The sequence below is a fragment of the Schistocerca americana genome, chromosome 2 (assembly GCF_021461395.2).
Source record: "Schistocerca americana isolate TAMUIC-IGC-003095 chromosome 2, iqSchAmer2.1, whole genome shotgun sequence".
NCBI lineage: Eukaryota > Metazoa > Arthropoda > Insecta > Orthoptera > Acrididae > Schistocerca > Schistocerca americana.
In genome coordinates, this window is record NC_060120.1 from 612646716 (window position 1) to 612790894 (window position 144179).

At 44.1% G+C, this 144179-nt stretch overlaps 1 protein-coding gene across 1 annotated transcript; it reads left to right on the top strand.

Annotated features, from left to right (window-relative positions):
- Window positions 1-31072: 31072 nt before the first annotated feature.
- On the top strand, window positions 31073-96894 carry LOC124596471 (brachyurin-like). Its single transcript, XM_047135612.1, has 7 exons — window positions 31073-31117; window positions 37925-38000; window positions 45912-46053; window positions 51027-51205; window positions 66872-66970; window positions 74817-74959; window positions 96597-96894. The coding sequence occupies exons 1-7, from the start codon at window positions 31073-31075 to the stop codon at window positions 96768-96770; spliced, it is 858 nt and encodes a 285-aa protein (XP_046991568.1). The 3' UTR covers window positions 96771-96894.
- The last annotated feature ends 47285 nt before the right edge of the window (window positions 96895-144179 follow it).

Below are 144179 nucleotides of genomic sequence, written 5' to 3' on the forward strand. Positions count from 1 at the left end.
CACATGCTACTACTTTTCAAAATAGTTACTGTGTATATAGGGTGAAGAAAAAATGCTGCACTTGTAGGTCGGCACGCAATTCTTCATCCAGGTTCAAGATTAAAGTTTATCTAGGAAAATGAAATTGCGTAGCTGTTGAAAACACATGTATGAAAACAAGGATCTGGCAGCAGTCACATCGTGCAGCCTGTCAGAATGTGCAAATGAAAGTGTATCATCCCACACTACCCTACCAGCCGTCGTAGCTCACTGAACCCCCTCCACGTGACAAGCTAGTAGTTTGTCCTAGTTCCACCTTCTCCCTTTTTCCCGTTCAGTGTCGCGTGAGTTATTGTGCGCGTCGCATTGCTGTTGTCTTATAGTGTCTGGTGTTTGTGCAGCGCTTCCTGACGCTATTGATGTCCAAAATGCTCCACGTACAGGTACTGTCAGCTTCAGCTTTGACGAATCCAAACGGCGTGTGCAGAACACATCTTCAGAGATATGCGACTGTTTGGTGGACGAGATTAGGGTCACTATACATCAAGTGCATTCTGCATACTTTGACTCAGAATGATACGTGCTTCTCGTTAAATTTCTCGACCCGCTTCAGGTTGACATAATATTGTTACAACATTGCTATCATGTCCCCTTTAATCATGATTATGGTTCGTCTAGGATGGTTCTTCTTGAGAGTGTAGAAGTTGCCTATACAAATGTTCGGGTTTGTGATCTTCTGCTCAAGGTAGGTGACAGTTTTCTGAGATACATCCTTCTCTCTTAAGGGAATACACGACATATTCGGAAGGAATGCTGGCCCCCTCCACACCGCTTACAGGTCGGTAGGGAAATTCGGTCAGGAGAAATGGTGATTAAAAACGTATTCCCTCTCGCTTACAGGTATGTGTTTCTTGATTTCATATTACTTATACCGGCCAGGAGAGAACCTGCTTTACTTGTAATCAGAGCACCACCTCTGTACCAAATGTCCATATAATATAGTGGTATTAAGATCCGCTTACGAACAGCGTTAAGAATTGACCAGCTGAACTTCTCCCACGGGTTTCTTCATCTGAGCCAACCCCAATTATTGAGGGTCAAAGCGGACATTTGAGGGATAATGCTCGTGATTTTGTCCAGCAGTTGACAAGCCTTTTTCCTTGGCTCACCCTTCGAATAGCTCTCGATTGAAGCGCGCTATTCTCTGCCCTGGGTTGTGGGTGAAGACGCCATGGAAGCTTCTGCACCGGACCACAGTGTTACTGATAAATCACCTGATGATTCTTCTGTTATCGAAGCCAACCCGTCGGTGCCGCCTGTTAAGGGACATGTTTCAGAGCCCCACTTGTCCCCTCCGGCTCTGTAGGATACCTCTCCTGTTGTCTCAACTTCCCAAACTATTTCTGCCCATTCTGTCGCAGCCTCTAGGTCACAACCTCATAATGAACATAACTTGATTGATTCCCTCTCAATCTGAAACGGACTTTCTGTGTCACCCACACACACGACCGCATGAGGTAGGGGCAATTACAAGGAGCCGTAGTAAACAACGTATCCAGCCTGAGAGAATCGCATCACGGAAGAAGGAAAAACAGTTTGAAGTTGGGTAAGATGTTCACACTTCTCCCTCCATTTCGTCCACTGATTTTGCCATGGATACAGGTCCACAGCTCCGTCATATTATGGTTCTGTAATTTTGTAGTTTTTCTTCCGGTTCAATTGTCTATGCAAGCATATACTTTTCTCACTTTAAATGTTAAAAGAAATGATTCTGAAATTCGGCTCGTCGCTTTGCAGTAGTTTATATATGACTCTTGTGCAGATGTTACTTTTTTGTAGGAAGTATTGTTTGACCAGTTTTCAAGTCCTGGTTTCTCAACCTCTTTTAATGACGTTTCTGATCTTGCTACTGGCATTGCCTTCTTTTACAGGGAAAGAATTGCATTACTAGATATCCAAGTCTTCGAAAATGGTAAGGGTATAGGATATACCTTTTGTGCTCTCACTTTACCTCTTCTTTACGTCCCTTCTGGCTCTGGTCCCTTCTATGGAAAGCTCGCGTTTCTATAAAGGGAAAGTAATTTATCTGTCTCTAAATCCCCTACACCGAGCGAGGTGGCGCAGTGGTAGCACACTGGACTCGCATTCTGGAGGTCGACGGTTCAATCCCGCGTCCGGCCATCCTAATTTAGGTTTTCCGTGATTTCCCTCAATTGCTCCAGGCAAATGCCGGGATGTTTCCTCTGAAAGGGCATGGCCGACTTCCTTCCCCGTCCTTCCCTAATCCAATGAGACCGATGACATCGCTGTTTGGTCTCATCCCCCAAAACAACCCAACCCAAATCCCCTACAAAATTTTTGTTGGGTGGTGATTTTAACGGTGTTTCCCAGCCGGTGGATCAGACTTTTAGTAAAGAGCTTCCTCACATGGTGTACTCTTTGCACCTACATGAAGCAGTATTCTACACTTGTCCGATACACTTATTTTACTGCCACACCTACTAGTCTACTTGACCACACTTATCTTTCAGAATCTTTATGCGGGGTCAGCTTTTGGTCACTGACGTGACACCCACCATTTTTACTGATCATTGTACCGTAGCCATCACCTTTAAGTAAGTGCAGTAGCCGGTAAGTTGTTCCGTCTTGCCTGGATTATCAATACAGTCTATCTACGAGGCCGTTCTCTTGGTGTTTTTAATTCATGAAGTATGGTTCCCGTTCCCCTGTGCTATACAAAGGCACTCGTCTATTGTGGAATGGTTTACACTGCATTCCAAACCAAAAATTCGAAAAGCTCTCATGCGTTTGTGTGTCCTGAAGGTGGGAGACGTCCGGCAGACACAAGAATTCTATTGTTCTGTATTACGTAAACTTTACGATACCGGTAGCCAAGCTCCTCTATGAATTACGGATGTACTGCGAATTAAAGGCAAATTGCACTTTCAGATGGAGTGACTCCGGACGAGGTGTCAAACGCGTTCCTTTTTATAAGAATTGACTTCGCCATCTTATCCGCATGCGGACGCATAGGCAACGCTTTTGCGCTGCATCCTTCGCTAACGCCGATGGTCGAGTGTCAACATCCCACCGTGACATTTTCAATTTTCTATTTGGCTACTTTACCGTACTGTAAGATGTCTTCATTCCGACAGGAAACTTTCCTGATGAGTTATACCCTTTGCTGAATTGCGTCGTCACCCTGAGTTAATGAAATTTTTGAGTGATTTCCGCAAGGACAATATATATTATGTTACCGGATCTCAATCATGCAAGTCACCTGGATTGGATGGTGTTCCTAAAGGATGTTATTTTCATTTTTGGCCTCTCATGGGTGGAACAATAATGTCGGTGGCAGAGAAGTGATGTTGGGTGTCTCGCTTCCTGCTAAATTCAGGGAAGGTAAAATGGTACTCATCTCGAGAACCACGGGTCGACCTGATCTTGACTCACTTCGTGTGATCACTCTCTTAAACTTCGACTACGAAATTGTTGCTCAAGCTGTAAACACCCTTCTCTGTAAGTCTCTCGACAAAATCATTGCCGTTCACCAAAGTCGTGTGCCTGGACGCACGATATCGACTTCTGTTATCGAACGTCGAGATGTCATTTCGGTGGCTGTGGCCACTAATGTCTCAGGGGACCTGCTTTTCTCGGCTTCCACATCGCATTTGGCCATGTCAGCAACAGTTTTTTTTAATCGTTGTCACTGCTTTGTTCTCGAAACCCGTGCTTCACCATATTGCCATGCAACTACGCAGCTGGATTTTACTGGGGGAACAATTTCGGGGCCGAGTATACGCCGATGATGTTATGGTTTTATTACGAAATGCTGACGACATTTCTCGGCTCATGGATACCTTGGATTCCTTTTGTCGCCTTGCTGCTGGCCACATGGAGGCACTAAACTAGCGAGACATTAAGGATCGTGTGTAAAGAGTGATTTATGAACAAGAACGCTGTTCCCTTAGCCTCCTTCACAAAGTGTGGGTCTTAGACTCCTATATTTTCAGTAAAGTGTATTACATAGCACAGACTTTTCCGCTTCCCGTGATGATGGCCACAGACGCTAACTATCCGATCACTTCTTGTGGCAACGACACATCTTCGGAGTTCACTATGAAGTGGTGGCCAGGCCCTGAAAGGTCGGAGGATTAGGTCTTCCTGATATGGAAGTGAAGGCATCCATCTTGTCTGTACGATGCATTGTCTTAACATGTATACGGGAGCCGTATCCATTACATTTCGTTTACTTTCTTGTCTCTGGCTGGTCAGTCTGTCTCCTCCCCTAGATGTTGAACGGATTAACAGTAAACTGCGACGTATCTGCGAATATTTTATACTTGTCAGTTTCTTAGCTGCTGATACCCTTTCAAAGACGCACCTCACTACTGGACTCTTATTATCCCATTGGAGTAAACCGTCTTGCTTCTCCCCCGTTGAAACAGCTCCACTCTCAACATCCTGGGAAACTATTTGGTCTCATTTTAGTCTCCCTATATTACCGATGGAGATCGCTTCGCCAATGTATAGGAGTGAGACCCTGCCCACTCGTCCAATACAGGGTGCCTAGGAAGTTGTTTCCTCGGATACTTACTAACGGAGTTTATTACAATAAGTTAAATTGACAATACTTCAGTTTGGGTCGCAAGCAAATGACGACATGTAAATAATCAATGTCCATCGATATATACAATGTCCATGCAAGCATGCTACAGAGTTTATACCTCAGCTCATTTTCTGGCTCTTCTAGTGCCCGTTTTCTAGTGCGTCTTCTAGTGCGGCAGAGGCTATCTAGAGCGGCGATTATATTCTATTCGTCTCCTGTCATGGTGCGATTCTACCGTACCATTGGCTGACTTCGTCCCACAGCCTTCTCAGCTGTTACGTTTCAGGCCGACCTGTCGGAGCTTGATGTTATGCCGGAACATTCCTCTCCCCCAAAGCCATGGACCGTCGTCGCGTAGGGAGCGCGACAACGGCGGGGGAGGTTGAAGGTGGACGCTGCGCTGGACCGGAAGCTGTGGCTGCAGGGGACGTCAAGCTTCCGGCCCTACCCCGCCATCCGGCCTTCGCTCTAGCGGAAACGTCCCATGGAAAATGACCAGAAGGGTACGCCTCCACCTTCGGAGGCCAAAACCAGGTGGGGTAAGTGTCGGTTGTTACGGTATGGGCGGGTCCAGCTCCATCCGTAGGACGAGAGGAGGCGGAGGTGGCGAAGGCTCCGTCTCCATGGGGTCGTCCCGCTGTGTCGTGATGACACCCACTGCTGCTGTGGCCGCGCTGTCCTTTGGATCCATTAATCTGGGGGATTAGACGCAGAAATATCATCGGTCACGTGACAGCGTTGAAGGTGACTGTGATGTCGACGCTGCAAGCCATCAGGACCTGAAATAAGATACATGCGAGCACCAACTGACGGACGATCTCGTCTGCTGCCACTAAAAGCCCTGTAAAGGACAATACTATGGGGCGCAAAGTGATACTTGCTGCCTTCCTTCGGCACCTTATGCTGAGGAGGGTGGAGCAGGTGGAGCAGTGTCCGATGGCGGCGGCCGTAAGCAATTCCGCCGGCGAAGGTCCCTCTCGTGGGTGAGAACGATAGGAGGCAAGAAACAGTTGCAATGCTTGATCTCTGGTGTGTGCAGAGCGAAGTTTGGCCATCTTCTGCTTGAAGGTTCTGACAAAACGTTCCGCTTCGCTCTTTGACAGTGGATGGAACGGTGCACTAGTTAGATGTTGTGTGCCATTACGTTCACAGAATGTTTTGAGATTCATTTGACGTGAACTGAAGGCCGTTGTCTGACACTATGACTTCAAACGTTAGAGGCAAAATATAGAGGGCAACACCTGAATGGTTCTACGTGACGTTGTCGGGTTCCTTAGCACAGCGAAAGTAAACTTGCTGCACGAGTCAACCACAACCAACCAACGAGTGTTCCAAAAAGGTTCTGCAACGTCTATGTGCACTCTTTACCATAATGATTGCAAGTTAGGCGAAGCAGAGAATTTTTGTGGCGGAGCGGATTGATTTTCCGCACATGCGTGACACTGTGACGTCATCTGTTCTATTTGGTTGCCCATATCCTGCCAAGTACAGTGTCGACGTGCTAACTGTTTCGTACGAACAATTCCCCAGTATCCTTGGTGAAGAAGCTGCAACACTTCTTTTTGCAAAGCTTTCGGGATCAACACACGTGACTGTCTACTGTCCTTTTGAACAAGAATCACACCTTTCTGTGCAGCGACGCTACGCCGACGGGCAAAATATCGGTGCACCACAAAGTTCTTTATGCTACGCAAGGAACGAGGCCAAGGTGTGCGAATGTATGTTAGCAAAATTTTCAAATCTGAATTAGCTCCCGTGGCCTGAGCACTGTCCCTATAGTTTAACAGAAAAGACTGAAGCGGTTCAGTAGCCTGAGCATCGATGTGACAACAAGATGCAGCCGAAGGGTCAAAATTGGTATCAGGGCCAATCGGAAGACGTGAAACTACGTTCGCATTACCGTGTTGAGCTGTCGGGCGATACACAATTTCGTACTGGTATTAAGACAACAACAAAGTCCATCTTTGATATTTTTGGGCAGTTCGTACAGGAACCGGTTTCGTCGAATGAAACAAGGATTGCAAAGGCTTGCGATTCGTTACTAACGTAAATAGAATTTTCTGCCATACAAATAATGGTGGAATTTGGTGACACCATACACAATAGACAAAGCCTCTTTCTCAATTTATGAATAGTTGCACTGAGCTTCGGACAACACTTTTGATGCGAAAGCAATAGGCCTGTCTTTATCACCTATTCTTTGCGAAAGCACCGCACCGATTCCGTGAGAGGAAGCGTCAACTTGCAATACAACTGGTTTGTCAGGATCAAAGTGTACTAAACATCGATCAATAAGCAATGCATCTTTAAGTTTCTGAAAAGCTACTTGGCACTCATCTGTCCAAACAAAGGGGACATTCTTGTGACACAAGCGATGCAATGGAGCTGCGATTTGTGTAGCACTGGCAAATCTTGTTTGGCTAACAAATGCGACTCAAGATAATGTACATCTTGACTGTTTATGACATGATCAAGATACTGCAGCTCAGGTTTTAAAAAAATCACCCTTGTCCAGTCTACTCTTTAGTCTTGCATTAGGTAACACATGAAATAAAGAAAGCAGATTTGCAATATGTTCTTTAGACAATATCGTCCAAATGGTTTGAACAGTTTGATACTTGCGTAGTCAGTTGTTCCAAATACCATTGGAAAATAGTGGGTGCGGAAGCACTACCAAAAGGAAAACGCAAGTATTTAAACAAGCCCAAATGAATACTTTCTACACACACTTTTTAAGATTCTTCATCGAGCTGCTTTTGAAGATCCACTTTTCGCAAATCAGTTTTTGAAAAGTAGCGATCAGCGCCTGATCTGTCTATGAGATCCTCTGGTCGTAGCAATCGATGGGTATTAATCACAGTTTGTCGGTTGACTGTAAAGTCATCACAGAGGCGAATGAGACCTGAAGCATTGTGGAACAAAGCCCATTGACTAGCTTGTGTGGGAGAAATAGCTCCGCTGTCTTGTAATTCTGTCAACAGCGACTTTGTCCCGTAATGCAGTGGGTTTTGGCTCGGCAAAATTTTGGCTGAGCATTGTCTGTTATTAGAGTAGTAAGGGCAACAAAATTGTTAGCTTTGCCTAAACATTAAGAAAAAAGTTCTGGGAATTCTTTTAGCAACTACACTATATTTTGCATGGAATGCAGACAGTGACAACACATTATCCTGAATGTTAAAGCCAAACAGATCAAGCGAATCAAGACCAAATATGGTCTCACAATCGGTGACTGGTGCACCGTAAAAGTCACTGCTCGCATATGTCAGCTATACATGGCAGGCAAACAACATTTTCCGAGAACGGCAATGTATTGCCCATTATAAGCCGTCAGTTGCATGCTAATGTGAGACAGTCGTGGGGAGCCTAACAGTTCATATGTGTGACGATTTAGCAATGTGACAGGGGCACCCGTCTCCAACTGAAATTTCGCACGTTTCCCACAAAGGAGCAAATGAATAAAAAGTTTGTTGGACTGGCGTATCACTGAAGAAACTGTACGCTTCCTAGTTTTGAGCCGGCCGCGGTAGCCGTGCGGTTCTAGGCGCTCCAGTCCGGAACCGCGTGACTGGTACGGTACGGTCGCAGGTTCGAATCCTGCCTCGGGCATGAGTGTGTGTGATGCCCTTAGGTTAGTTAGGTTTAAGTAGTTCTAAGTTCTAGGGGACTGATGACCTCAGATGTTAAGTCCCATAGTGCTCGGAGCCATTTTGAACCTAGTTTTGATAATGCCTTTCGCAGACTTTGAATATACTGCATTAATGACATGGGCCTTGTGACTACATTTTTATGAGTGGTCCGAATTATTATGTTTATTCCGTTACAAACATATGAATTCTACATGTCCTTTCTTGCCACAAGCGTAACACTTAGTTTCTCAGGAGGAGCAGTCTTGACGCTTGTGACATGAATAACACCGAGGGCAAGACTTAATTCTGTTCATCTGTGTGGATTACGTGGTGTGGAGAGGTGCTTATGCTGTGTGGCGAGTGCAAGCTGTCACTGAATGGGCCAGTCGCAAACAAGGGATTCAACCTGACAAATTGATGGCTGCTCCAATTTATCAGCCGACAGGGCATCTGAATCGTACTGATCTAGTATTTGTATTACTTGCTGAAATGATGGATCGGACTGTTTCAAAACCTGTTCTCTGATTTTGACATCAGGTACCTTGTACATCATCACATCACGCAACATAACATCTGAATATAAAGCACCACAAGCCCAGTTGAATTTTCATTTCCTCGTCATACCCTGCAAATCTGTTGCCCACTCGTGATAAGTTTGTTCTGACCGTTTTTTACAATTAAAGAATTGATACCACATTCACCTGTTGATCATAATCTACAACCTGATCGTACGAAAGTTCACATGGAGTGGAGCTGTTTATGTGTTAGGAGGAACACTGTACTTCCTACTGTTGAGAGGAAATAATGGCTTTCCACAGTACCTGGTACATTGTGAGCGATGAAGTAGACTACAAACTGTTGCAGCCACTCGAACCATTACTCTCCTTGTTCACGAAACTGGCGAAAAGGCGGTATAGCTGTAGGTGTTGCTGTAGGTGGTGCTTGTTCCATCGGACGTGCAGCGTTGGCCAGTAGCCGTTGCACCGTGTTGAGTAGTGCAGATATCTGCTGAGTCTGGAACTGAAACATCTGCACTAGCTGTGTGGCATCTAACACTTGCTGTTGTGGCGCCGGAGCAGGGATAGGATAGGTGGGGTGGGCATGTTGGGAGAGACAAATGCCAGAAGCAGACAAGGCAAGCAAGATAAACAAGTGCAAAAGCAAAGAAAATTTCTGCAATGCCCACCTGAAGACACTGATTAACAAAAGAGACTGCTAAGGCAAGTAAACGCCCAGAAAAGTAAAAAGAAGACATAACTAAGGCACCAACAAAACACAAAAGAAAATTCCGTGGCTGCCAGGCACTGGGTTCTTCTTACAACTTGTCTCCAATGTGGGATCCTGCCCAGCCGTCTAATATAGGGTGCCTAGGAACCTGTTTTCTTGGATAGCTAGACAACATTCAATTGACAGTACTTTGGGTGGCAAGCAAATGGCGAAATGCAAATAATCAGTGTCCTTCGATATATACAATTTTCATGCAAGCAGATCACCCAAGTTCATAAGTCACTGCTATTGAGTTTATATCTCAGCTAGTGTTCTGGTGTGGCTCTACTAGTGCCGCTCTTCTAGTGCGTCTTCTTGTGCGGCCGAGGCTATCTGGGGTGGCGCTTACTGACGTCGTCTCGCAGCCTTCTCGGCTTTCAGGCCGACCTGCCGCTGCTTGATTTTACACCGCAACAATAGGGTCAATCATCGTCTGATGCCGTCTGGGGACCATCTTTTGGGCGTAGACTTTCGCCCAACCGATCACGGTGGCGAATGTCATCATCGTGGTTCCTTACTTCACAGGCTGGTCTTTTGTGAACGGGATCGTTGGCTGGGGATTAGCCGACAGATGACTTTTCTTTCCCAAGGGCCTGAACCCGCTTTTCTGCATTAATTAATTATTCGTCCGGCAGACAAAAAATAATACGATCGTCTGGGTCCTGAGTCACCATGTTCATTTTGTTGTTGAAGGAGGGAACGACTCTGATCCCCATGTCTTTTTTTCGCTCTCTGGAGACCTCGAATTAGATTATTTTGACTATGGTCGTCTGATTGATCATGAAAGTACCAAATCACTATAATTATAATAATAATAATAAAACTGAGTAGACTCATGGGACATCAAGCTAAAACCCACCAAGGAGCTACGGTTCGAGTCTTCGGAATGTTTCTTTTTTACTTTTTAGACGTCCATTCCTCAGGTTCTCGCCGTTTATAAGCAGGACATCAATGACATGACAAAAGCCTACCACATGACAGTGAGACCCATTAAACTGCATGCTTGTGTCTGTTAACGACGCAGTGCATAATCAGAACTGACAGTGTCAAGTTCATGTAGGACGGCTTCCCGATGGAATACACACATACAAATAGTGAATACTTCGATATGCTTTTGGTGCTGGATGCGTCCGATAACGAAACTGCTATTAGTGCTCTTGCCTATGCTGCACGGTACCCTTAAAGGCACCATCTCGGTAAGAATGTTTTTCGTCGTCTGGAGCTACCCCTTCGGAATATGGTAATCTTTGTTCACGAGTAACGGACAGAAGTCGTCCAGGGACTAGACGTACTGCAGAAATAGAGGTAATTCTTAAAACCATTCACCACTCACCTCATCGAAGCATCCAGTTTCAGATAGCTCAAAGACGTTGTTGACGTGTTGCACGATGCAGAACTGCATCCATATCATTCATATCAATTCAACACCAGCTTCCAGAAGACCACATTCGATGAGTATAGTTTTGTGAATGGTTTTTGCAATAAGTGTAAAAATGAGGAACATTTTATAGGTAACGTGTTGTTGACTGACAAATCATTTTCACTTATGCAGGTATTTTCAATCTCCATAGTAGCCAGTATTGGGAGAAACACAGCTGACATGCCACTTGTCATCGTGGCTTTCAGGCATGCTTTGGTATCAACTTGTGGGCTGGAGTGTTTTTGGACCAGTGTTTTTGGACCCTTACCTATTGCCGCACAAGTTTAATGCGTCCCTGTATGGCACGTTCTTTTGCAATACTTCGCCTGACGCATGAGAAAAGTTCCACTTACTCAGCTGTGTTTGCAACATGATTGTGCACCACCACACACTGGAATGAATGTGGATAACTATTTAAACGAAGTGTTTCCAGGGAAACGTATTGTTCATTTATGTCCAATGTTGTAGCCTCCACGTTCCCTGGACCTTAATCTACTACATTTTTACTTGTGGGAACACTCTGAGGAACAAGTTTTTAATGCTCCACCCATGGATGTACACGACCTAATAGCTCGGGTGCATGCCGCTGTGGCAACGTTGGATGCAGGTGAATTGGATAGGGTCCAACCAAGTATGATCCAGCGAGTGGTCACTTTGAACATTTACAAAGCGACCGATGCTTATGTACATACAGTCTCTGTGAAGATAAGCCTGGACATCAAACACAGAGAATGGGATTACTGTGTGTAGCGTATGTGCAATCTAGTGCAGCCTACCTATCGTGTTTTTTGTACCCGTTTCATAGAAACGAGGTTACTGTATCCACTACTGCTTTCTGTTGGCTTTATTTGTGTCATGGACGATACAAAGTGGACGTTTACGTCTGTAAGAAGTTCATCTTTAAATAAACATAACAGTAACAGAAAAAAATACACAAGATACTCCACTGTGAAGTTGTAAATTGGATACAATTTTATGCTGTAACTGAAAAAAAAAACGTTTGGTGCGAACGCGACGCGGATATCGACGAGTTTGCATATTTGTTCCTCACGGCATTGTCTCGTCTCACAGAGATAATGGAACAGCTGCGGCACAGTGCAGACTTCGTGGGACCTGATCTTTGCCAAGCCGCATGCAATTGCAGCGTTGCCAAAGCCTCGTTTCTTAAAATCGTGGCGAAATTAGGTTTTGCTACATACACTTTTGTCTCGAATTCAGGTGAGGAATCGCATGCTGGCCACCAAGTCCGACATTTTTCTGCACCCTGTGTACACACATTTACACCATCGTTGAACCAAATGGTTCAAATGGCTCTGAGCACTATGGGACTGAGGTCATCAGTCCCCTAGAACTCAGAACTACTTAAACGTAACTAACCTAAGGACATCACACACATCCATCGTTGAACCGGTGCATCAAAACCAGTTTGCACGAGTTGGGGGTTTTTGATGTTGAATAATTTTTCTCGAAATAATTTTAAAGCTGTTTATTGTGAATTCCATCCCGTTAGTATGCTCAGTTTAATTCGTTAGCTGTTCCTCGACTGACATCTGTGACAGACGTTGTCGAGCGGCCGCTGCAATGTCCGTTTCTCAGTTACCAAACGTCTTCACACAATGCCGCACCTTGCTGATATCCATTACAGATTCGCCATACTTCCCCCCGCTCTTTTATCATGGATGAGGTTAAAACCGCTGTCAGATCACCGGTCGACGAGCAAAATACTGATCTGTTTTGAACTGGTTTTGACGCATGGGTAAAACGATAGCGGAAATGTTTACAAATACACGTTGACTGTCTTTGATGGCAGCATTGTGTAGAGGAGAGTTCAGGCTTTGATCTGAACTAATTCTGCTGTTGTACGTGCATTGCTATTATCAGGAAGCGTACTTTTTGATCTGCCCTCTTACGCACTGATGTACTTCGTCACAGACAATACGCTGCACCAAGTAGCACCCAACTTCATGCTGAGACACAACACCCTCCACCCCCCCTACCCCTCTTTCCTTTAGATCTTAAGTACTTTCACCGCTACTACTGGGACTATAATTTTTCCTTTTAATACGGCTTGTGAAAGTGAAATACATCAGATGTTAATCAAGACGAAAAGACTATTAACATTATCAACACAATGATTTATTTGTACCCTCTCTTCGAAGAAATCAAGTGGACAGAGAGATTGATAACCACATTGTTAGCTCCCTTTAAAATATAATCGCCTTAATCAACAAAGACAACAACGAGAAAGCTTAACACAAATCAAACTGAAGCATACATAAAACGTTCGGTAAGTTATCATGCAAGTGTTAGCTGATGCTGGCAGTGCCATAGTACTGCGGACCTGATCCCTACTGGTACTTTAGGCAATCACAGTCCAAAACGGTCCCCATCTAAAAGTGCTGCCTTAAAATGTCAGAACAACAGTTCGATGCTGTCGTCAGTATTAAAATTATTCGGACGTTTTCTGTTGTGGTCTTGAGTCCAAAGGCTGGTCTGATACAGCTCTCCGTACTATTCTGTGCAAGCCTCTTCGTCTTCGAATAACCACTGCATTCTACATCCTTCTGAATCCTTCTGAATATCTTACAGGGGTACCCTCCATACTGTAAATCACGGATTTTAATGCGCTTCAAATTTGTTGCAGAGGCACTTACCCTGAGTATCTGGCTGTCCGGTTTTTTAGTGACGGGCCTTGGTTTTTGAGAAAATCGATTTTGAAGTTATTTGCCCACTGTGTATAACCGTAATATTACACATATTCCTAGCAAGTCAGCGTAGCGCAGCGGTAAAGTTTCACTGCTACCACGGTGGTGGTGCCGTGTCGGAATCCTGCTCCCATATGTGTTTTTATGTATACGAGAACCGTCTGGAAAATTTGGTCCTGACGTTCAAAAACGAGTAGACGAATTAACTAGGAAATACAGAAATTTAGTCGTGTCCTGCACGAAATCCGAGAAGTTCACGAAACTGGTGTACGAAGAACTTTTGCGTTCTATAATTCTTCCGTACGTGGGACAGAAATTTTTTTTGTGCATTATCGATTCGTGGAGAGGGCAAACCGATTCAACTGTACACGATCATCTATTCACTGATGAAAGGAATGTGAGTACTTGCACCCTGAAAGTGGTCCCACCAAAGTGTACTCCTTATTGCCAGAAAGACAATAGAGAGATCGCTTCTAGAGAAGATTCGATAAGATTACTTTCGCTAATCTTGCATCAATTCAGGGGACCTAATTTTGAAAGCATGATTACATTACACATATTCCTAGCAAGTCAGCGTAGCGCATCGAAATTAGCGGATGAAAGAGAAATCCCTTTGAATGCAAAAGAATTGTGTTTCCCGGTATCGCTCATAAAGAAATCGCGCGCCTGCAAGACGGTTCCTTTCATAAAATGCGCGTGGTGCTGCGAAAATTTGTGCTGTTGTTGTCTCTATGGTAAGTATCACCCACAATACTGTTCTGGCACATCAAGCAATGTGGACGATGAAAATAAGATTTCCTAGTGTTGTATGACAGAAAAAATTAATAACTGAACATATCTTTATAATTTCACACACCTTACACTGTTTGTTGATATTCTTTGAAATAAAATTGAAAAATTCGGTCGATTTTGAAAAAGAAGTACACGTGCATGATTCGAACACGGTGCCTCCAGATTGGTAGCCGTGAGCCTTAACCGCTGCGCGACGTTTACTTTCTCGGGATATGTGTATTGTTACGGATATACAAAGTACGCAATGAACTTCAAAATCAAAATTCTCAAAAACTAAGGCCCGTCGCTAAAAAAACCGTATAGCCAGGGTAAGCGCTTCTGAAACATATTTGAAGCGCATCAAAATCCATGATTTACAGTATGGAGGGTCCCCTTGTTAGAGTTAGTCTCCCTCCACGGCTTTTACGCCTCACTCTTTCCTACTATATAAAATTGGTGATACGGTTATGTCCCAGAATGTATTCTATCAATAGATCCCTTTTTCTAGTCAAGTAGTGCCACAAATTTCTTGTCTTCCCAGTTTTATTCAGTACCTCTTCACTAGCTGCTCGAGCTATCCATCTAATCTTTAGCATTCTGCTGTAGTATCACATTTCAAAAGCTTCTGTTTTCTTTTTGTCCAGACTGTTTATCGCCCCGTCTCACTCGCAGACACGGTTACACTGCACACAAATACTTTCAGAAAAAAATTATTTCTATATTCGATGTTAACAAGTATTTCTTCTTCAGAAACGTTTTTCTTGTTTTCTTGTCATTGCCAGTCTTCCTTTGATATCATTTCTAGATTGCCCATCATCAGTTATTTTGCTGCTCAAGTAGCAAAAACCTGTCTACTATAATCCCTCTCTGGCCTTTCGTTGCCATTGATACGGCATTATTGAAAAACGCGAACATTGACAAAGTGCTGGCCACTAGTTCCCATTGTTGGTCAGCACCTGAAAGAAGGGCGGGGAGATCCGATAGGAGAGGAACGGTTACGCCGTGGAGGAGTTCACTTGGTAAACAAACCCCGACGTGTGACGGGCAGGTCCCGCGCCACGTGGCAGCGCCGAGAGGACAGTGGCACGGGCGCGGACTATTTATCAGCGCGCGGACAGGTGTCTCCGCCGTGATAGATAACGCACCCGCCGCACAAAGCGCGCGCACCTGTCGCATAGAGCGCGCCGCGCACCGACGCACACCACGAGCGCGAGATTTATTCGCAGCAGGCGCCGGGATTCCTGCGGCCGACAGAGCGCGCTCCAATTGCGGCACGCAGGAGGATCGCTGTCGAAGGAGAGCCGTCTCAAAGAACAGCCGCCACGGGAGCTCTTACCGCGAACAAAGCGCGACTGGGGGCGCGGGCGGGGCACTGCTCCCGGACACTGGGACGTGAGGCATCGTCCCGGTAGGCGCTGAATGCGCGACAGCCCGCATTACTCACCGAGCTCTCACAGAAATCCCGACGTAATCATCAATTCCAATGCAGATCTCCGCTCTCATTCTTCCCTCTCGCTGATAACTTCATAATGCGATCAGATCGCTGCGTCTGTTCCGTACGTACACATTTACGCCCTGCACACGTTGGTTTGTCTGCCTTTGAAAGTACATACAGTATATTGTATGTCCCGCTACGTAGCTTTTTAGGTCTCCATAGTCACTGCCTGGACTTGTTACTGTGCTGCTACACTCAAGGGCGGATGTAACCTCACCACGTAAGTGAAATTAAAATGAAATTGTAATTTTTTTTAATCTGCGCCATAGTTAAGCGTACACATGTAGACCCCAGGTTAGTAGATTTACTTTCATTATATCCATTGTGGGTGACGAACTGTGACTGTGATATAAATTGGCGATTTACCTGGTTATGAATATCCAATCAGTCGCTTTTTAACGATTTATTCAACCAAGAACATGTTTTCGAGCCACTGCAGGCTCATCAACAGATGGAGGTGTCCACGGCTCGTGGTCTTGCGGTAGCGTTCTCGCTTCCCGCGCACGGGGTCCCGGGTTCGATTCCCGGCGGGGTCAGGGATTTTCTCTGCCTCGAGATGACTGCGTGTTGTGTGTCTTTCATCATCATTTCAGCCTCAGTCACTCGCAAGTCGCCGTAGTGACGTTAAAGAACTTGTGGAGCGGCGGCCGAACCGCCCAGCGAGGGGTCTCCCGGCCACAAATGCCATACGCTCATTATTATTAACACATGGAGGTGTTACAAGAACATTACGTTGTGGACCAAGTGTAGCTAGATGCAGTGATGGTGCACAACATGTTCTTGTAACATCTCCATATGATGATGAGGTTCGCCGTTGAATAAATCGTAAAAAAGACTGGATGCATATTTGTTACCAGATAAATCGACAAGTAAATTTATTTACATATTCCCCAACCCATCTTACTTTGGGTGCCTGGGAGAGTGTACTTCTCACCGTACCAGTGTCTCGTGCTCCGCCCCTCCCCTACCCCCCCACCCCCACCCGACCCCCCTTCCATCATTTCGGATTACGAGCTCCAGATATTTAGGGTGCGGAGAAACTATTTGACCAAAATTGTAGGGAAGAAAGACAGGAATAAACGAAGGAATTTGAGTATAGAGACTAGTGGTCGCAGTTGAATATTAACGACACTATGTCAGTGTAAAACGGTGGTCAGTTTGAACACTTGCTACGACATACTTACGTTAATTAAGCGGTGGCAAGTACGAGGGTCACTCCAAAAGAGATGCACACTATTTTTGTAAAAATACAGTTTTCATTCTGCATGTGTGAAAGTTTTACAGTGTGTAGTACATCCTTCCCGCTTGTTTTCAAACTTAGTTGAACCAGTTCCTGTGAGTGGCACCGTCACAGCATGTCTTCAAATTCGCAGCTACACTTGACGTTCGTCAGAAGCAACGTGCTGCCATAGAATTCCTGTGCTGTGAAAACGAGACAGTGGGAAACATCCACAAGAGGTTGAAAAAGGTGTATGGAGATGCTGCTGTCGATCGCAGTACAGTTAGTCGGTGAGCAAGTAGGTTTCGTGATGAAAGCGGGCACGGCAATATTGAGGATTTTCCTCGCAGCGGCAGGCCTCGTACTGCACACACTCCAGACAATGTACAGAGAGTTAACGAATTGGTGACTGCTGACAGACGCATCACAGTGAACGAATTGTCACGCTACGATGGGATAGGGGAACGAAGTGTTTGCAGAATACTGTAAGTGTTGGCGTTAAAAATGGTTTGTACCAGGTGGGTTCCCAGGATGTTAACAGTGGCTCACAAAGAAGCAAGAAAAACGGTATGCAGCGAACTTTTGGAACAGTACGAGAATGGTGGAGATGAATTTCTTGGGAGAATTGTGAAAGGTGATGAAACATGGCTCCATTATTTTTCACCTGAGACGAAGAGGCAATCAATGGAGTAGCATCATGCAAATTCACCCAAGAAAAAGAAAATTCAAAACCACACCTTCTACTGGAAAAGTTATGGCTACGGTGTTTTTCGATTCCGAAGGACTCTTGCTTGTGGACAACATGCCAAGTGGAACCACCATAAATTCTGATGCATATGTGTTGACACTGAAGAAACTTCAAGCTCGACTGAGTCGTGTTCGACCACATCGGCAAAAGCAGGATGTTTTGCTGTTGCACGACAATGCACGGCCACATGTCAGTCAAAAAACCATGGAAGCGATCACAAAACTCTGATGGACAACACATAAACACCCGCCTTACAGTCCTGACCTGGCTCCATGTGACTATCATCTCTTTGGGAAACTGAAAGACTCTCTTCGTGGAACAAAGTTTGAAGATGATGACTCCCTCGTGCACGCTGCCAAACAGTGGCTCCAACAGGTTGGTCCAGAATTTTACCGTGCGGGTACACAGGCGCTGGTTCCAAGATGGCGTAAGGTAGTTGAGAGGGATGGAAATTATGTGGAGGAATGAAAATGTTGTTCCTAAAGGATCTATCTACACACTGTAAAACTTTCAAACATGTAGAATAAAAGATGGATTTTAAAAAAATAGTGTGCATTTCTTTTGGAGTGACCCTCGTATGTGTACAAGAGCACATACTTTTTGCATTTCCTATAACCGTTTTAGGACACAGTGACACGTGAAACGTAGACGTGTGATTGTTTTCATTTCTAAAGAAGCGATTTATGCTATCTAAGTACCGCACACGTTTATGTGATGCTTTTTTAAGTTTTTCTTGTTCTCTTTCGGACGATTGATTAGTCCAAACATTTTGTTTACATTTTCTGTGAATTGCATTTCATTTTGAGTAAAGACATCCGTAAAGACATCCACAGATTAGATTTCAATTACGTTCCTGTAGCGGCGAAAATATGCAACCGCAACCCCTAGTCCCTATATTCAAATTCTTTTGTTTGATTCTGTCTTCCTGCCCCACATTTTTGGCCAAATTGCTCTTACCACACTCTGTATAAGGGCGATCAAAAAGTTCTCGTTAGTGACAGTGCAGACCGGAATCGGTGTACTAATGAGGCAAACTCGCAGTAAGCAGTGAGGCAAGCATCCCATCGGTACACCAGGTTGAAGACACTCTCATGATAGATCAGTGTCCTGCCACGCATATTCTTCCGAATAGAATCGTCGAGTCTCCAACGCTTTTTTTTTTACGGGTCCGAAGGCCTGATAATCGTATGGACAGAGACGAGGACTGTAGGACGGGAACGCGGGTTTCACCCACTTCATTTGGATGTCCTTCCAGATCGATCGGCGTATTGTGTCGAATCGTGGCCAGCACCGATCTTGGCGCACCATTCCATAACGGTGCTTTTCAACAGAGATGCTGCCCTATCAACAACACAGTTTGTGGTGCCGGTGTTTACTTGTTTTATGATTGTTGTGTTGTTTGTGACTAAGACTGAGGTAATAAGGTAATGTCGCTTGGGAGAAGAAGGCTCGAAGAAGTTTTATTCTGAGGCTCCTCCTCCCCAATGACATCCCGCATAGTGTTCAAAATATACTGCACACAAGCAGTAATGTATTGCTCGTCTTTTTGTGTGCAGACAGCAGTATATTCTCTTCTATATTCAAAGCTACAATCAATGAACTTTATTTATCAGAAATGTATTATGTTATTTAAGGAATAATGCATTCAAGTAGCAATGAACTACAGTCTATTCTATTTCCACTAACAAGTTACAAACATAAGTGTATTTCTCATGTAAAGCTAAAATTCATGTATTCCATGTATGAAGTGCTCAATCAGAATTTTATCTGTATAATCTGTGTAAACATACATCAGCACAAACCATTTCAGATGAGAGTACCTCGAGGTTGTACCGAGACCTTCTCATCTGAAATAGGTAGAAATGCGCCGTTGTTAACCAACGTGCTATTTAGACTGTATTACACATCGAAATACAGCATATCACTTCGCTCTACATACTACAAATTATTTTCACCACGCTCATTGTGTTACATATTCTTTTTTTATTTTTCTTTGACATTTGCATTATATAAATTATATTCTCATTAACTAGGTAGTAACAAATTATATGAAACGATTTTAACAATTTTTAAGCATTCAATTCACTGTAACCTCTGAATAATCTTTATATATAATGTTTTTATTATATAAAAAGCATTAACAACTGTATACCAATGAGAATGTAACAACGAGAAGGCTTTGCTACTAGATTCAGAAGCATCCGACCCATATTACATTTCAAGGCGGTGGCTTACTCTGTACTGTTAATGAAATAAATAAATAATAAATTCTTCATTTTCCGATGGATGTCTACTAGTGTTTGTCCTACGGCAGCCTACGCTGGTAGGGTTATCAAATTTCCCGGTTTATCTGGTTTTTAATGCTCTATTTCAGCTCGTGGTTGCAAATTTATAAAACAATAAAAAGCCCTAAATCTTGGACTTTCATGTCAAGTTGTTGTTCAATGATGTCAAATGGCTTCTGGTGGACTGAAATCGAAACTGGCCACATATTGGCAGATATAAAAGCAGGTTGGCAACACTTCAGGCGATCGTCGAATGTCGTGGTATGGCGATTTGATGGTGTGATTTCGTGAACAGTCGTTCTGGAGATGAGTGTTCTCAAGTTGTGAAAATTGTGTAATAAGTTTTTTTAATCCCTGCTCACAATGCAGCTGTGGAAAGGATATTTTCTTATTAAGTATGCATTGAACTGATGAAAGAAATAGGCTTTCTGTACAGTGTGTAAATAATTTGTTAAAGATCTCGCTTGTTCTCGATACTATGATAACATCAGATCCAACAAAGAGGTACTTAAGAATGCCGAAGAAGAGTGACATATCTTTTCGCAAAAAAGTAGTTGTTTTTCACATAAAGGTTGTTTGTAATACCCTCCGCTTTTTTCATTTGGGAATGTGGTAAACCTACATGCTGATGTGTTTTGGACACGAATGCGCCACTAAACCCCTGCCTACATCTCATTTCTTATACACCCATATCGAAGCCGCATCACATTTCAGCAACGCCTACAATCGGAAACTTTGTGATCGTCTCTTATATTAGGACGGTTTCTCGATTTGCCACAGCAGAGAGCGTTTCGCGTCGCCCGTACAGCGGGCACTACCCGCTTTGCCCAATTGTTGCCATTCTGTTATTGTGACACTCTCGCCCAAAATTCATAGCCTATCGAGTTTTCCAGTTTCGTGGGTGATGAAACGATTTTGAAAAATAATACCTTTCTTCTCTGAAAACCAGAGGACAAGACGTAAGGGGATCCTCGTATATTATATGGACCAGATTTATTTTATTTATTTTATTTTTCTGCCTGTTTTACTTCATTTCGGAACTAAGATTAATGAAGTAGCATAATAGCATTATCTGAGAGTGAGATTAAATTATTTGAGCTTATTCACCAGTTCTCGTCCATATTCGACTCTTTTTGACACTGCAGCTGTAATGTTAAATTAGAAAATAGGGAGTGTATCTGCGTCAGTCGCTTTACTTGATAGGCACAAAGTAATTTGAAGGTCATCCATCATCTTCAGGTGGTAAATGGAAGGCACTGATTAATCTAACTAAATTAGTTTTATCTTTTTAGGCAAAGAGAAATGACAATTTATGGGCTGCCGTACTTGTTGATGTAATGAGAACTCTTGAGCAAGTGATAGCTTATCTGTCCTCGATTTTTTACGAATATCTGTATGCACTTGCATCGTTTGGTTAACCTTTCTGTGTCATTTTGTTTATATAGCCGCTATAACAATTTTCTTTCATATCTATGTGTAAATTTTCTGGCACACCTGTGACTGGGTACACGTATTTGCATGTGGCATTTAGGCATGTTATGCCGATGTCACTCTACAATAGAGCGAGTCTCCTTTTACTGGTAACTTCAGATTCTTTAAAGAATCGTAGTCCCAAGTAGAAAACATATAAAACAAGACTTTATAGTTGAGTCAGTTTGTTAAATATTTTACTTAAGCATGTAAGCCAGAAAAGGTTTGAAATTATGCTTCAGGTTTGAAGCTTTCTGGCAAATTAAAACTCTGTGCCAGACCGAGACTCCAAATCGGGACCTTTGCCTTTCGCGGGCAAGTGCTCTACCATCTGAGCTACCCAAGCACGACTCACGACGAAATCTCATTCTGGAAACATCCCCCAGGCTGTGGCTAAGCCATGTCTCCGCAATATCAGCGGATACTCCGCTTCTAAGTGAAAATCTAATTCTGGATGTTTCAGATTTGTTGGAAGTCGCAAAGTGCTCTCATTATGCAACACTGGATGGACATAGTATGGTAATTAGTGGCTCATTTTAAGAATAAACTCGTTTTGCACACATCTAAATGTCTACGACGCCATTTCTTCTGAACAATATGTCGTACTGTGATATAATTTTTTGGAGGTACATGCGGATACTGTCTGTAAACTGTGTTGCGAATAGAGTCGGCAGTAGCGAAATAATAAATGAAAACGTCATATCTGTTGCATGAATAGTGAAAACGTAGTAAGCGATAAACTCCTTTCCTTAAAGTAAAGACTTGAAATTATGCGCAAAGTTTGTTGAAAGTCGCTAAGTCCTTTCAATCTCAAATACAGGATGAATAAAGTCCGGGTATCTGCACACCGTCAGCTACGCCGCCACAAGAGAAACACACATTTCTTAACTGTAATACTTGTCTAATTGCACTAAACTTTTAACACAAGATTATACCACTTACTGAAAAAATTAAATTTTTAAATTCGGTCAGTATTTACGCCGAATGTTGGAAACCAAATTTTGTTGCCCTTGGAAGCCGTTAGACAGGCAACCTGCTACTGGAATTGGGGCCCGGAGTAGTCGCTTTCTAATATTTATCACTTTCATTAAATCTGTTGTTGTTTCATTGCATATACATATTACCAGTTTTACCGCTGGTCTTGAGTAAACAGATTACCCCTATTTTAATTAGAATTCAAAATTTTAAATGAAATTACCTCCTGGTATGTTTTTTATTCTAAAAAAGAAACCTTAAGTAGTCAGATATTTTCTTTAGAGAAAGCGTAATGTTCTCAAAAATTGCAACGAATCGAGCGTATTTTGTTTAACTTCATACACAGGAAAACATTAATTGTGAGTCTTAGTTATTGGTAATGAACTCTGGGGCATTCACGTAGGCCCGTAGCCGTCTGACACGGCAAGCAGCTTGGGCGCGCTAACTGCGATGTCCGGCAAAATGACCTCCCTTGTTTGCACAGGCCACTGTGTGACTTATGACGGAGATACTGATTTGAAGGGGGTACCGATCGAAAGCGGTGTAGGTGCCATTTCCAGTAGGCGCAATGGTTTGGCTAGGTGAACATCGTGCAATTGATGTGGAGTAGGAAAATCGTAATGATGGTTCTGTGAAAACTACCCAGCGAGCATTTCACATTCGGTTCGAACTTGGCTGACATTGTTCTGTTCCTGATGGAAAAACTATTATAGGCTGGGTATGAAACTTAACAGCTTCTAGGTCTGCACTGCAAAGAAAATCGGACTTTACCAACGCCGGAAAATGTGGTGCATGTGAGAGTGTCCGTCCAGCAGTCTCCAAACCGTTCAGCACTTAAACTGAAGCTGCCCTGGGATTGCTTGATAGTAGTGCAAAAAGAGTACTGTGCAGAGATCTTCGCATGCATCCATCAATTATGTGAGAGAGATTTTGAAACTCGCAGAGTTGTGTGGAGGAAATTCTTCAGAACATTCCCCTTGGTGCTCTTTTGATTTCTTCTGATGAGGCTCTCTGCTACTGTAAATAAATAAAACTCCGCTACGTGGAACAGAAAGCCCTCAGGAGCTCAGTTTGGTGTGGTGTTGCTGAAAACGGTTTGTGGCGTTTTTTTTTTTTTTTTGCAGAAGGTGGCGTAACGATAAAGGTTACTTCAAATCACTACTCTCACATGATAGAGACCTTCCTCCAACCTAATTCAAACCAGTTTGTTAGGGACCATAAAGAGGGAGAGGCCTGGTTCCAACAGGATGGAGTCACGGCTCACACTTTTCGACGTTCTCTGGAAACTTTGAGGGAACTGTATTTTGGACGTCTCCTCTCATTATGAGGAGGGAAATATAAACCGATCAGTGTACAAAGATCGCACCACAACCCTGGAGGCACTTAAGCAGGCAGCCACCCACGAAGTGGCTGGCATTCCCCGGAAACGACACGAAGAACTATGAGCAACTCCACGGAACGGTTTTGTCATTCTGTCAACGTTGGAAGACACCATTTACCAGACGTAATATTTGAAACGATCTAACGTAAAATGGTACAGTATTTGCTGTTCACAAGTAAAAGTATATTCTCTGTATCTTTCTTTGTTTGCTTGTAACTATCTTTGGAAATACGGTAGGTCTTTTTGCCGGACCTTGTGTATGTTTGTACGGCGAAAGTATAGACACATAGTGCTACGTATGTTTTCCAGGTTACGGACTAGAAGGACATGCTGTCAGTTCTAAGGCTCCATTGAGCGACGCACCGCAGGTCGAAGTTGATCGTATTAGCACTGCTTCAGCGTCATTACTTACTGATTACGCTTCAGCTCCGAGCATTAACTACGCAAACGACCCTGGTCTACATGCTGGAGCTAAACTTTGAGACAAAGGACTTGACACCATACTTCAAAGTCAGTGGGAACCTCCTGCTGAATACAAAATTTCCACATTCATATAGCAACAAGGAAGGGAAATTTTAAAAGCGATATTCGAAAAGAGAGCACTTAAATACATACAAATCATGGTTAGCTTTGTCATCGTCACACAACGATTAGTTTGGAAAGTATGTCGTTTCTTTCGCGCGTACTCTTGCTCATCACGGAGGAATGAAGCTAAACACACTAGTGATCGTACTCACGACAAAATGCTCTAAGGTCATTAGGAAAGAAGGTGACTTGAAATACCATAGGTTTTGAACGTACTGACAGATTTACGATTTCTTAAAAAAAAAAAAATCAAGTAGACACCCACAGAGTGAAAAGAGCAAAATGAAACCGAAAAGAATTGTAATTTTCTTTGCAAACCGTTATTTTCTTGGGAGGTGGAACATACCTTTTAGAGAGCATCGTGTCGATGACGCTGTTTTCTCAAAATAAATCTAATGAAGGTAAGATAAAGAAACTGATGAAACTGCGTGTCGAAGAATGTGAAAATACGGCATTAGCGACGCAGTATAACAATGATAACAAAGGAGGTATATTACTTAGTAAAACTGCACAAAATGACTTGATTGAACGCCTTGGGGAACAAATTGTTACGCGAATACAACCCTTAGGAAACGGATTCTACAATGTTGGAATTGATGGCGCCAGTACTCACAAAACTCGGCGACAATTTTTCTGGGATATATTTGCCAAGCTATGATCAGAGAAGATTTCATAGGTTTTATCAGTACACGAGAGCCAGAAAGAACTTCGTGTAAACAAACTCCCAAAGTTCACCACAAACGAAAAGTAGGCAAAGGACTTCTAGTGACAGTGATCAACAGGAGTCTGTTGAATATGACAAAGATGGCAATATTTGTGACAAATATAAAACAGACGAAGAACATAAAGGTTCCTGAATGGCTGGAGTAAAACTAGGTAAAGCTGTGTTAATCTTTCTGAGACGTCTTGACCTTAGTAAATGCTTGGTATTGCAACAGATGAATGCTCTGTCATGAGTTACGGGGTTGTGGGAGCAGTCACTATAGCCAGGAAAGAATGTAATAATGCTGAACGAAAACCTTGTTTTTTATCATTCTTTAAACCTTTATATTTTCAAGTGCTCTGACGTGTAGCTTGTGCAAGTATTGCGAAAGTCAGGAGGAGGAGAATAGTGTTCAACGTCCTATCGACAACGAGGTCATCAGAGACGGAGCACAAGCTCGGATTGGGAAAGGATGGGTAAGGAAGCCGGCTGTACCTTTTCAAAGGAAACATCCCGCAATTTGCCTGAAATTATTTAGGGAAAGCACGGAAAACCTAAATCAGGATGGCCGGAGACGGGTTTGAACTGTCGTCCTCCCGAATGCGTGTTCAGTGGCTAACCACTGCACCAGCTCGCTCGGTAATAAACTTAGCTGGGATGATTACAGAGGTTATCCCTTCATTTATGGCTTCGCGAAAAAGAAATGCTGCGCTCATAAAGCATGTAGGGAACCAGCTAGTGAAGCAAGATGAGTAGAAAGGCATCTGCATGTAGACAGCATTGAAAAAATTGGGTCGCGCCTTGAGGAAATTTCGCAATGCTCAAATTTTTAAAGTAACAGCTCAAGCTTAGTACCCTTTATATTCAATCAGCAATCGGAAATTCATCGTAATTTTCGTGTGCCCTGCTGATATGCTCAGCCCAACTTCAACTCTCAACAGGTTATCAAAACAACTGAGATCCCTACAGGCACTTCCTTGGTTTTGAAATCAAAGCGTGAAATTGCGATTGGCGATCTCATCCTGTTGTACGATCAAGCCAAAAACTGACAGCACCACTCAAACACCCAGGATCACACCTCGACAAGTTAAAAGGCCTAACGCTGCTCCATCAAGTACGGAAAGTTATTTTAGAATTAATGTCTTTATCCCTGTTGTTGACATAATAAACATCGATCTAGAAAACAGACTCCCTAAAGATATCCTACAATCTTAACACATTTCTATCAAAATTCTACCCATCTTCAGGAAGGCACATGGAGTCAGTGATTAGCGACGCATAAGCTCTGGGTACAAAGTACTACAACGTAATTTTGGGGGGGTGAACGTGACAGCATTTCGAAACAGAGGGCAGAGATCAAGCTGTGGTTGGTAAAAGATGTAAACAAACACGTCCGCCAGGCTATGCAGTTGAGTCTTTGCAGTTTTGCTTTCCAGAAATTTACCCTTCAATTACATCTTCAATGTCGATCATTTCTTTTCTTCCCATGTCAGCTGCAACAGCAGAAAGTTCTTTCTCTACAGTGAAACTTGTTAAGACTTGGTTGAGAAACTGTTGGGGCAAAACTGCTTAACAAGACTTGCTTTTTTTGTATATCCATGAGACATCACTATTAATAAACAGAAAAAGTACAGATAACATAATACCAGTTGATCTTCCGTGATATAAAAACATATATTAATTAACATTCACACTCTTAAAGTACTCTTTATTTTTTTTAAAAAATAAAGAAAGTGTAAATCATATGGTAATCTGCATGAAACACCTCTAATATATACTCTACGACTAGATAATCAGAGCCAGTCTCAGTGGCCGAGCGGTTCTAGGCGCTTCAGTCTGGAACCGCGCGACCGCTACGGTCGCAGGTTCGAATCCTGCCTCGGCATGGATGTGTGTGACAGATTAGTTAGGTTTAATTAGTTCTAAGTTCTAAGGGACTGATGATCTCAGATGTTATGTCCCATAGTGCTCAGAGCCATTTCAACCATTTTTTAGTTAATCAGAGTGAAAAATATAAACATTATCATTTTTTTTGTAAAAAGATCCTCTATGCCAGATTTTAACGAGACATTGTGTTAAAAACAAAGAGCATCACATTAAAAACTACTGTTTTATGCATCTTCAATTAAGCTTTAAGTTAATGTAACGGTGTAATGTCATTCTCACTGTTTACATTCTCCTTCTTTCGAGATAGTACATTTTTATTTGCACTATGTTTCAAGATGAGTGCATGGGGACAACACAGTAGGCCTCAGACCACGCAAAACGCTAACTTGACTGAACACTACTGAATTTCGGACATAAGCTCTGCCACGAGAACGGGGAGCGAACCTTGTTTTTAACATTAGTCGAGAAACCCAGGATGATCTGAAGACCATGGAAAAACACGTGCTCCGTAAAATGAACAAGAGAACTCATGGATTGCAAACTTGCTCTACAAAAGATTAGGAACTTAATAAGTGAAAGTAAAATGCAAAACATCTGCATCACAGACAATGGAGGGAAACTTTTGTTCATAGGACAAACAAAAGAACGATCATGAACACCGCAGTGCAGTTAGTATATGTTGTTGCACAAGCGGTGCTGGTCCAAGAAGTCCGCTTGTATCGGGAAATTGGAAGATTGCCTTTGTTCCGTGCCCTAGAGCCAGTCCTTCACAGCTAAGGGAGCGTTTGGAGCTAGTGTTATTTGTCAGTGCTGCCAACACCTATACTGAAGCTACGCTGCTTATTAGCGAAAATATGTCGCAAGTTCGGTGCACCAGGATACGAAATGCACTGGCAAGCATACCACGCGTGCGTCAAATTGCGTGAAATGAAAGCTACTGGGCACCAAAATTCATTTGATGTCCTGGGTATTGCGTAGAACATTACTATGCACAAAGGTTCCCCCCGATTGTCTATGACATAGATGTTTTCCATTTTCCTCTTACTTATTAAGTCGCTAATCTTTTGTGGAGCAAGTTTGCAACCCATGAGTTCTCTTGTTCAGTTTACGGAGCACGTCTTTTTCCACGGTCTTCAGATCATCCTGGGTTTTTCGACCAATCTTAAAAACAAGGTTCGGTCCCCATTCTGACGGCAGGGCTTGTAACACCTCCGTTTTTATCCTGACTTCATCAGATCGAATAGCAGCCCAATATTTATTATTAACATGACCGTGAACCTAATGGGGCTGGTAATCGGAATTGACTGCTACGGAAGTTGTTACTTTCCAGTTCGTCCTGTTCAATACTATAATACTGAATGTCTGGTAATAAGGAACACCAACACAGTTTTACTAATTACGAACTTATATTCTTCTCAAAACACAAAAAGAAGACAGCCACTGCCTTGCCATACATATCTAACTACGGCTAATCTCAGCACAGGCTTTCTTCATTTTCCATTATCTTCACACGTTAAATCATCACTGCATCCAACACTGCAATCCAAGGTTAGGCCGGCACGGTAGACGCGAAACCAAATATCGGCACTAGTAACGTCACTGATCACTTTCATAAAGATACTTCATCACTTTCCCGGTATTAATTTATTATTTAGGGGTCTAACCACGGCGATGGTGACACCCTTCTCGGTTAAAGACCCTGTATTTTAACAATGGCCTTCACACACACCATTCCCGCCAACCACACTGGCGCATCTCCACACTCGCTCTCGCAACACGTCACAATCGATTGTTCGCCCTATCGAGCTGTGCCGAGTGCAAAGTTATAGTAAGGGCCTACTGACCCCTTACAAGCTAATGTCCGAAATTCACTACTGTTCGGTCAAGTTGGCGTTTTGCGTGGTCTGAGGTCTACTATGTTGTTCCCGTGCACTCATCTTGAAACATTGTGCGAATAAAAATGTAATATCACGAAAGAAGTACAATGTAAACAGTGAGAATGACATTACACCGTTACATTAACTCAAACACTTAAATCCACTTCATTTAGTGGATATTCATGGAGTGTCCCTAATGGACAAGTTTCAGAGTCATCCAACTGCGTCCGCGTTGTAGGGAACCAACGCCCGGCAATAGGCTGCACCCTCGGCAGCAATGTTGAATTTTTATGCTGATGTGAGGTTAGCGAAACTTTTCACGGTGAGCATGACAGCGTTCAGGACATTAGGTGCAGGCCGCTGTGGCCGAGCTGTTCTAGTCGGTTCAGTCTGGAACCACGCTGCTGCTACGGTCGCAGGTTCGAATCATGCCTCGGGCATGGATGTGTGTGATGTCCTTAGGTTAGTTAGGTTTAAGTAGTTTTTAGTCTAGGGGACTGATGACCTCAGATGTCAAGTCCCATAGTACTGAGAGCCACATTACGTGCTGTCCAGAGTGTCTGCACCTATTTCAGTGATGGTGCTGAGACAACTCTTACCCAGTAAAGGGAACTGAAAACCGGGTCAGTGTAGGAACACCGTCGTGTTTATCCACGGAAACAGTGAGGAGAAGTAGTAACAGTGCCCATTTCAACATTCATCCAACTGCAGCGCTGTAGCGCACTACACGTCTATACGACAGTACCCTGCATCCACAATAATTAAACGCCGATACGTTTTTCTTTTACAACATTTCTTGCACAATTTTACAACATGTTTTCATAGTGTAATGTCTATGAGTCCACGTTTTGTGTGAATAAACCACTGGTTGCTTTAATTCTGATGCTTCACTTCTTCGAAGATGTTGAATGTAGTATGCATTTTGGAAACAGTATCTTCCTTCACGCATACATGACGACTCTCTTATCTTTAGACCTTTTAAAACCAAATCTTGTAAACAGATTTTTTTTTCTCTGCGTTACCTTACTACGAGGAGACTTCGAAATGTAAGATACGCATGTTCCCCCACGCTAAGTGGGAAGACACGTGTGACGCGTTGTCAGAAGAGAGTGTTTCATGCAAACGCAGTTCTGCAATTGCAGATTTTCCCACAACGATGACATTTGCACACCGTTTCTCGAATAGATCAGTGACCAACGATGAGATTTCTGTCGTCGAGAAACTGAACGATTGGTGGAACGCTCCAGTTGTTGTTTACCGAGAATTGGTGATTATATGAAAGGTAGTGTCATGTATGTATGTGTCACTTTAGTGTCTAGTGCAGCATTCAACAGAAGTTACTTGGTCTGCGATAACGATGTGTAGCTTAATTTTAAAGAAACCACGTAACTTTAAAGTCCAGTTCAAGCAAAGTTATTATTTCTTCGTATTGTTGGTAATCGCAGAAATTTCTGCCTAGTAACATAATTGTTCATATCGTTAACGGAATATTTGCACTTTGTGGAACATCTCTTGCAAGTTTCTGAGTTTCATGGCATTTTTTAAACAACGTACCTAGCAGTCAGGAGAGGGGACAGTGGAGATTAGGCCTATTGAGACGCTAGAAACGGAAGTTCATCTATGCCATGTGTGTAGCTCCGAGTAACGGGTTCAAATAATCTAAATTTTAGTTGATTGTGATAAATCTGATCCTCAAAATGGTGTGTAAAGTAAACGTTTAACTGAAATAATGTAGTACGGACTTAATTTGACGCTTTACTTGTACCTCAACATTTTTGTTGTGCGACTGGCACACCGTACAGAAAGTGCGTCATGTGCTTGTCATAGGAATGAGCAAATGAACCTTTGCTCTTTCTTATCATGTGTTGCAACATCGGTGTAACTAATCAATGTGTCAAGATGCTTGAAGACGTTTTCAAGATCCTCTTATTTCTCAAGTACCTACTCAATAGTATCTGTTGTTGGTGGCGGGTTTTTACCGAAGGTCATGCATCTGGGTAAAGAGATTTGCGATTCGGCGCTCACCTATATAAAGCTAACGGCGCGCCCGACCCGTGCAGTCGCCGCAGCCATGAAAACGACGCCTGTTCTCGCGCTCGTGGCAGCTCTTGTCCTGGTGAGTGCCGCGACAGCGAGCCCGTCATGTCTAACTGTTCTGCAGTCGCTGTCTGTTGAGGACGGCAAATGAAGTGTTTAATGCACACTTTCTTTTGTTCTTAATTCATTTCTCCATCTATAAGCTGTAAACAGTCCTCATATATAATGAAGAGTGAAAAAAACTGCTTCACCTGCCTACTATCTTGTAGTGCCCATGCGAGCACGCAGAAGTGCCGCAACACGTCGTGGCATGGACACAACTAATGTCTGAAGTAGTGCCGGAAGGAAATGACACCATGAATCTTGAAGAGCTCTCCACAAATCCGTAAGAGTACGAAGGGGTGGCGAGCTCTTCTGAACAGCACGTTGCAAGGCATCCCAGATAAGCTCAATAATGTTAATGTCTGTGGCGTTTGGTGGCCAGCGGAAGTGTTTAAACTCAGAAGAGCGTTCCTGGAGCTAGTCTGTAGCAATCCAGGACGTGTGGGATGTCGCATTGTCCCCCTGAAATTGTCCAAGTTCGTCGGAATGCACAATGGACATAAATAGATGCAAGTGATCAAACTGGACGCTTACGTACGTGTCACTTGTCAGAGTCATATGTAGACGTATCATGGGTCCCATATCACTCCAAGTACATACGCCCCACACCATTACAGGGCCTCCACCAGCTTGAACAGACCTGCTGACATGCATGGAGTCATGAGGTTGTCTCCACGCCCGTGCAAGTCCATCCGCTCGATACAATTTGAAACGAGACTCGTCCGACCAGGCAAAATGTTTCCAATCATCAACGGTCCAATGGCGGTGTTGACGGACCCAGGTGAGACGTAAAGATTTGAGTCGTGCAGTCATCAAGGTTCAAGTGTGGGACATCGGCTCCGAAAGCCCATATCAGTGATGGTTTGTTGAATAGTTCGCATGCTGACACTTGTTGATGGCCCAGCATTGAAATCTGCAGCAATTTGCGAAAGAGTGGCACTTCTGTCACACTGAACGATTCTCTTCAGTTGTCGTTGGCCACGTTCTTGCAGTATCTTTTTCCGGCCGTAGCGTTGTCCGAGATTTGATGTTTTACGGGATTCCTGATATTCACTATACACTCGTGAAATGGTCGTAAGGAGAAGTGCCCATTTCATCGCTACCTCGGGGATGCTGTGTCCCATCGCTCGTGCGCCGACTATAGCACCATGTTCAAACTCACTTAAATCTTGATAACCCGCCATTTTAGCAGCAGTAACCAATCTAACAACTGCGCCAGGCACTTGTCTTACATTGTCTTTTCGTACTGAACCCACATGAACCAATTACCCGGACATCCAGAACAGGGAAATATGCTCTTTAGTAATTACTTTCAGAAACAAAGATTGTAGTCTGCATGAGAAGCAAAATGTTTTATTCTTAAAACGTAAAAACATCTGCATATGTGAAATAGGAAAAGGCCTGAAAAGTATTTTCCTCACTACAACAACACAAAGGCGAAATTTTAAGCGTACAAATTATATCACTTATTTTTGTTAATCGTCGTTCAGTCCATCAGCCTCAATAAGAATTAGAATCAGAAACTCCGTCTGAGCAGGGCTTGGAAGGTCTAAAGGTACCGACGACTGCCGTGTCATTCTCAGACAACAGGCGTCACAAGATGCGAATATGGGTGGGCGTGTGGTTAGCACACCTCTCTCCCGGCTGTTGTCAGTTTTCGTGACCAGAACCGCTACTTCTCAGCCAAGTAACTCCTCAACTGGCCTCAGAAGGGCTGAGTGCACCAAGCTTGCCAACTAGACCCGGCAGACCCTGACAGTCACCCGTTTAAGTTGTAGCCCAGCCCCACAGCGCTTAGCTTCCATCATCTGATGGGAACTGGTGTCACCACTGCGGCAAGGCCATTGACATAAGGATCAGAGCAACATATTAAAAAGCATTGTCGCCAAACAAAGTGCAGTTATGAGACAGTAGCTATGCACCACGGCGGTAGCCACGGTTATACAGTTACACACACACACACACACACACACACACACATATATATATATATATATATATATATATATATATATATATATATATATATATATATATATATACTGTGAGTATCCCTAGTTCCTTAAATAAGTGCCTGCAAGATGATCTTGGCTGGGTTCCAGCTATTATTCTGATTGCAAGCTTTTATTCAATGAACACTACAGGGTTATTACAAATGATTTAATGGATTTTTTTAGGCATTCACAAATGTTCGATATGTGCCACTTTAGTGATTCGGCAGACATCAAGCCGATAATCAAGTTCCTCCCACACTCGGCGCAGCATGTCCCCATCAATGAGTTCGAAAGCATCGTTGATGCGAGCTCGCAGTTCTGGCACGTTTCTTGGTAGAGGAGGTTTAAACACTGAATCTTACACATAACCCCACAGAAAGAAATCGCATGGGGTTAAGTCGGGAGAGTGTGGAGGCCATGACACGAATTGCTGATCATGATCTTCACCACGACCGATCCATCGGTTTTCCAATCTCCTGTTTAAGAAATGCCGAACATCATGATGGAAGTGCGGTGGAGCACCATCCTGTTGAAAGATGAAGTCGGCGCTGTCGGTCTCCAGTTGTGGCATGAGCCAATTTTCCAGCATGTCCAGATACACGTGTCCTGTAACGTTTTTTTCGCAGAAGAAAAAGGGGCCGTAAACTTTAAACCGTGAGATTGCACAAAACACGTTAACTTTTGGTGAATTGCGAATTTGCTGCACGAATGCGTGAGGATTCTCTAATGCCCAGATTCGCACATTGTGTCTGTTCACTTCACCATTAAGAAAAAATGTTGCTTCATCACTGAAAACAAGTTTCGCACTGAACGCATCCTCTTCCACGAGCTGTTGCAACCGCGCCGAAAATTCAAAGCGTTTGACTTTGTCATCGGGTGTCAGGGCTTGTAGCAATTGTAAACGGTAAGGCTTCTGCTTTAGCCTTTTCCGTATGATTTTCCAAACCGTCGGCTGTGGTATGTTTAGCTCCCTGCTTGCTTCATTCGTCGACTTCCGCGGGCTACGCGTGAAACTTGCCCGCACGCGTTCAACCGTTTCTTCGCTCACTGCAGGCCGACCCGTTGATTTCCCCTTACAGAGGCATCCAGAAGCTTTAAACTGCGCATACCATCGCCGAATGGAGTTAGCAGTTGGTGGATCTTTGTTGAACTTCGTCCTGAAGTGTCGTTGCACTGTTATGACCGACTGATGTGAGTGCATTTCAAGCACGACATACGCTTTCTCGGCTCCTGTCGCCATTTTGTCTCACTGCGCTCTCGAGCGCTCTGGCGGCAGAAACCTGAAGTGCGGCTTCAGCCGAACAAAACTTTATGAGTTTTTCTACGTATCTGTAGTGTGTCGTGACCATATGTCAAAGAATGGAGCTACAGTGAATTTATGAAATCTCTTCAATAATTTGTAATAGGCCTGTATTTTTCCTTACTGATGAATAATCCCAAAATGTGATGCCATGAGAAAGTAGCAAGTGAAAACTGGCATAGTAAACTAATTTACTGATACGTTTAGCACCAAAATTTCCAATAACCCTAACAACGTAAGTAGCTAAACTCAAGTGTTTTATCAGTCTGCTTCTTCCAGTTCAATCTTTCATCAATACACAAATCCAAAAATTTCGGATTGCACTGTGTAACCTACAGACTTCTGTTCTTGCTTTATATTTATTAATGGTGTTATGCCATTTACTTTAAAGAACTACACGTACTGTGTTTCATTAAAATTTAATGAAAGTCAATTTGCAAAGAATCGCTTAATAGTTTTCTGAAATACATTATTTACATTGTCCTTGGCTGATTCTTGTTTTTGAGTGTGATTACTATACTTGTATCATTACCAAAACGAACTAGCTTTCCAGCTTCATGAATGCAGAGCGGCAAGTCATTAATGTATAGTAGTTAGTAGGAAAGGGGTAATAAATTAAAACGACATAAATGATGTGCTAGTTTTTTCACGCGTCTCAGTATTTGGCGTCGTATCTCCTGAAGAATGTGTAGTACAATGACATATTTTTGTAGGTATATTTAGTGGTATATGTGAATACTCTTTGGATAATTTGTCGCTAATACAGTCAGCAGTAAAGAATTGGTAGCTTTAAAGTCAGGCTTCATGCGATAGTTTCACTGTATGAACAGCGCATATTTAGTAAGCGATAAATGTTTTTTTTTTTACTTTCTAACGCGCTTCCGCTCGTTTCTTGTGTCTGTTTTGTTCAAGTGTGGTTTTGAACCTCTCAATGTGGAGTTTGGAGGTAAGCGGGTAGGGAGACCTGTCAGTGCTAATGTGTCCAACGGAGTGACTCATAAAACAATCATCATATCAGGAAAAGAAGGAACAAGGATAAACTATAATGATATATATAAAATTTACTCTATGAAACTAATATTGTAATGTACAATAGCGATCAAAAAGTTTTCGTTCTAAGCCATAATAACACGTTGTCTATATGTCGGTGCTCGTATATCCATATGAGTCACACTGGGTTGCATACCGATTGCAGCGAAGTGCTCAGACGGAAAGTTGTGGCATTAGATCAAGATGGCTATTTAGTTTCTTTTAACCAAGAACACGAATCATTCATACGATCTACACCTACATCCATACTCTCCAAACCACCACCAGATGCATGGTATAGGATACATAACGTTAAACTTGGTAATTCGGTCTCTGCTCGTTCCATTTATGGATGGTGCACGGGAAGAGTGACTTCTGAAATCTCCCTGTCCACTCTATAGTATGTCCTAATTAATGCTGGTCAATGAAATATTTTAAAGGAAGCTTTCTGGGGACAGCTGGCATCTAATCTGAAGCATCTACGAGATCTGGTTTTACAGCGTTTTCATGGCGCTCTCAATCGAGTAAAACAAACTCTTGACTATTCGGCGAAGCGGTGTGGGGTGGAAGGGGGGAGGACTGATTCCCTACAGTTTATGGACCTACACTGTTTCTGCCGTTTTCTCTATGGTGTCCAGCTTGCTGGCATATTGGCCTCTCATTTAGCTCTGCATGAAATTCAAGATAGGAAATTGTATTCGAGGTAGTTAAGTATTGGCAATCACTGAAACTGACTCGCATTTCATGATTCAGTGGAGATTAATTTATTCCGAATAGATCTAATTTTACCTAAGTTTGGAAATAAAGGTCGCTAAACAATATGTGTTATAAAGTACTGAACATATTACTGTCTTAAATTCTTGTGTCCTTACCGAAACTTCCACATTTAGAACCAGTAACTATAATTTGCTAATAACTTTTGTAAATTACAGAAGGAATTGAACCATATCTGCGTCTGATTTGGCGTCAATCTTGAAATCTTTCTCTGTATTATTTCGTCGAATAACTAATATTTCGTCATTTGAATAACTTGGTTTTTGAACAGTTTCCTCTCGCAGTATCACAGTACCAACAGCCACTGTACTTTCAAACTATCTGCTATGTACATATATGGAAAGATTGTTGCCAAGACTCTGCCGGCCGCGGTGGTCTCGCGGTTCTAGGCGCGCAGTCCGGAACCGCGCGACTGCTACGGTCGCAGGTTCGAATCCTGCCTCGGGCATGGATGTGTGTGATGTCCTTAGGTTAGTTAGGTTTAAGTAGTTTTAAGTTCTAGGGGACTGATGACCACAGCTGTTAAGTCCCATAGTGCTCAGAGCCATTTGAACCATTTTGTTTCCAAGATGCTGGTTTGCATGAAGTAATTTCTTGGAACCGAATCGCAGAAACTACCTGTGGTGTGCGTACTGTAAGACCTTCGGTACACACACCATCAGATTATTTGACTTGTCGCTCTAACGAAGTAGGCGAGTGTCAGCAATATGTCTCGTGGTCTTATTGTGGCGTTAGGTCAGACGATAGAAATGCCACTTGCACGCTTAGAGTAACAGATTGACAGTGACCAACTTGAAACAGAACTTGATTAATTTTCACACACATTTATTAAAATAATAAAAAGCATAGACATTACGTAACTTGATTCTGGATGCTATTTACAATTGACAATACGAAGTTCCTTTGGTCTTGGTACGTTAATCTTATTCTCACATATCTCTGATACTTTACAAAGTGTCTATACATTTATCTTCATGGCTATGTACAGGAATATCATAATCTTCTTAGGTGCAGACTGAAACTTGACTATAGACTGGTACAGACTAATGCAGACTGGTACAGACTGGTGCAGACAAATGCAGACTGACTAATCAGAGGTCTGTACATTCGTTATAATACCTTGCGTGTTCAGGTATCACTGCGTGAGTGTGATCCGTGAGGAGAAAAGGTTCTACGATAGCAGCAATCTCATTGGCTGCGTTACATATTAATACACGGATCGGCGGAAGCAGAATTTGCTCTGTCTCTAAGGCAGCGCCATCTCGTAGTGCGGAGATGGACTAGTGCTGCACCTGCGCTGTTGTGCTTAGCGGGGCGCGCTCTAGTGGGAAAGTTGTGTACGCGCTGACTACCCGGAACTATGTACACAACACTACCATTTTCGCCTCAATTGTTCTCCTTTCTTCTGAGCTATTTGCGTTTAATGATGTCTAAGTATATAATGGAAAACAGTGTAGCCTCTCATGAATTCGACCACAATATATTGGAACACTCATAAGTTAGTTACCTGCGAAAGACTCCTAATGGAACAACGTGTTTGCACCTGTTACGAACAGACGAAGATCACATTGCACAGTGAGAGAAAGAAGATTGTTTTTGTGGATTATTTGCACAGCGAGAGAGAGAAGGTTGTTTTTTGTGGATTACCTGCAGTGTCCTGTGCTGACCGACAACTCTTGCGTTGCAGGCCTCCGACGCCAGGAGACTGGAGGCAAATGCACGTCCCAGGAAGCTCCCGTTTTCTGCTGCCAGGAAGGCCCCAGGTAACAAAACACTTTTTCTGCTGCCAGGAAGGCCCCAGGTAACAAAACACTTTTCGCACATAACGTGGTTCACACCTTGTCTCGTGCAGTTATCTCTAGATATCGAGATACGCTGCCTCACAGCTGATAAAAATTATTTCTGCAAGATTTAATCATATACTTGGAGGCATATTTGATTATTTCATCGAAGTCGAGGTTTCTAGAGAAGTGGCGCTCCACCTAAAGTGATTTATGTAAACCACAGAAGCCAAAAATCAGTTACGCCAGACGATGATTCGAATACCGCTTCTACCTGATACGAGTTCGGTTTTCCAACTACTCCTAAATATTTAGATTACAGCACCTATACAATTCAAATGTCTCTCTTTCTTTCTGTGAAAAACCATTTCTTGCTCATTTTTTTCAGGGAACAACGTGAAATTTGCAGTGATGTATTTTCCCTATAATTTCAAGGCGTAATAGTTATTATACAGGGTGGCGCACGAAATGTGTTACCAATTGTTTCTTTCACAGTTTACGACGCGCATTAGCTATCCCGCTGGGATCTACAGCAGTACCAGAAGAGCTTGGAAAAACAAATGAGTTACGAAATGACGTGTAAGTCACGATACTGGCGCTGGGAGACTAGTAAGCAGCAATGTCTGACAATGGAAGACTGACGACACAGCAACGATCGGCAATTGTGTTACTTTTTCATGAAACGAAAAGCATTGTTGTGACTCAGAGACCTTTTCGACAACAGTTTAACACACGATGGGTCCCTTGCAAGAAGACCATCCACAGGTTGTACGATAAATTTGTACAGGAAGGAAAAGTATTGGAAGCGAAGCGACCTCGGCCTAAGCCTGTTTGTTCGCCGGAGAATATTGAAGCGGTACGAGTTGCTGTACAGAGAAGTCCCGGGAAATCGTGTAGAAAGGCAGCAGTGCAACTGAGAATACCCAGACGCTCCGTTCATTCTTAAAAGTGACCTCCATATGTACCCATACAAGATGACCTGTGCACAGAAGCTCACTGAAGAACACAAGCAGCAGAGACTACTGTTTGCTCCGTGAGCGGAGGATAGGGAAGAAACTCTCAACAACGTTTGATTTTCAGACGAGGCGCATTTTCATTTAGACGGTGTGGTTAAAAAACAAAATGTACGCTTTTGGGCGACTGAAATCCCACAAGTGCTTCATGAACGACAACATTATGTTCCGAGGATTACAGTGTGGGCAGCAATTTCCAGTCACGGACTTATTGGACCCTTTTTTTTTTTTTTTTTTTTTTTTGAAGAAACTGTGAACAGCGAGCATTATTTGAGCATGCTTCGCAATAGCTTCATTCCACAGCTTCTTGCTACTGCCTTGCCCCTCAACACGCAGTGGTTCATGCAAGATGGAGCAAGGCCACATATTGCAAACACTGTGTTGGAGTTTTTACACGAGCATTTCGACATGCGGATCATTTCACTCAGGTTTCCAGGTCGCTTCAATGACGGACAAAATTGCCCCCCCGCCTCCCCCCCACCCCTCAATAGTCCAGACATCAACCCATGTGACTTTTTTCTTTGGGGGCACATAAAGGAAAAAAATTTCCCGAAACGTCCACGAGATTTAATGGAGCTCAGAAGACTTATTCGTCAAGCTTGCTGTGAAATTACGAAAGGCATGTGCCGTAGGGTAATCACTAACTTCAGTGTTCCTTTGAAGGAAGTTAGGAAACGAAATGGTGGACATATTGAGCATGTGCTGAGTTAGAACAAATCTCCATGGACGGCTCTTCATTGTAGTATATGTTCCCTTCAGATTGTATTGACAATAAAGTTTATATTTAAAAACAAAATGGTAACACATTTCGTGCGCCACCCTCTGTTATTGTCTCATCATCTAATAGTTCTGGCCGACCTTTGGCCAGCAGTGTATGTATTGTAGTTTCTTATAGGCCTGCCCTTGAACTTTACTAAATAATTTACGTTTAACCAGTTTTTGCGAAACCAATGTATGTATTAAACAGACCATGAATATGCATTATTTCTTCCCAGACTAAAACATAGATTTCACTGCGACCTCGTCGGTAATGACCGACAGTAACTGTTGTCAGGATTATTCAGAATAAACGGGAATTATAAATTACTGAAAACGCGCTGCATTTGATATCTGGAACTAAGAAAGAAAACTGAATGCGAAAGAACCAGTTGGCATGCACGGGAATGCATTAGAAGAAGAGAATAAACGAAAAGACTTAAGGAACGTACGTTCCAGATTAGAAGAACGAATGACGAGAAATGTGGTACAGCGTCACGTACAATAATATAAAGTGTTAACAAATTTTATTTCATTTCACACAATTATAAATAATCATTCTCGATGGTGTTAGAAGTTTTTTATTTATGAGGGCGTACTGGAAAGTCTCTGAATTTCTTATGGGAAAACTCTGTAAAATAATTAAAGAAAACAAATTTTAGAAATGTTCAAATGTTCAAATGTGTGTGAAATCTTATGGGACTTAACTGCTAAGGTCATCAGTCCCTAAGCTTACACACTCCTTAACCTAAATTATCCTAAGGACAAACACACACACCCATGCCCGAGGGAGGACTCGAACCTCCGCCGGGGCCGGCCGCACAGAAACAAATTTTATTAACATTCTACTATGTACTTCATGGCTACGAATTTGTTTCTCAGCGTAGTCACCCTAGCGACTGACACATTTCTCTCAACGAGAGGCCTGTTGACCCCGTCAGTGTAGTGTTGACTTTCATAACGGAACCATAACCTCACGTCTGGTTGCACCACTTCATCACTATCAAAGTGAAGTCCTCTAAGGTGTGCTTTAAGTTTTGCAAACAGAAGAAAATCGGATGAGGTCAAGTCGGATCTGCAAGGAGGACGATCGATAACAGTGACCCCAAGGCGTCGCCTGTTGCAGATGCTACAGGGCACTTGTGCGATCTGGCTTAAGAAGACGGTGCTCCACATGTGGAAGAACAATTCGAATTCGTATTTTCCGTTTTCTGGGTGTCACGTAGTAAAGCACTGACATAGTTACTTTACACACCGCCCTGTTACACTCTACAATCCGGAGCCCTCTATCAGTAGTGGGTTGTATCTTGTCTACGAACCGAGAAAGTTGATCGAGCAATATGCATGACGCGATACCTCAACTGATACTGAGAACACGGCAAAAAATTTTGAGTCATTAGTACTTACCGCACTTACTAATAGTAACAAGCTTTTCGTTACATATTAGCAATGCTCTAGGAAACAAAACAAACAAAGTTATGCTCGCTTAGCATCGAAAATATCTACATGTTTTTTAAGAAAGTTGAACTGACTACTGGAATACCTTCCATGTAGATGAATCTCGTGACATGGAGCACTTAGTAAGGCACTGGATTCGCACTCTCGAAGACCAGTGTTAAGATCTACATACATCGAAAAAAGTTTTGCATTACATCGGTTACGAGAGCTCCGGAACCTGTACAGATATCGACATAAACATCATTTCCGACCTTTTTATTGCTCATGAAAACCACACATTGCATGTTGTACCACCATACAGCGAGACCTTCAGAGGTGGTGGTCCAGATTGCTGTACACACCGATATCTCTAATACCCAGTAACACGTCCTCTTGCATTGATGCATGCCTGTATTCGTCGTGGCATACTATCCACAAGTTCATAAAGGCGCTGTTGGTCCAGATTGTCCTACTCCTCACTCCTCAGAGTGGTTGGTGGGTCACGTCGTCCATAAACAGTCCTCTTCAATCTACCCCTGGCATGTTCGATAGGGTTCATTCTGGAGAACATGCTGGCCACTCTATTCGAGCGATATCGTTATCCTGATGGAAGTGACTCACAAGATGTGCACGATGGGGCGCGAATTGTTGTCCATGAAGACGAATGTCTCGTTAATATGCTGCCGATATGGTTACACTGACGGTCGGAGGATGGCATTCACTTATCGTACAGCCGTTACGGCGGCTTCCATGACCACCAGCGGCGTACATCGGCCCCACATAATGCCACCCCAAAACAGCAGGGAACCTCCATCTTGTTGCATTCACTGGACGGTGTGTCTAAGGCGTTCAGCCTGACCGGGTTGCCTCCAAACACGTCTACGACGATTGTCTGGTTGAAAGCATATGCGACACTCATCGTTGAAGAGAACATGATGCCAATCCTGAGCGGTCCATTCGGTATGTTGTTGGACTGACCTGTACCGCGTTGCATGGTGGCTGCATAGATGGACCTCGCCCTGGACGTTGGGAGTGAAGTTGCGCATCATGCAGACATTGCGCACAGTTTGAGTCGTAACACGACATCCTATGGCTGCACAAAAAGCGTTATTCAAGATGATGGAGTTGCTGTGAAGGTTCCTCCGAGCCATAAACCGTAGGCAGCGGTCATCCACTGCAACAGTAGCCCTTGGGCGGCCTGAGCGAGGGATGTCTTTGGCAGTTTTTGTCTCTCTGTACCTTCTCCATGTCCGAAAAACATCGCTTTGGTTCGCTCAAAGATGCCTGGACACTTACCTTGTTGAAAGCCCTTCCTGACACAAAGTAACAATGTGGACGCTATCGAACCGCGGTGTTGACCATCTAGGCATGGCTGAACTACAGACAACACGTGCCATGTACCTCCTTCCTGGTGGAGTGACTGGAACTGATCGGCTGTCGAATCCCCTGCGTCTAATAGGCGCTGCTCAGGCATGGTTGCTTACATCTTTGGGCGGGTTTAGTGACATCTCTAAACAGTCAAAGGGACTATGTCTGTGATCAGTATCAACAGCCAACGTCTATCTTCACGATTTCTGGGAACCGGGGTGATGAAATATTTTTTTGATGTGTGTATGAATTATTCTACTTGAATTTCCTTATTTCTCTCTACAGTTATGTTCTACCCTTAAAGCCCAATGTGTCTAGTGCAAGTTAAACTCGAACTTTCATTCCATCGTCCGTCCAATAATCAAGATCAACTGGCACTGAGAGATGCTTCCATTGGCGCTGTAGCATCAGATGGGATGAAATGAGCTACCATCAAAGCGTTTGCCCAATTCTAGTAGTCGGTGCCTTAAACTCTAATATTACGATCGCCTTAGTAGCGTGGTGGTCACTACTAAAAAATGAAGAAGCTGTGTTCGGTGCCGTATCGTTGACTAAACCTTCAGTGACGTGTCCGCGAACAAGCGTGACACCTTGTCTACATCTACATCTACATGGATACTCTGCAAATCACATTTAAGTGCCTGGCAGAGGATTCATCGAACAACCTTCACAATTCTCTATTATTCCAATCTCGTATCGCACGCGAAAAGAATGAACACCTATATCTTTCCGTACGAGTTCTGATTTCCCTTATTTTATCGTGGTGATCGTGTCGCCCTATGTAGGTCGGTGTCAACAAAATATTTTCGCATTAGGAGGAGAAAGTTGTGATTGAAATTTCGTGAGAAGATTCCTTCGCAACGAAAAACGCCTTTCTCTTAATGATTTCCAGTCCAAATCCTGTATCATTTCTGTGGCACTCTCTCCCATATTTCGCGATAATACAAAATATTTCTTTGAACTTTTTCGATGTACTCCGTCAGTCCCACCTGGTAAGGATCCCACACCGCTCAGCAGTATTCTAAAACAGGAAGGACAAGTGTATTGTAGGCAGTATACTTAGTAAGTCTGTTACATTTTCTAAGTGTCCTGCCAATAAGTGCAGCCTTTGGTTTGCCTTCCCCACAACATTTTCTATGTGTTCTTTCCATTTTAAGTTGTTCGTAATTGTAATACCTAGGTATTTAAATTTACGGCTTTTTGATTAGACTGACTTATTGTGTAACCGAAGTTTAACAAGTTCCTATAGCACTCTTGTGGATGACCTCACACTTTTGGTTATTTAGGGTCAACTGCCACTTTTCGCATCGTTCAGATATTTTTTCTAAATCGTTTTGCATTTTGTTTTGATCTTCTGATGACAATATTAGTCGATAAACGACAGTGTCATCTGCAAACAACCGAAGACGGCTGCTCAGATTGTCTCCCAAATCGTTTATATACACTACTGGCCATTAAAAGTGCTACACCAAGAAGAAATGCAGATGATAAACGGGTATTCATTGGACAAATATATTATACTAGAACTAACATGTGATTACATTTTCACGCAATTTCGGTTCATAGATCCTGAGAAATCAGTACCCAGAACACCCACCTCTGGCCGTAATAACGGCCTTGATACGCCTGGGCATTGAGTCAAACACAGCTTGGATGGCGTGTACAGGTACAGCTGCCCATGCAGCTTCAACACGATACCACAGTTCATCAAGAGTACTCACTGCTGCATTGTGACGAGCCAGTTGCTCGACCACCATTGACCAGACGCTCTCAATTGGTGAGAGATCTGGAGAATGTGCTGGCCAGGGCAGCAGTCGAACATTTTCTGTATCCAAAAAGGCCCGTACAGGACCTGCAACATGCGGTCGTGCATTATTCTGCTGAAATGTAGGGTTTCGCAGGGATCGAATGAAGGGTAGCGCCACGGGTTGTAACACATCCGAAATGTAACGTCCACTGTTCAAAGTGCCGTCAACGCGAACAAGAGCTGGCCGAGACGTATAACCAATGGCACCCCATATCATCACGCCGGGTGATACGCCAGTATGGCGGTGACGAATACACGCTTCCTATGTGCGTTCACCCCTATATCTCCAAACACGAATGCAACCATCATGATGCTGTAAACAGAACCTGGATTCATCCGAAAAAATGACGTTTTTCCATTCCTGCACCCAGGTTCGTCGTTGAGAACACCATCGCAGGCGCTCCTGTCTGTGATGCAGCGTCAAGGGTAACCGCAGCCATGGTCTCCGAGCTGATAGTCCATGCTCCTGCAAACGTCGTCGAACTGTTCGTGCAGATAGGTGTTGTCTTGCAAACGTCCTCATCTGTTGACTCAGGGATCGAGACGTGGTTGCACGATCCGTTACAGCCATGCGGATGAGATGCCTGTCATCTCGATTGCTAGTGATACGAGGCCGTTGGGATCCAGCACGGCGTTCCGTATTACCCTCCTGAACCCACCGATTCCATATTCTGCTAACAGTCATTGGATCTCGACCAACGCGAGCAGCAATGTCGCGATACGATAAACCGCAATCGCGATAGGCTACAATCCGACCTTTATCAAAGTCGGAAACGTGATGGTACGCATTTCTCCTCCTTACACGAGGCATCACAACAACGTTTCACCAGGCAACGCCGGTCAAGTGCTGTTTGTGTATGAGAAATCGGTTGGAAACTTTCCTCATGTCACCATGTTGTAGGTGTCGCCACCGGCGCCAGCCTTATGTGAATGCTCTAAAAAGCTAATCATTTGCATATCCCAACATCTTCTTCCTGTCGGTTAAATTTGGCGTCTGTAGCACGTCATCTTCGTGGTGTAGCAATTTTAATGGCCAGTAGTGTAGTTAACTAATTGAGGCAAATCAGTAAATTCCCATGCTACCCAATCGTTGACATGGAATCGAGCACATAAATCTCACAAAACCGGAAGATAGCGTAAATGTTGATACGCTTCGTCATCATTGTAGTCATTATAGGCTGTAACTTATCATATTGACAAAACAAGCAGTACGAAATTGCCGTGCCTGTGTCGTGAAGAAGTTCGATGCATTGTTCCTCCGAATGTGTACTGGGTCTAGCCATGAGACGTGGTCGGGTGGCTGAGGTTAAAGCGACCGCGACTGCTCGTGTAAAGCGGGAAATCCGGTTTAGACTCTCGGACCAGTACAATTTTTCACTGTTGTCATTCCGTTATACAGCTGGAAGTGGCTCATACTCGCAACTGCTAGTACATTTCGGATGGGTTACATGGTATTGGTGTGTTCTGCACTGACACTTGCCTTGCCCAGACTGAGACTCGCTCTGCCTGCAGGGGGTCGCATCGTTGGAGGCTCCGACGCTGCGGAGGGCCAGTTCCCCTTCCAGGCGGGCCTCATGATCGACGGCTCCGGCTTCTGCGGCGGCTCCCTCATCTCCACCACCGCCGTCCTCACCGCTGCGCACTGCGTCGACGCGTAAGTACACACATTTTTCTTTATTTTTTTATATTTTCCTCATGAATATTCTCAGAAATTTTATACTCAAAATTAAGGCCTGTGTTTCATACCGGTAGACCTCTCTTGGCCAGGAATGACCACTTTGCTTTGTATATCCTCCTTGCTTCGTCCGTCATGGGTGATTTTGCTTCGAAGGATTCCTTACTTTCATCTACTTCGTGACCAATTTTGATGTAATGTGTTTCGCTATTCTCATTTCCACTGCTTGTCACTACATTCGTCTTCCTCCAGTTTACTCTCAATCCATTTTCCGCATTCATTAGGCTGTTATTTCCATTCCACAGATTCTGTATTTCTTCGTCACTTTCACCAAGGATAGAAATGGCATCAGCGAATCTTATCACTGATATTCTCATCATCATCATCATCATCATTTAAGACTGATTATGCCTTTCAGCGTTGAGTCTGGAGCATAGTACCCCTTATAAAATTCCTCCATGATCCCCTATTCAGTGCTAACATTGGTGCCTCTTCTGATGTTAAGCCTGTTACTTCAAAATCATTCTTAACCGAATCCAGGTACCTTCTCCTTGGTCTACCCCTACTCCTCCTACCCTCTACTGCTGAACCCATGAGTCTCTTGGGTAACCTTGCTTCTCCCATGCGTGTAACATGACCCCACCTTCTAAGCCTATTCGCCCTGACTGCTACATCTATAGAGTTCATTCCCAGTTTTTCTTTGATTTCCTCATTGTGGACACCCTCCTGCCATTGTTCCCATCTACTACTACCTGCAATCATCCTAGCTACTTTCATAACCGTAACCTCAACCTTATTGATAAGGTAACCTGAATCCATCCAGCTTTCGCTCCCATGTAACAAAGTTGGTCGAAAGATTGAACGGTGCACAGGTAACTTAGTCTTCGTACTGACTTCCTTCTTGCAGAAGAGAGTACATCGTAGCTGAGCGCTCACTGCATTAGCTTTGCAACACCTCGCTTCCAGTTCTTTCACTATGTTGCCATCCTGTGAGAATATGCATCCTAAGTACTTGAAACCGTCCACCTGTTCTAACTTTGTTCCTCCTATTTGTGCGAGACTGCTTATTTTGTGTTCACATATCTTCATCTCACCCAGCAAGTCTATTGTTTCCAACATATGATCCATAAATAATATGAACAACAGTGGAGACAGGTTGCAGCCATTTCTTACCCCTAAAACTACTCTGAACAATGAACTCAATTTACCATCAACTCTAACTGCTGCTGATTATTCTTTCATCACGAATTTTAACCGAATTGATGGACCGTTCTTTCATTTCCGTCATTGCTTCATAATTCTATAGATAGAACACTAGTCGCGAAAGGCTTCATCCCTGTCTTACACCCTTTTCAATCTGAGCACTCAGTTCATGGTCATTCAGTCTCATTGTTCCCTCTTGGTTCTCGTACATATTATAAATCACTTATCTTTCCATGCACGTCACTCCTATTTTCTCAAAATTTCGAATATCTCGCACTATTTAACATTGCCTAGTGCTTTTTCTAGATCGGCAAATGCTATGACCGTATCTTGACTTTGTTTCAGTGTTAGTTCCATTATCGAGCGCCAAGTGAAAACTGCCTCTCTGGCTCCTTTATCTTTCTTAAACCCAAACTGATTGTCATCCAACAGAACCTCATTTTCCTTTGCCACTCTTCTGCATATTATTGTTGTCAGCAGCTTGAGTACATGAGATGCTAAGCTGATTGTGCGGTAGTTTTCGCTCCTATCTGCCTTTGCTATCTTTGGAATTGGGTCGGTGTTATTTTTTCGGGAGTCTGATGGTACGTTCCCGGTCTCATAGATTCTACACAAACTTGAATAGTCGTTTGGTTGCTATGTCCATAAATATTTTTAGAAATTCCGATGATACGCTATCTACCCCTTCTTGACTTCAGGTCTTCCAGAGCTATTTTAAATTCCGTCTGTAATATTAGATCCCCTATGTCTTCCTTATCGACTCTAATTTCTTCTAACACGTCATCAGCTTCGCCCACCCCTTATAGAGGCCTCCAATGCACTCTTTCCATCTATCCGCTCTCTCCTTTGCATTTAACAGTGGAATTCTCATTGCACCCTTAATGTTACCACCCATGCTTCTAATCTCATGGAAGGTTGTTTTGACTTTTCTATATGTTAAGTAAGTCCTTCCGACTATCGTTTCCTTTTTTAATTTCTTCTCATTTTTGGTAGCCATTTCGCCTTGGCTGCCCTGCATTTCATTTCTAAATGTTTTATATTGGTGTATCGCTGTCTTTCCCTGAACATTTCTTTACTTCGTCCGTCGTCGATGGACTGAAGTACTTCCTCTGTTACCCAAAGTTTCTTCGGAGTTACCTTTGCTATACCTATGTCTGACTGTCCAAAGTCTGTGAGTGTCCTTTTTAGAGATGTCCACTTCTTTCAACTGGACTGCCTACAGAGATATTAATCATCACAGATCCACGTCATTAGCGAACTTGAAACACATCTCATCATTGCTCTGTACTTTAGTATCCCACTTCATGCCATACTGATCTTCTGTACAATTCTGTATCACTGCAGTCTTGATCATTACTAAGTTGTGATCTGAGTCCATAGCCGAACATGGGTAGGCCTTAAAATTCAATAACTGATTTCGAAATCTCTGTCTGACCACGAGCGCAGGAAACTTCCCGTGTCTCTTGGTCTTTTCCAAGTATACCCCCTACTCTTGTGATCCTTGAACAGAGTTATTCGTTATTAACATCTGAAATTTATTGCACAGTTCAAATAGTTTTTCTCCTCTCTCGTCCCATATTCTCCCTTTAACCTTCCTTCTATTCATTCCCCAACAATGGCGTTCAATTCACACACGAGCACATCATCAGTTGCTCTCTCCCAAACTATTGTGCAAAAGTTCAACAGTGTATACAGTATCAATTGCTGAACGATTTCATCAGGTTACAAAGAAGGGTCTTCGCTTTTCATCGTCCCCTAGAGTTATAGTACACCAATGCTTGTTAAGCTCAGGCAAAATTGGGACATGACATGAGCACCAACAATTTGCCCAAGTTCTAGATCACTTAGCTCCGGCATAATGCACCTACAACAACGCAGATACTGTTCTGACCACGACTGACACTTGCAAAGTGCTGAGAACGTTGCACAGTGTGCTGTTTCTGGTCAAATACAACAGCGCAGCCTGGAGGCTTGGCTATCATCTAAACATGTGTTGAAGCTTGTATTTCCATATTTTTGTCCAACACCGTTTGTACCGCGGGGATAACTTCGAGATGATAGGGGGGGGGGGGGGGCGGGGGGCTGTGCTTCGCTTTTGAAGGATGGAGGCTTTTGAAGGATAGTATCAGGGCACTTGGAGGATCAACAGAAATGGGACTGAAGACAGAGCAATGAAACAGGGCTTCGGCAACAGCATTGACGTTCACTTCAGTATCTCCATATACACTATTCCGTCGAAGACGCAGTTCGTTTCTATATGAGAGTAAAATTGGAGTAATCACAATTTTCTGGGTATCTTTTGCGTTTGCATACTAGTCTTTTCATTGTACACTACACTACTTACCTAGATCCGTGGATGCGGCCAGCCACGAATTCATCTCAGAGTAGCAATCTACGTCCTCAATTATTTTCAATCTCTGTCTTCCTCTACAGTTTTACCCTCTACGGCTCTCGTTGGTACCATGGAAATTATTCCCTGATATCCCAGAAGATGTCTTATCATCTTTCCCTTCTTCTCGTCAATGTTTTTGCCACATATTCCTTTCTTCGCCAATTCCACGGAGATCCTCTTCATTTCTTGCCATATCCGTAGATTTAATTTTCAACATTCGTCTGTAGCACAGTTTACAGTATTAAGTCTAAAAGCCTGAGGAACCGTTTCAACATCTATAATACGAAGTACAACGTGTTGCTTAAAAAGTTCTTTTTTCTCATGTATTACTCGTGCTACACAAAAGCGTGAGGCCTACAGTGTACGATGGATGAGAATATGGACTGGAATAAACTCCGTGTGCCACGATCAAAGTACGTACAAATATTATGCCATGTTGTCCTAAAATTATCCATATCGTTAAATGGCGTTTAACGTGTACATGTCCGTCGCAACAGTACTGCGTTAGGGGTAGCCTAGAGGCAGATGTTAATCCTTAATACCTCATCGCTCTGTAGCGTCGTTAGGCGAAGTTTCTGGACGTGGGTTCATATCCTTAATTTGTTCCTCGGAATATCCCTTGTACTACTCCGATATTTGTCGGTGTCATTTTGTTACACAGTGTACGTTTCGCACGATGGTCATTAAATTACGAGTAGAGAATTTTGGGTTCATACAGATGGATGCGCCGGCCGCCGTGGACGATCGGTTCTAGGTGCTTCAGTCTGGAACCGCGCGACCGCTAAGGTCGCAGGTTCGAATCCTGCCTCGGGCATGGATGTGTGTGATGTCCTTCGGTTAGTTAGGTTTAAGTAGTTCTAAGTTCTAGGGGACTGATGACCTCAGATGTTAAGTCCCATAGTGCTCAGAGTATTTTCCCACATACAATCCATGAATGGAGTGCCGCTAGAGAGCCCAAAACTAAATGACGAAGCCCATTGATAAAAAGAAGTACCGTGCAGGTTTCGACAGCAGAGGAAATGACAGAGATGTGTGTCAGGTCAGTACAGAAGGTCGTAGAAGTCGTACTACGGGCACGGGGTTTCAATGTGTATAACGACTGCAGACATATACAGGCTAACAAACAAGTATTAATTATGTAACAATTTTTTCCAAGTGATAATTCACATTTATGGTTAGTCCTCGTACGTTCTCTCCGTTACGCGTCCTATAATGGCACGTCGAGTAAAGTGGAGCTGTTCCATTACACTATGTAGTTCTGTTTGTCGTTATGAACCTAAGCGTAAACAAATACATAATTAGTGGCTCGTGACCCCGCGGAGAGCAGCATGCGTGTTCTGACGATTCCACCTTGCAGCGGCAGCTACTTCACGGTGCTGCTGGGCTCGACGTACTCGCGCCCCACCTCAGGAGACAACAGCCAGTCGTTCGCGACGTCTGACACCGTCAGGCACAGCGGCTTCTACACGCCGGACGACAACGCCGCCTTCTATGACGTCGGCCTCGTCAGGTGGTCGCAGCCCATCACCATCACGGGTGAGTACACGGACGCACCTGTCGATGATACAACTGCATTATGTGGAATCATCCCAAACTGTTAGTTGCCAAGCCTCGAGGCATTGCCCTAGGACAAACGAAAGTAAAATGTACCTACGAGTGACATTGAGTACTGAAAGTTTGTTTGGCCTTTCTTGTACTGAAATACACTCTATCTATCGCTTGCGCCCTTATCCCGCGGTTGGGCATGGTCGGCGTGCTTAGGTACGGATTTGGCAATACCCCCCCCCCCCCCCCCCCAGAAAGAATGTACCACAGCTGTCTGCGTCGAGTGTAATCCATGGAATAGTGCAAATGTGTTCAGATGTCTGCGAATCGTGTAACTGAGGCGGGACGTGGGGACCAGCCCGTTATTCACCTAGGAGGATGTGGAAAACCACCTAAAAACCACATCCAGGCTGGCCGGCACACTGGCCCACATCGTTAATCCGCTGGGTGGATTCGATCTGGGGCCGGCGCGCCTACACGAGTCCACAAAGCAGCAATTTAGCGCTCTCGGCTAACCTCACACTCTAAGCAAATAGAAAGGATTCACCACGAAGCAATCGCCCGATTGGCACGGAAATCGGAAGAGGTGAAGTACTTGTGCAGACAAACAAATGATTACACCTTCAGAAAAATTGAATGACTTATTCAAGAGGAAGAGCTTCATAAATTGAGCAAGTTAATATTGCATTAGCCCACCTCTGGTCCTCATATAGGCATTTATTCGGCTTGGGATTGATTGACAGAGCTGTTTGAGTCCATCTGAGGGATGTTGTATCAAATTCTGTCCAACGGACTCTTGAGATCGTAAGGTCCCTGAGCTGGTTGGAGGGCGCTGTCCATAATGTACTAAACGTTGTCTATTGTGGAGGTACCCGGCGACCTATCTGGCCAAGTCAGGGTTTCACAACCACGAAGACAAGCAGCAGAAACTCTCGCCGTGTGCGGATGGACATTACCTAGATGTAATGTAAGGCCGGGATGTCTTGTCTTGAAGCGCTACAAAACAGACTTTAGAATATCGTTAGCGTGCAGCTTTATTGTACAGGTGCCGTAGACGTCGACCAATGGTGTCCTGCTATGAAATAAAATCGCACCCCGGACCCTCACACCTGGATGTTGCGCCATATAGCGGGCGATAATCAGCTTGGTATCCCACGGCTGTGTGGGACATCCCCAGGCATGTCTTCGGGCTACATTCCTACTGACTGGAGTAGAACTGCCTTCAGTGACGAATCCCGCTTCGAATTAAGCCCCGACGACCATCGAAGGCAAGACACTTCTTGGCAGATTAAAACTGGATGGAGGACCGAGACTCGAAGCTGGGGCTTTGCCTTTCGCGGGTAAACGCTCTACCATCGAGATACTCAAGCACGACTCACGAGCCGTTCTCACAGCTTTACTTCCACCAGTACCTCGTCTCCTACCTTCCAAACTTCACAGAAGCTGTCTTGCGAAACTTGCAGAACTGGTACTCCTGGAAGAATGGACATTGCGGTGACATGGCTTTGCCACAGACTGGGGGATGTTTCCAGAATGAGATTTTCATTCTGCAGGGGAGTGTGCGCTGATATGAAACTTCCTGGGAGAATAAAACTGTGTGTCAGACCACCCACTCGATAGGCGGTGCACAGCTTTAATTTGCCAAGAAGTTTCATATCAGCGCACACTCCGCTGCAGAGTGTAAATCTCATTCATCCAAGACATGTCTGGAGACGCAACAATCAGCAGTGGGACAGCTGCCTGACTTGGCGCGAAGCCAAGTGTGATGGTCCAAGCTGCGATTTCATTTCATAGCAGGACGCCTTTGGTCGACGTCTACGGCACTTTCACAGTACTGTGGTACGCCGACGATATTCTACAGCCTGTTTTGTTGCTCTTCAGGACAAGCCATCCCAGGCTTACACTTCATCTAGATAATGCCCCCCACACAATGCGAGAGTTTCTACTGTTGCCTGCGTGCTTGCCAAACCCTGCCTTAGCCAGAAAGGTATCCCTAATTGAGAACTTTCGGAACATTACAGGCCAATCCATCCAACCAGCTCTGGATTTTGAAGACATAACGCACCTACTGTACAGAATTTGGCACGATATCCCACAGGAGGACTTCAAAGAATATCAATCAGTGCCAAATTGAATAACTGCTAGCATATGTCCAGAGGTCAACCAGTACGTTAAAGCTTTGCTCAATTAGTGAAACTCTTTCTCTTGAATAAATCGTCCAGTTTTTCTGAATGTGTAATCATGTGATGGCCGCACATGTCCATCACATCTACGGATTTCCGTACCATTCGAATGACTCCTTCGTGGTGTATCATTGTTTTTGCCTCAACGCATATTTCACAAGTGAGCGGGAACTTTCACAGCTTCGGACAGGATGCATACATCTTCATCCACATCCGTAGTCTGAAAATCACTGTGAAGTGCCTGCCAAGGATTTCTTCACGTTCTATCCAAGTAAGGACTTCGGGAAGAATAAATGTTGCAATTATTCTAATCTTTTCCTCACGATACCTACTGCAGCTGTGCATAGGGAGTAGTAGCATATTCCTAGATTCACAACTGAAAGCGCCTTTCTCAAGATATGAGAAATATATTCGCGACTGCGAATATTATCAGACTCCAGCTGCACAATGAACTGATAAAGATGAATGCATACATACATGTCTATCAGACGTTATAGTGTACATCTTAAAAACACATGCACTGTAAGATGGTATTACATGCCACGACAAGGCCACGACAATAATCACATGTTGGTACGTAGTATGTAATTTATAACAGAGAACTATTTATATATAACAGTTTATACGTGGTAAGAGACACAGCAGAAAATAGATCATTATTTTTAATCGGTTATATTATGTAATAAAGGGTTTTCCTAAAGCTAAGTTTCATCAGATGTAGCTCCTTAACTATTGATACTGAAATGTGTCACTTCTCACTGGAAGTAAATTGGTATTCTCATTCCTTATAATTCTGTTAATTCCAATGCTTTATCATTATATTCCATTGGAACTACTGACAGCCGTGGGAGAGCCAGTCCTGACAAAACTCTACCATCTGGTGAGCAAGATGTATGAAACAGGCGAAATACCCTCAGACTTCAAGAAGAATATAATAATTCCAATCCCAAAGAAAGCAGGTGTTGACAGATGTGAAAATTACCGAACTATCAGCTTAATAAGTCACAGCTGCAAAATACTAACACGAATTCTTTACAGACGAATGGAAAAACTAGTAGAAGCCAACCTCGGGGAAGATCAGTTTGGATTCCGTAGAAACACTGGAACACGTGAGGCAATACTGACCTTACGACTTGTCTTAGAAGAAAGATTAAGGAAAGGCAAACCTACGTTTCTAGCATTTGTAGACTTAGAGAAAGCTTTTGACAATGTTGACTGGAATACTCTCTTTCAAATTCTAAAGGTGGCAGGGGTAAAATACAGGGAGCGAAAGGCTATTTACAATTTGTACAGAAACCAGATGGCAGTTATAAGAGTCGAGGGACATGAAAGGGAAGCAGTGGTTGGGAAGGTAGTAAGACAGGGTTGTAGCCTCTCCCCGATGTTGTTCAATCTGTATATTGAGCAAGCAGTAAAGGAAACAAAGGAAAAATTCGGAGTAGGTATTAAAATTCATGGAGAAGAAATAAAAGCTTTGAGGTTCGCCGATGACATTGTAATTCTGTCAGAGACAGCAAAGGACTTGGAAGAGCAGTTGAATGGAATGGACAGTGTCTTGAAAGGAGGATATAAGATGAACATCAACAAAAGCAAAACAAGGATAATGGAATGTAGTCTAATTAAGTCGGGTGATGCTGAGGGAATTAGATTAGGAAATGAGGCACTTAAAGTAGTAAAGGAGTTTTGCTATTTGGGGAGCAAAATAACTGATGATGGTCGAAGTAGAGAGGATATAAAATGTAGGCTGGCAATGGCAAGGAAAGCGTTTTTGAAGAAGAGAAATTTGTTAACATCCAGTATTGATTTAAGTGTCAGGAAGTCATTTCTGAAAGTATTCGTATGGAGTGTAGCCATGTATGGAAGTGAAACATGGACGATAAATAGTTTGGACAAGAAGAGAATAGAAGCTTTCGAAATGTGGTGCTACAGAAGAATGCTGAAGATTAGATGGGTAGATCACATAACTAATGAGGAAGTATTGAATAGGATTGGGGAGAAGAGAAGTTTGTGGCACAACTTGACCAGAAGAAGGGATCGGTTGGTAGGACATGTTCTGAGGCATCAAGGGATCACCAATTTAGTATTGGAGGGAAGCGTGGAGGGTAAAAATCGTAGAGGGAGACCAAGAGATGAATACACTAAGCAGATTCAGAAGGATGTAGGTTGCAGTAGGTACGGGGAGATGAAAAAGCTTGCACAGGATAGAGTAGCATGGAGAGCTGCATCAAACCAGTCTCAGGACTGAAGACCACAACAACAACATCATTATATGTAAAAAAAAAGTGTTCCAAATGTGCACTGAAGTCTAGTATTGTTAAAATTGTTTATATCATATCACATTGTTACATTATCTATAGAATTCTATTGCAGCACTCTCATTTATAGATTAATTGTGTCGAATACTGTTTGTTATACAATAATCAGTCTAAGTTAAGATTCCACCACGAATATGCGTTTACATAACAAAATGACAGCATCTGGTGACATTTAGCAATCACAGGTATCTTATATTTCAATAGGTGAATGGGAGGCAAACATCACTTCAGGAAACTGAAAACAAATTGTTAACATTATAGAAATCCTATCTGTGTGTGGAGTTTGTCTAACATCAGAAATGGTTACAATTGAAGTAACAATTGAGCTGGAAGCACAAGATCATTACTGTTACTATTCCTGTACAAGCCATTAGTATGAGACGTAATGGTTGCTCAGTGCCACGGTCAGGAAAAGTATATTTCATTTAATGAAATTGATAAAAGAAACTTAATGGAAATAAAGGTATGAAATTCTCTTTTTTCTTGTGAATATTGAAGGCCAAAGAATACTGATGTTTTACAGAGAGACAATAAGATTAATACTACATGAGCCATTTGGAATATGAGCCACTACCATACAAAGACCTGCTCTATTGGCTAGCAGTGAAAACTACAAATTGCAGAACGCCTTTGATTAATGAAATACTGACTTTGTGAACTGGATTGCTATCGAAAACAGCATGTAAAGAGAACGTAAACTGCCCCACATTAATCATAATCACATACCACTCCGCAGTTCGTTCTATTTTAGTAACCTTGAAATTTTCCTTTTCAAATTTGGCACACGTAATTCGTAAATTTAGAAAACATTACCTCGTCCTCCAGTACAGACACATAGAGAAATGTTACGTACAAAACTCGGTATTACTTCTAACGTAGTAAAGTTAGGCGGCTTTCATACATCACTCTCCATATTTCTCAGTATAATTCAATGCAGCCCACTCTAATTAGCACACCATATCACTCACAAGCAAATGCACACATTCACTCCAGAACTGAGTCAAAAGGAAAGGAATGAAGGGGGTTGTTTTATTTTGCTTCACACTTGTATTCCATGTGAGCCTTAGCAGTGCTCTCAGTTCCCAGTGGCTGTGTCCGCTCTTGCAGCAAAGGTCTTGACCAAGACAAACTAGTATAGCAGAAGCACCAGTAAGTACACGGAAAACTGATCGGTAAGTGAAGCTATGGTAGCAAGGATTGCTTGCGAGTAGAAGATTATGTAAGTTGACAAATTATAACAACTTTCAAGGTCTCAGCATAATGAAAGCCCAACCAATCCTACATGAATGTTAGTGAATGCCCACGCAAAATATTTCCCTGTCACTACCATTAGTCATAAAAGAAACAAAGAATTTACGTAGTTAGAGAAACAATTAACTTTTTCAGTGCAAAGCAATATTTAATTTTTTTCCTACTTTTGGGAGTCACCGTCATGTGGAATTATCTAAATGATGACTTACTCGCCATTTGACTTGTTTTATTTCCTTTTCGGCAGTATTCCAGCTATTTGTCAAGTGCTTCCTTATTTTCAGTAGGGTACTAATGAAGCACATGAAAAATGGCTGCATAGCCGAAATTTGAATAGTGGCTGAAAGGGAACAAATTATCATTTAGATAACATTTCAGTAAGTCAACTAGCCTCTGGAATAGTGATTGCTGTTACCCTGCCTTAAAATTTTGTTATTGAGATTGATAGTCTAACAAAAGCAACGACTAAGGAACGAAATGATGACTTTGAAGTATTAAACGTTCGGCAATACATGATTATTACAGACACTCTGTTGCATTACCTTTTTGACTACAATCTGTCTGAAAAGTTCGGACCCACACAAAATTACCTAGCATCAGCAAGAACACTCCACTACTTTCTCTTACAAATTTCTTTTGTTGAAAAGGATATGTGCCTATCTAACTGCTCACCCCAAGTGGATGTTTACAAAAATATTGTGACTAATAAAATTTTTCTGACTCTTGCTGTTATAAATGTCTCAGTCTTAGAAGCATTGAATAGGGGTTTTATATTTGATCCACTGCCTGCATGTATACTCACGAGATCAGATACGATACACTACCATCTTATCTTCCCTTTCCTGTCAAATAAAGACACTGAAAATTGTTTCCACCTCTTGAAATGGCTATTGCCTTATCAATGAACACCGTTCTTTCGACAGTTAGCAGTCATCAAGCCGGACTTAGTATCTTATTGATACTGTGATAGGATGAAGTGGCATAACCACAGAGTATCAGTTATATACAATTCGAATTGTAGGTCTCGATTCAAAAGTAGGGCTATAATACTTATAAAAGATTTGTCTCAGCTAGAACGGAATACTACTAATATCACTTACATCCATAACAGCTTGGACTAATACAGTTCATGAAGATTGTATAAGGACAGCGTGAGTGTTGACAGACTTGCCGGGTTTTGCGAGAGGGTTTTTGAGGTAATACTGAAAGGCAGGGACTTGAAGAAGGAAACCGTATACTCGTATATCACGAAAATCTGCTAGGAAAAGCCGCTGGACCTGATGGGATACCAGTTCAATTTTATACAGAGTACGCGAAGGAACTTGCCCCCCTTCTTGCAGCAGTAAACCGTAGGTCTCTAGAAGAGCGTAGCGTTCCAAAAGATTGGAAAAGGGCACAGGTCATCCCCGTTTTCAAGAAGGGACGTCCAACAGATGTGCGGAACTATAGACCTACATCTCTAACGTCGATCAATTGTAGAATTTTTGAACACATGTTATGTTCGAGTATAATGACTTTTCTGGAGACTAGAAATCTACTCTGTAGGAATCAGCATGGGTTTCGAAAAAGATCATGTGAAACCCAGCTCGCGCTATTCGTCCACGAGACTAAGAGGGCCATAGACGCGGGTTCCCAGGTAGATGCCGTGTTTCTTGACTTTCGCAAGTCGTCTGATACAGTTCCCCACAGTCGTTCCATGAACAAAGTAAGAGCATATGGACTATCAGACCAATTATGTGATTGGATTGAAGAGTTCCTAGTTAACAGAACGCAGCATGTCATTTTCAATGGAGAGAAGTCTTCCGAAGTGAGGGTGATTTCAGGTGTGCCGCAGGGGAGTGTCGTAGGACCGTTGCTATTTACAATATATATAAATGACCTTGTGGATAACATCGGAAGTTCATTAAGGCTTTCGCGGATGATGCTGTAGTATATCGAGAGGTTGTAACAATGAAAAATTGTACTGAAATGCTGGAGTATCTGCAACGAATTGACGCATGGTGCAGGGAATGGCAATTGAATCTCAATGTAGACAAGTGTAATGTGCTGCGAATACACAGAAAGAAAGACCCTTTATCATTTAGCTACAAAATAGCAGGTCAGCAACTGGAAGCAGTTAATTCCATAAATTATTTGGGAGTAGGCATTGGAAGTGATTTAAAATAGAATGACCATATAAAATTAATCGTCGGTAAAGCAGATGTCAGACAGAGATTCATTGGAAGAATCCTTAGGAAATGCAGTCCGAAAACAAAGGAAGTAGGTTACAGTACACTTGTTCGCCCACTGCTCACCAGTGTGGAATCCATACCAGATAAGGTTATAGAAGAGATAGAGAAGATCCAATGGAGAGCAGCGCGCTTCGTTACAGGATCATTTAGTAATCGTGAAAGCGTTACGGAGATGATAGATAAACTCCAGTGGAGAACTCTGCAAGAGAGGCGCTCAGACGCACAGTAGCTCGCTACGGGCTTTTGTTGAAGTTTCGAGAACATACCTCCACCGAGGAGTCTAGCAGTATATTGCTCCCTCCTACTTATATCTCGAGAAAAGACCATGGGGATAAAATCAAAGAGGTTAGAGCCCACACAGAGGCATACCAACAATCTTTCTTTCCACGAACAATACGAGACAGGAATAGAAGGCAGAACCGATAGAGGTACTCAAGGTTCCCTCTGCCACACGCCGTCAGGTGGCTTGCGGAGTATGGATGTAGATGTAGATGTAGAGAGGCAGTTTCAGTCCCTGGTATACAATGTTGTCCAGAATCCCTACATATTACTCCCTCGAGAGAGTGAGTAAGGTTAATTATATCTCGCCCAGAGGCATCTATGCAGTTATTTTTCCAACGTTACTTCGATGAATGGACTTTTAACACATAAGTAACTTCTTCCATGCATCACACAGTAAACGTATGTTCAGGTATGATCTGTGTTGCAGTTCGTCTATTGTAGAGGTAGTTATAAGAGAGTGGTATGAGAAGTTGTAAAGTTCACCCACAATAATTAGCGACCCACATAAAAGAGCACGCTGGTCACTTTGGAGCGCTGTGGTGGTGTAGAATTGATACCAGAAGGTCATGTGACCCTTCACCTTGACGTGCCATGGCAGTGAAGCAGTGTGTATGTACCACTCGATTGCATGACATCAGACGAGACGGGGTGGAATCATTGCAAACTTGCAGAAAGGAGATACCGTGATTCTACATGCCATAATCAAACAGTGAACAAAAATTCCCAATCTGTTTATATATCATTGCGAAATTTTTAGCATGTCCTCAAGGGATGGTGCACCAATTGCAGCGATGTAGCATTTCCTAAGATCAGTGGTTATAGAATAATCCTAACTGGCAGGGGACTGGATATTAATGTCAGAAGCAAAAAGTTCCTAGCCCGACTAACATTGTGCTGTCAGTAAGTGCAGGTCCATCTCAAGCAGGTCTTAAGCAAATACTGTGAAGAAACTCCATGCAACAGACATACACTCCTGGAAATTGAAATAAGAACACCGTGAATTCATTGTCCCAGGAACGGGAAACTTTATTGACACATTCCTGGGGTCAGATACATCACATGATCACACTGACAGAACCACAGGCACATAGACACAGGCAACAGAGCATGCACAATGTCGGCACTAGTACAGTGTATATCCACCTTTCGCAGCAATGCAGGCTGCTATTCTCCCATGGAGACGATCGTAGAGATGCTGGATGTAGTCCTGTGGAACGGCTTGCCATGCCATTTCCACCTGGCGCCTCAGTTGGACCAGCGTTCGTGCTGGACGTGCAGACCGCGTGAGACGACGCTTCATCCAGTCCCAAACATGCTCAATGGGGGACAGATCCGGAGATCTTGCTGGCCAGGGTAGTTGACGTACACCTTCTAGAGCACGTTGGGTGTCACGGGATACATGCGGACGTGCATTGTCCTGTTGGAACAGCAAGTTCCCTTGCCGGTCTAGGAATGGTAGAACGATGGGTTCGATGACGGTTTGGATGTACCGTGCACTATTCAGTGCCCCCTCGACGATCACCAGTGGTGTACGGCCATTGTAGGAGATCGCTCCCCACACCATGATGCCGGGTGTAGGCCCTGTGTGCCTCGGTCGTATGCAGTCCTGATTGTGGCGCTCACCTGCACGGCGCCAAACACGCATACGACCATCATTGGCACCAAGGCAGAAGCGACTCTCATCGCTGAAGACGACACGTCTCCATTCGTCCCTCCATTCACGCCTGTCGCGACACCACTGGAGGCGGGCTGCACGATGTTGGGGCGTGAGCGGAAGACGGCCTAACGGTGTGCGGGACCGTAGCCCAGCTTCATGGAGACGGTTGCGAATGGTCCTCGCCGATACCCCAGGAGCAACAGTGTCCCTAATTTGCTGGGAAGTGGCGGTGCGGCCCCCTACGGCACCGCGTAGGATCCTACGGTCTTGGCGTGCATCCGTGCGTCGCTGCGGTCCGGTCCCAGGTCGACGGGCACCTGCACCTTCCGCCGACCACTGGCGACAACATCGATGTACTGTGGAGACCTCACGCCCCACGTGTTGAGCAATTGGGCGGTACGTCCACCCGGCCTCCCGCATGCCCACTATACGCCCTCGCTCAAAGTCCGTCAACTGCACATACGGCTCACGTCCACGCTGTCGCGGCATGCTACCAGTGTTAAAGACTGCGATGGAGCTCCGTATGCCACGGCAAACTGGCTGACACTGACGGCGGCGGTGCACAAATGCTGCGCAGCTAGCGCCATTCGACGGCCAACACCGCGGTTCCTGGTGTGTCCGCTGTGCCGTGCGTGTGATCATTGCTTGTACAGCCCTCTCGCAGTGTCCGGAGCAAGTATGGTGGGTCTGACACACCGGTGTCAATGTGTTCTTTTTTCCATTTCCAGGAGTGTATGAAGCCGGGAACCTCGCAGAAGGAACTATTGCTCACTCTGGTACCTAAAGCTGCATGAATTAAATGGGCTAAACAACCCATAAACTGGACATAGGCCGACTGAACTGTTTGGTCCTATCTAATGAAAGTTAATAATACCAAAAGAATCGCTATTTAGAGTCCTGCAGTGTAATGTCTATATTCCTATTCCAGTTCTGTATTGTGCTAAATTTTGGTGGCAATTATATATGAGGCTGACCAGATTACATGATACACAGTGATGGCAGTGATCAGTGTGAAAGAGAAGTAAGAGATTAACATACGGTCAATTGTTACATGGCACTTTTTCCCCAAAACTCTCACAGAACATATTTGATGATGATATATGCCATCCCCTTTGGTCAATATAGTAGATATCTTGATCCGCATGTAACTGCAGACAGTATTTAGTACTACCAGTGACTGCCGAATCAATTGCTTCTTTCCTTCCTTTCTTTTATTGTGATGAGGTCTTTGTTATTTTTTCTGCAGGCCTGAAAGATGGGGAAACATAGAACTTCACTTAAGGCCGCTGGGAGAAATGTGTTCCCTTGCAGTCAAAAGTGGAATTCGCTATATCTGCCAAAAAGCAGCATTGTTCGAGAAACAGCGAAGAACCCTTATAAGACAGATAAGAATCTAAGCCAAGTGCAGCCCTTCAGAGGTGGTGCAGCATGAGAATCACCATTTGCCTTGGCAGCCATGCCACGGAAGAACGTTCATTTTACATCGTTGTAACAGGCTTTCTGACTGGCTCATAGTGTTTATTTCTGTTGAGTTCACGATTTCTCGTGTGTGTCTTCTTGTATGCCTTTCAATTAATCAGCTTCAGAACTTTGCCATAGGGTGGGAGAGTTTTTCTGGGTTCCCCATCACACCACACCACTGGTTAAAAATAGTAAGGTCAGACCTCGGGAAGTCTGCTGCTAGGCGTCGGCGAAATTCCTATTTTGTCAGAAACAACTAAGTTTCAGAGTGTTAAGTCAGGGAACAATTATAGGCCACTGATCAAAGAGTAATGATTTGCTGCCAGAGGAGACTAGCTGTAGTATAGAAGGATGTAGCATAGTAGTGAGTACACAGAGTGAGCTGGACAGAATTCCCAGTCGTTACTGTCACTGCCTTCCACCGTCGCACTGCATGAGTGTAGTAAGAATGGTCGCCAATACGGTAGGAGCACGATATTAGCTAATTGCCATGAGTGACTGACTGCACAGTTTTAAAATTTCGCAGCCAGTTCGTTGCTTCCATCAAGTACACTGCCGATCTTACTGGTGTTCGTATTTGTCTTTCCGGGTTAATTCTCTAAACCAATAACCGTTCTTTCAATCATTGACCATATCGACGATTTATTCTCATAATCATGTTTTTATCGTACTCATTAACCCGTACCAAAGTTAGATTTCACAGTTACAATCCCATGTCCGTTTTTGAAATGTTCGTTTGCTTATCTCAGTGGGTAATTTATATGTGGATGATTTATGATAATAAAGATGATTCTGTTTCTATTATAGACAGATGATCCCTTCCTCTCTCATTTATATATACATGACATCAAACTCAGAAGTCTAATTGGAATTCGTCAGTCTGCTACATTTTGGTCGGTGCAGCTGAACGTCAAGAGCAATCATCTTCTAAGAGCCTGTCATTGGCCTCGAGTCACGTACCAGTACACGTTTTTTGACTAAGGAAATAATTGGGGGAGGGAGCAAACATTATAATAGTAATAACAATAATAAAGATTTCATGATTCACTGATGTGTCACCACCTGTGAACAATGACGTACACCAGTGGGTCAGACGCAAGCAACTTTCGCATGATGTGTCATTGCCAAATAACATAGCTTGACCAAAAGTGGACAGCGCATAGAAAGAACTGCTACAATATGGCGTGTAAGGTATCTGAAAGAAGTATGCAATGAGACGAACAGAAATTACACTTTCATTCTAAGACAATAGTTTCACTAATCCACCGCGATTCATGATAGTTCCCTGGACATTACAAAAGGCGGGACATGGTTCTTAATAGGGTGTGTGATCACCAATAGCAGAAATGAATGTCTGCAACGTGCTCTCACGCTAGTCGTAAGGTTGGTAACATGTTCTTTTGGCAGGGCGTTACTTTTCCTCAACCACTACGGTTGACAACTGGTCCATGTGGAGGTGCTGCAGTAGATTGTTCCTGCGTGCAATAAATGAGGATACGTTCACCACTGTCGACGATGATCGGTTTGGTGGTGCAGGTGTTAACAGTGTGGAGATGCATAACGTTGCGTGGGGGTACTGACCTCCAAATCTTTCAACACTATACATTCCTCAATTTACTTTATTGTGACCCTGTACCCCATCCCCATGTTCGTATTTTCAGCAGTGCAGTCTGCCTTGAATTCGTTTTTATGGATGGCAACTTGCGACCGCGTCGATCTACGCAGGTTGAGGAGCTCTCAGAACGAGAAGCTACTCGATGACTGGACTGGCCTGACCGTTTCCCTCAAGCGCGTGTGGGATACATAGGGGAGACACTTTGCAGCATGTCCACATGCACGAACGACAATCCAGCCGTTGTCAGTCGCGCAGGTGGAGAAACGGAACGCCCGGTCACGTGATCCCCTTACCAACCTTGTGGCCAGCATGGGAGCACGTTGAGGAGCATGTACTGCTGTCATGTATGATCACACACGCTATTAATGATGATGTTCGGCATTTTTAAATATCCAGGGGTCCGTCAGGAGTCGCGATGACATCAGTGAAAGTATCGTATTGGAATACAAATGTAATATTTGTTCCTCTCATTGCGTATTTCTTTCAGATACTAATAAATGAAAAGCACTAGTTTGCTTTTGTTCTGCAATATTACTTTTATTGTTTTAACCGGTTTTTGGCTTACAAGGCCATCTTCAGACAGTTACTGAGAATTGTCACCAAAGAAGTTACAATGTTTGTAAACAACATTGGAAGAGAAGTTACACGTCTAAATTGAAGCAGAAACATTCAGTAAGTAACATCTTTGACAGTTTGATGGTAATGCAATATAAAAAGTAAAACATTTGAAATGTAAATAAATAAAAATAAAATCGTAGTAGCCAGGTAAAAAACTTTAACACTAAGTAGGAACAATATGCCAACATGACAGTTTCTATCAATAAACAAAACTAATAAAATAAAATTAGTACTTGACAAGCCTACTTCAGGAGGTGTAAAACATGGCGAGTGCTACACAAACCAATTAAAAGAAGAAAGAATTATCAATGTAGCTACAGAATATATAAAGAACTTAAGCAATATCAGTAAGATAAACAGAAACGAACGAATGGAGGAAAATGGAGGAATGTGAGGGAACACACCGTTAATGCAATCTTTGAGAGTAGCAATACACGAATACAAAAGGAGCAAACAGGAAAAACATTAACATTACACTCAAAATTGTGACTATGTAACAGTTTGCATTAAATAAATGAACCAAGTAAAATAAAAAAAGTATTTGATGAGACAACTGCAAAAGGTATTAAACATGGAAAGATTAACAGTTACCATATAGAAGAAAGCCTTAACAATTGAAATGGATGACGTAGACAGTTTCAATAAAATAAAATAACTTAATCAATATTGGAAAATTGGAATATGTAGGAGCAGACAGTGTGGGAAGTAATGAAACACAGAGATGATTGTGTGAAGTTTAGTAGAGGGGAACTGTTGAGCTGTGTCTTATCATTTAGGATTAGATCAGGACTGTGAGCTAGATGTTTGTTAATTTCCAAGGCTTGCGGCGGGTTGAATGTTTGGCCTTTGTTTGCTAAGTGAGGGACGTGGGAGTCTGGCTGGTTGTTGTGACCCTCACTCAGAACATGCTCAGCAAATACGGAGTTAGAATTCTGCAACCTCCTGCTGCGTTTGTATTCAGCCAGGCTAGTTGATATGCCTCTTCCTGACTGGCCAATGTAAAATTTGTCAGAATCAGAACAGGTAATTTTGTATACGCATTCTTGGTTAATAACTGGATCTTATCTTTGCTATTGAAAATACACTTACGTATCTTATTGCAATAGTTCTTTCTACTCATAGTTCACATTTTATCAGGATATGTTACTTGGCATTGGTACATCATACGAAAATGACTTTCGCCCTTGAGTTTTGCTCATCTGTGCACTTGTAGAGTATTTGTATCGAGGGGTGCGAGGTCAGCTCATTGCGTTCCTGGTCCGCAATATTCTCTTCCTCAAGTCGATGCCCCTAGTTCTTCAAATATCTCCTGAATTCTAAAATAAATCTTTCGTTATGCATTGGAGTGCACGTTGTTCTGAAAGTTCATGCCAGATTAAAACTGTATACTGGATCAGAGCTCGAAATTTTGAGGTTTACAGCCACCGTACACACCGCTACAGAGTGAAAGATTTACTCTGGAAATAATATCCTAGGGCGTGGCTACCCTTTTTCTCCGAAATACCCTCTATTTGAAGAGTACTAGTCCATTAGGTTACGCAAGAGCACCTCGTTAAGTTTTAAAAGTAGGTCGCAAATACTGGCGGAAGGGAAGTTGTGGGGGTTGGTCGTGATTCGTGCTTAGATATGTCAGTCCGTATGAGGACTGTCCGCGAAAGGCAAAGTAGTGGGTTCGTGTCCGGGTATGGCACGCAGTTTCAATCTGCCAACAAGGTTCGACTGTGCAGTTGTCTTCGTGACGGTCAGTGCAGCTTCACTTAGTCCATACACTAACCGAAAATCCATCGTACGGGTCGTGCGAATCGAACTCTTGTTTCTTACATGTTATAGTCAAAGACGCTAACTACTCGGCAGGACGTAAATAGGCTAGGTCACGTTAGAAAGGGGACTGTTGAGAAACGTTGACTACGGAATTTCACAAAGAACAATTACCAAATATATTTCGATGTTTATGTCCCTGTAGTTTATACACGAAACTGATGCACTCTGTTTCCCGCAGCAAAGCACACTAGAGTCTAAAGACAACTTCTTTGTTTCTTCTCTGCAGATTACGTGACACCGATCAGGCTACCGTCGAAGGCACAGGCCAGCGAGAGCTTCGCCGGCTGGGACGCAATCGTCTCTGGTTGGGGCCTCACAAGCAACGGTGAGTATGGAGTGCCAGCTGTAACGCCTGGCGCTACGCTACCACTCAACACTTTTCTACGGTTCTTTTAAAAGACATGATTGTCGCCTTCTTTAAAATTACTTATTTATAAAATCCATACTGTAATTACCCACTTTGGCTAAAACACTAAAACTGGACTGTGTTCTACCTGAAATTGGTCAAAGGATGATATTTCAGACGTCGACTTTACAAACAACTAATTTAACAGACGAAGGTAACTATGATATCTTGTAAGTGTTGTGCATTCCTGTGAACATGATTCAGTACCAAATAACCACTTTCCTGACGCTCTAAGCCTAGCTGTATAGTTCTCACGATTTGAAAATGTCATTCAGTGTGTCTCATGATAAAGGTACATTCATAGGAGAAGCTTGGACCAGCACTCTTGTAAATAGCTAAACAAAGAGACGTATGTACAGATTCCTTTCATGTAAATGGTCCAATGCACAGTGAAACGGCAGGAGCTTGCACTCCAAGCTGAGAGCTGATCGCTGCTTGTAGGATGTATTAGGTTCGTGCATAGGTCCGTACAGTTTCCGTTTTGCGTGTTAATACTCCGCTAACTATGTGTTTATTTATAGTGTTTACATATTGTCAATTTTAGATAGTGAATGGAGCTGTAGGTGCTAGAAAATGGAGTGCCAAATGGAGAAATTGGAACATTTCCGACATTCTCTTCTCATTGAGTTCAGTAGAGGGGTGACAACAGTGGCGGCAGCCACAAACATTGGCGCCCTTATGAGGATAAAACCAATAATCTTGTTCATGCACCACAATTTGATGAAGAGTTTCAGTGCCTAACACTCTCACATTACAATGATTAACCTTTGCAGATAAATGGAAGGCATTTCATCATTGAATATGAGCTTGGAGACTAAATGTTCTGCCTCAAGTGCTACCTGCATTGTGATGCAAAACAGAAAGTGCTATTTTAAACTGTTGCATGAGCTGCAGACAGTGCAGTATGAAATGTTACCACCATCAAAGAATCTTCCCCAGAATTTGCTGTGGTATTCGAAGTTCGTGACTTGCATGGGCCGCTGATTTTTTTAGGATTGCGTAAGAGACTTTTCCTCATTCTCTTCATGGTTGCATCTGGAACACTTGGTCAACCAGTAGTTTTTTGTTTACAGAGACAACCAGTGTCCGTAAACTGTTGATACCAATGCACAGTGCTCTGGTTGCATGGCACTTCTTTTCGATAATTCCTTGTGAATGAAAGTTGCATTGTTGTAACACATAAACATCACACATATTCCAACAAAAAACTGTTTTCGTGCTTTGTCGTCATTTTGTCAAGACACCGTTATATCGCCAACAGTGGACACAGTGTAAACTCTGTGATTTTACCATTTTACTCATGAATCAATCATATTTGAACATTTAATATTTTTGAAAATTGTGAACTTTGTAAAAAATGAATAATTTATATTAGCCCTGTACATTACAGATATATGTATTTAAACTGAATGATTACTTTCTCTCTACAGTACCTGTTCAAAATGTCAACAGTCTAGTGATCTCAACAAATTTTATAGCAATTTATCATTAACTGAATCTACCATTACAGGATATTCGCGTAACTCTTTGGCAAATTTTGAGCTCATATCTGTGAACAGATCCTATAGACATGCTAGAGGGGCAATAACTTACTAATTTGAAACGATTTCCTTTATAAACGGTGTTGAAACGTTGGAACGACGTTGGAGCGCAAGAGACTGTCACCATTTGCCAGTGACGGTACAGGTAAAAGGACCAATAGGACTCTTCTCCTCGAAAACATACAGTCCTACGATAAATAACCGCACCACACAGTCGCCTTCGCAGAATGAAGTACTACCGTTTGATGTGTGAGAGGACTTTCCGTTGCTCATATTCTGCAATTCTGCATATTGACATTCCCTTGGAGATGGAAATGGGCTTCGTCTGTCCATGGATATTCATTGTCCACTTCAATGCGTGCAAGGAAGTCCTTAAAGAATGTTTGTATCGCTGCTAGGTCAGCAAAAAGGAACTCTGAACATGGGTAATTTTGTATGAATAGCAGTGCCGAATGTTTCGTTGGATTTTATGTACTGTGCTCCAAGGCATTTCCAACGTTGGGCCATATCCTCGTGCACCACATGTTTGGAAATATACGCTCGACCCCTCCTGCAAAGCTGTGGGCACATATTTGACTGACGTCGGATCAACTGCTTTTTTCCCTCTGCCACATGGACTTGAAAAGAACCTCTCATTTCGAATTTTGTAATCATTTTCTCAAGACCTCAGCAGACATCAGACCAATACCTGTTTTCGTGTCCTTGAGTGTCCGGAACTTCTGCCGCGCAACCACTGACGCACAATCACCGTTTTCGTAAAAGAACTTTACCAGCAGCGAGCGGTGCTTCATGGAGACAACCATGTTGGGCGTCTCGCACGCAAATTGAGCACAAACAGAGGAACGAACTTACAATGAAATCTAGGCCTTCAGCTGCTTACAGGCGTTGATAAATAGCAATAGGGACAGTTGGAATTGTGTGCCACGGCCGCGACTCGAACCAGGGATTTCCTGCTTACATGAGAGACGCTCTATCCGTCTGAGCCACCGAAGACACAGAGGATAGTGCGGCTATAGGGACTTACCTCTGGCACGCTCCGCGTGAGACCCACATTCTCAGCTTATTGTCCAAAACACAACGTTTGTAGTGCCCCTGCCACTATACTCATCAATCACAGCAGTCAATCTTCCGATTCCCGTAAGAGTTCGGGCAATGTGAGTGCATCCGCACTGAAGAAGACCATTGGCCGGAAAGCCTTATCTACACTACTGGCCATTAAAATTACTACACCACGAAGCTGACGTGCTACAGACGCCAAATTTAACCGACAGGAACAACATGCTGTGATATGCAAATGATTAGCTTTTCATAGCATTCACACAAGGTTGGCGCCGGTGGCGACACCTACAACTTGCTGACATGAGGAAAGTTTCCAACCGATTTCTCATACACATACAGCAGTTGAGCGGCGCTGCCTGGTGAAACGTTGTGATGCCTCGTGTAAGGAGGAGAAATGCGCACCATCACGTTTCCGCCTTTGATAAAGGTCGGATTGTAGCCTATCGCGATTGCGGTTTATCGTATCGCGACATTGGTGCTCGCGTTGGTCGAGATCCAATGACTGTTAGCAGAATATGGAATAGGTGAGTTCAGGAGGGTAATACGGAACGCCGTGCTGGATCCCAACGGCCTCGTATCACTAGCGGTCGAAATGACGGCATCTTATCCGCATGGCTGTAACGGATCGTGCAGCCACGTCTCGATCCCTGAGTCAACAGATGAGGACGTTTGCAAGACAACAACCATCTGTACGAACAGTTCGACGACGTTTGCAGCAGCATGGACTATCAGCTCGGAGACCATGGCTGCGGTTACCATTGACGCTGCATCACAGACAGGAGCGCCTGCGATGGTGTACTCAACGACGAACCCGGGTGCACGAATGGCAAAACGTCATTTTCTTGGATGAATCTAGGTCCTGTTTACAGCATCATGGTGGTCGCATCCGTGTTTGGCGACATCGCGGTGAACGCACATAGGAAGCGTGTATTCGTCATCGCCATACTGGCGTAGCACCCGGCGTGATGGTATGGGGTGCCATTGGTTACACGTCTCGGTCACTTGTTGTTCGCACTGATGGCACTTTGAACAGTGGACGTTACATTTCAGATGTGTTATGACCCGTGGCCCTAGCCTTCATTCGCTCCCTGCGAAACCCTACATTTCAGCAGAATAATGCACGACCGCATGTTGCAGGTCCTGTACGGGCCATTCTGGAAACAGAAAATGTTCGAATGCTGCCCTGGCCAGCACATTCTCCAGATCTACCACCAATTGAAAACGTCTGGTCAATGGTGGCCGAGCAATAGGCTCGTCAGAGTACGCCAGTCACTACTCTTGATTAACTGTGGTATCGTCTTGAAGCTGCATGGGCAGCTGTACCTGTACATGCCATTCAAGATCTGTTTGACTCAATGCCCAGGCGTATCAAGGCCGTTATTACGGTCAGTGGTGGTTGTTCTGGGTACTGATTTCTCGCGATCTATGCACCCAAATTGCGTGAAAATGTAATCACATGTGAGTTCTAGTATAATATATTTGTCCAATGAATACCCGTTTATCATCTTCATTTCTTCCTGGTGTAGCAATTTTAATGGCCCGTAGTGTATATGAAAATGGTATCTGTTCTTTCAAACATGTCCGAAAGAACAGATACCATCTTCATATAAACTGAGGAACAGCTGTGTGCCTCGCGTCTATTGGTACACATATTCTGACATTTACAGCCCCGTCTCTTGGTCAAATTTTCGTTAGCTTTTTTCCCCATGATGTTTCCACTGCTCCTACAGTGGCTCTCTTTCTACAGCGTTTTGAAACTGACTCTAAATAATGAAAAGTCTGAGGTCATTGGTATGAGTGCTAAATGGAATCCGTTAAACTTCGGCTGTACGATAAATCAAATCTAAAGGTCGTAAATTCAACCAAATAAGTAGGAATTAAAGTTACGAACAATTTAAATTGGAAAGAACACATAGAAAATATGGTGGCGAAGGCAAACCAAAGACTGCGTTTTATTGGCAGAAAGAAAACGTAACAGATTACCAAAGAGACTACCTGCATTAAGCTGGTCCGTCCTCTTTCGGAGCACTGCTGCGCGTTCAAGGATCCTTACTGAATAGGATTAACGAAGTACATCGAGAAAGTTCAAAGAAGAACAGCACGTTCTGTAGAATGCCGAAATAGAGGAGAGAGTGTCACTGACGTGATACAGGATTTGGGGTGGACATCATTAAAACAAAGACGTTTTTAGTTGCGCCCGGATCTTCTAACGAAATTTCGATCACCACCTTCCCGCACCGAATGCGAAAATATTTTGTTGACACCGACCTACATAGGGAGAAACGATCATCGTCATAAAATAAAGGAAATCGGAGCTCGCAAGGAAAGAGATAGGTGTTCGTTTCTTCCGTGTGCTGTTCGAGATTGGAATAATAGAGAAGGTGGTTCGATGGATCCTCTGCCAGGAACTTAAGTACGATTTGCAGTAGAAATGTAATTATGTAAATCCTGTACATTGATATTTATATGCCGTGTGATTAAAGATTTTTATTCTTTTGATTTTATATCCCATGTGTACAAGAAAACTTCGCGCGAATTTCAGTTGTCGTTAAGGAAAGTAATTCTACAAGTTATCTTGCGGAAATATACCATCACCACTAGGGAAGACGTCAAGCATGAATTGAAGCAGGTGTTCATCAGTTATGTTCACGTACTGCACAGTTGTCACGGTGCCGTCGATTACTACGACGAAGCCAAAGTAAATGTCGCGCACAGCATAATACTGAATCCACTGGCCTACACTTGTGGCACAGTGCTTGGTTCATGCAGCCAAATTTCTGGATGACAGCGTGTCCAAATACCATCATCTACGTCTACATGTACATGGATAATGCGCGAGCCACCGTAAGGCGTGTGGCAGAAGGTAACCTGTACCAGCTCTCGTCATTTCCCGTCCTGTTACACTCACAAATCGAGCGAGCGAAAAACGACTATACGCATCAGCCATAATTCCTCGTATCTTATCTTCGTGGTCCTTAAGCGCGATGTATGTTGGCTGGAACAGAATCGTTCGGCAGCCAGCTTCAAATGCCTGTTCTCTAAATTTTCTTAATAGTGTTGCCCGAAAAAAACGCTGCCTTCCCTGCAGTGATTCCCATTTCAGTTCCCGAAGCGTCTCCGTTACACTTACGTTTTGTTCGAAACTACCGGTAACAAATATAGCAGCCCTCCTCCAAACTGTTTCGATACCTTAATTCAATCCAACCTAGTACGGATCCCAAACACTTGTGCAGTACCCAAGAATAGGTCGCACCAGTGACCTATATGTGATGCTTCCCTACCATGGTTTTCACACGCTCGTTGCACTCACATCGGTTTGCAGCGTTACGCCCAGATATTTAAACGACTTGGCTGTGTCAAGCTGGACACTAGCAGTACAGTATCCGAACACTACAGGTTTGTTCTTCCTACGCATCCGCATTAAGTTACATTTTTCCACATTTAAGACTAGCAGCTATTCCTCACACTAACTGGAAATTTTATCTAAGTCTGCTTGTATCTCAATTTCGACACTATACGCACACCACGACCTGGTATAACAAGAAATGTGATTCATCCAACCAGGTGACAATTTTCTGTTGATCCGCCATCCAATATTGATGATTCAGTACCCACTGCAGCCATTATTGACGATGGCATTGGGTCAATACGGGAAATCGTTAGGGTCGTTTGCTGTAGAGCTGTGGATCCTGTCATGAGATACGCCGCAGAACGCCGCCAATCCTGCTACAGGAGCCGGGAAAGCCTCTGACCCCCATGTTCCATAATGAGAGGTAGACGTCTAATTTACTGTAGCTTATACGTTGTTGAAACCTCCTTCAACCACTTTGCGCAGATGTGCACGACAGTAACGCGCTAAGAATGCACCGGCTTCATCCTTTCCAAGCTACAGGCCCAGTCTGCAGTTTGTCAGAATCACTTACGTCAGTGTATTCCCCATTTACAGCCGTATCGTCCGGCCACAACTGTGTGAAAAGGCTCACAGTACTAGAACAAATGAAATATTAGTTCACTTTAATATATAAATGAATACAAGATTTACTTAACTTTGACACACTTCTTGCAGTAGTAGTACTGGATAATTTACAGATGTCATGGGCTAGCAAAGCATTACTTGAGGCACTAATTAACAAAACTGTTCTCTTTGAGTACAATGTTCAACATTGGTAAAGGTATATGTCCATCTGAAGCTTCATGAGCACTGTCTACTCGGTGTTGTTGATTCCTAAAGCTGAGGTCTCGAACTGTGCCGAGCACGACGCTATATTGACCTCAGTGTGAGTGCGCTGCCGTACTGAGAAGGGAAGCGTGGTCTTGAGGAGCGCCTACCATACGTCGTTGCAGAATGCAGCGAACGATAGCTAAAGTTTGTGGTATCGACGCGCATTGCCAACTTGAGTGTGGCAACACGATCTCTAGACGCTACCAGAATAATGATTAACCTCTAATTTCTGCTCTTCTTATCTGCTTTCCTCATCTAGCCACGCATAGCTGCACCCACCATCAGTAGACAACTTACAACTCAGCCTGAAAGGAGCAAACAGTTTGATGACCACAGGCACCAGTTGTACGGTTACCAAATAAGTCACGAGTAGACTGAAGTGCCGATTAAGCTTTATGCAAATTACAAAACTTTTAGACGAGCCACCTAAAATACGGCGAGAAGATTTATGACGAAACTGTATAAGTAGACGTTAACAAACGCTTGCATCTGTTTATCATCCACCGTTCTCGACATGGAGAGCGCTTAACAACTTGAGAAATGGCGTTACGCGGCGCAATACTAACCTGAGGAAGTAGGGATATAATGAGACAGCTTCCTTTCAGTGTAGTGGAATACAAGATCATCAACATCTAGTGATATGTCAAAAAATTGGCAAAACTTGCAAGGTAGCAGGTATTATCCAAGAAAATGACAAAGCCATCCAAGTGACTAATTATTAGAAATATGCGATATAGTTGATTCCCGTAACAGCACCAGGCGGCATTCAGTCTTGTGGTAGGGTTAGTAGTCGTCATAATGATTTGGCTCATCTGTGTAGTTTTAAGACTGCGCTATTGAAGTTTCTGGATGTCGTTTTCTCGTATAGTAGTTGCATGACAATCTCTATGCTTCATCAGTTGCTTGTCTTTTCAGTATGTAGACGATTCTGTCTTTGTTACAGATGCGTGGACGGTTAGTTCGTACCTGAAGTACATCAATGTGAAGATCTGGACAAACGCTGACTGTCAAAATATCCACGGTAGCGACCTCGTGGACGACAATGCTATATGCGCTATGGGAACACAGGGTCAGCTACCATGCAATGTAAGTCCTACATCGATAGAATTTTGGCCTTTTCGTGGCGTTCCTAGTTAAGACAGTGACGCAACCAGATTCATCGTTGGCTAAATACTATCACATAAAAGCAAGTTCATAAGTAATATTGCATTGTAGTATAGGAATTATTCTGAGTAGTCGACATCAACATTAATTTTTATTTATTCTTTGCCAAACCCATCTTTAGCAAAAGGGTTTGGTAATAAAACGCTGCAGATAGAGTAACAGTTTGGATCAGTGATATGATCGAAACACATACCGAATGTGACAATTGACGGTTTGACAGACCATTTGCTTCAACTGACATTATAAGTGCACTTTTCTGGAGTGTGTTTCGTCTATGAACTATAATGAAAATAAAAATATGTTAGAAAGGGTCAGGTACAACATAAACTATTCTTCCAGTGTTCGTCCTCCAATCTTGAAGTGAGTTAAGGCCTTCGCTGTAGAAGTATATTTTGTAAGTGGGTCGAGCATAGCCTATCGAAATGTTCATCCATTTGTTTTAATTGTGCAAGTCCATCGAGGAAGTATGAGAGCTAACTTCAGTGTATATGACCGAATATTGACTGACCAGCCATCATATTTTTATTAATGGAAATTCTAAAAGATGAGAAGAATTTAATTTTGAATGCATATATTGTTAATTTTAGATTCCTGTTTCAATCCAAGTTACGTGCAGATGAATGTTAGTTTCTATTTTAAGGAATAATAATTGCTTCAATATGTCGGTCAATAAGAAAGGAGCACAAGTTTTCTGTACAGAAAAATACTGACCAATTTTCGTAATACCAGGTCTCCGAAAATATTGCTTCGCAGTTTTGAACAGTTTCAGAACTTCACCATGTTAGTTACAGAAATATCCTTTATGTACTGTCGGTAATTTCTCGAGAGCGCATGTTTTAAGTACCAATTTAGAGAAGTAATGAGAAACGAACCTTTCCCGTCAGAATAAATGACTTGTAACGAACACATGTAAATCACAGCGAGCCACCATTTGTACACACATGTGCTGGCAGGAAGACTAAGGGCGTTACATTACACAGATGATCCACCATAATGTCGAAAACCTTTAGAGGACCTGAAGAACAGCTTTAAATTTGAAAGCAATGAAACTTAAGAATTGCATCCGTCCATGGATGCAATGAGAACTCCAGCAAAGCTTGATAGAGAAGAATAGTGTCACAGGCAGCATCTTTTAACGTCATCAGAGGAGACAGGGCAAATTCCCAGCAGAAAAAAGGCAATCAAGTTATCTGTCCACAGCTGATGCGTTTAGTCATCAACGATCACCTACAGATGCAATAAGCAGGACTGAAGTTCAAATAGTTGTAGGTAAAGAGAGCTGGCTAAAGCCGGAAATAAGTTAAACCGAAATCTTTTCAAACGATCTTACAGTGTTCAGAAACAATAGACTAAATACGATTGTTGGTGGAGTATTTATTGCTGTCAGAGGAAGTTTTCGTTGTAGTGAAATTAAAGTATATAGTTCGTGTGAAATAGTGTGGATAGAGGTTATACCTGACAATCGGACTTAACTGTTAATTGGATCATTTTACCGACTACTGATAGCCTTGGGAGCGGCAGCCTTGACAAAACTCCACCATTTGGTGAGCAAGATGTATGAGACAGGCGAAATACCCTCAGATTTCAAGAAGAGTGTAATAATTCCAATCCCAAAGAAAACAGGTGTTCACAAATGTGAAAATTACCGAACTAACAGTTTAATAAGCCACGGCTGCAAAATACTAACACGAATTCTTTACAGACGAATGAAAAAACTGGTAGAAGCCGACCTCAGGGAAGATCAGTTTGAATTCCGTAGAAATGTTGGAACACGCGAGGCAATACTGACCCTACGACTTACCTTAGAAAATAGATTAAGGAAGGGCCAACCTACGTTTTTAGCATTTGGAGACTTAGGGAAGGATTTTGAAAATGTTGACTGGAATACTCTTTTTCAAATTGTGGCAGGGGTAAAATACAGGGAGCGAAAGGCTATTTACAATTTGTACAGAAACCAGATGGCAGTTATAAGAGTCGAGGGCAATGAAAGGGAAACATTGGTTGGGAAGGGAGTGAGACAGGGTTGCAGCCTATCCCCGATGTCATTCAATCTGTATATTGAGCAAGCAGTAAAGGACACAAAAGAAAATTAAGGAGTAGGAATTAAAATCCATGGAGAAGAAATAAAAACTTTGAGGTTCGCCGATGAAATTGCAATTCCGTCAGAGACAGCAAAGGACATGGAAGAGCAGCTGAACGGAATGGACAGTCCTTGAAAGGAGGACATAAGATGAACACCAATTAAAGCAAAACGAGGATATTGGAATGTAGCCGAATTAAATCGGGTGATGCTGCGGAATTAGATTAGGAAATGAGACGTTTAAAGTAATAAATGAGTTTTGCTATTTGGGGAGCAAAATAAATGATGATGGTCGAAGTAGAGAGGATATAAAATGTAGACTGGCAATGGCAAGGAAAGCGTTTCTGAAGAAGAGAAATTTCTTAACATCGAATATAGATTTAAGTGCCAGGAAGTCTTTTCTGAGAGTATTTGTATGGAGTATAGACATGTATGGAAGTGAAACGTGGTCAATAAATAGTTTAGACAAGAAGAGAATAGAAGCTTTCGAAATGTGGTGCTACAGAAGAATGCTAAAGATTAGATGGGTAGATCACATACCTAATAAGGAGGTATTGAATAGAATTGGAGAGAAGAGAATTTGTGGCATAACTTGACTGGAAGGGATCGGTTGGTAGGGCATATACTGAGGCATCATAGGACCACCAATTTAGTATTGGAGGGCAGCGTGGAGGGTAAAAATCGTAGAGGGAGACCAAGAGATGAATACACTAAACAGATTCAGAAGGATGTATGTTGCAGTGGGTACTGGGAGATGAAGAAGCTTGCACAGGATAGAGTAGCATGGAGATCTGCATCAAACCAGTCTCTGGACTGAAGACCACAACAACATCAACCTACTCCCCAACACAGAAGATATAGTTGCTGAACAGTTCAAAGAAAACTTGAGTCTCATTTCAAATAAGTACCCCGCTCATACAATTATAGTCGGTGGTCCTTTCAATCTACCCTCGATATGCTGGAAAAATTATACGTTTAAAGCCGGCGGCAGACATAAAACGTCATCCGAAATTGTACTGAATGCTTTCTCAGAAAATTATTTTGAACAATTAGTTCATGAGCCCACTCGAAGCGTAAATAGTTACGAAAGCATACCTGACTTTTTAGCGACAAATAATCCTGGACAAATAGTGATTATTGTGACGAATACCGCGATTAGCGACCACAAGGCAGTTGCTGCTAGGCTGAAAACCGCAACTCCTACAAACATAAAAAAGAAACGCAAAGTATATCTATTTAAAAAAAGCTGATAAAAATGCTCTTAACGCCTTTTTAAAAGACCGTCTTCACTCCTTCCGATCTGATCATGTAAGTGTAGAAAAGCTGTGGAATGTTTTCAAAGAGATAGTATCGACAGCAAGTGAGAGATATATACCACATAAATTATTTAGTGATGGTACTGATCCCCCATAGTACACAAAACGGGTAGGATCGCTGTTGCAGAAGCAACAAAAAAAGCATGCCAAATTTAAAAGAGCCCTAAATTATCAAGATTGTCAAAGTTTTGCAGAATTCGAAATATGGCGCGTACTTCAATGCGAGATGCTTTTAATAATTTCCACAACGAAATTCTGTCTCGAAATCTGGCAGAAAATCCAAATAGATTTTGGCCATACGTAAAGCACACTAGTGGCAAGACGGAATCAATACCTTCACTGCGCGATAACAACGGTGAAGTCACTGATGACAGTGCTACTAAGGCAGAGTTATCAAACACGATTTTCCGAAACACCTTCACTAAAGAAGACGAAGTAAATATTCCTGAATTCCAATCAAGGATAACTGCCAAGATGAGAAACATAGACGTAGATATCCTAGGTGTAACGAAGCAGCTTAAGTCACTTAATAAAGGCAAGGCCCCCAGTCCAGATTGTATACCAGTCAGGTTCCTCTAAGGGCATGCTGATAAAATAGCTCCATATTTATCAATTATATACAACCACACGCTCACAGAAAGATCCGTACCTAAAGACTGGAAATTGCTCAAGTCACACCAATACCCAAAAAGGGAAGTAGGAGTCATCCGCTGAATTAGAGGCCAATATCATTAACGTCAGTTTGCAGTTGGGTTTTGGAACATATACTGTATTCGAACATTATGAAGTACCTCGAAGAAAACGGTTTATTGACACATAGTCAGCACGGTTTCCGAAAATATCATCCTTTGAAACACGACTAACTCTTTATGCCCATGAAGTAATAAGTGCTGTCGACAGGGGATGTCAAATTGATTCCATATTTTTAGATTTCCAGAAGGCTTTCGACACCGTTCCTTACAATCGTCTTCTAACCAAACTGCGTGCCTATGGAATATCGCCTCAGTTGTGCAACTGGATTCGTGATTTTCTGTCAGAATGGTCACAGTTCATAGTAATAGACGGAAGGTCATCGAGTAAAACAGAAATAATATACGGCGTTCCCCAAGGAAGTGTTATAGGCCCTCTATTGTTCCTGATCTTTATTAACGACAAAGGAGACAATCTGAGTAGCCGTCTTAGATTTTTTGCAGATGATGCTGTTATTTACCGTCTTATAATGTTATCAGATGATCAAAACGACTTGCAAAATGATTTAGATAAGATATCTGTATGGTGCAAAAAGTGGCAATTGACCCTAAACAAGGAAAAGTGAGAAGTTTTTCACATGGGTTCTAAAAGAAATCAGCTAAATTTCGATTACTCGATAAGTCACACAAATCTGAAGACAGTAAATTCAACTAAATACTTAGGGATTACAATTACAAATTACCTAAATTGGAACTATCACGTAGATAATATTGTGGGTAAAGGAAACCAAAGACTGCCATTCATTGGCAGAACACGTAGAAGGTGCAACAGGTCTACTAAAGAGACTGCTTACACCACGCTTGTCCGCCCTATTCTGGAGTATTGCTGTGCGTTGTGGGATCTGCATCAGGTGGGACTGACGGATGACATCGAAAAACTGCAAAGAAGGATGGATCGTTTTATGCTATAGTGAAGTAGGAGAGATAGTGCCACAGACATGATACGTGAATTGGAGTGGAAATCATTAAAACAAAGGCGTTTTTCGTTGCGACGGGATCTTCTCATGAAATTTCAATCACCAGTTTTCTCCTCCGGTGGCGAAAAAATTCTGCTGGCACCCACCTACATAGGGAGAAATGATCATCACGATAAAATAAGAGAAATCACAGCTCGCACAGAAAAATTTAAGTTCTCGTTTTTCCCCGCGCTCCTTTCGAGGGTGAACGGTAGAGAGACAGCTTGAAGGTGGTTCATTGAACCCTCTGCCAGGCACTTTATTGTGAATAGCAGAGTAATCACGTAGATGAAGCAGCGTGCTGTGACGTCTCGTGTATCTGCAGGTCATGCAGGAATTCTGGTTACAGAAGACATTACGGCATGCTGCTTCCTTCTGCGATCAATTAAGGTAGAAATCTGTCAACTGCAATGTGATAACTGTATGTCACCTTTATCCTCCTAAAGGACTACGCGTTTTCGCCTTTACCCCCTCAGAATTGTTCACGATAACTCTTTAGGGGGCGTGCAACGCTTCTATTTCTGGTTGTGTTATAATGTATATTCTCATTAGGCATACAGTTGGCCTTCCCACATGAATCGATAATATAAAGTTAATTACCGGGATATTCCAAGAAGTGCGGTAGGACTATTACGGTTTACAGTGTATATGAATGATCTAGTACAGGGCTTCCCAACCTTTTCAGCTGGCGGGCCCCTTCTTCAGTCGAAAATCCATGGCGGAACCCTAGTCACTCAAGAGCACAGTAACTTTAAATTTCAGAGCGAAACCCATGGGAATTGAAAGTTTCTTAATGCAAGTGCCATGTTCCCAATGCCCCCACTCCCCTCCAACCCCTCCGCCCCCCCCCCCCCCCCGCCCGAAGTATCAATAGTCTTTGGTTTTGAGATGAATGATAACAACTTGAAATTAACGATCCAATTTGAATTCCTACTGTATCCAGACACTTACTACTGGATTTACTCCCTTTGTTCAACACACTATAGTCTGATTAAAATTACTTGCTAATTGGAATTTCACACGATGGAGCTGTCTTCCTCCAAGAGCAATCAACGTCACGTCCAAACTGTTCGCTGCTGATAAGCTACCGCTTATGGTCTGTTCACTTCCACTATTTGGCTACTGTTGTGTAAGGAGCATGCATATTTCGTAACAATCGTGTGTGTGTGTGTGTGTGTGTGGTTTTTCGTGAAATCCGAAGAAAAATGTTCAAATGTATGTAAAGACTTCGTTTGGTCGTCCTCCCTCCTCATTCATTTCAACCGGAAACTTCCCTTGTTGTGAAGGCGATGGAGAAACTGCAGCCTTCTTCAATAATCCTGACTTCAACCACCGATGCATGTTAGAAGTAATAAACTGGTCAAAAATCGACTTATGAAATATGTAGTGCACTGACAAAGCAAGTTTAACATTTAATGATGCCCATACGCGCCAGCGAGCGCTGTGATTGGTTGAGAAAGGTCGCTCCGGCTCACAAACGCCCCCCGTATTGCTGCGAAGCAATCGATCAGAGAAGCTGCATTCTCCGGCACTAAACTGTGTATACGTTCTCACTTAGGAACCGCAAAGGCTGCTTGGGGATACGACCTGTTCACAAGAAAAAAAAATAGTGATGAATTTGATTTTCACATTTTTATTCAATCATTTTACTCATTATTTTACACGATTTGGTGAAAGGTGGCCGCGGACCCCCTAGAAAGAGCCGGCGGACCCCTAAGGGATCCGCGGACCACACGTTGGGAAGCCCTGATCTAGTAGAAAGCGCCGGAAGCTGTTTACCACTGAACGCAGACGAAGCGGTTGTCTATAAGAAAGTAGCTACGCCAGAAGACAGCACCGGTTTTCAGAATGACCTGCAGAGGATTGATGAATGGTGCAGGCAGTCAGACACGTTGACTGCCTAGCTAAGGAGGAGGAGCTTAAGTGGAATGAGCGCGTAAAACAAATAATAGGAAAAGCAGGTCCCACGCTGAGATTCGTACGAAGAATCTTAACGAAATTCATCTCATCCACAAAAGAAGCGGCTTATAAAGTGCTTGTTCGACTGTTTATCTGTATGGGATCCTTACGAGGTAGGATGATAGGAGAGATAAAGACGATCGAACGAAGAACGGCATGTCTCGCCACGGGATCGTTTAGTCAACACGAGAGCCTTACAGGGAAGCTCAACAAACTCCGGAGGCAGACAAGAGAAGCATTGTGCATCACGGAGAAGTTTGTTATTGAAACTTCAAGGAAACACTTTCCGGGAAGAATCGGACAATATATTAATTCCTGCCACACATATCTCGCGAAATGACCACGGCTAGAAAATTCTAGAAATCAGAGCTAATACAGGAGGCTTACCGATAATCACTGTTTCAACGCGCCAGTGGCGAGTGGAACAGGGTAGTAGCCCCCGCCACGCACCGTCAGATGTCTTGAGGAATATGATGTAGATTTAGTGGATGTCGGTATTTTCAATTATATTAGTAAAGCGTTCAACATGTAGTGCTTGTCTAATATCGGCATTCCCTTTACCGTCCAACAACGAATATCCCGCTACAAAGCAGAGGCACTTCTCCGATGATTCGATTAATCGTAATTGATCAGATGTTAGGGTCGAACATTCGCTGCCATACTTTTCAGAATTTAATTAATTATTCTTTCCGAACGGCTCTCTTAAATGTAAGTGGCGTGGTTCCACAGAAATTTCTGGAACTAGGCAATTTTAGCTCTACGTCATCCAAGTTCGGAAATTTAGAATTGCACCCTAAATATTTAAATTCTCTTACTTGTTCAATGATTTGTCCATCTATAACAGTTTTGGCCCTTATGAGTAACAACCCTTGAAATGCCCCACTTTTGTTTTATCTACCAGTACTCCCATTCCGTATTTAGTGGCAGTTTGACTCAACTTTCATCCTGCAATTTGTGGTTCTTCTGTTATAATCTGATCATCAGTAAACAGCATCATGTCTCACTTAACATGATAAACCATTTATGAATGATATCGTCTTGAAACATCGAACAGCATGGGGGACAGTGGACAACTTTATCTAATTCCTTGATTAAAGTCAACAGAGTCTGTCCTATCTCTTACACTGCAGATCCTTATTTTATTATTTTATGAAATATGACTGAATTGCCTTAATCAGGGGTGCTGGAATTCCCATTTCCTTAAGTGAGTCCTACAGCGTTTTCCGCTTTTCCTTCTCAGACGTCTCTTTATAATCGTAAAAGCATCATATGTTCGTGATCTAAATTTTCCTCTTTTCTCACTTACATGTGCAAAGTGAAAAGACAAACAGAACATGATCTACCTCTTCCAAGACCATGTTATACATCTAACATACTTGTTTCCACTATTGGTATTAATTTCTTGTTAATAATTTTAGCAGTGTGTAACAAGGATTTACCAGACTCAGTCCAAGGTAATTTGCACATTATTATTTATCACGTTTCTTGTAAATTCAGCTTCATTTTATTCATGTGGCACACGTCCTCTCAGCCAGCAAGCATTCACAAAAGTTGAAAGTCTATTCTTTACTGGACCAGCTATATAGTTAATCATGTCCATGTTTATATTATCAGTGTTCGGTGGCTTTTTGTTCTCTGTTTCTTGGATTAAATTACCCAGTTCTTATCAGACCTATAGATTCACTAACATTGCTGTTTATTTCAGACATTTCGTTATCAGTTCATAAAAATTTGAATTACTTTAACCATTTCCTTTCGCATATTATATTTAATTGTAAAGGACCTCGTGCTTGCTCATTCAAGTCCTTCATAGCTTTGTATGCTTTGTTTTATCTTATATGACTATCATGGTCTATTTCACATAGCATATCGATCCGAAATTTACCGTTTAATTTTTCGTATTTCTTTATTTCCTAAAGCAGTTTTATTTTTATAATTCTCTCTGTAATTCATGTAATTAGATGACGAAAGGTTATTAGATAAGTCTCCTTTTTGTCTGTTATTAGCTCGCTAATATGGTCGTTCCAAATCGTTAATTCCCTATTAGAATATATCTTTTTTTATTATTCCTAATGCTTCAGCAGGTGTGTGTGATATAATTTCTTTAATAGTACCGGTATTACATTCTCCATTTTATTGTTACTTACCGGTTTCATTTCACATTTCTCATTTTGTTTCTTTCGGTATAACAATTTGATACTATATTCCTGGAGTAGAAGCACTTTATAAATTCTTGCGTCCTAATGGGTGCTTATGGATAGTTCCTGTCGTCTTTTCTTTCTTTTTTTTTTAAGAAAAAAATGTGTCACTTCCTACTAAATAGTGATCTGATAATCCATCCAAGCTTCTGTAGGCTCTTGTGTCTTCTATTCTTAGCCGCACCTTTTATCTGCAAGTACATTATGAAAGGTGTGCTTCGAGATGCCTATGTGAATTTACAGATGTTTAAAGAAGGTGTTTGTTACTCTTCACCCATTACGTATAGCAAATTATGTTACCTTCTTACCATTGTTACTCAGTATATTTTCACCCCTGTACCTGCTATATGCTTAACAGGTTTCTTACCCACTTGGTCTTTTAAGATCTGTTCTCCCGTTCTGCAATAAAATTCAAAACACATTATATCAATCACGGCTTTCTCCCATGCATATATGTCAGTTCCCCCTCCCCCTTCAGACAAAGCAATTTTCAGAATCTATTTTACCAGTACATGCAGGGACACGAGGTGAAGACGGTACAGTAAATAATGACGACTTCAAGACATCTTACTCTGTAGATTCAACTGAAAGTTGCGTGAATTCTGATAGTTTTGTACAGAGTATGGTGTAGATCTAACAGTTTCGCTTTATTTGTAGTGTTCACATGATCAGTAGCGACTTAGTATGGAAAGCTAATCAGCTGCACCTGCTTTCGCTAGTGAGTACAGCGTATGTACACTATGTGATCAAAAGTATCCGGACATCCCCAAAAACATACGTTTTTCATATTAGGTGCATTGTGCTGCTACCTGCTGCCAGGTACTCTACATCAGCGACCTCAGTAGTCATTACACATCGTGAGAGAACAGGATGGGGCCCTCCGTGCAACTCATGGACTTCGAACGTGGTCGGGTGATTGGGTGTCACTTGTGTCATACGTTTGTGCGCGAGATTTCCACACTCCTAAACGTCCCTAGGTCCACTGTTTCCGATGTGATAGTGAAATTGAAACGTGAAGGGACACGTACAGCACAAAAGCGAACAGGCCGCCATCATCTGTTGACTGACAGGGACCGCCGACAGTTGAAGAGGGTCGTAATGTGTAATGGGCAGACATTTACCCAGACCATCACACAGGAAATCCAAACTGAATCAGGATCCACTGCAAGTAATATGACAGTTAGGCAGGAGATGAGAAAACTTGGATTTCATGGTCGAGCGGCTGCTCATAAGCCACACATCACGACGGTAAATGCCAAATGACGCCTCGCTTGGTGTAAGGAGCGTAGACATTGGGCGACTGAACAATGGAAAAACGTTGTGTGGAGTGTCGAATCACGGTACAGGGTGTGGCGATCGGATGGTAGGGTGTGGGTATGGCGAACGCTCGGTGAACGTAATCTATCAGCGTGTGTAGTGCCAACAGTAAAATTCGGGGGCGGTGGTGTTATGGTGTGGTCGTGTTTTTCATGGAGGCGGCTCGCATCCCTTGTTGTTTTGCGTGGCACTATCATAGCAGAGGCCTACATTGATGTTTTAAGCACCTTCTTGCTTCCCACTGTTGAAGAGCAATTCGGGGATGGCGATCGCATCTTTCAAAACCATCGATCATCTGTTCTTAATGCACGGTCTGCGGCGGAGTGGTTACACGACAATAACATCCCTGTAATGGGCTGCCCTGCACAGAGTCCTGACCTGAATCGTATAGAATAGCTTTGGGATGATTTGGAACCCCGACATAGTGCCAGGCCTTATCGAGCGACATCGATACCTCTCCTCAGTGCAGCACTCCGTGAAGAATCGGCTGCCATTCCCCAAGACACCTTCAAGCACCTTATTGAACGTATGCCTGCGAGAGTGGAAGCTGTCATCAAGGCTAAGGGTGGGCCACCACTGTATTGAATTCCAGCATTACCGATGAAGGGCGCCACAAACATGTAAGTAATTTTCATCCAGGTGTCCGGATACTTTTAAATCACGTAATGTACGATGAGTGCGCTGCGGCCGGCATCGCGCAGCAGGGTCCGTCAGTCCCGCACACTCTGCCTTGTTGTTTGGAGAGATGGGTGCCTGGCATATCGATCAGTAGCGTATCGATAACTATCCTACTGAGTATGCGTTTTCCTCTTTTTTGTTATTGTGTGTAGCTTCGGTTGATTCTGGTCCACGGCCTTTAGGGCGGAGATGGTCTTTTCGTTGTATACTGTATTTCTTAAATTGGGTGAGAGTGAATCATCCGGATTAAATGGGTTACTTTTCCAGTACCGAAACCATACAAACGATTCGAAATTACGTTCACATACGGGTGCGTGGAAACGTACTTTGGCACTTGCCTGTTTTTCCCAGCGACTGTTGAGGTTTAGTGAGTATGTGATTCTCGACAGACAGAGATATGGCGTATCAGAGACTGGATGGAGCCTGTAGCTAGCTGGAAGAAACTTGTACAAACACTTATGCTTCTTTATTATTGAAGTTATCCCGCAACGTCTTTCTGTGGAAAACTCACGGTGCCTGGCACTGGATTCGAATACCAGTGGTTCGTTATATCTGTGATGTTCGACTCCTCGATCACATTTCACCATCATGTGCACAGCTATCTTGACTGCGCGCACAAAAACACAGAAATTTCCGTACCTTCTGTCTTCTCTACCGTCTTATCAATGAACAGTGTCCGTATCTCTCACAGACTTCAATCCTTCGAAAAATACGGCAGAAATACCAATTCCCAGAAGACCAAAATCGTTTTTGTCGCTCCATCCTTTAGCCGCCTTGTCAAAGACCTTCTCAGTGGCACGAACCCCTCTCTGGAGCAGCCCCCCGCATTACATTAGAGAACTAAATAACATCTCCAGCTTAAGAAGATCGGGAGAGACACATCTGCTGCAGCAACAATAAGGAATACGCTTGCGCCTGAATGCATTCGTTATCCTTGTATATCCCTCTTTCCAACCTGATCTTCCTTATTTACCACTATTCTTAGCCGATGCAGTCTCCTTAAATTTCCTTTTCCCAGAATTCGCTGTATCAGAAAACATGTATTCTGCACACCTATAAATTCCTCTTATATCTGTCACCGTCCAGCACAATGCAAATCCTTGTTCACGACCTTCGTGCGCAGAGCATGAGACATACGCGACAAGGATAGTCTGCCTCCGAACTGCAGCACTTGAGAGGAAAACCTTTCGCGGGAAAGGCTATCCTGAGACGCAGATAAGACGCGCTTTCCAGCCGAGCAAGAAGAAAAGACTACGCGCTTGGCGGTACTTCCGTACGCTGGGCCGCCCACGCCAAAGATTTACAGGATATTAGAAAAGAGCAATATTGAAACCCTCTATCGCTCATCGGGCAAAATCGCGAATATGCTGGGGGTGAACGATAAAATAAGAATACAGACACCTGAAGCCTACAGTATCATCGGCGATTGTGGCAAACAATAGATCGACAAGACGCAGCGAAGTACACTACTGTCCATTAAAATTGCTACACCAAGAAGAAATGCGGATGATGAACGGGTATTCATTGGACAAATATATTATACTAGAAGTCACATGTGATTACATTTTCACGCAATTTCAGTGCATAGATCCTGAGAAATCAGTACCCGGAACAACCACCTCTGGCCGTAATAACGGCCTTGATAAGCCTGGGCATTGAGTCAAACACAGCTTGGATGGCGTGTACAGGTACAGCTGCCCATGCAGCTTCAACACGATACCACAGTTCATCAAGAGTAGTGAATGGCGTAATGTGACGAGCCAGTTGCTCGGCCACCATTGACCAGAAGTTTTTAATTGGTGAGAGATCTGGAGAATGTGCTGGCCAGGGCAGCAGTCGAACATTTTCTGTTTGCAGAATGGCCCGTACAGGACCTGCAACATGCGGTCGTGCATTATCCTACTGAAATGTAGAGTTTCGCAGGGATCGAATGAGGGCTAGAGCCACGGGTCGTACCACATCTGAAATGTAACGTCCACTGTTCAAAGTGCCGTCAGTGCGAACAACAAGTGACCGAGTCGTGTAACCAATGGCACCCCATACCATCACGCCGGGTGATACGCCAGTATGGCGATGACGAATACACGCTTCCAATGTGCGTTCACCACGATGTCGCCAAACACGGATGCGACCAACATGATGCTGTAAACAAAACCTGGATTCATCCGAAAAAATGACGTTCTGCCATTCGTGCACCCAGGTTCGTCGTTGAGTACACCATCGCAAGCGCCCCTGTCTGTGATGCAACGTCAAGGGTAACCGCAGCCATGGTCTCCGAGCTGATAGTCCATGCTGCTGCAAACGTCGTCGAACTGTTCGTGCAGATGTTCGTTGTCTTGCAAACGTCCCCATCTGTTGACTCAGGGATCGAGACGTGCCTGCACGATCCGTTACAGCCATGCGGATAAGATGCCTGTCATCTCAACTGCTAGTGATACGAGGCCGTTGGGATCCAGCACGGCGTTCCGTATTACCCTCCTGAACCCACCGATTCCATATTCTGCTAACAGTCATTGGATCCCGACCAACCGAGCAGCAATGTCGCGATACGATAAACCGCAATCGCAGTAGGCTTCGATCCGACCTTTATCAAAGTCGGAAACGTGGTGGTACGCATTTCTCCTCCTTACACTAGGAATCACAACGACGTTTCACCAGGCAACGCCTGTCAACTGCTGTTTGTGTGTGAGAAATCGGTTGGAAACTTTCCTCATGTCAGCACGTTGTAGGTGTCGCCAGCAGCGCCAACGTTGTGTGAATGCTCTGAAAAGCTAATCATTTGCATATCACATCATTTTCTTCCTGTCGGTTAAATTTGGCGTCTGTAGCACGTCATCTTCGTGGTGTAGCAATTTTAATGGCCAGTAGTGTATTTCGCAGCACTGCTCAGAATACGCAAGGAGCGATCGCCTACGCCAAAAGGAGAAATCTGCAATGGCGGAAGACAGTCTCAACATAAACTATATGTTTGATTTCGGACAAACAAAGCTGCTGTGCAAGGTTAACGGTTTGTGGGAGTTGATATTTAAAGGGGCTGTGGATATACGGGTCCATGTCAACCCTGTCTACCGAGATAGCGGTTTCCAACTTAGCACCGCGTGCGATGCTGCCATAACAAAAATATGGCAATAACGCTCCGATGCGAAACCGGCGAAGGCAGCGGACTGAAAGGACAGGGCCCACTCGTACGCGACGCCTGCACCGGTCAGGATTGGCGCTGCCGGCGCAGACGAGGCAGAGGACCCTGCGGTCCAGAGACTGTAAAGAACTGGACAGAATACGAACCCAACACTTCGCCTGAAGATGACAAATAGGAAACTGGTTGAAACGTGTCCGAGAAGACTTCAACAACTGTCTTTAGTGTTATTAATGGTACAATTATTGTTAGTACTAATATTATTATTATCGTCATTATCACTATTAGTGGCAGCAGCTGCAGTGGTACAGATAATTCCAGTATCAACATCGTTAGTTCATAGTCAGTATAGTTTATCCACTCTGCCGCTTCCGACTCAGATCGTTGTAATACTATTTGTCACATTAAAATTGTTATTTCTAAGGTAACTATGATGTAATAGTTACTGTATGTGTAAAACCCAGGTCAGATTTAAGAGAGAGCCTGATATCCTGATCAGATCAGGTTAAACAAACAAAATAAATAAATAAAATTAGCGTTCACCGAACGATACCGATTTGGCAAGGTATAATAGTACAAATAAGTTATATTTATTTCCGTGGAAGTATGAGAGATGCGTTTTTGTGTAATTACTTGCTACTGATTGGAGCTGTGTTTCTGTTTGTTATCGTCGTAGTAATTGATGGGAATTGCTAATAGACAACTGGAGGTGGCGAACTGAACTGTTAGCGGTGAAGAAATTCCAGTGCAGCGGCCAGATCTTGGAATCTTAAATGAAAGTAGTTAGATACTTGAAAGTCTATTAACTACTGACACTGATGCTGTAAGTTTAACCACGTCTAGCGAGTAGAAGCGAGGCTGGTGGCGCTGATTTAAACTGACTTTACACGTGTAGACGCGCAGAGAAATATCCCGTGTCCGTCAGTAAACGTTGTTCGTCTAAATCTGCGAAGTAGTACGTCGAGGATTATAGCTGCCGTCGCGGTAGTGATTCCAAGCGACACCACGGAAGATTCGAAGTATGGATGAAAGGAACGTTACACGCACACGGCGATCGGGGCCTTCGAGCAGAGGTCGCTATTTCAGACTTTAGAAAGGTTCATTTGAAAGTGTTCCGTTAGTAATTATGACAGAAAAAATATTAGCAACAAATCACTCACCTTGTGCTCCAGGAGGGAGCCAGAAAATGAGTGTCCAAGAGGTCCATAGATCAACCTTCTATGGGAAGCATGTTTTACACTTTACAAAATGGACATCGTCGACATTCAGGAAATGTTCAAAACAAACCATTACCTTGCACCACGCACACCGAATCAAAAATGGAGCGCTACAGTGCACACAAAGCTTCACAAGATCAAGATACACTCCTGGAAATGGAAAAAAGAACACATTGACACCGGTGTGTCAGACCCACCATACTTGCTCCGGACACTGCGAGAGGGCTGTACAAGCAATGATCACACACACGGCACAGCGGACACACCAGGAACCGCGGTGTTGGCCGTCGAATGGCGCTAGCTGCGCAGCATTTGTGCACCGCCGCCGTCAGTGTCAGCCAGTTTGCCGTGGCATACGGAGCTCCATCGCAGTCTTTAACACTGGTAGCATGCCGCGACAGCGTGGACGTGAACCGTATGTGCAGTTGACGGACTTTGAGCGAGGGCGTATAGTGGGCGTGCGGGAGGCCCGGTGGACGTACCGCCCAATTGCTCAACACGTGGGGCGTGAGGTCTCCACAGTACATCGATGTTGTCGCCAGTGGTCGGCGGAAGGTGCAGGTGCCCGTCGACCTGGGACCGGACCGCAGCGACGCACGGATGCACGCCAAGACCGTAGGATCCTACGCAGTGCCGTAGGGGACCGCACCGCCACTTCCCAGCAAATTAGGGACACTGTTGCTCCTGGGGTATCGGCGAGGACCATTCGCAACCGTCTCCATGAAGCTGGGCTATGGTCCCGCACACCGTTAGGCCGTCTTCCGCTCACGCCCCAGCATCGTGCAGCCCGCCTCCAGTGTTGTCGCGACAGGCGTGAATGGAGGGACGAATGGAGACGTGTCGTCTTCAGCGATGAGAGTCGCTTCTGCCTTGGTGCCAATGATGGTCGTATGCGTGTTTGGCGCCGTGCAGGTGAGCGCCACAATCAGGACTGCATACGACCGAGGCACACAGGGCCAACACCCGACATCATGGTGTGGGGAGCGATCTCCTACACTGGCCGTACACCACTGGTGATCGTCGAGGGGGCACTGAATAGTGCACGGTACATCCAAACCGTCATCGAACCCATCGTTCTACCATTCCTAGACCGGCAAGGGAACTTGCTGTTCCAACAGGACAATGCACGTCCGCATGTATCCCGTGCCACCCAACGTGCTCTAGAAGGTGTTAGTCAACTACCCTGGCCAGCAAGATCTCCGGATCTGTCCCCCATTGAGCATGTTTGGGACTGGATGAAGCGTCGTCTCACGCGGTCTGCACGTCCAGCACGAACGCTGGTCCAACTGAGGCGCCAGGTGGAAATGGCATGGCAAGCCGTTCCAGAGGACTACATCCAGCATCTCTACGATCGTCTCCATGGGAGAATAGCAGCCTGCATTGCTGCGAAAGGTGGATATACACTGTACTAGTGCCGATATTGTGCATGCTCTGTTGCCTGTGTCTATGTGCCTGTGGTTCTGTCAGTGTGATCATGTGATGTATCGGACCCCAGGAATGTGTCAATAAAGTTTCCCCTTCCTGGGACAATGAATTCACGGTGTTCTTATTTCAATTTCCAGGAGTGTAGAAGGCATTACAAATCGCGCAGGACGCTCGACTAAGTATGCGTATAGAATCATATTAGTGTAACGGGGTGATGAGAACTGATGGAATGTGCTGGCACACAAACGAATGGGAAGGAGCCTGTGGTGGAGTTTATCGTGAAACTAGCTATTCTTTCAGGCGTAGCTGCACATAGTGCGATAACACGTTTTACAGACACAGAAAAACAAACATCCGGAGGCTGAATCTGTCTAGTGGTTCCAGGTGGTATGAACTGCAGTGTCACGCACTTTTCAGAAGGGACAGTTTGCTCCAAAGAAGTATGATTTATATACGCAGACCGCGAATCAAGTAAAAGCAAGTTAACTTTGACCAGCTATTGGCTGAAAGCCGTACTCATAGCGTAGTTGTAGTTCTGCTAGTTCGTTTTTCCACTGTTGCTTGCTGTGATAAATATTCACTACTGCCCTTGCTGGGTCGCGCACATGATAGCGAGCACCTCCAACTTCTTGCACAACAATAAATAACTTCCAGAATGAGATTTTCACTCGGCAGAGGAGTGTGCGCTGATATGAAACTTCCTGGCTGATTAAAACTGTGTGCCGGACCGAGACTCGAACTCGGGACCTTTGCCTTTCGCGGGCAACTGCTCCACCAACTTTATTTTATTATTTTTTTTTTAATCTCATTTTGTTCACTATTGTTCGTTGGGTCTGCTCGGGGCGGACGTCGTAAGACATTCATTGAAGTTCGTTGTTGATCGATTGAATCAGTTTTTTATTACAGAGGACACATAACCCTCTGACCGAACACGCTGAGCTACCGTGCCGGCTTGTTTGGTCGTTGCGGACGTCGCAAGACATCCTGTTCAAGCTCGGTGGTTGATCTTTCCACTCAGTTTTTTATTACAGAGACCAACCCGCTCTCTGACCGAACACGGAAACTGTGTGCCGGACCGAGACGCATGAAGCACAATTCACGCCCCATCCTCATAGCTTTACTTCTGCCAGTAACTCGCCTCCTACCTTCCAAACTTTACAGAAATTCTCCTGCGAAAGCTTCTCTAAAGTCTGGAAGGTAGGAGACGAGGTAGTGGCAGAAGTACAGCTGTGAGGACGGGGCGTGAGCCGTGCTTGGGTAGCTCAGTTGGTAGAGCACTTGCCCGCGAAAGCCAAAAGTCCCGAGTTCGAGTCTCGGTCCGGCACACAGTTTTTAATCGGCCAGGAAGTTTCAATAAATAACTTTCCAGCCAATTTTATATCCAGATTAACGATCGGCATACTTGTATACGAATGCGTTAAGGCATTGATGTTAGTTGATCTTGACACAACTCTCTTGGTACCACTAACTTCCAGGTTACCTTTCGCATGCATTTCCTCTTCAAATTCTTGGTCGGAGTTGAAAACAGATTTCTTACTGAATGACGGGATAAACTTTTTATCTCGTCTACAAATTTTCGAGCCGATTCATCAGTCTGCTGTGGCTCGTCAGGTTAACGCTTTGTTTGTAATTTTGTTGCCTTACTTCTACCAAGTTTGCAGTGCAGTTTAATGTTGTGCAGCCGTCCACTGCTTCCCTAGAAATCACTGAAATCTATGTCGCACGCAGTTTTACATGCAAAACGTAGTAGGTTACCATCAACCGCATCCTGTACGCTGTATCGAGCATCCTTGAGACGCACAAACACTAGTTTTTGTGACAAGTGCGTCTTGTCCTCCCTTGAATATCAGTAATTTTTCTTGTGCACTACACGGTCTTTCTCTAAATCCATTCATATATTTTTTTTCTTTTTTACAATACTCTACTATACTTCTTCCATATACATAAGTATGATAAGTACCCGCTCCTACTACGTTTCACTGGAGACGGGATTTGTGACTCCCTGTCCCACAAGGAGGATGAACTACATGACTAGACACCTGTTTCAGTATCACTTTCATTTGTTAAGCACGTATCGTCTTCATTGTACTCCTCATGTACACTGTCCGCACAGTCCAATGTGTATGACACATTTCTCCGGCTCGTCTTGCAGAAAAGCTAATATGTGGGGCATCTGCGACTTCCTTCTCACTCTGCGAAATTATTTGAATTTCCCCTACAGAATACGTGTAGTACACGTCACAAAAAGGACATCGTCGACATTCAAGAAACGTTCAGACCAATTCATTAGCTCGCACCATGACGAAATGTCAACTTCGGCGACCGTTGTTGTAGATACACTGAAGAGCAAAAGAAACTGGTACACCTGCTTAATATCGTCTAGAGCCCCCGCGAGCACGAAGAAATGCGGCAACAAGACGTAACATGGACTCGACTACTGTCTGAAGTAGCGCTGGAGGGAATTGACACCACGAGTCCTGCGGCGATATCCATAAATCCGTAAGAGTACGAAGGGGTGGAGATCGCATCTGAACACCACGTTGCAAGGCATCCCAGATATGGTCAATAATGTTCACGTCTGAGGAGTTTGGCGGCCAGCGTAAGTGTTTAAACTCAGAAGAGTGTTCCTTGAGCCACACTGTAACAATTCTTCTAGTGTGGGGTGTCACATTGTCCTGCTGGAATTGCCCACGTCCGTTGGAATGTTCAATGGACATGAATGGATTCAGGTGATCAAACAGGATACTTACGTACGTGTCACCTGTCAGAGCCGTATCTAGACGTATAGAGGGTCCCGCATCACTCCAACTACACACGCCTCACGCCATTACAGAGCCTCCACCAGCTTGAACAGTCCCCTCCTGACCTGCAGGACCATGGATTCATGAGGTTGTCTCCGTATCCGTACACATCCATCCGCTCGATACAATTTGAAACGAGACTCGTCTAACTAGGTAACATGTATCCAGTCATCAACAGTCCAATGTCGGTGCTGACCTGCCCAGGCGGGGCGTAAGGCTTTGTGTCGTGCGGTCATCAAGGGTACACGAGTGGACCTTCGGCTCTGAAAGCCCTTGTCGACGATGTTTCGTTGAATGGTTCGCAATTGACACTTGATGATGGCCCAGCATCGAAATCTGCATCAGTTTGCGGAAGGGTTGCACTTCTGTCACGTTGAGTGATTCTCTTCAGTCGTGATTGGTCCCGTTCTTGCAGGATCTTTTTCCGGCCGCAGCATGTCGGAGATTTGATGTTTCACCGTATTCATGATATTCACGGTGAAATGGACATACGGGAAAATCCTCTCTTCATCGCTATCTCGGAGACTGTGTCCCATCGCTCGTGCGACGACTTCAACACTATGTTCAAACTCACTAATACGAGATCTTGATAACCTGCCATTTCCGTGGCAGTAACCGATCTGACAACTGCGCCAGACACTTTTCGTCTTACATAGGCGTTGCCGACATAGTGCCGTATTTTAACCGGTTTAAGTGTTTGAATACACAAGCCTATACCAGTTTCTTTGAGCTTCAATATGGACTGAAATTTTTACTTTGTTTATCGTTGCCATTGCAGCGTCAACACTACTAACTTTGTAGCACTGTTGCGAGCAGTTAAACTACGCTGCGTAGCCTCATGCTGCGCTCGCTATTGGGTACCTTCAGTCTACATCTACATCTACATCTACATCTACATCCATAATCTGCAAGCCACCTGACGGTGTGTGGTGGAGGGTACTTTGAGTACCTCTATCGGTTCTCCCTTCTATTCCAGTCTCTTATTGTTCGTGGAAATAAGGTTTGTCGGTATGCCTCTGTGTGGGCTCTAATCTCTCTGATTTTATCCTCATGGTCTCTTCGCGAGATATACGTAGGAGGAAGCAATATACTGCTTGAGTCCTCGGTGAAGGTATGTTCTCGAAACTTCAACAAAAGCCCGTATCGAGCTACTGAGCGTCTCTCCTGCAGAGTCTTCCACTGGAGTCTATCAATCATCTCCGTAACGCTTTCGCGATTACTAAATGATCCTGTAACGAAGCGCGCTGCTCTCCGTTGGATCTTCTCTATCTCTTCTGTCAACCCTATCTGGTACGGATCCCACATTGCTGAGCAGTATTCAAGCAGTGGGCGAACAAGCGTACTGTAACCTACTTCCTTTGTTTTCGGATTGCATTTCCTTAGGATTCTTCCAATGAATCTCAGTCTGGCATCTGCTTTACCGACGATCAACTTTATATGATCATTCCATTTTAAATCACTCCTAACGCGTACTCCCAGATAATTTATGGAATTAACTGCTTCCAGTTGCTGACCTGCTATATTGTAGCTAAATGATCAGGGATCTTTCTTTCTATGTCCTGAGCCCTGTTGCCTTAGCAGCTACTACTGTGGTTACATGGTAGACAAGATGTGGGGCATCGACTACTATAAACATCGTTGGCCTTTTGCGACCTCGCGCTCCACGGGTTTCTTGCCAGTAGTGACTCTGCTGCAGCGCCGCCAGCTGAGCGACGTGTTTGTTGCAGGGCGACAGCGGTGGCCCGCTCAGCGTGCAGGAGTCGGACGGTCAGCGCACAGTGGTCGGAGTCGTGTCGTGGGGCACGGCCAACGACTGCGAGTCCGGCGAGCCGGACGTCTTCATGCGCGTCACCGCCTTCCTCGACTGGATCGGAGAAAACGCCGGCATCACCATCTCGTGAGCTGCTTCAGCCGACATCAGCTACTACGCTCGGCTGTCGCCTTGATTCTGACCGTGCATCTATGTCTGTCCATGTGGCAGAGTCACAAGCAAGAGGAAACTGTACTATAATGTGAATACTGTTGTCAATTACATGCGCCAAAATAAAAATAAAAAATAAAATTAATATAAAACGAAGTAAAAATCAATATAGAGCAATCCTGAGTCAAGAAATGAAAATGTAGCCCTCATGGGTTTGCTGGTCCTAGTAAAATAATTTTAGAGTGTGTAAGTTATAGATCAAGATATGAAATAATTCAAAAGAAAGGAAGAGCCGTCATGTATAGCTAGCTTCCGCCACGATCAGTGGCCTCCTTCCTCTTGACGTGTCAGAGTTTAGTGCTAAGTGCATCTGTTGTCTGTAGATGACTGTGACAGATCTATTGTGATGTCTCAATAGGTTAGAGTCATAACTCACATGCTCCAAAATAATGAAAATTGAGATGCCGACGTATTCTCATATAGCTTTATACAAAGAACATAATTCACGAAACAATTATTCACATTTGGCACAAGATCCTTGAGAAAACCGGTGTTAAACTTCATGGTTAGTTTCAAAAGTCTCATCATCCGCGGGATCTTGTGAGTCTTCTCCCGTACCTCATCTTGACCAGCGATTAGCTCACTCGGCACCATTTTCTTATGTAGTAGTAAATATTGATGCCAGTGGAGTGTGTTTTCTGTTCTGTTCAGTTATTTTGGGGAATATAATTCAATATAGTGGTTGGAATAAAACTGATTTGAAACACAAGTCATGGAAGAAAACGTTTCACCCGTTGAAGAAAGAGGAAGGCCAAGGAAACGTTCACAGCATCGCGAAATATGGAAGCCAAACGAATGAGGTTAGAATATCCTGTTTTCTTCATTGTTTTCAAATTAAACTGATTCTTGTTATTGGCTTGATTTGTTTCTCCACCTAACATATAGGACTCTTTCTTTGGAACTTAACAGTGATGAATCGCAAATTCAATATTTTAGATCCATTTTTGAAAAATAAACAGAACCTCACAGTGTAGTTTGTTCTATCATTATAGGTACAAACCTTCAGTGCTGCCCCAGTATCCGACATGTCAACACCACGGAGGAGCATTTAATTGCTGTTCAGTTTCTATGAACGATATTAAAAACTTTCATGATCTGCATATCGAGTCGCAAGACGATAGTTCCCGTGAAACCAGCATCGTCCAAACAGCTCAGTACCAAAACTCACAATATCCAAAATGGGGATTGTCAAAACTTACATGTTCCATAGCTCATTCACAAAACTCACATGATTCATAATATAACCTTAAATAATTGTAATTTCTCCATAAGCAAACATAATCTGAAATTTACATAATGATTTATAGCCATTCTTCTTGCACATACTGATGTCAACATATGGGACATGCGCACGACGCACGTAAAACACGTTTTTAGTCATTTGTGAAAATTTATGTTTTTGGAGCATGTGAGTTATGCTTCTAACCTACTCTCATGTTTGTGAGATATCAAGATGAGAGGAGGACACGGTGAGATGCCCAATACCGCACACAGACTACGCCTCTCGATTAATACCAAAGTGGCCATCTGACGATGAATCACCAACTCTCACTCCATGAATCACACCAGAGGTGCTTGGAATTTAGTCTAGGCCGTCGATCAGTGATCCAGAACTTTCACCACCAACTCTTCTTCCTCTGTCCACCAAATCTTGGCCATCCAAATTTCTTCCCTCATCAGGATTCGAGCACGGTGCCTCAGAGTTGAGCTCCACTACAAATGCATGCGTTACCAATATGGTTTATGAAGGTGAGTAATTTGATGCAGGAAAGCTAGTGCAAATACTTTGTTTTCCAACATTACTTTGTCATTCCTATGTAATACTCTGCCACTGATTTTTGCCTCCCCCTCAAATAGGTCTTTGGAGAACCGCTTTGACGCAGTGGTAACCTCAGTTCCCACCATATGACTGAAGCTACGCCCTGCGAAGCTATGCTAGCACTTCAATGGGTCACCATCCAGGTCTGCCTGGTGGTGTTGGTCATTGGGCTGCGCTCACGCCTTGCGAGGCCTATTGAAGAGCTATATGAGTGAGAAGTACCTGCCTAGTCGCAAGAACTGCAATGGTGATGAGAGCAGTGAGCTGACCAGTCATTCCCTCCGTACCATATCGCCGTTCAGTGGTACCTATTGGGATTTTGTCTGTTCGTTGAACATTTAAGACTTGGCTGGACAAAAAAAAACTTAAATCTCAGAAAGTCTGAACTTATTCATTTATCTTATGTCATAAAATAAAATATATAATGATAAAAGCTTTTTTCTGTTCACTGCAGTCACACTTGGATTTAAGGACTTTCTTACGTACTAAATACTTATTACTAAAGTCATGATCATAATTTAAGGGTAATTGAGGAATGTGGTGCCACACAACATAGCACTACACAAAACTGGCGCTAATAGCATAGGCACATAGGGAACACATACGACACATATCTGTGTCTACGGTATGCTCACGTAGGCATGCCGTACAACAGGTTGGCATACTCCGGATGAGGTGATCGAGCAGCTGCTTGGGTATAGCCTCCCATTCTTGCACCAGTGTCTGTCGGAGCTCCTGAAGTGTCATAGGGGTTTGAAGACGTGCAGCAATACGTCAACCAAGAGTATGCCAGATTTGCTCGATGCGGTTTAGGTCTGGAAGACAGGCAGGCCACTCCATTCGCCTGATATCTTCTGTTTCAAGGTACTCCTCCACGATGGCAGCTCGATGGGGACGTGCGTTATCATCCATCAGAAGGAAGGTGGGACTCACTGCACCCCTGAAAAGGCGGACATGCTGGTGTAAAATGACGTCCCGATACACCTGACCTGTTACAGTTCCTCTGTCAAAGACATGCACGGGTGTACGTGTGCACCAATCATAATCCCACCCCACAAACCACGACCTCCATACAGGTCCCTTTCAAGGACATTAAGGGGTTGGTATCTGGTTCCTGGTTCACGCCAAATGAAAACCCGGCGAGAATCACTGTTCAGACTACACCTGGACTCGTCCATGAACGTAACCTGGGACTACTGTTCCCATGACCGAGTACTGTGTTCTTGACACCAGGATTTACAGGCTCTCCTGTGACCAAGGGTCTGTGGAATGCAGCTTGCAGGTCTCTGGGCGAATAAACTATGTGCGTTCAGTCGTCTGTAGACTGTGCGTCTGGAGACAACTGTTCCAGTGGCTGCGGTAAGGTCCCGAGCGAGGCTACGTGCAGTACTCCGTGGACGTTTGCGGGCACTGATGGTGAGACGCTGTGGACGTCCCGTACTGTAGCGCTTGGACACGTTTCCTGTCTGCAGGAATCATTGCCATAATCTTGAGATCACACTTTGTAGCACACGGAGGGACTGTGCTACGACCTGCTGTGTTTGACCAGCCTCCAGTCGCCCTAGTTTTCTACCCCTCATAACATCATCTATATGTGTTGTGTTCTTTGAGCCATTTACAACACACAGTCACCATTAGCACGTCTGAAAAAGTCTGCACACTTACTCGCTGCACTGTACTCTGACATTCACCAACACACCTCTGCATATGTGGACTTTGCCAGCGCCACCGTGCGACGGCCGCAGGCCAAATGCACCACATGGCCATACCCGAGGTGATTTACACCCGCAAACCGCCCACCAGAGCGTTGTTTCACCATGTATCAGCATTATCCTTAATTTATGAGCATGAACGTAGATGTGCGAGTCTTTCAAATGTAAACACATAAAACCGAAATGCAAATTAACATAGTAAACGCTGATCCCTAATAACGTTCTCTGCGAGAACTTTAAAATACCATGTTCCATTTCAGAAGAGTCGCTTTCCTAGATTTATTAATTTATGCCGCAAGTGTGTAGGTCACGTCTGGCACCCACACCAAGCTGCCCCACTGCTAGTCAACACCTGCAACTACGCTGTAGCTCTTTTGCCTGTTTGTTTCCATCTCCATTGGGTCCTCAATGACCGAATGCATGTTTCTGCTGAGGTGACATGCATTTCAAGTGGAATGGCACTTTCGGCAGACTGCCACACTTCGCGTGCCCACACCACGGCCCAGCAACAAGCAAATGCTGGGTGGAAAGTAGGTTTGCCATAATTTATGGCCTCTCCGGTTCGTTTGACGAACACGTTTCGGGTGATATCTGTGGCTGACGATGTCTCTGAGCCGGATGCAGTGGTCCACCCTGTTCCAGAGGGAGCTTCTCGGCCAGCAAGCTCTGGGAGTTCAGAAAGGGTGGGTTCGATGGTAGCTGGGAGCTCCGACGTTAGGCGCTGGATGGGGCCCCTTAGGAACACGGCTGCCAAGGAGGGAACGGAAGCCAGTATGCACTCCGTGCGCATACCGGGGGGGGGGGGGGGGGGGGGGGGGGGGGGAGTCATTCCGGATGTGGAAAGGCTGCTTCCGGATGCCATGAAGAGTACAGGGTGCAGCCAACTGCAGGTAGTGACTCATGTCGGTACTAATTATGTATGTCGGTTTGGATCGGAGGAGATTCTCTTTGGTTTTTGGCGGCTAGCGTGAATGGTAAAGACTGCCATTCTTGTTTGCGAGATAAAGGCAGAGCTCATCATCTGCAGAATCGTCGATAGAACCGACTGTAGTCATTTGGTGCAGAGTCGAGTGGAGGGTCTGAATCAGAGGCTCAGGCGGTTCTGTGACCGTGTATGCTGCAGATTCCTTGACTTGAGGTGGGTTTCCGGGTTCCGCTTCATAGGTCCGGAGCCCACTACACACAGGAAGCGGGTACACGGGTGGCGTGGGCTGTGTGGAAGGGACTGGGCGGTTTTTTGGGAGAGGGCGTCAGGGAACCACAGAAAGGGCGTCCGTCTAAAAGGGGGCAGGTAAAACACAGAAAGTTAGTTGTAGAAACTATCGGTATTGTAGTTGTAAATTGTCGTAGTTATGTTGGGTAAGAACCAGAGCTCCAAGCCCTAATAGAAAGCACTGAAGCTGAAATAGTTATAGGTACAGAACGCTGGCTAAAGCCGGAAATAAACACAGCAGATATTTTTTCTTACGATCGAACAGTATTCAGAAAGGATAGATTAAATACAATTGGTGGTGGAGTGTTTATTGCTGTCAGAAATAGGTTGCCTTGGTAGTGAAATTGAAGTAGATAGTTCCTGCGGAATAGTATGGGTAGAGGTTATACTTGACAATCGGAATAAGCTATTAATTGGGTCGTTTCAGTTGCTGAACAGCTCAAAGAAAACTTGAGTCTCATTTCAAATAGGTACCCCACTCATACAATTATAGTCGGTGGTGACTTTGAAATACCCTCGATATGCTGGAAAAATTATACGTTTAAAGCCGGCGGCAGGCATAAAAAGTCATTTCCTCAGAAAATTATTTTGAACAATTAGTTCATGAGTCCACTCGAAGCGTTAATAGTTGCGAAAGCATACTTGACCTCTTAGCAACAAATAATCCTGAACAAACAGTGAGTATCGTGACGAATACAGGGATTAGCGACAACAAAGCATTTGCTGCTAGCCTGAATACCGCAACTCCTATAACCATCAAAAAGAAACGCACAGTATATTTATTCAAAAAAGCTGATAAAAATGTCCTTAACGCCGTTTTAAGAGACAGTCTGAACTCCTTCCGATATGATCATGTAAGCGTAGAAAAGTTGTGGAATGATTTCAAAGAGATTGTACCGACAGCAATTAAGTGATGGTACTGATCCCCCATGGTACACAAAACGGGTCAGATCATTGTTGCAGAAGCAGCGAGAAAAGCATGCCAAATTTAAAGGAAGGCAAAATGCCCAAGACTGGCAAAGTTTTGCACAAGTTCGAAATATATTGCCTACTTCAATGCTTTCAATAATTTCCACAACGAAACTCTGTCTCGAAATCTGACAGAAAACCCAAAGAGATTCTGGACATACATAAAGCACGCCAGTAGCAAGACGAAATCAATACTTTCACTGCGCGATAACAACGGTGAAGTCACTCATGACAGTGCCACTAAAGCAGAGTTATTAAACACCATTTTCCGAAACTCCTTCACCAAAGAAGACGAAGTAAACATTCCTGAATTCCAATCAAGACCAACTGCCAAGATGAGAAACACAGAAAGAGATATCTTCGGTGTCGCAAAGCAGCTTTAATCACCTTACTAAAAGCAAGGCTTCCGGTCCAGATTGTATATCAGTCAGGTTCCTCTCAGAGTATGCTGATACAATAGCTCCATATTTAGCAATTATATACAACCTCTCGCTCACAGAAAGATCCGTACCTAAGGACTGGAAAATTGCTCAAGTCACACCAATACCCAAAAAGGGAAGTAGGGGTAATCAGTTGAATTACAGGCCCGTATCACTAACGTCGATTTGCAGTAGGGTTGTGGAACATACACTGTATTCGAACATTATGAAGTATCTCGAAGAAGAAGATTTATAGACACGTACTCAGCACAGATACATAAAATATCGTTATTGCGAAACACAACTAGCTCTTTACCTCATAAAGTAATCAGTGCTATCGACCAGGGAATGTCAAACTAATTCCATGTTTTTAGATTTCCATTAGGCTTTCGACACCGTTCCTCACAAGCGTCTGCTAACCAAATTGCACTTGGTCAACTGTCTCTAGTTAACTTACGTAGCTTTTCTATAGCTGTCACACATGTACTAATAAGGTGTAGTCATTCTGTCTGCAACGCAAAGGTGAGTAAACAAAATATCACAAACAACGCATGCATACCGAAAGCAGTCTGTTTCACTTCTTTCAGAATCCAGCTAATTCCTCTCATTATCTGCATACAAATTTAATAAAGTTGTGACCTTATTGTTACCTTACTTTCTCCGTTTCTCTCTCTGAGCTACATTAAGGTACATCAGTATTGTCTGTGATTATGCTAAGATATCTGACTGAATGGAATCTAATCTGTACAAAATGGTCAATGTTTATCTTTATGTTCTGGATCTAAAATACTTCAGTAAATACATTGCCAAGAAATGCTGTGCGATGAGAACTGCGTAAAACACAACGCTATTGGCAAGAGCTGTTACTGTCGAACCGTTTGAAAACTGTGTCAATATAAATTCGAGATATCAGTCAAGCGAGTTGTATTACCAGTCGGTGAAAACAAGTAATGTATTCTCTATACCACGGAAATTCTGAAATTTATACCTTTACCCAACTGTGAAACATGATGGATGTTCTGTGATACTCATGTCTGTGATACTCATTTTGGGATGCCAATCATGGTCTCCACTACGACTTCTGATCACTGTGAAGGAAACTGTATGTTTCTGGCACATGAAACTAATTGAGATGATCACATTCATTCGGGGAGATGTGTAATGAATTTTTCAACAAAATAGTGCCTCAAATGAGCTGGGAATGCCAAGATTGATTTGATGGATGGACGTATGAATGAAACAAGCTGCTTTCCTTTAAGCGACAGTAAAATGCAGTAAAATGAAAACGAAGACAGACGAAAAAAGTGAACTCTTTTTAATTCAGAAGTAATCGCCATAAAGGTTATTACATTTATGCCACTGTGAGACAAGACGGTCAGTGCCTTCATGGAAATACGTTTTCGGTCGCGTATGGGACCATGATTCTACCAAGGCGTGCACCTCTTCGTCTGAAGCAAATCAAATGTTCTTCTTCACGTCTCCAAAAATATAGAAATCGTATAGCGAGAAACTGTGACTGTATAGCAGATGTCTAAGGGCTTAACAACGAAACTACTTCAGCATACTCGAAAAAACAAGCACACCTGCTCCGGGAAAGTCATAATGATATTTTTCTTTGAATGCAAGGGTTCACTGCTGATTGACTTTCTGGAACACAGTGCTACAATTAACGCATAACGGTATGTGGATACTCTGCAAAAATTGAAGCGCATCATCAGATCCCAACCCCGAGGAATGTTGGTGGATGGGATCATGCTGTTGCAGGAAGCCCGCCCATGTGTTGGCAAGGTTGTTATTCTCCATACAGCGCCAATCTCTCCTCAGGTGATTTTATGTTTTTGGAGCCATGAAGCAATACGTTCGTGGTCGTCGATTTTCTTTGGACGAGGAGATGCAAGCATGAGTTCTGAAAGCAACAGAAAACATTTTCCCATGAAGGCACTGACCACCTTGTCTCACAGTGGGACAAGTGTATTAACAGCTATGGCGATTACTTTTGAAATAATAAACAGTTGACTTACTTTATTTCATCTGTCTCGTTTTCATTTGACTGCGCGTTATACTTTCCTTGATAGGTGGATTATTCGTCTGTATTTGAAGAGACAAAATCTAATCCCTTCGTCTGACTTCGTTCAAAAACAGAACAAAATCGTCGCGAGATATAGCATGCAACTTCACTGACTAACGTTCATGATTCATATTATTGCCAAGAGGACTCAGACTTTTCTTGCCCCTTATTAGGTAGATGTTCCCCGTATTTTATAGAAGTCCTTCCTTTGGTAAAATAATGTTTGTACATTAGACAGTATCCATGTTCGAAAGGAGTATGGGAAATATGTGACATGTGTTCTGTCCATATGTGATGAATTCAACATGCAAGGTACTGAATAGCCGCAGAGAATTTCGGAAGAACAGTTTCCCATTCACAAATCTGACATTAAAAACGTAAATTATAAGAAAATAAAGAGCATAGATTCTGAAGAGCTCATTTAGAGACCTCAGAAAGGTGTAATCTGTACACATAATAGATTGACATCCGTCAGTTAAGGAGTTTCTGACAACCAGAAAACATTGTCCATGGTGAGACCATTTGGATTGAGCTATGGCCGACTAAAGATTGACGTGGCTCGCTAGTACACATCTACAGCTACCAGTTAGTTCAAATGGCTCTGAGCACTATGGGACTTAACATCTATGGTCATCAGTCCCCTAGAACTTAGAACTACTTAAACCTAACTAACCTAAGGACATTACACAACACCCAGTCATCACGAGGCAGAGAAAATCTCTGACCCCGCCGGGAATCGAACCCGGGAACCCGGCCGTGGGAAGCGAGAACGCTACCGCACGACCATGAGCTGCGGACTACCAGTTAGTTCTATCGACATAAATTTCATGGACATAAATCAGACTGAATATGCTTCGAATGCACTAGGCCGAAAGGGGCCACTTATGTCGTCCACAGAATACTTATCTAGAAATGGAAGGCATTACCACATTGCTCCACAGTGCAGTTGTCAGCAGGTCCGGTAAGGGCAACTATTGTGTGTGTTGTGCCAGAAATGCATCAGTGGTCTAGAGGCAGATGGCCTTTGGCTGTGGTGAAGCGCGCACGCCTTGTTTGTGTCTCGCCTGTTGTGTTGCTTGCGAGCGAGCGCGCGTTTGTTTACTTCCGCGTAGCGGCTTGTCTCAGAGTCCGACTTCATCGACCATCATGTCGTTTTCTTATCGCCAAGCCGCAACTAAAGTAACTTTTCCCTTAGATCACAAACGACCAAAGGCGTTTGAAGTAGAACGTTTTATGCGGGATAAAATGCGTCTCCCGCCACAAGATGTTCTCGGAATTCATTTTTCGATCCTCAGTACTACTATATGGAGAAAGCTGGCGATTGACGAGCTGTGCTCTGTCATCGTGCAGTGTCACGCTAACGATCTCGAGTTCCGATACTCAAAAATGGCTCTGAGCACTATGGGACTCAACTGTTGAGGTCATTAGTCCCCTAGAACTTAGAACTAATTAAACCTAACTAACCTAAGGAAATCACAAACATCCATGCCCGAGGCAGGATTCGAACCTGCGACCGTAGCGGTCATGCGGTTCCAGACTGCAGCGCCTTTAACCGCACGGCCACTTCGGCCGGCTTCCGATACTCTGACGAACATAATAGCAACTTTCGTGGTTGATCACGCTGGTTTTGGCCTCCCCACGTTGCAGGTTTTCGAAGTCGGGAACCGTCGGATGTTATTGTGGTCGCCTTTAAACCTTCTATAACGCCGTCAGTCACTGGCTCAAACGTGGAATACGTTCGAAACATACCGTATCCTCAATGGTGTCCTCAGGTAAAAAACTGAATTACGGAAATCCGTGCTTTGCTACTGCTTGTTGCCCACTGCGGGGCAGTCGTCATGTACGATGGCCAGCCGGGTACCTGTTCCGGTTGTGGTCGGGACGACCATGTCCTTTCTGAATGTCTCGGACGTAGACTGGTTCAGATACCGATTACCTACCTCCGCTGTTCTGCCATTTGGCCACATGTCGGTCGATAGCCGTCCGCCATCCGACACGGAACAGCGTGTTAGGAAGCAACGGTCGCCGAGGAAACGGAAGAGACAAGGCCATACACCTTCCGATCACTGCCTCCATCAGATGTCCGCACACAATAACGACCCTGCTATTGATGGAGTGCTGTCCTCAGACGCCCTGACACTTGACAGCGCGACTTCCTGCCCTGCCTGCATCTCAAGTCAGCTTCCACCTGCGTCTAATGCGGTTGCCACTCTTTCTGTGCCTGATGCTATCTGTCGGCGCTTCCCTGACAGTGATCCACTGAACTGGCCCCGTGAGACGTCTGTCTTCTGGGCGGACGACGTCCATGCTGAAGATAGACACTCTGGAGCTGTACGGAGCGATGGGCCCACTTGATGGCGTCGGCTCCCTCTCCGTCACAGCGATGTGCCCGTCCACTGGGGCCTAACGGGGAGTTCTCTGTGCTTCCCCGGTGTTTTAATTGCCTGTCCCCTGGGTATGGCAGCTTTCCGGACTTATCACATACTCACGGTCAATATCAACACCGTTCGAGTACGCCGCAAACTGGCTTTACTTCACGACATGCTGTGTGCCGCAGACGCTGTCCAAGATGCTACCCCAGGAGGGTGTACAAATAAATGATAAAAGCTAAAATAAAGATTTCACGCTGTCTGACTACCCCCTGAAGCAGATCTTAGAACCTCTTAATCGACTTTAACATATGAATTACAGCCTAAACATAAATGAATGATTAAGGCAATACTACTAAATGATAAACGTTGTTCCTGCTTGTATATTTATTGTAGATTAAAAAAAAACCTTTATTATGAGGTTTATATTTCCTAAGTAAAATTACTAATCAATTGCCCAACTCTGTCCCTTATTATGACTGCGCGATCTAATATCAATAACGTGAAATGACTGACATCATCCACGTACCACTAGAAGACACTACTTTCAAAGATGATCTATGGTGGTATGGAACCTCAGTGGAAATAAACTAACGTGATCACAGCTGTTTAGCTTTTATACCCCTAATAAGCAGAAGCAATTTGCGATATCACGGTATGTACTGCGTCCGGTGCGTTGAAGTGATGGTTCTCGTACTCGTCTGCGACGATGGAAGAACTCCAGCCACAAATAAACTCTTTCAAACACTAGGACGGCAGAAGGTGGTCCTGTGACTAATATACTCTAATACCGTCTTCTCCTCTCTGTGTTCTACAGACGAGAAACGCGAACTCCTAGCCACAAGGATGGAGTTCAGATAACGTCTCAACGCAAGTATAAGGAGAGGAAGTGCTCTCAATTACTGAACGCTGCGTACTCAACGACGACTTCCAACACGGAGGTGAAGTCCAGAATCGTCTAGGTTCGCAACAGTACAGTGCCTAACTGTTCTCACTATAAACTCTCCTGAGAGCAAAGACAGCAAGTCCATCTGTACCAACAAAGCTGATATGGAGCGACCGTCACATACGGGCTCTCACAACGGAAGACCACGTCTCTCCACCGTTGGCTGCCAAGCAAGGCTCAACTGCCCACCATCGTAATTCCAAAAACGAATCATACTCCCGAAACAACGGAATATTCTCCCTCTCTACAGATTCTTCCGAACGCCGACCAACCATATTTTGTATATGAAGATAGTAACTGTTCTCGAAAGAACAGATACCATTGATGACCGTGCAGATTCTCTAGAATAAATAATAATTAATTGAAACCTTCAGCTGCCGACAAGTATTGTTGACATACTTTGATGGGGACAGCTGAAAATGTGTGTCCCAACCGGGACTCGAAACTGGGATCTCCTGCTTACATAGCAGACGCTCTATCCATCTGAGCTACCGAGGACACAGATGAATAGCGCGACTGCAGGGACTTATCCCATTGCACTTTTCCCGTGAGACCCACATTCCCAACTGTCCGCAATCTACATACGTAGTGTTCCTAATAGTTACTTTGCCCGTCAGACGTATGGCTCTTACATTTAGTGGCGTCAGGATCGTCAATGTCTATGTGCCATCTGGTTCGGATGAGCACCGTGAACGTTCCATCTTCTTCTCAAATACAGTAACGCCTCTCTTCCTGGGTCGGCAGGATACATTGATCATTGCAGTCGATTTCACCTGCACCCAGTCACCTAAAGACAATTACCACGTCACTCTCCGTGCGCGGCGCTAGCGATAGTTCTCCAGCACCTCAGCCTAGTGGATTCTTGGAAGCATGTTCATGGCGATCGTCGAGGGTTCAGGCGTTTCACTAGCCATTCTTCCAGCCGACTCGATCGTGTTTACATCTCCCGCTATATTGTCAGTGGGGTGTAGGATGCTGAAGTCCGACCCCTCGCTTTCTATGACCATGACGCATATATCTGCGCCAACACGAAGGTGTGGCGTGGTCGTGGACATGGGAACAGAACACAATCCACCATACTTCACCCCACAGCCAGCAGTTCATCGAGACCACGTGGACAGCTTGTCGTCGACGCCGTGATGCATATCAGTGTGCCCTGTCTTGGTGGGTGCTGTGTGCAAAGCCTGCCCTCCGCAAGGTCTTGACTGGTTACGGAAGGGAGGTTGCGGCGTAGCGGCGGCGGTTTCACCATTCTCCTGGAATGTACTATGATGCCGTATTCGTCAGAGCGCCAGGCGATGGTGAATCGTGCTAAGGCACAGCTCACATCCCACTCTCGCCGCCCCCTTGAAGGAATTGTGGTCAGGGCGCAAACACGATGGGTTAGTGCCAAAGCGTCCATCTACGTATCAGGTCATAGTGGAACGATGCCACCATCGAGAACTTTCCCGATGATGGGCAGTATCAAAGAGCTGATACCCAACGGGATATCGGGTCTGCCCTGCATGCATATTATGTTATGCTGTACTCTGAACAATGTACCACCCTGCCACCATTAAGGGTGTCTCCAGACTCTCCTTTCGCACGGTCCTGTGTATGCGACGATGGATCTGCTTGTTAACGTCACAGAGGACGAAGTTGATGATGCTATCCAGGTGGGTTCTTCGAACAGGTCGTCTGGCCTTGACGGCCTCTGGTGCCAATGTAGACGGAAATTTGTCAGGTCCTTATCTCACGTTTCGTGCCAATTCCAGACGGCTTCCTGGATGCCTTCCTCATTCCCATCCTCAAGCGTCTGGGTACCTCACACATATCCGATTACCGCCCATTGACGTTACTCAACTGCGATACCAAGATCTTTACCTGGCTGTTGGCTGTGCAGCTTAGCTGAACAGCTCGGTTCGTGGTTTCCCTGAACAAACTTCCTTGTGAGGTTCCAATGACATTTGCACTGCCTTCTGTCGCTAACTGGACATAACAGCTCACATATGCTTGGACTTTGGTAGCTCATGACTTCAGCCAGGCATTAGATATGGTCGACGACGATTACCTGGAAGGGGTTCTCCGCAAATATGGGCTACCCTGATACTATCATCGACGTCGTAATGTGTCTCCCACATGAAGCTGTGTCTCGTGTACTCTTCTGCGGCCGTCTCACTCCTCCTATCTCGATCAGTGATCAGTGCGTCTACGTTGCCCGCTCTCTGCACTGTTGTATCCTTTCGCCATGGAAGCGTTGCTCTACGCCCTTCGTGAACGCCTCTCTGGGGTTTCTCTCGGTGACCACGTATTCAGCTGCACTGCTTATGCAGACGATTCCGTCATCGTTCTTCGCAGTGGTGCTGAGTTCAGAGAGTCACTGGCATGGGTTACCACTTACGGCGAAGTTTCTTGTAGCTGCCTTAACGTCCGCAAATCGGTCGCCAAGGCTATAGGTGCGGGTCACGGACAGCACTGCCCCTTTGCTTGTAGCTGATACTATTCTTTGCTTAACACTCGATTTTGCAAGTGATCTGTGGCGTACAATTGCGCTCAACTTCAGACGCCTACTAGATTATCGTTTACGAGCACTCGACCTTCTGCAACAGACACAATGGGTAAATGTGTACTTAGCGTGACGTATCCTCCACGAGGCACGGACACTTCCTATTCCGCCGCGCGGGATTAGCCGTGCGGTCTAGGCGCGGCAGTCATGGACTGTGCGGCTGGTCCCGGCGGAGGTTCGAGTCCTCCCTCGGGCATGGGTGTGTGTGTTTGTCCTTAGAATAATTTAGGTTAAGTAGTGTGTAAGCTTAGGGACTGATGACCTTAGAAGTTAAGTCCCACAAGATTTCACACACACACACTTCCTATTCCGCCATCCATGGCCTTCCGAATTTTAGCGGACTGGGTTCATTTGTCTGCGTCGGCTATCTGATCAAGGTAAGGTACGAAACCCTTACCCTCCCGCGCTGCAGGGGAGATTTAGATCTGTATCATGTGGCTGATAGAGCGGTAACCCTTTTCATTGATTCTCACATGGCTATGTGGCATCGTTGTCCTACGTGCCGTACCAGCCTATTGATGGAGGCCCTTACACCACATTCTCTCTCAGCGCCTATCCAGCTTTCGGAAGTCCCTCCGCCCTTCTTTCACTTTCGCCACATTTTCCTCTAACTGAGCTACGTCCGTATTGTCATACTTCCGGCGCATTTGACATCCATGAAGGCTACCTATGGTTTCCTTCAGCAGCGCAGGCCACCGAATGTGGTTGAGGGGAAGCCTCACCACGTCGACTGGCGTGCCGTTTGGCGATTGGTGTGCGCTCCTTATCTTGGCACTGACTTCCAGTCTGCATGGTACCTTACTGTCAATCTGAAGCCAGTATGTCGGCCACGCCTTCACAGGTCTCACCTCCCGGACACCCAACTGTGTGTCGCCTGTCATGTTTTGGACACAGACGAGCACCTCCTGGTGCGCAGATCGGCGACAGGTTCAAAAAATGGTTCAAATGGCTCTGAGCACTATGCGACTTAACTTCTGAGGTCATCAGTCCCCTCGAACTTAGAACTAATTAAACCTAACTAACCTAAGGACATGACACACATCCATGCCCGAGGCAGGATTCGAACCTGCGACCGTAGCGGTCGCTCGATTCTACACTGTAGCACCTAGAACCGCTCGGCCACTCTGGCCGGCTCGGCGACAGGTGTCTAGTTCTTGGTGCGACAGATGTTGTCCCCAATTACCCGTACGACTCCTCATCAGACACCTACTCAATTGCTCCTCTTTGTGGACGCTGGATACTTCTCGCTAGGCGAAGACGAACTCTGTGAAGTGGATTTGTGGACACGCAGTTCACTAGATGTTTGCTGATGGCGAAAAAAGTATCCTTGATTTTTGGCAGTTCCTTGATGAATGCCATTGTGTAGTCGTCCGCAGTCGAAAACACAGACAGTTTTTCTTCAGTTTCCTTTGCAGTGTCTTCCTTAAGCCTCCCAGAGCTGGGGTGTTACGGCCACGAAGAGTCGATCCCCGCCATCCACGCTTAGAACCGATATATTCTCTGGTCATCAGAATGTTCTTCTCGGGAAAAGTTCACTTCGATAACTAAGGGGGGTAGCGTCTTTGTTAACTTATCAGAACCCGCCACTGCTTGAATTTTGATTGATAGTCAGGACTGGAGGTCAAAGACTCCCAACTTAAGGACCCACCCTCATTCTGCCAACGGGAGTCGGATTTGTTATGAATAGAAGAGTAGGGCAAGGTAAGTATCACTGTGAACAATTCAGTGGTAGGGTTATTCTTATCAGAATCGACAGCAAACCAACACCAACAACGACATTTCAGGTATACATGCCGACGTCGCAAACTGAATATGAAGAGGAAGATGGGAATTTTTCATGGGAAACTGGAATGCAGTAGCAGGGGAAGTAGTAGAAGAAAAGGTTACAGGAGAATATGGGCTTGTGACAAGGAATGAGAGAGGAGAAAGGCTAATTGAGTTCTGCAATAAATGTTACCTCGTAATAGCGAATACTCTCTTCGAGAATCACAAAATACGGGAAGATTTCAGTTAGATTACTCTTACTCCATAGTCGGACAGAGATTTCGAAATCAGAGTCTGGATTGTAGTCTCTGTTCACAGTTTAGTAGTGATGAAGAGTAGGCTGAAGTTTAAGAGGCTAGTCAGGAAGAAACAATGCACAAAGAAGTGGGGTACGGAAGTACTAAGCAGTGACGAGATACACTTGAAGTTCTCTAAGGCTACAGATACGGCGATAAGGAATAGCTCACTACACACTACTGTTCAAGAGGAATGGACGTCTTTAAAAAGGGTAATCACAGAAACGGGAAAGGAAAACATAGGTACAATGAATGTAACTACGAAGAAAGCTTGGGTAGCAGATGAAATACTTCAGCTGATCGGTGGAAGATGGAAGAATAAAAATGTTCAGGGAAATTCAGGAATGCAGAATTAGAAGTCGCTGAGGAATGACATAAATAGTAAGTGCAGGGAAGCTAAAACGAAATGTCTGCATGGAAAATGTAAAGAAATAGAAAAAGAAACGATTGTCGGAAGGATTGACTCAGCATATAGGAAAGTCAAAACAATCTTTGGTGAAATTAAAAGCAAGGGTGGTAACATTATGAGTGCAACGGTAGTTCCACTTCAAATGCATAGGAGAAAGCGGATAGATGGAAAGAGTACACTGAAAGCCGCTATGAGGGGGAAGATCTGTCCGATTAGATATAAGAAGAAATAGGAGTCGATTTCGAAGAGATTGGGGCTCCAGTATCAGAATCAGAATTTAAGAGAGCTTTGGAGGACTTAAAGATCAAATTAGGCAGAAGGGATAGATAACATTCCATCGGAGTTTCTAAAATCATTGAAGAAAGTAGCAACAAACAAGTATTCACGTTGGTGTGTAGGATGTATGAGTCTGGCGACATACCATCTGACTTTCGGAAAAATATTGTTCACACAATTCCGAAGACTGCTAGAGCTGACAAATGCGAGAATTATCGCACAATCAGCTTTGCAACTCATGTATCAAATTACGTACAAGAATAATATACAGAAAACGGAAGAGAAAATTGAGGATGTGTTAGATGATCAGTTTGGCTTTAGGAATGGTAAAGGCACGAGAGCCGAAACTCTGACGTTGCGGTTGATAATGGAAGCAAGAATAAAGAAAAATCAAGACACGTTCATAGGATTTGTCGACCTGGAGTACAATCTGTGCATCTAAGAAGCAATGATGGAGATAAAAGAGAAGTCCAGGACTGGAATTAAAATTTAAGGTGAAAGTATATCAATGATTCGATTCGCTGATGATATTGCTACTCTGAGTGAAAGTGAAGATGACTTACATGATCTGCTGAATGGAATGACCAGTCTGTAGACTGCAGAATATGGATTGAGAGTAAATCGAAGAAAGAAGAAAGTAATGAGGAGTAGCAGAAACGAGAACAGCGAGAAACTTAACATCAGGACTGATGGTCACGAAGTAGATGAAGTTAAGAAATTCTGCCACTTAGGCAGCGAAATAACCAATGACGGACGGAGCAAGGAGGGCATCAAAAGCAGACTGTCAATGGCACAACGGGCATTCCTGGGCAAGAGTAGTCTACTAGTATCAAACATAGGTCTTGATTTGAGGAAGAAATTTCAGAGAATGGACGTTTGGAATACAGCATTGTATGGTTGTGAAATATCTACTGTGAGAAAACCGTAACAGAAGAGAATTGAAGCATTTGAGATATGGTGCTACAGACGAATATTGAAAATTAGGTGGAGTGATGAGGTAAGGAAGGCGGAGGTTCTGCGCAGAATCGAAGAGGAAAGGAATATGTGGAAAACACTGACAAGAGGAAGTGACAGGATGATAGCACATCTTTTAAGACATCAGGCTGTGACTTCTATGGTACTAGAGGGAGCTGTAGAGGATAAAAACTGTAGAGGAGGACAGAGATTGGAATACAGCCATCAAATAATTGAGGACGTAGATCGCAGGTGCTACTCTGAGATGAAGAGTTTGGCGCAGGAGAACAATTCGTGGCGGGCCGCATATAACCAGTCAGAAGACTGATGACTTAAATAACGAAAAAAATGCCAGGGAATCAAACCTTATAATCACGTTCTACACGGCATCAGCAGAGGTACACCATACACGGTATGGAATTATTCGTGGATCATGAATTACGAATGATTTCTGGCGAAACTAGTGTGTGCATCATTGTCACGATGTTTCGAGACCAGCCATCCCATCGTTTGCGCCATACCTCAAGCTGTTTCAGGAATGTCAAACATCCCTCACCTTTCAATTACGAATATGCGTGTGCACGTGTCAAGTAGTTTTTTCCACACTACGCAGGGGCCCCACACGTCTTTATATCAGTATGTAATTGGATAAACTTGAAGATGACGTCTTTAGAGATGAGGCGCAGACCTTGCTCCAACTGTTCTACTGGGCTACGGATAATTGGAACTCTACCCATTCTGTAACTGCTACAGCATATGGAGAGCTGTGCCTAGAGCCCGTGAGTTAGGCCAGCTATTTTCAACACTACCAACATTTTCTTTTAGATGAAGAACACGCCTGTCGGCAGCGTGAAGCATTCTTATACAATTTCTGTGCTAATTATTTATAAAGATTTTCTGCCGCAACCGTCATGTGTTTGACTAGACTGATTAGGGTTTAGCCTTCTGCTGGTGACGAGGTCACCAGAAATGCACCTGTCTCCGATTGAGCTAGGATAGCGAATGAAATCGGTCTTTTTTGTTATGAACCATCGCGGCCTTTGCCTTAAGCTTAGTCCGGAAATCATAAACCACCTCGCTTGGTTCAAGCTGTGTGATTATTTTGACGATCTCATTCAAGCTTCATGTATTTGACCGTAATATTGTCACGCAATTATTTGGGTAAAGCATCGAATGTTTCCGTTAAGACTGAAACAAGTATTTCATCATATGTTGCCTTCAACCGTCCAAGTGAAAAGAATGAAATCTGTGATGTAATATAGTTACAACAGAATCGTTTTTTGGGTACATAGTAATACTTAGGTATCAAAAACTTCCAATGTAAATCTAAAGGATTTCTTGTATTATTATAAATTTGACTAATCAGAGGTCTACTTCACTCAAAGGTTTGCAAACGGCCATTTTCGAGGTACTTTTCTGGCATGTACTCATTTTAACGCGTGCCTCCTATCTTAACTGTCCGCAAGGCCGTCCTTCATTCAACCTCCATGGCGTCTATGCCATCCCCTCCCCCCTCGCCCCCCCCCCCCTCGATTCTTTACAGAATCTAGTCATAACACATATTGAGTGGATAACTTTCCTCTCTCTAGAGTATATACGTTTTTTGCATCGACTATAAAATTTAGTTTTTATGGTATGACACGTCTCGAAATTTATGAAATTTTGTTATTTTAGCTTCTTCTCTTCCTTCTCCCCTCCCCCCTCCCTCTCCCTCCCGCTAAGGACGTGCATGCCCTGTATGGACATTATTTCCTCGGTATTGCGTACTATATCAGTACTCTCAATATGTAGTTGCAGCAACACACTCATAACGCAGGAACATATAAACATCACCATCGAACAGAAGTAGGATGTTTATTAATGTTAATACAGTTGCAAGATCTATCTGTGTTGTTGAAACTCAACAATCATTAAGATTCTACATAAAAATGAATTTCATGTCTTAACTAGCAAGTATGAACGTCTAAAATTAATTAAAGACCTACTCTTTATTGAAAACTTGCTCTAATGGATTTCATGAATATCCCACACTTTACCGAAATCTTGCTTCGATGGACTTCATGAATTTTAACAAAACATATTTTTATTTCTGAGAGTCAGTTTCTCCATTCGCAAGACACTAAGATTTACGAACAGAGTACGAAAAAGAACCTACCGCAGGGAGCATTAAATGGGCAGTTAAGGGTACACATTTGATATATCAGATTTTGTCGACGTGATTGATTAGTGGTGTGTTTTCGAGTGTACAACCGAGCTGTTCTTTCTACTTTTATGCAAAATGTTTACACGAAATATTGTGCATTAAATGTAATCAATAATCGGTTGTGCACTCGAAAACACACCATTAATAGGATACACGTAACTGAAATTACACAGCCGGCCGGAGTGGCCGTGCCGTTCTAGGCGCTAGAGTCTGGAACCGAGCGACCGCTACGGTCGCAGGTTCGAATCCTGCCTCGGGCATGGATGTGTGTGATGTCCTAAGGTTAGTTAGGTTTAAGTAGTTCTAAGTTCTAGGGGACTGATGACCTAAGGTGTTAAGTCCCATAGTGCTCAGAGCCATTTTTTGAAATTACACATTTAAGATAATTAATCCTTAATGCCGTATACTGATCCATTTATTTATATTTGCAAATTTTACTGTACCTGGAGGCGATGCGATGCTGTATCGAAGCAGCAGTTATGGTACACACCGTTCACACAGACTTTATCCGCAAGTGGCTCACACACATAGCATCAGTCTCTGATTTTGAAACAGCTTTCCAGTTTAACGTGTCGATCATCTAAGACCTTTGATAAACAGTTTACTACCATCCGAATCTAATTCATCAAGTTGCTTGCACATTTCTGGTTTGTGTTCATACATCATACTTTCACACCAACCTCTTTTCCGACTGAATTAGTGCCCAGTAAACTGGAAACTTTCACCTTTTGAATATTCATTTACAACATTTATTCATAAAAATTGAAATAAGCATAGGTATTTAGTATATAGATAGCACAAAAAATGTAAATGTCGTGTGACTAGGGCCTCCCGTCGGGTAGACCGTTCGCCGGGTGCAAGACTTTCGATTTGATGCCACTTCGGCGACTTGCGCGTCGATGGCGATGAAAAAATGGCTCAGATGGCTCTAAGCACTATGGGACTCGACATCGGAGGTCATCAATCCCCTAGAACTTAGCACTACTTAAACCTAACTAACCTAAAGACATCACACACATCTATGCCCGAGGCAAGATTCGAACTTGCGACCGTAGCAGCAGCGCGGTTCCGGACGGAAGCGCCTAGAACCTCTCCGGCCACAGAGGCCGGCTGATGGCGATGAAATGACGATGATTAGGACAACACAACACCCAGTCCCTGAGCGGAGAAAATCTACGACCCTGCCGGGAATCGATCTCGGGCCGTTAGGATTGACATTCTGTCACGCTGACCACTCAGCTACCAGGAGCACAGAGTTACATTGTTTAAACCGGAAGCGACGATATGCAGTTAACTCGGTTAACTGAATTACACTGAGGTGACAAAAGTCATGGGATACCTCCTAATATCCTGTCGGACCTTCTTTTCCCCGGCGTAGTGCAGCAGCTCGACTAGGGATCCATTCAACAAGTCGTTGGAAGTCCCCTGCAGTAATATTGAGCGACGCTGCCTCAATAGCCATCCATAACTGCAAAATCGTTGTCGGTGCAGAGTTTTGCCCACGAACTGTCCTCTACATTATATCCATAAATTTTCAATGGCATTATTTTGGGAGATCTGGGTGCTCAAATAATTCACTCGAATTGTGCAGAATCTTCTTCAAAATAATCTGTCATCTGCAGCAATACCCCTTAGCGCCAAACAAGGCCTATTGTCATCCAAAAAATTCCATGTTTCTTAGGAAAATTAAGCCCTTGAATGGCTGCATACGGTCTCCAAGTAGCCGAACACATCCATTTTCAGTCAACGATCGGCTCAATTGGAGCAGAGAACCCAGCCTATTCCACGCAACCACAGCCCGCACCAATACGGACCCGCCACCAGCTTGCTCAGTGTGCCGTTGACAACTTGGATCCACCGCTTCGTGGGGTTTGCGCCATTGAGGAATCCTACCATCAGCTCTCACCAACACAAATCGGGACTCATCTGACTAGGCTAACGTTTTCCAGTGGTCTAGGGTCCAGCCGTTACGGTCGCGAGCCCAAGAGAAACGCTGCAGGCAAAGGCACTCGCCATATACCATTAACGCCAAAATCCACCGTACTGACCTAACGGATACGTTCGTCGTACAACCCACATTAAGTTTTGCCTGTATTTCATGCAGTGTTCTTTGTCTGTTAGCACTGACAACTCTGTGCAAACGCCGCAGGTCTCGGTCATTAAGTGAAGGCCATCGTCCACTGCGTTGTCCGTCGTGAAAGATACATCCTGAAATTTGGTATTATCGCCACACTCTTGGCACTGCGTATCTTGGAATATTGAATTCCCTAACAATTCCCCAAATGGAATGTGGTATGCATCTAGGTCCAACTATTGGATCGCTTCCAAAGTCTGTTGATTCCCACCGTGCAGCCGTAATCACCTGAACACAAATGACAACTTCGTCCGTGCACTGCTCTTTTATACCTTGTGTACACGACACTACTGCCATCTTTATATGTGCATATCGCTATGACTTTTGTCAACGTCAGTATTACGTATTGTCTCACCTGTGTATTTTCCCCACAGACACGAACATGCGCTGTGGCACAGAATCAGAGCGCCTCCGAATGCCATTGTGTGGTGTTTCTTGTCGTGGCTGAAACACACGCTACGTCATTTCGTGGACCAGGCAGGCCAATCAAAGATCCGTAAATTCCTCAAGGCTTTTGTGGCGTGGACTGTGGTTTGAGGGTATCGCAATATCTTGTTTCAATATGCTAGTTAGTGCCATGACCACGAAAGCTTCCACTGAGCGATTACTATATCATCCTAGCGTCTGATACAATGCCTCTGCATGTTAAATTCCAGGAGCTGGGGAGGTATCTGTCTCGAGAACCACTGCGCCCCGTGATCTTTCAGTCGACAGACACTTCTGCGTCGTCCTGACCATCGCAAATGAAACTGATGCACCTCGCTGAACACCGCAGCATACCAATCTCTGCATCACCAAAGTCTGTAACGTCTGTGTGTTGTGACAACAGCGATGCACGATGAAAGCCATCTCGAGAACTCAATCCAGTTCGCAGTACTCTGTTACCTATAGCTCGTGCTGGCACTTTTCCTGTAAACTCTGCTCGTATTTCAGCTGTTGTCATTCGTCTATTCGTCAGAGCTATCCGAGCAATTATAATATCATCTCGTGATGATTTCCTTCTAGAAAGAACCCCAGCCTACTCTCTTTGCAGTACTGCTGCTCTGTATTCACTTCGTCGCTAAGAGTTCTGCTAGTTTTGCACTACAATCAACTCCCTGTATGATATGCTGATATGGTGCTCCCTTGTCCCTCATGCTAATGATTCGAACTTTATCGCGGTCCGAAATATGGCGATCAACTGCACGTGCACGTCATCTGCCCATACTGTGTTGCGATTTCCACGTGTAACGTGGAGTGACGTTGTACACACCCAGTAGCCATCATATCCTAGCCCATTCTTCATCCACAAGAACATATTCTTTTTGAAGTTTGCCAAAAGAAGAAATTTTAAACAACAGATCCCAGGTGGCTGTAAATTAGACAGTCTTTATTTAAACTGTGTGATTAGGTAATATCGGCGACTAGTCATTTTCAGGCACCTGTAAAACCAACGTGGAGAATATCACATTGTCTGCGTACATCTCCGTACATCACCAACTTATTAGTAAGGCGTTGCAAACCTCAAATTAACATACCATTCTGCTGTGGAAATTTCCTACTTAATGTGTAATATTATGTATTACATGTCGCAATTGTCAAATTATTTTTCACTACTTGTAAGAAATATGCATTTTATTCCATCCTTACGTTGTGAATGAATCCAAATTAACGTGACAACTTTAAACATCATATTTTGAACTTTGCTCTAAGTACTACGGCTTGAAAACTAGCAGCAGCTGACATTTTGTTGTCAAAAATACACATGCATCTAAGCATTGTAAAACTATAGAGAGCAAAAGTCAGAGGCACATTACATATATTGCTGGCGCACCAGACTCAATTGATGTGTTGTGTATCACACAATCAGCGACAAAAACAGCTGAACGGTATACAAGCAGTCATAATAAAATACTTTAGGCAGTACATTAACGATAACACACGGAATAACTACAGATTTCACAAAATATTGAAAATATACAATCCTGTAATTGCTGCCGAGTCAGACTTAAGGAATGCCGTATATCGTAGGTCATCAGTGTCTCAATGCTATGTGTAGACACACAGAAGCCAAATTATTGACATTTCTTACAGGGGAGTAATACTGTTTTATGTTTTTTTTAAATATATTATTACTGATAAGCTTCACGGTAAATGATAACAGCCAAACAGTTGCAAGACTGTTTTATGTATCTCCAGTGCAGAATGTGATTTTAGAGTATTTTACTTCTTATGAAGGTATGTTTAATATACCGAAACCGTGGTCAAGAATTTTAATAAAGCTTTATGCTGTAACTGTTTGGCTGTTATCATTTACCGTGAAGAATTTCAACAGTTGCTGTTTCAGCCATGTTTAAAATCTTGAAATTACTGGTAAGCCAGCAGAATCCTCAATTTACTATCCATCTACGTATGTTTGTATGTTTGCTTTGTATTTCGTTAAAATGGGTGAATAGTGATAGTAAGTAATAAAATCGCATAAGATAGCGAGTGTAAACGGCGTTCATTTCTGGCTACACCTTATTGGGCACATGCCAAATTGATACTCTCAAAAACATGTATATCATCTTACCTTAAGCAAATACATAGTGACCCATCATTTTATTTGTGAGAAATGTATAGAATCAAGTATTGTAATTGAGGAATCCTATGTATAAATTATTCCATGATGTACAACGAGTAAAAAATGTGAGCTGTTATGGATTCCTTAATGAGAGAAACTACGTCCTAAAGTGACATTTACTAACATTTTATGGAAAATACATAGCGGGCGTCAAAAGAACAGAAAACATTTCAACATCTATCAACTAATATAAAATGCGAGAATGGACGGCAACCAAATGGCACCTGTAATAAAAGTGTAAGAACCAATATCTGGTACACCATATGGTCTATGGGATGCGATACTGTTATAATATTAAAAAAATAAAACGTAAATGTAAAATAACGTGGGAAGATAGCGGTGAAAAATTTAAATGAATGTCTCTGAACCAGAAGGGTTTACACAAACAGTACGAGGCCACATTGAAGAGAGAATAGCATCGACATCAAATCGTACAAAAATTAACACTATGCTCCTAAAAAAGAAATGCTTGCGTTGATATGTACTCATGATTCACTACAGCGTACATTATTGGAGACATAAGGATGCAAAAACTTTGTTCTCAGATTCATGTATACGTATCTGATGTTGAGCAAAATACATGATATGACTTTGTTTGAGGAAAGATATACAGTAATCAAACAGCAAGATTAAGAAAGGTACAGACAAAAGTTATTGCACGAAGTACGTCGAGTAAAGGTATAAGCTAGTACAAACTACTTATTAAGAGGAAACATGGGGTCAACAGGTATAAAATGCAGGGAGGGGCAGCAAACAAACAACACTTGCAATAAAAAGTGTAGGAACCACTACTGGGTACAGCATTTAGTGACGACATACAAGGTATTCTGTTGTCATGATTGAATAGTTTATAGAAGATGAAATAACTATAAAAACCTTTGGGGACGGTTCAGTATAAGTCCAAATTGCCAAAGACAGGTGACACTGAAAAATGAAAACGAACAAATACTGTAGTGCCGCATGCAGGTAGGAAGAACATCGAAATACAATATACGAAGACTAACATAATACTTTTTTTAAAATTTTGCAAGAAAATTTCTACTTTTCAAATCTTTTTGTGCATTTAGGAGAAACTCTGGATATTTGTTAAAAGTGGCATAAATTTCCATTTCTTAACGGATATACATCGATCTACTCTTATTAGTAATATGTGAAACATCTAGCGCGACCGCTTGCGTAAAGCGGGAAATCCGGTTTGCAGTCCCGGTCCGCCACTAACTTTCATCCTCGTTGCTGATGGTTGCTGGTTTTTCGCAAATGCTAATGCGTTTCATGTATTTCACAACAGTTGTAGCCACAACAGTGCCTGTTCTTTTAGAAATGCATGTATGTCCGAAGGAATATTGCGTAGTTCTTCTGAACAACACAGGCATTTCAAAAGCGTATTTATCCACCAACACCCGACAAGCGACTTGTAGTTAAAATGTCTCCACAGTACGGCAGTATACACAATGGATGTACGATTGCAGGTTGTAGACACATGGCTGAAGACTTATCAAAGTTTGGGTCTGGCAGTGAGCGTCCACGGATAGCATAATGGTAAGGCGACCGCTCCCGATCAGCGGAAAATCGGTGTTCGACTCTCTGTCAGACACAGTTTTTCATTGTCGTCATTCCATTATAAATCTGATGGTTGTCCATATTCGCAACTACGAAAACATTTCATGCATTACATAACGGCTGTAGTCGCCGCAGCATGCAAGCACGTCCGAAGGTACAGTGTATCATTCTTCTTAACAACACCGTACTGTATGGAAGAATTACTACACAGCAGTGCGGCCAAAGGCACTGACGAACTCAGGAAATTAGGGTGCACTGGTTCGTATCTGATGAAGGATAACGTCATCGGCATAGCCTGACAAAACAAATAATGAAGAAAGGACATTACTAATGTTTAACACCAAAATTACTATTTATTTACTCGCTGATTAGTTTCGGGTTTTGCCTACTTACACACGCCACCTACACTCAGGAGCCAAAGAAACTGATACACCTGCATAATATCGTATAGGGAACCCCCCCCCCCCCCCCGCCCCTGAGTACGCAGAAATGCCGCAAGATGACGTGGCATGGACTCGACTAATGTCTGAAGACGTGTGTATGGAACTGACACCATTAAAGCTGCAGGCTGTCCATAAATCCGTAAGAGTACGAGGGGATGGAGATCTCTTCTGAACAGTACGTTGCAAGGCATCCCAGATATACTAGAAAACCTTCATATCTGGGGAGTTTGGTGGCCAGAGGAAGTGTTTAAAGTCAAAAGAGTTTTCCTGGAGCCACTCTGTAGCAGTTCTGGACGCAGGGGGATACGCATTGTCCTGGTGGGTTTGCTCAAGTCTGTCGGAATGTACAATGGAAATGAATAGATGCAGGTGATCAGACAGGACGCTTACGTACGTGTCATCTGTCAGAGTCGTATTTAGACGTATCAGGGGTCTGACATCACTGCAACTGCAGACGCCCTACTCCATTACAGAGTCTCCACCAGCTTGAACACTCCAGTTCCCTGCTGACATGCAGGGTCCATGGATTCATGAGGTTGTCTCCATACCAGTACACCACCATCAGCTCGATATAATTTGAAACGAGACTCGTCCAACTAGGTAACATGTTTCCAGTCATCAAGAAGTCCAATGTCGGTGTTGACAGGCCCAGGCGAAGCGTGAAGCTTTGTGTCGTCAGTCATCAAGGGAACACGAGTGGGCCTTCGGCTTCGAAAGACCATGTCGATGATGTTTCGTTGAATGGTCCGCTCGCTTGTAACGCTACCATCGACCACCTTAAACGGCAATCGACGCTAACGTTATACGTCTGCGAGGAATTTTTGAACAGTTAACCGTGAGATAACCTAATGGAAACAGAACAGTCAAACTGAGATTCGTTACGGAAACACTCCAGGAGAGTAAACAAGTGGTTCAGGAACAGCACAAAAGGACGCCAGCCTAATTAGGCATTCTTTTGTCTAGTTAAATAATAAAGCAGAAGGCAATGCTAAGGCTAACCTAACTTTCTTTGACACACACACACACACACATTAAACTCTTTCCTTACATCTGCTCCTACTACAACACAGTACCTAACCTTGCAGATAAATGTGGCAGTAAAAACAAATAGCCAATGAGATAGAAAACAGCAGCATATGCCTCTCGACAACACGTACCGTAAATGAACTACGTGCAACAGTTTATAAAACCAATTACCAGCACACATGAAACTAGTAGCAATACTGAACAGGGAAAAGCTCGAAATGATTCTGAATTTAAATCAGAGGGTCTGCTAATGATCATACTTTGTTATTTCATTGCTCACTACAGGGTCTCCATGCCTGTGCATTAACCAGCTTGCTTTAGAATTGCTAACACAGTAAATAGTTCTTTCTTAAACTCGGATTGAAGCAACTAACCAGAAAGCTCATCTAACTACATTGGCTCTGAAGAAGCCGTGGTATTGCTCCATTAACAAACCAGCCTAGTACTTGAGGACGCTTAAACTTTCATGCTTTGAAGAAACATGCTCATTAACAAAAGTACACTAACATGTATGAGAAATGGTAAGTATTCTTATCATTAATTATTAGATAGATGCAGTCATGACAATACTGTTGACTTCGCCCTGTTACATATCTTCTTGGCGTCGGAATTATATTTATAGTCCCGAATACCATGCCACGATAATGGTATTATAATAATCCGAGGCCATAAATACTGCCCTTAAGCTCTTGTGGCCTCAAAACTCCAGAAATATGAGCCACGATGATCCGTTACTGCTAGCGAGGTGTTAACCACAGCCCTGCTCAGCCCAGACTTCTGACCCATAACAAAGGACAAGTTGCCACTTGAGCGGCAACTACATCTTTTCCACTTTGCCAGGCTACTTCCGTAGCTGCGGGGCTTCCCCACATCTTTTACATATAACCCTACGTTACCTAGTGTTGGACCAAGTCATTTATAGTACATTACATAACAATCATTTCAGTAGTTATTTAAATTCAGTAGCTCAATTTAAACAACATTGTTCAAAAAATCCCATAACTGAAACATGTATACAGAGTCAAAGAATTTCCATGATAGATACAACATCATACATAAGCAATACTACAAACTGACACAGAAATGTCGATACAGATACAAAATAGGTCAAAATAGGTATTACTAGCTGACACTTGTTGATGGCCCAGCACTGAAATCTGCAGCAATTTGCGGAAGGAGGAATATGATAATGTTTAGTTTGTGGAGCGCTCAGCTGCGCGTTCGTCAGCTTCCCTTCCAAAGTCCCATTTTTACACAGTCCAATTGTTTTTACCCAATCCAATCTAGCCACTGTCACAAATGATGATGACGACAGAATGATGAGGACATCAGAAACACCCAGTCCCCTGGCAGAGAAAATTTGCGGAGAGGTTGCATTTCTGTCACACTGAACGATTGGTCCCATTCTTGTACGCTCTTTTTCAGGCAGCAGCGATGTCGGAGATTTGTTGTTTTACCGGATTCGTGACATTCACGGTACACTCGTGAAATGGTCGAACAGGAAAATCCCCTCTTCATCGCTACTTCGGAGATGTTGTGTCCCATAGCTCGTGCGTCGACTATAACGCCACGCTGAAACTCACTTAAACCTTAATAACCTGTCATTGAAGCAGCAGTAACCGATCTAACAAATACGCAACAAGAATGCGTTCTGGCTACTCATCGGATTTTTCCATATGGCAAACTTAACTACGTAGTTACCGCCGATTCCCACTGTGCCACTACGCTGGCGCTGGCAGTCGAAAGTTCGTGACAGAAACATATTCTGTTGGGTTTAGTGCGATAATTTATGTGATAAGTTTAAAAATTTTCATAGTTGGAAAATTTCGATCAATTTATGCAGTAAGTTACTCTGCAGTAACTCTGTATTTTCGATTTCGCGATCTCTGGTAGGGAGGTTGCCAACGTGACCTGAACCTCCTCGCTTCTCCTGTACTGGGTTTGTTCTTTTTCTTAAATACAGACTATAAAGGATGTAATTTGTGGTTGCATTCAGTTCAGGGACACTTAACTCGTCAGTTTAGATACGTCTGCTCCTGGCAGTTAGAGATGTACATAGATTAAAATTCAAAAATTTTGGCGCCAAATCGAGTAAGGAGAACAATTAGATACGTAACATCTATGGAGTACAACTATCGAAGTACCGCGTTCCACGCCTTATCCAACCCTCCCCAAGCAATACGTATTGTTTCTTTGAGTGTTCTATGGTTCAGACATCTACATTTTGTCCTATGCGACCAACAATACTGGATACAGGCGTCGTCTTTTAAGGCACTAAAAGCCGTCAGCCTATAGTTGGGCAGATACTTTTCAATTTTTTGTACAGATTTCTGGTAATGTGTGTATTTTTGAGCCTATTTTCAGTTGTTTAGTGGTACCTAGGCACTTATAATGAATCTAAGATTGAGCCACTAACATCCGTCTCATTTCATTTTCTTACCTAACGGTCTAGTTGCTTGTTTCCTTAATAAGTGGATCCTCAGACGACGTGAACGAACGATGGAACAAGCAGACAGAGGGGCCTTTTTCGGGCAGCAGTCTTGTCCCTAGGGATGAAACGAGTTCTGCAGTGAAGGCAGGCCACACCAAGAGGGGCCAATGTCTTGATCACTTAGCCGGATGTATTCTCTGTCAGCGTCGCCGCATTGTTTCTGTAGTATAAGCACTCGCATAGGGCTTCAGGTCTTTTTTAGAAAGCTTAGTTTAATAACGATGCAGCGTGCCCGACTAGTGCAAACTAAATTCACTTACAAGCCATTGTCCCAGTTAAAAAGAAGTTTTTGGTGGACCATTTCGCTGGCAGGCCATCCGAGGAAACTCGAGGAAGCTGGCCTAGCAAAGGATAGCGCTCACACCATTTAGCGAGCTAACCTATGTAGCAGTTATTCTTTCGCCCTTTTTCTGGGGGAGGAATGGTTTCATCCAGGGGAAAAACCACGCAAGCAACAAATTTCTCTCTCGCGACATGGGAAAGGGCCTATTGGATGGACGAAAGGAATATCTAACGGGTGTGTGGGGTCTTGCCCACCATCTTGTATAGGGTGCCTTAAGGATGCTGAGTTTTCGGAATGCTGTACAACAATTCAAACAAATTCACATAAATAGTTTTTATTACAAACAAGAAGACTGACAATACTTAACTTGTATTTACATCCTGTTGTCGCAAGAGATCGGTGACATACAAAATAAATCAGAGTCCTTTGCTATATATAATATTCATGCAAATCTGACACACGTTTGTGGATCACTAATAACTGTTATCGTAGCGTTCTCTGCTAGGCCTGTCCGTTTTTCTTTATTTTTTTTTCTTTATTGAACTTCAGTTCCCCATCTGGAGCGGGCTGGCATCAGCATAGGCGCTGCTCTTTAGCCGAGAGACAGTGAGTACAGAGCATGGGAACATTTAAAACAACATAAAGGAGAAAATATGGTGAAAAAAGTGGGGAACATAATGGAAGATAAACATACAAAAGGGGGTGAATGTAAAATAGAGATAAAAATCTAAAAAAGGTTGTGGACACAAAAACCACCCATTGTGACGATCAAAAGAACACACTGCAAAGTACAGCTGGAGCATAAAAGTTCCGATGGGTGGAGTATCACAGAACAATCACGGTCAGCAACATTATGTACAAGTCAGGCACATGATTAAAATCACAGCACTTAACACCACTGTAGAATAGCACCAGACACAATACTGACATAGCACACTGACAATGAAGAACAAACTGGGAGGATCTGCCAGGGGTGGAATACTAAGGCGAAGGGTAGAAAGGGGGAAGTTGGTGGTGCTACAGGGGGGAGGGAAGGGGAGACAGAGCAGGGGGCGCGCCGGAGGGTGTCAGGGAGGGAAGGATAGGAGTGGGAAATATCTGAGGAGGGGGTGTAGAGACTCGGGGGAGGAGGAATGATCGCTCTGGGTGAAGGAGGGTTCAAAAATGGTTCAAATGGCTCTGAGCACTATGGGACTTAACTTCTGAGGTCATCGGTCCCCTAGAACTTAGAACTACTTAAACCTAACTAACCTAAGGACATTACACACATCCATGCCCAAGGCAGGATTCGAACCTGCGACCATAGGAAAAGGATGGCCCTGGGGAGGGGGGGGGGACAAGGCCAGGCTACAGTCAGTAGGAAGAGTAGACGTCATGGCAAAGTTTATCATCTGGGAGGGGGAGGTGCTGCAAATTGCTCTGATGAAGAAGAAAGAGGGTGTGGACATGGAGAGAGGGACAGATACAGCAATAGAGCCGTGGCAATGGGTGGGGGGTGGGGGTGGAGAGGTAGGAGGACTCCAAGGGGTGGGGGATCAAGCCTGCAGACTGTGTAAAGGATGTGGATATGTTGGAGGAAAAGGAGGAAGTGGGGAAAGGGATGATGTCACACAGGAGTTGTGTGGGGGATGGATGGTAGATACAGAAGGCACGGCATTCTAGGATTTGGAGAGCCCTATAAAAGTGAAAGGGATTGGGGTGGAGTTCCAGGCATCACTGGCATGGATAGGATGGATGAGGGATTTGTAGGTGTGGAAGATTGTGGAAGAAGGCATGACATTCTAGGATTTGGAGAGCCTTATAAAAGTGGACAGGAGTTTAAGGAGGTGCAGGCATGTATGGACTTTCTGCTAGATGGTCAGGAGATGAGGGGTCCAGTTGAGGTGACCATCAAGGGTAGGGCCAAGGTATCTCAGGGTGGGGTTGAGCTGGATGCGATGACCATAAATGGTTAGGTAGAAATCATGGATACAGAAGGATCAGGTGGTTCAGCCTATGATGATTGCCTGGGTGCTGAAGGGGTCAGTACAAAGGAACCACTCGCACCAAGTGGTGAACTAGTCAAGGTGGGTTTGGAATGGCGTTAGGACCATTGAAGTGTAGGATAGAGAGCCAGGAAGGTGGTGTCATCAGCATATCGGAGCATATGTACAGATGGGTGTGGTTTCGGCATATCGGCAGAGCATAGGAGAAAGGGGAGAGGGGAGAGGACAGAGCCTTGTGGGACGCTGGCAGTGGGATAAAAGGTTTGGGAGTTGATATCGTGGATGGTGACATAGGAAAGACAGTGTGAGAGGAATAAAGCAACTAAATGGACAAAACTGATAGGCAGGGTGTATGTTTGGAGTTTAAAGTGAAGACTAGGATGCAATACAAAATCGTAAACATTCTGGAGGTCGAGGGAAACAAAAATTGCCAAGTGGTAGAAGTTGGAGGGAGAGAAGGTGGATAAGATTAAGGAGTTGGTCTTCAGCAGAGAGGGAAGGTCAGAAGCTACACTGAGTAAGGGGAAGAGGTGGTGATGGATATGATGGGAGAAGAAGACCTTTCTGAAGATGGAGGTGAGACAGATGGGACGATAGGAAGAGGCAACAGAGGGGTGTTTGTTGGAGCTGAGGAACAAAAGGACATGGGAAGACTTCCGCAGGTCGAGGCAGAAGCTGATGGAGAGGATGACATTGTACAAATCAGCAAGTACAGTCAAGTAGAAGACAGGTCATTCTCTTAGTTGGTGGTAGGTGACACAGTCATGACCAGGGGCTGTGTTGCTTTTTGACCAGGGAATAAGTTTAATGTCTTGTGCTGTGACTGGAGTGTTGATGCTGGAGGGAGGTAACTGCTCCAAGTACTGGAGACTGGGAGCGAGTGGGGTGCCCAGGGTATCAGTGCATTCCATGATGGTGGGGAAAAGGGAATAATCAAACTGGGGATCATCAGAGATGCAGAAGATCTCAGAAAGTTAGGAAGTGAAGCAGTTGGCCTTATGAGGTTGCCACGAAGGGAGTGGTTGTTATGGAGAAGGGGGAATGGGGTGCATAATGGGAACCAGTAAGGCAATGGAAGGCTGACCAGTACTTCAAGGAGTTTATAGGGAGGGTGGCATTGAGTTGTGTGCAGGTCTGGCGCCAGTCTCAGCGTTTCTTTCCTGTAATGAGGTTCTAAATGTGTCGCTGTATTTGCCAGTAGTTGTGGAGTGTGTCCCTGTCACAGGTGCACAGGAATGAATGATAGAGGCAGTGGGATACACGGAGGAGAAGGAGGACAGCCCATGGAGGGAGAGTGGGATGGTGGGGTTGGATGGTTTTAGTAAGAACATGGGCCTCTAACGCGTCAGTAAGGAAGGAAAAGGGGTGGATGATGTCGTTGGGATGGTCATAGATAAGAGATTAGCTTTTAACCTGGGTGGCGATGGTTTCCTGATAGCCATCCCAGTTGGCATGATGGTTGTCATAGACTACCTTGGGAAGGGGTTCAGGGTGGGGAGCCAGAGGCAGGTGGTGAGCAGACATTATGGTGAGAAGGACAGGGAGGTGTTCACTACCTGTGGGAGCAAGGATATCGATGGCGATATGCCCAAGGAATTTGGCAGAGGCTAGGACAACATCAGGGGTGATATTGCTTTTGGAATGGTGTTCTGGGCAAGAGGAACAAGGCACTGTGGATTGTGGGGAGCAACTGATGCCCTGATGCTACTGCCAAAGGGCAGCGACTATCGATGTCAGTGGCAGTCACATAGGTGGAGAAGGTGCACTCAGTGTGGGAGATGAAGTCATAGAGAACAGGAACAGTGGAGCAGACACAGTTGAAGGTACAGGTGATGGTGAGGGAGGGGAAAAACACGCTGAGGATAATGTGTTCAGTGGGGACATTGATGAGGAGTTGTGGCTGGACTAAGGTGGCCAACGGACCCTGAGTCAGGGATCAGGAGCATCGGTTCAGTGGAGGATATAGGGAGAGGTGCAGACAGTATGGCGAGGCTGGAGAAAGGTTTCATTCATGAGGAAGGTGTCGACCCAGTGTTGGGATAGAGTGTTTTTGAGGAGGTATCTGTTGATGGGGAAGGAGCGGATGTTCTGGAAGATGATGCAACACCTGTGCCGTGCCATGACAGAAAGAGAGGGAAGTGATGGAGGGGTGAGAAGAGGCTTAAACTAGGGTGTTGAGGTCGGTGGGCTTGGATGTGGGAGTAAGTGGCGAAGGTGTTGAAGTGAAAGTCAGAATGGGTGGTGAGGGAGCTCTGTTGGAGGGTATGGGTACACTGGAAAGGGTCAATGTTTTACAAGGCTATGATTAAGAAACTGATGATGTCTCCAGTTGTGGGGGTGGATGGAAGGAATTGTTGGGGTGGATACGGGGTGCATGGGACAGATGGGGGCAGTAAGCTCAGGGGTGGCAGGACAGGGTTTGCCTTGCATTTGTGAGAGTAACTGGGATGGGGTCCATTGTAGGTGTTGCAAGAAGTATGGGGGGGGGGGGGGGGGAGCAAGGTTGGGGCAGCTTTTGAGAAAGTGGGAGGCCTTGCAATGGGGATAGGTGGGGGGGGGGGGGTTACATTTGGGAGTCAGGTGATCATTATACATGAGGCACGCTGGTATAGTAGGATTGGGGAGGGGATTTGGAGGATTCAACTGGGTGGCAGTGGTGAAAAATCAGGGCACCTTGGGTGAGGAGGTGGTCAATGGAAGGGACAGATTCCAAAAAGACCTGCATGAGATAAGTGGAACTGGATGCATTGTGGATATGGCAGACAGAGCAGATTTCAAGGTCAGTGTGAGAGTTTAGTTCAGCCAGGACCTCATCCCCCATGGTGATCATGACAGTGTAGGTTGGGGGGGGGGGGTGACAGGGAGGCTGGTGCTGGTGAGGAGAGGAAGAGGAGAGGAACAGTGTCAGGGATGTTTTGGGGACAGGAGTTTATAGAGGAGGTCTGCATGAAAGGAGGGGGAGGGGGACTTGATGAGGACTTAGTCCCTGTGGGAAATCAGTTGAGAGATGGGAGCACCTGGGAGATACTTTCGTATCTCCATGGTGAGTGTACAGCCATCAAAGGACTTGGGGTCTGGGATGGACAGGATAAAAGTGTGTAGGCATAGTGGAGTTGTGTAGGTGCAGTGGAGGTGATGGGAGGTGCTTTTGCTTCTGTGGTGGCAATCGTGGTCAGGCATGACATGATGCAGGTGGGAGAGGCAGATGATGAAGTGACAGGGGGAGGGATAGAGGGGAAGCTGACCTTCTGGGGAGTAACAGCGAAGGCGACAGTGGAGGAATATGTGAGGGCAGTGGAAGCAGTGGTAGCCATTGCAGGTGTGGAGCCTGGGGGAAAGGAGTAGAGGTGCAGGGTAGGGGATGGGGGAATGGGTGAATGGGGGATGGCAGGAGAGGTAGTAAGGTGCCAGGCCAAGGGCGGCACTCCAGGAAGTGATAGTGGAAGTGGGGGAGTGGGAGGTGTAGATGACAGTGGAGGTGGGAGAGCACATGGCAGGCAGTGACAGACAGATGGTGACAGATGGACAGATGGATGGACTGACTGACAGCAGGCGGTGGCAAGCACCAGTCGGCGAGTCGGCGGTAACGGCGAGCACCGGTCGACGGCGGCGAGGACAGGTCGGTCGCAACAAGCACCGGTCGGGGGCAGCAATCACTGGTCGGCGGCGGCGAGCGCCTGTCGGCGGCGGCCAGCACCAGTCGGGGGCGGCGGGCAGCGGTCGGAGGCGGTGGCGGGAGCGGATAGACGGCAGCGACGGGGGGCTCTTCCAAAAGCGTCAATTGCACCCTGAGTGTAGCCCAGGCAGCGTAATCTTCCGAATCGGAAGTGGTCTACCTGTATGCTGTTCGAATACTGAACCGATACTAAGCAGCCGAGGCTGGCAGAAGCGGCGCTTGTATTCTCCTCGTGTAGAGGCCTCTTCTGTCGTGATGCGGTCCTCATCCATGCACCATTGGCCGACGTCGTTTCATTGCCTTGTCCTCTCTTGTGTTCTTCATATTCATTGCAGCGCTTGTGGTTACACTAGAACAAGGTGGTAATTTGGAGCTCAATTTCTTTGAACGAACGTTTTGGAGGAAGATTGGCATGAACTTTTTGCGAAGTCCCTGCGCTGTGAGAAAATGCAAAATTTTTAATCAGTTAGAAGTCAGAGCTAAAGTTATAAGTGGTCAGAGTTGAAGCGGGAATTACAGAGGCACATGCATATTTCGAGAATTAGTATGTTACTCCATGACTCATAGCTCGATGCTGCTAGCTGGCCTGGTGCTGAACCATCGATTCTGGTGAGAATAGCATGCAGTGTGGGTTGCCATGGGGTGAGACTGGTTAGATGTTTCTGATCCGTTTCTTTTAAACTTGGTCAATAATCGAGATGATATTTTGTCCTGCAACTGTCGGTTCATCCATGACTGAGTGCATTTATATTTTCATACAGAATCTATGCCATGTTTCTTGGTACGATCGGAACAGTTATTACATACCCGGCATGGCTTATGCATTTCAAGGAGGGAACCAATTGAAATGGTGGTCACTTTTGCTTATCCATTCCCTGTGGTAATGTCTGTAATACTGAATCGAAATGTGTTAATTGTATTTGTGGTGTCACCGCCAGACACCACACTTGCTAGGTGGTAGCCTTTAAATCGGCCGCGGTCCATTAGTATACGTCGGACCCGCGTGTCGCCACTGTCAGTGATAGCAGACCGAGCGCCACCACACGGCAGGTCTAGAGAGACGTACTAGCACTCGCCCCAGTTGTACAGTCGACTTTGCTAGCGACGCTTCACTGACAAATACGCTCTCATTTGCCGAGACGATAGTTAGCATAGCCTTCAGCTACATTTGCTACGACCTAGCAAGGCGCCGTATTCAATTGATATTTATTATATGAAGCATGTACCGTAACGAGAGATGTTCTACAATTGTGGATTAAAGTTAAGTATTACATCATCTACGTACTTTATTTACAGTTCTCAAGATATTGTCCTGTTCCAGATCTCACGCCAGTCAGCGTGTAATTAAACGCGTGCATTTCGGCCTCCTCTAGAAAAACAGTGTTGGCTCTTCTGCCAACACTACAGTACTATCTTTTGTTTTTCTTGTATATACTTCCTTTTTTTAGAGTGTGTGCTCGCAAAGATTTTAAAAAAATTTGATTAGAGAATAACTATTCTGTAGATAGATAAAATTTTTTCAGCGTATACCAATCAGTAATCATTACTGATTTCGAAAGAAGTAACACCCATAACTGACTTACAAGCAATAACCTTTTTTTTATTATTTGATCCGCTTCATGACGAATTCCATTACGTTTCTGAGTTTATGAGGAACAATCTGTCTCTCGGTGAATCCAACAAGAACAGATCACATAAACGACCTAGAGGTTCGTTAGCTAGAGTCGGCGTCTTGCTACCCGATTCTGAGTACAACACCACGATTGACATACCGATATTTCGAAGTTCTGAAGAGAATGAACGTTGCCAGATCATCTTGTGGGCCCGGCCTCTGGCGTGACGCTGTGGGATCGCGTTGGATGTACAAGGATCACCTCTGGTTCGCATAGCCGGTAATATGAGAAAGTGCCGTCACATTAGATGGCCACACATGAGCGGATTTCCGAGACTGGCCAGAACAGCTGGCCATTTCGGCTGATATCTCTGAACGATCTGGTATGCCAATATCAGGAGCATCGTTTCCCACTAACGTTCAACCCCTGAACGTCAAATCTAGTCTCTCCTGTCTGCAGGGTGCGACCTTTCGTGGGGGCAAATCGGTGGATTTTCGTGGTTTATTTGCGGATACACGACTGCCGTGCACGCTCGACAGATTAGAGGACATGGGCAGCGGATTTCAGGAATTGCGACTATGACTCAATACAAGTACGTCGTACAGGACGGTGTTTTATAGGCAATTTATTATTTGTAGTACATTTTCTCACGTTGAAAGTAGTTTATATCTTCGAGAGACGATGAGATACGGAGGAGATATTCAACGTAAATTCAGTATTTGTAGGAAAATGAAAAAAAGATAAAGAGAAAGACAAGTGCTGCAGTAAAGTTCAGATGGAATTAGCTAGTACATATACGTACCTGGAAAAGTCCTGGAGACAAGAGAAGACTCCATTTGTGTTACACTGTGATTGCACCACGGAGACATAAATCAAGTGCTGGATCGTAAGGCGTACCCGGCAGCAAATATAGACTCTTATACAATTTCGCCGCGCGTGGTTAGCCGAGCGGTCTCAGGCGCTGCAGTCATGGACTGTGCGGCTGGTCCCGGCGGAGGTTCAAGTCCTCCCTTGGGCATGGGTGTATGTGTTTGTCCTTAGGATAATTTAGGTTAAGTAATGTGTAAGCTTAGGGACTAATGACCTTAGCAGTAAAGTCCCATAGAATTTCACACACATTTGAACATTTTTTTAACATCACAAATTCGAAAGGATGAATAATAGACTAAAATTTAAAAGAATCACAGAAACAATCAATGAGGGATGAAGTGTGATACTCAACTACTGAGACATGGAGATTTTCTAAGGCTGCAAATACTGCGATTGTGACTAACACAACAGGAAGGTCAGTTGAAGAGTAATCCTATCCCCAGAAAGGGTAATGGGATAAGTCGGACAGGTAAATATTAGCACACGAAAGGTCGCTACAAAGACGCCTTAGATAATAGAAGAAATATCTACATACATACTCCGCAATCCACCATAAGGTGCGTGGCGGAGGGTACCTCGTACCACAACTAGCACCTTCTCTCCCTGTTCCACTCCAAAACAGCACGAGGGAAAAATGCCTGCCTAATATACCTCTGTACGAGCCCTAATCTCTCTTATCTTTGTGGTCTTTCCGCGAAATGTAAGTTGGCGGCAGTAAAATTGTACTGCAGTCAGCCTCAAATGCTGGTTCTCTAAATTTCCTCAGTAGCGATTCACGAAAAGAACGCCTCCTTTCCTCTAGAGACTCCCACCCAAGTTCCTGAAGCACTCGCGTGATGATCAAACCCACCAGTAATAAATGTAGCAGCCCGTCTCTGAATTGCTTCTATGTCCTCCCTCAATCCGACCTGATAGGAATCCCAAAAGCTCGAGCAGTACTCAAGAATAGGTCGTATTAGTGTTTTATAAGCGGTCTCCCTTACAGATGAACCACATCTTCCAAGAATTCTACCAATGAACCTAAGACGACTATCCACCTTCCCCACAACTGCCATTACATGCTTGTCCCACTTCATATCACTCTGCAATGTTACGCCCAAATATTTAATTGACGTGACTGTGTCAAGCGCTGCACTGCTAATGGAGTATTCAAACATTACTGGATTCTTTTTTCCTATTCATCTGCGTTATTTTACATTTATCTATATTTAGAGTTAGCTGCCATTCTTTACACCAATCACAAATCCTGTCCAAGTCATCTTGTATCGTCCTATAGTCACTCAACGACGACACCTTCCCGTACACCACAGCATCAGCAAACAGCCGCACATTGCTATCCACCCTATCCAATAGATCATTTATGTAGATAGAAAACAACAGCGGACCTACCACACTTCCCTGGGGCACTCCAGATGATACCCTCACCTCCGATGAACACTCACGAACGAGGACAACGTACTGGCTTCTATTACTTAAGAAGTCTTCGAGCCACTCACATACTTGTGAACCAATCCCATATGCTCGTACCTTAGTTAGGAGTCTGCAGTGGGGCACCGAGTCAAACGCTTTCCGGAAGTCAAGGAATATGGCATCCGTCTGATACCCTTCATCCATGGTTCGCAAAATACCATGTGAAAAAAGTGCGAGTTGCGTTTCGCAGGAGCGATGCTTTCTAAAGCCGTGCTGATGCATGGACAGAAACTTCTCTGTCTCAAGGAGGTTCATTATATTCGAGCTGAGAATATGTTCGAGAATCCTGCAACAAACCGATGTTGAGGATATTGGTCTGTAATTTCGAGGATCCGTCCTTCTACCTTTCTTATATACAGGTGTCACCTGCGCTTTTTTCCAGTCGCTCGAGTCTTCACGTTGGACAAGACATTCGAGATAAATGCAAGCTAAATAAGGAGCCAATGCAGTAGAGTACTCTCTGTAAAACCGAATTGGAATCCCATCAGGACCTGGCGATTTATTTATTTTCAACCCATTGAGCTGCTTCACAACCCCAGGGATGTCTATCACTATGTCCTCCATACGGGAATCTGTACGAGACTCAAACGGCAGTATGTTTGTACGATCCTCCTGCGTGAAAGTTTTCTCAAATGCTGAATTTAAAATTTCAGGTTTCGTTTTGCTGTCTTCCGCTGCCAGGCCAGACTGATCAGTGAGTGACTGGATGGAAGCCTTCCACCCGCTTACCGATTTTATGTAAGACCAGAATTTCCTTGTGTTTTCAGCAAGATCTTTTGCTAAGGTATGACGGTGGTAGTGGTTGAATGCTTCGCGCATCGCTCTTTTTCCTGCAGTACGAATCTCTACTAACTTTTGCCTGTCCTCATTCTCCCGATCTTTTCTGTACCGCGAGTGCAAATGCCTTTGCTTCCTGAGCATTCTCCGAACTGCGCTGTTAAACCACGGTGGGTCTTTTCCGTCCGTAACCCACTTTTTCGGCACATACTTGTCCAATGCGTGATTTACAATGTGTTTGAAATTTGCCCATAATTCTTCCACATCCATCGTACCGGAAGTATATGAAGTCGATTCATTTATTAAGTGGGATGCTAACAACCGCTTATCTGCTCTTTCTAGTAAGAATACTCTCCTAGCCTTCTTGACCGACTTTTTAACTTTCGTAGCCATAGTCGTAATGACAACATCATAACCACTAATCCCTGTCTCAACACTGACACCGTCGATGAGGTCTGGTCTCTTCGTGGCTACCAGATCTAAAATATTTCCATTACGCGTTGGCTGTCGATTTAGCTGCTCATGACAGTTTTCGGATAATGTGTGCAAAAGTAATTCACGCGAAGGCTTGTCTGTACCACCTGTAATGAATCCATAGACATCCCAGTCTATACTATGTAGGTTGAAGTCGCCTCCGACTAATATAGCATGATCCGGGTACTTCTGCGATACAAAATGTAGACTCCCTTTGAATGATTCTGGAACTGTCACGTTGGAACCTGGTGGCCGGTAATAACACCCCACAATTAACTTTATTTCCCCTATCCCTGTTAAACGTGTCCAAATAACTTCACAATCACACTTTACTTCGACCTCAGTAGAGGCAATATTTTTGCCAACTGCAATGGAGACACCACCTCCTTCGGTGTCTAATCTGTCTTTCCGATATACGTTCCAACCCTCACTAAATATTTCAGAACTTCCTATCTCGGGGTTCAGCCAGGTCTTAGTCACGAGAGGGCAATAAATTCAGGAACTTTACTCCGAACACTCTGAAAATTTACTCCTAATATCTAGATAGCTGAAGTGTCTTTACACTGAGAGCGTCCTGATTTCCCTGCCTGCACGTCGACTGGTGAGTCGCACTACTGCCTCTCCTAAAAAAAAAAACCATGTGCACGCCACAAGTTGGTAGCCGAGTAGCCGCTTCGTTTGTGTAGTGCACCCCTGACCTATCTAGGGGCGTCCTACAATGCCCCACTCTATAGCGCAAGTCTAGAAATCTGCAGTCAAGTCCGTCACAGAGTCGACGAAGCCTCTGGTGGAGACCCTCCACTCGGCCCCAAACCAAAGGACCCCGATGCACTCTGGGAACGATGCTGCAATGATATTTCAATTCATCGAAGAAAGAAGGAAGACTGAGTATTACAGGCCTTCCGAAGACTTTTTATGAAACAATCCAGAAGACATAAACAACATTCTTTCGCAGTTTCTAAAATCATTGTGGAAAAATGGCAACCAAGTGACTGTGCTGGTTGGTTTGCAGGAACTACGAACTCGAATATATGCAGATAAGTGCGAGAAATATCACACAATAAGCTTACTATCTCGTGCGTCGAAGTTGCTCAGAATAATAACACTCGTATACAAAAGAAACGAAACGGAGATTGTGTATCTGTCGGATGACAATCGGATTTGTTTTAGAGAAGGTGAGCGGTATTTTGATGTTGCAAAAATGGTTCAAATGGCTCTGAGCACTATGGGACTCAACTGCTGAGGTCATTAGTCCCCTAGAACTTCGAACTAGTTAAACCTAACTAACCTAAGGACATCACAAACATCCATGCCCGAGGCAGGATTCGAACCTGCGACCGTAGCGGTCTTGCGGTTCCAGACTGCAGCGCCTTTAACCGCACGGCCACTTCGGCCGGCTTTGATGTTGCACTTTATAATGGAAATACCAATGGAAATATCAAGGTACGTTCACAGGATCCACCTACCTAGAAAACGCTCCTATAGCGTAAAACGGCGGAAGCTGTTCGAAATTCTCAGAAAAATAAGTGTAAGCTGTAGGAAAGATGAGTAATACACAACATGGCAACATGTGGAGCAACCAAGAGGGAGCAATAAAAATGAAAGAAGACTAAGAACAAAGTGCTCGGATCAAAATGGGTTTAGTACATGGATGTAGTCTTTCGCAACTGCTATTCGACCTGTACACCGACGAAGCAGGAACGAAAATTAGAATGTCTTTGAGGAGTGGGATTATAGCTCAAGGCGAAAGGATATCAGTGGTGACATTCTCTGAAGACACTGCTGTCGGCCGGCCGGAGTGACCAAGCGGTTCTAGGCGCTACAGTCTGGAACCGCGCGATCGCTACGGTCGCAGATTCGAATCCTGCCTCGGGCATGGATGTGTGTGATGCCCTTAGGTTAGTTAGGTTTAAGTAGTTCTAAGTTCTAGGGGACTAATGACCTCAGAAGTTAAGGCCCACAGTGCTCAGAGCCATTTGAAACATTTGAACCATTGCTGTCGCTCAGGGAAAGTGAAAATGGTTTGGATTAGTGATAAACCAAAGAAAGATGAAAGTAATTACGACCGGCAGAAAAAGATTTGCTATAAACTTCATATTAAAACTGGGGGTTACAGAGTAGGCGAATTGAGCGAACTCTACCTTGTTACACGTGACGGACGAAGCAACAGTATAGTAAACTTTTTGTAAACCAGGAAACTGACTTCGTTCAACCGTTAATAGGACGTCATCAACCGCCACCAACTATAATGGTGGAAAAAAGTCGCAATACCAAAAAAGAGTTGTGTGACCTAAATGAAAGTTGGTAGTCGTGTTTTTACATCTGAAAAATGATGTCTACTCAACTTTCTCGCTAGAAGCGCCACTATGAGGAAGCAAATCAGGTTTCTTTTTAATATACGCTGTAACGGTCACGGCCGTTAGTTACTTTTGGGATTGTAAGTGATGCGCTGATGTAGTCCAGAATGCCTTTAAGACGACAAACACGCCATTACGAACACCTCCCTAAGTTTGAACGAGGTCGTGTAATAGGGCTATGAGAAGCTGTATTTTCCTTCTCCGATACTGCACAAAGAAGTGCCAGGAATGTAGCCACTGTGCGTGATTGCTGACAGCGGTGTCATGAGAACGTACCTTCACAAGAAGGCCGGGCTCCGTGCGGCCACGTACCACTACCGAGATGGAAGACCGTCGAGATCGCAGTATGGCTCTGGCGCATCGTACAGCGTCTGCATCAATAATTAAGCAGCAGTTTACACCACAGGGAGATAATGAACCGTTAAAAATCGGTTACTTCACGAACAGCTCCGAGCCAGATGCCCCGGACCGTGCATTCCACTGACCCAAAATCAACGCTACTTGCAGCTTCATTTGTGTGAGGCTAGATCTCATTGGAAGATAGGTTGGAGGTCTATCGTGTTTCCTCATGGAAGCTGGTTCTACCTCGGTGCTAGTGATGGCCGCTTACAATCAACCTGTGTTGGGTAATATGTTTTCTTTCAATGCTCGTTACGTTGATGACATACTCATAATATTTCAAGGGAGTGACCAAGATCTGCAATTAATGTTTCATGTTTTTAACAGTTTTCACGAAAAAATGAATTTCACAAAAGAAATGCAAAGCGGTGAGAGAGAACTCAATTTTCTTGATCTGAAGCTTAAGTTAATTGACAACACAATTAGCTTCGACATTTTTCGTAAAAATACTTTTTCTGATATTATTATCCCAGCAAATTCTTGTCAGCTACAAACTCACAAAACTGCCTTCTGTCACTCTGCAGTCCATCGTGCCATGAACACACCTTTAGAACAGGATTGTTTAGAAAAAGAAATCTCTTTAGCAAAATCCATAGCTATTTTCAATGGATTCAACCCTATGTTAATTGACCAGATTGTTAGGAAAAAAAACAGCTGTAAAATATTCAACCTTAGGAGATAACAGAGCGACAAAGAGTGAGGGTAATAACTTTATTTCTATTTCACTTCTGGGGAACGTATCATACAAGATAAGAAGACTTCTACAGAAACAATACGATTACAGAGTTGCCTTTTCCGTAAACAATAGCTTAAAACAAAGAGTGATTCATACATTACTGGCCATTAAAATTGCTACCCGACGAAGATGACGTGCTACAGGTGTGAATACTAGCCGACACGAAGAAGATGCTGTGATATGCAAATGATTAGCTTTTCAGAGCATTCACACAAGGTTGGCGCAGCTGCCGACACCTACAACGTGCTGACATGAGGAAAGTTTCCAAACTATTTCTCATACACACACAGCGTTCCCTGGTGAAACGTTGTTGTGATGCCTCGTGTAAGGAGGAGAAATGCGTACCATCACGTTTCCTACTACGATAAAGGTCGGATTGTTGTAGCCTATCGCGATTGTGGTTTATCGTATCGCGGCATTGCTGCTCGCGTTGGTCGAGATCCAATGACTGTTAGCAGAATATGGAATGGGAGGGTTCAAGAGGGTAACACAGATTGCCGTGCTGGATCCCAATGGCCTCGTATCACAGCAATCGAGATGACAGGCATCTTATCCGCATGGCTGTAACAGATCGTGCAGCCACGTCTCGATCCCTGAGTCAACAGATGGGGACGTTTGCAAGACAACAACCATCTGCACGAACAGTTCGACGACGTTTGCAGCAGCATGGACTATCATCTCGGAGACCATGCCTGCGGTTACCCTTGACGCTGCATCACAGACACGAGCGCCTACGATGGTGTACTCAACGACGAACCTGGGTGCACGAATGGCAAAAAATCATGTTTTCGGATGAATCCAGGTTCTGTTTACGGCATCATGATGGTCGCATCCGTGTTTGGCGACATCGTGGTGAATGCACATTGGAAGCGTGTATTCATCATCGCCATACTGGCGTATCACCCGGCGTGATGGTATTGGGTGCCATTGGTTACACGTCTCGGTCACCTCTTCTTCGCATTGACGACACTTTGAATAGTGGACGTTACATTTCAGATGTGTCACGACCCGTGGCTCTACCCTTCATTCGATCCCTGCGAAACCCTACATTTCAGCAGTATAATGCACGACGGCATGTTGCAGGTCCTGCACGGGCCTTTATGGATACAGAAAATGTTCGACTGCTGCCCTGGCCAGCACATTCTCCAGATCTCTCACCAATTGAAAACTTCTGGTCAATGGTGGTCGAGCAATTGGCTCGTCACAATACGCCAGTCACTACTCTTGATGAACTGTGGTATCGTGTTGAAGCTGCATGGGCCGCTGTACCTGTCCACGCCATCCAAGCCCAGGCGTATCAAGGCCGTTATTACGGCCAGAGGTGGTTGTTCTGGGTACTGATTTCTCAGGATCTAATCACCCAAATTGCGTGATAATGTAATCACATGTCAGTTCTAGTATAATATACACTCCTGGAAATTGAAATAAGAACACCGTGAATTCATTGTCCCAGGAAGGGGAAACTTTATTGACACATTCCTGGGGTCAGATACATCACATGATCACACTGACAGAACCACAGGCACATAGACACAGGCAACAGAGCATGCACAATGTCGGCACTAGTACAGTGTATATCCACCTTTCGCAGCAATGCAGGCTGCTATTCTCCCATGGAGACGATCGTAGAGATGCTGGATGTAGTCCTGTGGAACGGCTTGCCATGCCATTTCCACCTGGCGCCTCAGTTGGACCAGCGTTCGTGCTGGACGTGCAGACCGCGTGAGACGACGCTTCATCCAGTCCCAAACATGCTCAATGGCGGACAGATCCGGAGATCTTGCTGGCCAGGGTAGTTGAATTACACCTTCTAGAGCACGTTGGGTGGCACGGGATACATGAGGACGTGCATTGTCCTGTTGGAACAGCAAGTTCCCTTGCCGGTCTAGGAATGGTAGAACGATGGGTTCGATGACGGTTTGGATGTACCGTGCACTATTCAGTGTCCCCTCGACGATCACCAGTGGTGTACGGCCAGTGTAGGAGATCGCTCCCCACACCATGATGCCGGGTGTTGGCCCTGTGTGCCTCGGTCGTATGCAGTCCTGATTGTGGCGCTCACCTGCACGGCGCCAAACACGCATACGACCATCATTGGCACCAAGGCAGAAGCGACTCTCATCGCTGAAGACGACACGTCTCCATTCGTCCCTCCATTCACGCCTGTCGCGACACCACTGGAGGCGGGCTGCACGATGTTGGGGCGTGAGCGGAAGGCGGCCTAACGGTGTGCGGGACCGTAGCCCAGCTTCATGGAGACGGTTGCGAATGGTCCTCGCCGATACCCCAGGAGCAACAGTGTCCCTAATTTGCTGGGAAGTGGCGGTGCGGTCCCCTACGGCACTGCGTAGGATCCTACGGTCCTGGCGTGCATCCGTGCGTCGCTGCGGTCCGGTCCCAGGTCGACGGGCACGTGCACCTTCCGCCGACCACTGGCGACAACATCGATGTACTGTGGAGACCTCACGCCC

Bases quoted from the DNA above. Each gene is read 5' to 3' on its own strand.
- LOC124596471 (XM_047135612.1), top strand. From the start codon at position 31,073: ATGAAAACGACGCCTGTTCTCGCGCTCGTGGCAGCTCTTGTCCTG. The intron at 31,118-37,924 runs GTGAGTGCCGCG...CTTGCGTTGCAG, and splicing joins TCGTGGCAGCTCTTGTCCTG to GCCTCCGACGCCAGGAGACT. The intron at 38,001-45,911 runs GTAACAAAACAC...CTCTGCCTGCAG, and splicing joins TGCTGCCAGGAAGGCCCCAG to GGGGTCGCATCGTTGGAGGC.